Here is a 107446-nt window from a genome sequence, read left to right on the forward strand (position 1 = left end):
CACCCAGGAGTCCCCAAAACAGGGTTTTTTCCTAAAAAAATAAGGTTATTTACACCTATTGTTTAAAACAATTTTTTAATGTCTATTTTTGAGAGACAGAGAGAGAGAGAGTGCGTGCTCATAAGCAGGGGAGGGGCAGAGAGACAGGGGGAGACACAGAATCCAAAGCAGGCTCCAGTCTCTGAGCTGTCCGCACAGAGCCTGACGTGAGGCTCGAACCCACGAACCATAAAGTCATGACCTGAGCTGAAGTCGGACATTTAACTGACTGAACCACCCAGGCGTCCCTGGAACAAACAGTTCTAGTCAGGGGTTGTGACAGGCTGGGGGCACTTCAGACGGCTCTAGATACCTATGTATCTGTGTATTTATCTAGATAGTCCAGCCACTACCCAGATGGTTATATTCACCTTCGGATAGAGAGACATAGACCTAGTGTCTGTACAGCACATAGCATAGTATCCGTACAGCATCTGTATGTATGTACTTACGGTACCCATATGTGGAAGGATATATAGATGTTTATATGTGGACACATAGATGCGCAACTTCTATGAAAACTTCCGGTGTATGTATTTTTCTAGTGTATCTTTAAATGTCTATGTATTTAAATTTTCAGTACGTGTTTTTTTCAGGGTTTCACAAAGTGTGGTACATCTTAAATGCCTCCTTTTAACAAACTAGTTCTTATAAGACAGGGTAATCACTGATGCAGCATGACTGTGCTATTTAGAAGATAATTACAGGGTGTCTTCGTTCCCCGGGTGCCGTAAAAAATACTGCAAACTAGATGCCTTAAAATAACGGAAACTTTTTCCCACACTCTCCTGGAAGTCTGAAATCAAGGTGCTGGGAGGGCCATGCTCTCTCGGAAGGCTCCAGGGAGAGTCCGTCCCAGGCTTTTCTCTTAGCTTCTGATAGTGCCATCCCTGGCCATCCCTGGCTCATCGATGATACCCTGCCATCTCCTGGGTTATCTGGGAGCAGCCTTCCTGCCACGTCGTGTGGTCTTCCCTCTGTGTGTCTGTGTCCTAATGTCTTCTGATGTGGGCACCGGGTGTAAGATATCAGGGCCCACCCTAACGACCACACCTCTTAACTCGCTCACCCTATTTCCAAATGAGGTCACACACACAGGTTTGGGGGGCGGTTAGGACTTCAGCATATCTTTCTGGGGGACACAATTCAACCATAACACAGGGTTTATCAAAAGTTGTATAAAATCAGAGTGACCTTTGGCAGAACGGCTCAGAACCGGGGCACCAGCTTCGGGTGGTGTGATGAGTGTTTCCTTCCTTGGATCCTGACCGCGTGTCTCAGAACTGCCCGCATGGAACATCCGCTCGCCTGCCTGGAGGCTGGGGAACCGGCAGCGCTGTGTGTCGTTTGATGTTACCGTCTGACTTACGTGATAAGTCAGATGTTAATCAAGCTTTCCACCATCAACAGATATTGGGGTGTGTTTTAGCCTTTTTCCCAGTAAAACAATGCGCCAGTTAATGTCCTTAAACATACAGATGTGTAACCTGGGGCTTTTATAGCTACGACACTTTAGATTTCTCAACAGGAATTGGTAGGTCAAAGGGATGTGTGTCTCTATTTCTGTTTTTCCCTAGAAACTGGGAAAATAGTGCCACACTGTAGTTTTACTGTGTTGTTGCTTTTTAAGATTTTACTTGTAAGCGATCTCTACACCCCATGTGGGGCTCGAACTCACAACCCTGAGATCAAGAGTCGCACACTCCTCCAACCGAGCCCGCGTAGCCTCGTCCCTCTGCAGTTTTACTCAGCATTTCCTGATTATCGGGGATATGTGTATCTTTTCATCCCCTTGGGCTCCCACGTCAGCCCACAGGCCAGAGGGTGGCTCCTCGGGAATGATCGATCATAGCACTTCATGTATCTTTATTGGTCTCAAACAAAAGCCACGAGTCATGGTCTATGATGTTTTTAATCCTGTGTCCTTCCCGTTTACATCCAGGGATACGTAAGATAATTCTCTGAAAAATAAGCCACGCGTATGTATAGTGGGCAGAATGATGCCCTCCGGGGATGTCTGTGCTCCGGTCCCAGGAGCCCCTGACTGTGTAGCCTTCCCCAACAGGGACCATCATAAAGTTCTTTCCAGAGTAAATAAATATATTTACAGCCCCATCTTTAAAAAGGTAGTCTGTTCTAAGCTTAGCATTACGGTAAGTTAAACAAGGCAACTGCATTTCCAAATTCCTTGGAAAGCTTATCCTCATTCACATTTAGGATCAGGGCCCGGAGAATTCTTCCAGTTATGATCAGAACAAACACTACGGTCAACTGACAATCCTTCTTCAGGATTCTGACTTTGAATGGATTTTTTTTTTGTTTTTATTTATTATTGAGAGAGAGAGAGAGAGAGACAGAGCATGAGCAGGGGAGGGGCAGAGAGAGGCAGGAGACACAAAATCCGAAGCAGGCTCCAGGCCTGCCTCCAGTCACTCAACCAACCGAGCCACCCAGGCGCCCCTTGAATGGATTTTTAATGGGCGCCTGGGTGGCTCAGTTAGCTAAGCATCCAACTTTGGCTCAGGTCATGATCTTGCAGTTCACGGGTTCAAGCCCTGTGTCAGGCTCTGTGCTGACAGCTGAGCCTGGAGACTGCTTTGGATTCTGTGTCTTTCTCTCTCTCTGCCCCTCCCCCACTCACACTCTGTCTCTCTCTTTCCAAGAAATAAACATTAAAAAAGTAAAAAACAGGGGCGCCTGGGTGGCACAGTCGGTTAAGTGTCCAACTTCAGCCAGGTCACGATCTCACGGTCCGTGAGTTCAAGCCCCGCGTCGGGCTCTGGGCTGATGGCTCAGAGCCTGGAGCCTGTTTCCGATTCTGTGTCTCCCTCTCTCTCTGCCCCTTCCCCGTTCATGCTCTGTCTCTCTCTGTCCCAAAAATAAATAAACGTTGAAAAAAAAATTTAAAAAAGTAAAAAACAAAATAAAATTTCCCTTACTGTTTCTTTAAGTCCAATAAAAATAAGTTAATTTAGATTCACTGAATTTTAAAATAGGCAGGGACCTTGCCGGGTTCAAATCCAGACTCTGGCCCCAAGTTCAGTATCCTGTACCTTGCCGTAACTCGCCCACCACAGTAATGAAATCTACTTCGGAATGGGTACACGTACAAAAGCAAGTTTTATGGCATAACTTTTTCATTTACTTAACAAATATTTATTTAACACTTCATATGTGCTAGGCCCCCTTCTCAGTGTTGAGGATAATTAGGGAGTAGTGGACACAAATCCCTGCCTTCAATGGAGTGAGTATTCCAGAGGAAAAGGACAAATAATAAACAGCAAACAAAATACATGTGTAAATGATGTGAGTCATCAGAGGGCTGTAGGCACTATAAGGGGAAAAGGGCAGAATAAGGGGTTTGGAGTATGAAGGAGGGAGTGCAATTTTTTTTTTAAATTTTAAATATTTATTTATTTTTGAGAGAGAGAGAGAGAGAGAGAGAGAGAGAATCCGAAGCAGGCTCCAGACTCTGAGCCGTCAGCACAGATCCGGATGCGGGGCTTAAACCCATGAGGCATGAGATCTTGACCAGAGCCAAAGTCAGATGCCTAACCAATAAGCCACCCGGGTGTCCAGGGAGTGCAATTTTTAACAGGGTGGGGCAGGACAGGCCTCACAGAAAAGGCGTCATTGGATCAAAATCTTTTTATCTTGGGGCGCCTGGGTGGCACAGTCGGTTGAGCGTCCGACCTCAGCCAGGTCACGATCTCGCGGTCCGGGAGTTCGAGCCCCGCGTCGGGCTCTGGGCTGATGGCTCAGAGCCTGGAGCCTGTTTCTGATTCTGTGTCTCCCTCTCTCTCTGCCCCTCCCCCATTCACGCTCTGTCTCTCTCTGTCTCAAAAATAAATAAAAACATTAAAAAAATTTTTTTAATAAAAAATACAATAAGATAAAAAGATTAAAAAAATTTTTTTTTTTAACGTTTATTTATTTTTGAGACAGAGAGACACAGAGCATGAGCAGGGGAGGGGCAGAGAGAGAGGGAGACAGAATCCGAAGCAGGCTCCAGGCTCTGAGCTGTCAGCACAGACCCTGATGCGGGGCTCAAACCCACAAACCGTGAGATCATGACTTGAGCCGAAGTCGGACGCTCAACCGACTGAGCCACCCAGGTGCCCCTGGATCAAAATCCTGAGGGAAGTAAGAGACCAAGCTACCTAGTTGTCTGGGGATAGAGTGTTGAGACAGGCACAGCCAGTGCAAAGGCCCTGAGGTAGAATGAGGCTGGGAGTGACTGCAGGAAAGGGTCCTGGAAAATGAGACTCTGGAGGTAGGAGGAATGGTTAGCCGGTGCGGGACCTTCCACCAAGGCGGTGCAGGTGGTGCGGTTTCGGGAGAAAGCCTGTCCAAGGTGTCAGCACCTAAAGCTCCACCCAGTTCCTCTCTGCAGCCGGGCTGAACTACTCACCAAAATGTTCACGATTTTTAAAAATACATAAAAGGAGGAGCGCCTGGGTGGCTCAACTGGGCCTCCGACTTCGGCTCAGGTCATGATCTCAGGGTTCATGGGTTCGAGCCCCGCGTCGGGCTCTGTGCTGACGGCTCCGAGCCTGGAGCCCGCTTCGGATTCTGTGTGTCTCTCTTTCCGTCTCTGCCCCTCCCCCGCTGGAGCTCTGTCAGCCTCTCAAAAATAAAGATTAAAAAAAATTAAAAAAACATAAATGAGTATGAAAGCACAAAAGCAGAAAAACATTAGCAAGAAGGGACGAATGGCACATCTGCTTGAACAGGCAAGACGAAGCCAGGGCACAACTCGGCCAACCCCGACCCCTGGCCCCCCTCCACCCCAGATCCCTCGGCCTCCTCACTCAGGCCCCGCCCCCACCGTCCCTCCCCCACCCCTTCTAGGTCCCGCCCCACAGGCCCCGCCCCTCCACAGGGCCCTCCCCCTTCCCTTCCGGCTAGGTCTGTTCCCGCCCCACCAGGCCCCGCCCCCACAGGCCCCGCCCCCTCCCTCTTCCGGCGCGGTGTGTCCCCCGCCCCGCAGGCCCCGCCCTTCCCCCCAGGCCCCGCCTTCTCTCCGCCCGGCCTCCTCGGTTCCCCGCCCCACCAGGCCCCACCAGGCCCCGCCCGGCCCCGCCCGGCCCCGCCCCTCCCCTCCGACCGCTGCATTCCCGCAGGAAGGCTCCCGCAGGCTGCGTGGGCCCGGGCGCGGCGCGGCCGGGCATGCGCAGAGCGCACGGGCGCGGTTGCCGTGGCAGCGCCGGCCCGAGGGGAGGGCGGCGGGAGGGCGCGGTGCGGCGCCGGCGACCGGCAGGCTGAGGCGGCGGCGCGTCCACCGAGAGCCCGCGGCGGCCGGAGGCGGCGCCGGGCAGGCCTGAGCGGCGGGGCGCGGCGCCCGGGCCCGTGGGGATGCGGGACCGGCTGCCGGACCTGGCGGCGGTGAGCGGCGGGCGGGCGGCAGATAGCGGTTCGGGCTGGGCGCGGCGGGGCGGGGCGGGGCGGGGCGCGGGGGGCTCGGGGCGGCCGGAGGTGGGGGCGGAGGGGAGAGTAGCGGGCGGGGGGCGCCGGGGTGGGCAGGACTCGCGGGGAAGGATGGGGCTGTTCGGGATGGGCGGAGGTGAGGGGGAAGAGCAGGGCAGGGGGGCGCCCGGGGTCGCGGCGCTGGCCCACCCCGCCGCCGCCTCGTGGGTCGCTGTCTCCGCCGTGTCCACGACGCCCCCACGGCCGAGAGACAGGAACGCTTGTTGCCGTCGCTGACAGGCAGGGAAGCGGAGTTTTTGAGAGTACAGTTTGCCCGGGGGTGGGGTGGGGGGGGCACGGGGCAGTGGCCGGGCCTTGAACCCCCTTTTCTGAGCCCCTCTCTGCTGCTTCCCCGGGCTGAAGTCGCCCCGTCACATCGCCCTGTCTGATCCTGATCCTTTGCACAGCACTTAGGACAACCAGAAACTACTCGGCTCTGGTCGGTCCGGCCCTAGGGTGTGGATGTCAGCTCCCGGAGAGCAGGGGCCTGTCGCCTTGCCCGCTGTCCGATCGCTGGGGTCTTGCTCGGGACCCCGCACGTGGTGGGGGAGATGCACACGGTGCCCCCTGCCTGTGGGCGCCTCACAGCCCCGGGTGCTTGCGCTGAGCCGTGCCTGTGTTTGCCTTCCTTCCCACCCAGCACACCTGGCCGGTGGAGTGTGTGGTGCCCGGGGAGGAACCCAGCAAATGACCCTTCACTTGAGGGAGGGAGGGGCGTCCCCTTAGGCATGGGACGGATCTTTGATGCGCGGTGCCGAGTGCGGGAGAGGACAGCACCATGAATGACATGGCTGCGGTGACAGTCGAGTGGATGTTTATAGAATGGGGCGGAGTTGAGACATTTTAGGCCAACAGGTAATTACTACTTTTTTTTCCTTTAAAAACAGGACTGTTAATTAGTGCCGAGTGTTCATGTTTTGTTCTCCAGGACACAGATAAAGCCTCTGCCCTCTGCAGCCGGGCAGCCTCAGAACAAGGTGCTGGGTCCTCTGTCCTAGGGCCTTCATTGCATGTAGGGAATTAGCTTCTTTGCTCCTAGAATGCAGCTGGTTCTATGGCATGCTTAGGAAAATGGAAGGAATCGTCACGGAAATGGTTATCTGTGTTCCGTGGATCACATGGCGAAGCCGGGTTCAAAAAGGCAATGAATTACCCTCCCTTGGAACCATCACCTTATGTTTTACTCTCCTTGCAAGAATGGTTCTTCGTAGTGATTTTTTTCTTCTTAACGGTCAAATGTTTTGACCTCCGCAGTTTGCAGATGAACATCTGTTAAACGTAGCAAGTTCCCGCTCTCTCGCCCTGCAGAATGCCTTTCTGTGCCAGGAGGAGCTCACGTATTTGCAAAGAATTGTTGAGTGTATCTGAACAGGAGAACTGTAACTGTTGGCGGAAGGTCTCCAAGTGTATGTAATACTGGGGCGTAGCTAAGAAAGGTCTGTCCGTAGAATATATATGTAGCTTTTCTGGGCCTGATTAGCAAAAAATAAATCAGGCGGTTATTTACCACTCTAGCCTTATGTATCCTGCAGGGCCTCCTCCTGCAGCACGTGACCTGTTGGGATCTAGAATTTCAGAGCTAGAAGTGGCCTTCTCTAGTCCAACACCGTCCCGCTCTAGATAAAGACACTGAGCAATTGTAGAACACATTACTGGAAGTTTCTACTTCTGGAGTTGTCTGATCTTGGGCAAATTATTTTTGAAACTCTCAAAACCTCAATTTTCTCATTCTTAAGATGGGGATGATAATCTCTCTCTTGCTTACTCAGAGACATGGTTGTGAAACATAAAATTCTCTCCCGTGTGTGACCCTGGCAGAAGGTGGGACAACTGCCATGTCATTGTGAGTGCTGTTCATATTTATTAGGTTTTTTTTTAATGTTTTCAGATAGTTATAAAAAACAAACTACTATGTGGAGTAAAAAATATTAATTTGAAACTGAATTTGACACGCGTGTAACTTTTAATATTTAAAAAACTCCTCTGGAAATTGTCAGAAATAAAAGTTAAACTTTTTCTTTCCTTAAGGAAATGTATTCTTTCCAAGTGGTTCTTGGAGTAGTTGAATGTTCATAACCATGTTTCTAACCAGCTGGTGTTCTTTTCCTAGGTGAGCTTTAATTGGGTAGTTAAAATATCTCGTCAACAGTGTCCAACCTGGCAAAATAGTTGTTATACCTCCAAAAAGTTTCCCTTCTTAGCTGTTGGTGCTTCTTCCCAAGAAGAAGATTACCACTGATAACCATTTGGAAAAGACCTAAAAAGGAGTGTGTCCAGTACAATTTGCCAAATACAGATGTAGCTCCTTCTAACTAGTGATTCTCTTTTTGAGCAGCCAGTTCATTTGGGTGCAGGAAGTTTAAGTGACTTACCCAAGATCTCCTAGACTCTAAATCCGGAAAGAGTTGCTGATTTACCAAAAGCAGAACCACCAATCCAACAGACACGCCCCTGCGAGGTCCCGAGGAGGAGGTGTGCTAGATGCATCAGAGGCACAAAAATGACTTGGCTGTGTGGAGCAAATAGCCAGGGGGAGGGGAGGGGAGGGGAGGGGAGGGGAGGGGAGGGGAGGGGAGGGAGCAGGGTGAAACACATTTTAGGATGTAAGTAAATGAAAATGGAATTTCTGTTCTAGGGGACGGTAACTCCAAATGCGTTTTGATTGCCTTTTTAAAAAAAGTTTGTGTGTGGGGCGCCTGGGTGGCTCAGTCGGTTTGGCGTCCGACTTCAGCTCAGGTCACGATCTCGCGGTCTGTGAGTTCGAGCCCCGCGTCAGGCTCTGGGCTGATGGCTCAGAGCCTGGATCCTGCTTCAGATTCTGTGTCTCCCTCTCTCTCTGCCCCTCCCCCGTTCATGCTCTGTCTCTCTCTGTCTCAAAAATAAATAAATGTTAAAAAAAAATTAAATAAAAAAAAAGTTTGTGTGTATGCAAATGGGTGTATTATAGTTAAGAATAGAGAAACTACGATTTCAACTGTGGGCATTGTTTAAAGGAAAATAAACACATGGCAGTTGTGTGCATTCATTAGTAGACCTGAGAGATGAGAAAATTAGTATTTTTAATCCCTGGATTCAGAGAGATGAATTGCAGGTGCAATTTTTACTTTATTTTTACTTTGAGAGCAAGTACACATGTGAGTGGGAGAGGGGCAGAGAGAGAGAGAGAGAGAGAGGGTCTTAAGTAGGCTCCAGCGTGGAGCCCACTATGGGGCTTGATCCTGTGACCCTGGGATCATGACCTGAGCTGAGATCAGGAGTCAGGTGCCCAACCAACTGAGCCACCCAGGTGCTCCTTTCTTAAATTTTATTGAATTGTATTTTATTTTATTTTATTTTATTTTATTTTATTTTATTTTATTTTATTTTTTGGAGACAGAGGGAGAGAGGCAAATACAGGTTTTTAAAAGGCAGGAAAAACAACCTAGATATTTTAAAAGTCCTTTGTTTATTTATTTTTAATGTTTGTTTATTTTTGAGAGAGAGAGATTGACAAAGCATGAGCAGGAGAGGGCAGAGACAGGAGACACAGAATCCCAAGCAGGCCCCAGGCTCTGAGCTGTCAGCACGGAGCCCGACACGAGGCTCAAACTCACAAACTGCGAGATCATGACCTGAGCTGAAGTCAGATGCTCAACCGACGGAGCCCCCTGGGCGCCCCTAAAAGTTATTTTGTGACAGCTCAGACTGCACATGTCCAAAGCATTGTATAGTAAAGGTTCAAATTCCCATTTATAATATAAGGCATTTTTTTCCCTAAATACTTCACTTAAAATGGTAAGAATTTTATGGCATAATTTCCTAGATGCGTATGTTTATAGTTTAAACTTTTATGTTTTTTTCAGTCTTGCTGCCTTTTTTTCAAATGTTTATTTTGAGAGAGAGCAAGAGAGCACGCGTGAGAGTGGGGGAGGGACAGAGTGAGGGGGAGAGAGTTCCAAGCAGGCTCCATGCCACCGGCATAGGGTCCCACGGGGGCTCGATTTCACGGTTCACGAGATCGTGACTTGAGCCAAGATCAAGAGTTGGATGCTCAACCGAGCCACCCAGCGTTCCCAATCCTGTCAGTTTTTAAAAAAAAAAATGTTTATTTTTGAGAAAGAGAGAGGTCACGTGAACTGGGAGGGGCAGAGAGAGAGAGACAGAGAACCCCAAGCAGGCTCTGAGCTGTCAGCACAGAGCCTGACATGTGTTGGAACCCAGGAACCATGAGATCATGACCTGAGCCAAAGTTGAACACTTAACCCACTGAGCCACACAGGTGCCCCCCAGATTAATACTTCTTGTTTGTAACTTCCAGTCTGTTGTGAATTTAGGGAAGAGAAAACCTAAGAGAGCCAGTTCCTGAAAAACTAGTACATAAAAATGGGTTTCCTCTTCAGTGTGCACATCCCACAGGCCGCCTTAGTCCCGTCATCAGGGGCCGCCTGTGGTTCCCATGGTGGCCTTTGCACCTGCTGCCCGCCCGGATCCCCCTTCTTGGCCTGCCTCACACCTTCATTTGGTCTCAGTGCAGGCATCACCCCTGGGAAGTCTTCCTGTCCTCTCCCCTCTTGTGTCCCCAGAGGTGGCCGTCTTCCGTCTCTGAGCACCTGTGGGTCCTGTTTCCTCACAGGCGTCACCCTTTCCGGGGCAGGGCTTGTGCACTCTGGTGCCTCAGTAGTTCCCTCCGGGCACCTGCCGGGTGTTGGGAAGATCCCAGGGTGAGGAATATGTAGGTGACCGTGGAACCTGTGGTCCTGAGGCTCTTTCTGTTGCCGGGGACACAAATCCAGTAGCTGCAGCAGAGAAGAGAAGGACAGCTATCTATTTTTTTAAATGTTTATTTTGAGAGAGAGACTGAGTGAGCAGGGGAGGGGCAGAGAGAGAGGGAGACTCAGACTCTGAAGCAGGCTCCGGGCTCCGAGCTGTCAGCACAGAGCCCGACGCGGGGCTTGAACCCACGACCCGTGAGATCATGACCTGAGCCGAAGTCGGACACGTAACAGACTGAGCCACTCGGGCGCCTGGAGAGAGGGACGGTTATTATAAAGAAGGGCGGTGCCTCAGAACCAGAGGGCAGAATGTGCCTCGGGACCCCCTGAGGAGCGGAGCCAGGGATCGGCAGGCAGCTCACGCCTGAACCCGGGTCACGCCTGCTTTGTCATGTGCCCCTGTGCTTCTGGTGTCCTCTCTGTCCTTCCCGTGTGTGCTCCCTCCGCCCTCCCCCTCGGGCTCCTGCCCCTTCTCTTCAGTTGCTCAGCTGACCCCACTGTCACAGCCTGGCGTGTGAGCCCTGAGTGGACAGACAGTGTCCTCGTGCCCCGGAAACTCAGGTGGAGGGTGGACAGGGGTCAGCCGAGGACACCCCTGCTCTGAAGGAAATCAAGCAGGGTGAGAGGCCCGTGGGTGGGCTCCTGAGGATGGGCGACCAGGGGAGGGTGTGTGAGCTGAGACTGGAATGAGCCGGAGCCACCAGCAGGGTCGCACGGGTGGGCGACCTCCCGGGTGGGGAAGGGCTGGTGCGAAGGGCGGATGGGGGCTGGTTTGGTTGGCGGTGAGGCAGCGTCCCAGATAAGGGGAGACCCTTGAACATGGCACGCGAGGAAAAGGGTCAGATAGCAGAAGCATCTGCACGGTACAGTTCTGTCTATGTAAAGTCTAAGTACCTGTCAGAGGTATATGTATGATGTTAATAGTGGAGACAAGTATGTAGCAAAAAGGGAAAACCACGAAGCAATGTGATGTTCTACCACAGGGCATTGAAGTCTGACAGTATGAGTGTGAGAAAGGCCTGTTACGCTCAGCTCCAGAATTACAAACCAGCCAACAGACGGCTTTTACCCGTAATCACAGGTTCTTTTCTTTGACTCAAGGGATTTAAGTTTAGAAAGAAGTTAATGTATTCTAGCAGCCAAGGGACAAGTGCTGTAGATATTTCAAGGAAATGTAATTTGTCTGCCCTCACTTTCGATCTGTGTGTGTGTGGAGAAAGAAGCCAGCGTTTCATCAGAGTTTGGATTCTCCCGATTTGTGATAACCCAGCTTCCGTCGAAGTCTCAACAGTGAGCGTTCCCGTGACAAGTTATTCACGGCTGTTAAACGGTCCCCAGACGTGGAAGCTCCTTGCTCTCTGCTCCTGACGATAGTTGTCACAGAGGGAGAATTTTATTTTTAATGTAACCCTGCATTTAAGGAGACTTCTTTTGAAATGTAACAGGAACGGAAATGTTGGTATTTGAATGTTTGCCTTGCAATTTGACACTTTGGAAGTCGAGCCCGTCATATCGGAGAAGACTACTGCCTCCGGTAGAGGCTTTGCCACAAATTGTAGCGACCGTCACACGGCGGCTCGTACGCGGTCTGTTCACCGCCCAACTGGAGGGATGAACACGGGCGCGTGCAGACGGGGCCGTGATGCCGCTTAAATGAAACAGCAGTGTTTCGGTTGTCACTTTCTTTGTTCTTTTTTACGAATGGAAACGCTAAGACGGCATAAGGGGGCCTGTTTCCTCTTACCGCGCGTTTTGAGAACTCCAGTTAGAAGTTAGAAATAGAAGTAAAGGGTTAAAAACGAGGCTAAAGGAAGAGGACGGAGAACGCGTTCCTGGTCCTCTGGCTCCCTTGAGGGCTGCAGGTGGAGACAGGGGTCCCCCACCCGCAGGGGTGGCCAGGAATGAAGAGCACGCAGGTGCGCGGGGTGCCTCGCGGTGGCCCGCGCACTGCCGCGTGGGGTGTGCTCAGCGCTCAGCGTGGACAGGCGGCAGTGAGATGCGCGTTCCTCGGGCGTCAGGCTGGAAGCCTCTCCCTGAGCGCCGAGGTGCATAGCGGTGTCTCTCCCCCGTGGGAGGTGAAAGTTCCCTCGAGTTTTCTGCGGAATGGAACGCACGGCGGCATCTTCTGCGAGGGATTCTCCTGGGGATGACCAAGTACCTCGGGTGGGGAGGGGGGAGGCGCACAGGTGAAGCAAGACGGGCTGCGGGTGGATGGCCGCCGAACCGTGTGATGGGTACATCGAGGGCTCACGGTAGGTTTCCTTCTGCTTTTGTGTGTGTTTGCGGTTTTCCATAAGAAAAAGCAAAGCAGAATCCGGGCATCTGTGAGTCTAGAATTACTCTCAGAGCAGTGAGATGTGAGCGGCCCTGTGAGAGTGACGTGGGGGCAGGTAGAGGTGTTTCGCGTCCCCCTGTACTCAGCGCCACGGGTGGAACAGCCAGCTGCAACTCCTAAATCAAGTTCATGACGGTCCTCGCAGGCCAGCTACTTAGGTGATGCTCTTTCGCACTGATGTTCCTGGCCTCGAGCCGGACAAGACAGCCGGTCCCTTTTGAGACCCCACAGCTGAGAAGGCAAGACAATGAGACAAATAGTCACCAGGGAGTAGAGAGACACAGGGCCAAGTCCAGAGGAGTGGGGTATGGAATACATTTTCTCAAAGGCAAGTGGTGAGGCTGTCGCAGGGAGTCGGGAAGAGAGCCTGGTGGCCGGGCTTTGTCTGGCGTGGCGGCCGGGAGGGAAGCCCCCCTCCTCTGAGGGGTGGATGGTGAGATTTGTTTTTAACTTATTCATTTTCTTTAGAGAGCGGGGGAGGGGCAGAGGGAGAGAGAGAGAACCCCAAGCAGGCTCCACACTCAGTGCAGAGCCCGACATGGGCTGCATCCCACGAACCGTGAGATCGTGACCTGAGCTGAGACCCAGAGTCAGACACTGAACCGAACGAGCCCCCCAGGCCCCCTGGATGGTGAATTTTTAAGAGCAAGGGTGTCTGGAATCAAATCGACGGGGCAGTCCCTCTGCCCTCAGTGCCTTGACCCCTTCCTGGTGGGACGGGCCCGTTGCCCGGGTGCCGCAGCTGGAGGTAAAGGGTCAGCACGGTGGGATTGTCGGTGGCCAGCTCTGTGGAGCCAGACAGACCCAGATCCGCAGAGTGGCCCTGTGGCTTCTGAGGACTCGGGCCCGAGTCCCCGAGCCACGCGGTCTGTGCTCCGGTGTGTGACGTGACGTGCTGACGCGGGCCGTGGGTGCCTCCCGCAGCCCCCGGTGCACCTGCCCTCCATCCCACTGGCAGCCTGCCTCTTCCTCGGGAGGGGAGGGGTCCGCAGGAGTGAGAGCTGTCTGTGGCTCCCCGAATGTTCTTTCGGCGGCTTGCCGGCTGATGGCCGCTGGAAGTGCAGCTTTGCTCACAACCGAGACCGGCTGGGATTCTGAAGCCTTTGTGGGTTTACGCGCCCCTATGACACCGAGGCCCTCGGGTCACACGGGTCACAGGCTCAGGGCCTGCCGGTGAGCAGGCCGGAATAGTCCTGCTGACAGTAACGGGGAGTCGAGTTGCTCGCTGAGCGCGGTTGGTTAGAGCTGGCTGCTCCCAGCTCTGGGGGCCACAGGAGGTAGGTGGAGGCGTGGCGGCCGTGCTCCCTGGGCACCCGGGGGCTCCCCCTTGCCCTCGCAGCTGCTGGTGGGGCTGCTCGTCCTCGGGCACACCCTCGTCACACGGCCGTCTCCCCCGGGTGGCTGTCGTTTTTCCTCACACGGACACGAGTCACGTGGGGTGAAGGGCCCACCCTGTTGCAGCATGACCTCGTGGCAACCAATTACCCCACGCGGACCCCTGTTCCCAATATGGTTCACGTGCTGAGGCCCTGGGGCCGGGCCTTCAACGTCTGTGTTTCTGGGGACACAGTTCAGTCCGTAGTTCTTGTCCTGTTAACGCGGCACAAACACAACACTCTCAGCGCGGTCACCCCGGGCGTCTTTCTCAACAACTGGTGTCGTGTGAGAGCAGGGTGGTGGCTGTGTCCCACTCGGGACACGGCTGGGGGCCCCAGCTGGGAGTCAGGGTTGAGTGAGCCCACGCCTGTCTGCAGGGCGCCGCCTGCTGAGCGCCCTCCCCCCCCCCCGTGCTGCTTCCCACAGCCCTGCTGTGGCTCGGGCTCCCACTGGCACCACGAGTCTTGCCTCCCTCCCTGGAAAATGGTTCTTCACGCACTGGAGTGTGTCAGAATGTAACAGCGTTCAGCGTTCTGGAGTGTTCTAGCATGTTCTAGAATGCCCCACTCTGACCTGAGTCAGAGACCCAGGCTTCTGGAGATTCTGATGCAACTCAAGTTTGAGAAGTGCCCTGGAATGTTCTTTGATGGGATTTAAACGTCCAGAGTTGCTCAGAGGAACACGGGGGATGCCAGCTAAGATGAGTGCAAGGTGCTTGAAAGGTACGTGCTTTAGAAAAGTTAACCGGCAGTGTCCGTGTTCTTAATCTTCGTAGAAAATACGCAGTGTAAGGGCTTTGCTGCTCGGAGATAAAACTTGCTGTGTCATGTTGGCTTACGTGGGCCAACGAACGGGTCCGCGTTGCTGACTTCTGAGAAGTCCGGCCATTGTTTCCAGGAAGCAGCCACGCCACCTCCGGGGCCCCCGCCCCTCCCCCTGCCGTGGTCTCTTCCGTGGACAAGCGACGTCGTCGTGGACGGTTGTCGCGGACAGTGGCGGCCTGTTACGGTTCATGCTCCTCTCTCTCAGTTCACCGTTTGTGCCCACGTGGACGTTTCTGAAATCTGAATTCTCCTTTTTATATCTTCCGTTTTAGTGCAGAAAGAATGATGATGGGGACACAAGTGTTGTCGTTGAAAAGGACCATTTCATGGATGATTTCTTCCATCAGGTAAGAGCCACTGAAGGAAGCCCAGCCAGACTGTCTCCAAACACAGTTAACATACCCGAGTGTTTGTCTTATTTGAAATGATACTAAAAGTAATATAACGAAGAGTTGCCGTGTGAATTACATTCAAGTTCTCTAGAATTTTTGGTGCCCTTAAAATACTTGGTGGCGTGGAGCCATTGTTCCGGGAAGTGCACTTGGGGAGGGGACGGGGCAGTGCTGGTTTGACCCCGGTCCCCTCCCAGGAGGAGCTTGGCGTCCCAGGGCTGGGTGGCGCCTGGCCGGGGCTTCCTCTCCTGACGTGATGCTGATGTGATGGGTAGAGAGCGCCCCTCCCGGGACAGGCTCCTCCCAGACCCTGCCACCCTCAGGTTCTCACCCTGGGAGCAGTGGTCTCCAAGCGAAGGGCCACCCGATCCTTTCCAGAGGGAGTCGTGGTGGCGGTGGTGCCCTCTGCCGATGGCGCCGGGTCAGGAGTGCCCAGCACGCACGCGACGACACTCCTCGTCCTTGTCCTCCACAGGGTCCCCACACGGTGACCCCGGGCATCAAAGAGCTCATACTGTGTCTTTTCTAAAACCACCGAACGAATCTTAAATTCCTCTGCTGGAAAGTCTTAGACACAAGCAGGTATATCACTGTGGGAAAGCCACTCTGTCACCCATCAGCCTGGCGTTTCCCTGAGGTGCCCACCCTGGAGCCGTGTCCCTTGGATCTGACCTTGTACCGCGTCCCCTGTCCCGGGTGGCCGCAAGGCCTTCCCCCTCCCTCTTAGCACCCCAGGGCTGCTGTTGGGGTATCCCGTGCGTAAAGGCTTAAACCTAAGTGATAGTTGACCGAATTTTGCGTGAATTCAAATTTTTGAAACTGAGTCACAGAACAAATAATTTGACTTCGTTAAACATGAAGAAACGTGTGCGTTATCTTTTTTGAATGATGAAAACTTCATTTGCAGGGTTTATTTTGGTTACACTGAATCTAGTCTGATAGTTTCAGTGGACTCTTAAAATTGCTTATGTTTATTTTTGAGAGACAGAGACTGGGCGTGAGCAGGGGAGGGGCAGAGAGAGAGGGAGACACAGAATCCAAAGCAGGCTCCAGGCTCTGAGCTGTCAGTACAGAGCCCGACGCGGGGCTCGAACTCATGGACCGTGAGATCATGACCTGAGCCGAAGTCGGATGGTCAACCGACTGAGCCACCCGGGCGCCCCAAGTTTCGATGGACTCTTAAATCCAGGGACAGTCTAAACTGGCCTATCAGTGTGCAGATTTGAAAAAAAAGGAATATGTTAATAAAAACATATTAAAAGTTATCAGTTTTCAGAATTCACTGAATATCTAGTATAAGCCTAGTCACTGGGTTTACGTATTTATTATGTTAGTTCCTAATTTTATCTAGTGGAAAAACATGAAATTAAGTTATTTGATACAGGGACTTACTTTAAGGCCCAAAGAAGTTAAGATACTGAATTTCCTTGTTTCACTTTGGAAATGAGACTGTTTTTAATTGTCTGGAGCTTACCTACCCACTTTGGGAAATTATTTTTCTATTTTTACCCCCTTTATCTGGATGCTTAACTCTTCCAGAATTCCATTCTTTGTAAAAATGTATTTATTGTAAAGACCCACCTGGCATTAAATGATGTTGTCACCTCCGGTGGAAGAATTGTGTACAGCAGGTCATTGAATGCCACTCCCCATGTTTCTGGTCACCACACGGGTCCGTGTCGGCTGTAGGTGCCCCAGAGGCGTGGGAACGGGACTCCCGCTGGGAGGCTTGGCAGCATTGGGGTTCAACCGAAGTTCAAGTTGTCACTGGTTAGAGAGTCGTCGTATTTACAGTTAAGTCTCGTGGAAGGATTTCTTAGTTAGACAACAGGTGATGTTGTTAATACAAACTGGTTTTTTGAAAATGGCCTTTGTATCTTAAATATCACGTAGAATGCTGTAAAAGATAGACTTTTGCACGTGGCCAGTGTTTAGTAAAGGACTTTGGAGAGTGCTCTTCGGGTGGCCAGGAAAGGCCCTCCTGGCAAAGATGACTTGTAAGGGACAGAAAGAGACCCCGTGTGGTGTCAGTGGCAGCTGTCAGCACCACCCTGCCCGCCGGCACCTGCACCGTGTGGGAGTGACAGTCCCCGTCGTGTCGGGCCCGAGGCCACGCGGCACCAGGGGTGTGAACGCAGACTCCGCAGGTCTGCAGGCGGTGCCTTGGCCTTGGGTGACGGTTGTGCCCTGGTGCGTTGGCTTCGGCTGAGATGGAAGCCCGTGCACCGAGGCCAGAGTGTCCCTGCTGGTGTTGAAATAGCAAACGTGTAAAGGAATCGGTTTTTAGTTGGTGTGTCATTTTCACACGGTCAGTGAACTTAAGCTGTGAGCGTGAGAAGTATGCATGGTCCTACAGGACTTACGTCGGTGCAGGTGGCTCCCGGCCCGACGGAGTAGCACTTCGCCCTTCGGGGAAGGCGGGATTCTGTGTTCTACGCCCCTCCGGCACGTGCGTTTTCAAAGTGTGCTTCGGAGTTCGGACCGGGGTCCCGGGGGCCAAGACCCTTTCAAGGAGTCCAGGCGGTCAAGACCATGTTCATGGTGATCCTAAGATATTTGTCTTTTCCCCTCCTCCCCTCGCGAGTACGTGCGTGGAGTTAGTCTCCGACCACCGCTCTCACAAATCGCCACCGCCCCAGCGGCTTGACCGACACGCTTGCGCTCTCTCCCGGTCCAGACGTCAGGAGTCTGAAGTGAGTGTGCAGCGCTCACACCCGTTTGCCGGCACGGCTGGCTCCTTGTGGACGCGCCACGGAAGCAGCCATTCCCTGGCCTTTCCAGCGACTGGCGCTGAAGGCACGTGGCTCCGGCCTCCGCTTCTGTTTTCTCACCCCCGGCTTCTAAATCTAACCCTCTCGTCCCCTTTTTGTAAGGACACTTGTGATTACTTCAGAGCAACTCAGGTAACCAGGGTAGTTTTCCCGTGTCAGGACTCAGCCCCATCCGCGAAGTCCTCTTGCCCTATACGGGAGCACTCACTGGACTAGGATGTGGACATCTACCACGACGTGGAAGGATTTTGTAATGACTGTTTTAGGAAGGATCAATCAGCACTTAAGCTGTGTGCCCAGTCTGGTAATTCAGATACAGGGATCTGTTTGGATGAACCTTGCTGACGAGTACATTACGGTTTGAAACAAGTGTTCAATAGTGTAGATCATTGGGTAAAAACAATGACTATGAAGGCTTGGCCTCGTCTACAGTAAACACCTCCCCACGTGGGTATGACTGCTGGCATGCCCTTTTTTTTTTTTGAAGATTTTTAATGTTTATTTTTGAGAGAGAGAGCGTGAGCAGGGGAGGGGCAGAGACAGAGGGAGACACAGACTCCGAAGCAGGCTCCAGGCTCTGAGCCGTCAGCACAGAGCCCGATGCGGGGCTGAAACTCATGAACCGTGAGACCGTGACCTGAGCTGAAGTCGGTCTCTGAACCGCCTGAGCCCCCAGGCGCCCTGCCCTGTCCCCGGCTGACTGCACAGAGAGCTGCAGGCGGCCGCGTGCTTCCCGGTGACGTCATCTGCGGCAACACGTGGGTCTTGACGGTAAAGGTTTGTACAACCTGATGGGTTTTGTTACTGAGGGTTGATTGACACCGCCTTAGCCACGGCGGTATGGACCTTCACACGGTACGTGTTTCTTTGTCTTCAAAGTAAGTAATTCCCGGTGTGAGAATGGTAAAAGGCTGTTATTTCTTTATGTGGTGATTACTCATTCACTTCCCTCCTTTGTCCTTCCCTTTTCGGGAACGGCAGGTGGCAGCAGATTGGGATGTGCGCAATAATGATGACTTTCTGTCTGTTCTAGGTTGAGGAGATCAGGACCAGTATCGCTAAAATAGCTCAATATGTTGAAGAAGTAAAGAAAAACCACAGCATCATTCTTTCTGCACCAAACCCAGAAGGAAGTAAGTTGCTGGCTTTGAAAAGAAGTGCGTCTGTCTGTGTGTCTGTCTCTGTGCCTCTTTCTTGCTGCCTTCGAAACGGGCCTGGGCCCTGGCGGCACCTGCCGGAGGTCAGGCCGGGAGCTCGTAAACACCCTGGAACCGAGCAGGCCACACCCCGTCCTGAGGCAGTGGTGGCTTCGTACGACCACCGCCGTGTCCGTCCAGAAGAATACGCAGGAGGGGCTTTGCCGAGCTGCGGGGCCGTATCAGTGATGGGACCTCAGATGCGGACTTTCTGCATCCCTAGTTAAACAAGAGTGACGGGATTTTGTGTTGAGACGAAAGTTAACAAGAGATTGATTAGGGGGCTCCTGGGTGGCTCAGTAGGTTGAGCGTCCGACTTCGGCTCAGGTCATGATCTCACGGTTTGTGGGTTCAAGCTCCACGTCGGGCTCTGTGCTGACAGCTCGGAGCCTGGAGCCTGCTTCGGATTCTGTGTCTCCCTCTCTGTCTGCCCCTCCCCTGCTCATGCTCTGTCTCTCTCTGTCTCAAAACTAAGTAAAACATTAAAAAAAAAAAAAAGAGATTGATTAGGAAAACAGCATTTGTTAGGGCAGGTTTACAGGTGGCTTGAAGAGGAAAGGCTTTTGCACGCCATATGCTGTCCTGGGTGTCTGCTGAGGACAGCATGTGAGAAGCGGTTTTCGATTAGCCCAAAGTCGGGGCCTTGGTAGTCGTAAGGGAGTGTTGCCTCGACCTGGAGAGATGAGTTTTGGAAACTTCAGGGGTGAGATGGCTCTGGACAAGCCAGAGACTGCAGGTTGGAGTCCACCCGCCACGCAGGGATTTCAGAAATGGTGTCTTTACAGTAGGAACCCTTCAAGCCATGAAAACGGTCGGTCCCTCCACCATTTAGATCATCCTCAGTTTCTCTGGGTCGTGGTCTGCAGGGCTTGCTGCAGACGCCTCGCGCATCCTGAACTGTATTTATTACCAGGTGCTTTGGGTATCAGTGTTCACGTAAGCAGCGTCTGCTGCAAATTTTATTTTCTGTTCGTTTCCACGTGTTGACCTGGTACCCATTGTCCTGCCTGATTACTTACTAATGCTGTTAATTTCCGTGTAGATTGCGTTGGACTGTCTCCGCACCCAGTCGTGTCCTCTGTGAATAATGACATGTTTTCCCCCCCACCTTGTGCTTCCTATTGTTGACTTCTTTCAGTGACGTCCGGTGTGGGCTTGAGTGTAAGTGGCAAGGGGGCGCTCTTACTCTCAAGTAAAGAGGAGAGTTGAGAGCAACTTTTTGTTAGATTACTTGATGTAGCCTTACGTTGAAAAAATAAAAATCTTAAATTGAAAAAAAAAAAACCCACGTTTTTAATTTTAAGATTTTGCATGTCTTATAAAACGATGTTCTGACCCTCTGTAGATGCCTTATCTTACGATTTAGAAGAATGTTTCCCAAAGTGTGTTGTGGGGCACGAATCTCATCGGCTGGCCTATGTCACTAAGTGCTTTGGGAGCCTCATTGTGCCATAATCCCTCTAGAGAAGTTACAGTGTACTCCGAGCAATAAAGGCCCTGAGCAGTCCTGCAATAAGGAAACCTGTGTCAACTTTGCTTAGTCTGTTTGCCCACAGCAATTTTTTGTGTAATTACTGTATTTTATTCTTTTGTTGAATGAATATAATTTATTGTAAAATTGACTTACATACAACACCCAGTGCTCATCCCAACAGGTGCTCTCCTCAATGCCCATCACCCGCTTTCCCCTGTCCCCCATCCCCCCATCCACTCTCAGTTTGTTCTCAGCATCTAAGAGTCTCTTATGGTTTGCCTCCTTTCCTCTCTGTGTCTGTTTTTTTTCCCCTTCCCCTCCCCCATGGTCTTCTGTTCAGTTTCTCAAGATCCACATATGCGTGAAAACATATGGCATCTGTCTTTCTCTGGCTGACTTATTTCACTAAGCATAATACCCTCCAGTTCCATCCACGTCGCTACAAAAGGCCATATTTCATTCTTACTGCCGTGTAGTATTCTGTTGTGTATATAAACCACAACTTCTTTATCCATTCATTAGTTGATGGACATTTAGGCTCTTTCTATAGTTTGGCTATTGCTGAAAGTGCTGCTATAAACATTGGGGTACAAGTGCCCGTCTGCATCAGTACTCCCGTATCCCTTGGGTAAATTCCTAGCAGTGCTATCCTGGGTCATAGGGTAGGTCTATTTTTAATTCTTTGAGGAACCTCCACACTGCTTTCCAGAGCGGCTGCACCAGTTTGCATTCCCACCAGCAGTGCAAGAAGTTTCCCGTTTCTGCACATCCTCACCAGCATCCGTTGTTTCCTGAGTTGTTCGTTTTAGCCACTCTGACCGGCGTGAGGCCCACAGAAATTTTTATGTGACGCCTGTTAACCTCTTACTTAATTTTTGGGAGAACTGAATTTGGATAAATGTTCGCGTATTTTTTTCCTCTTGAGTGATTTACCTCTGAAAAACTTTTGCTGCCAAGAAGTAGCAGTTGAAGCTGCCGTTGCAGTAAACGCGGAACTCTCAGTGGTCCCAGTAGTCCCTTTTGGGCCCTAAGTAAAACGATTCCTTCTTTCTTTTGTACGTTTCGTGACAACGTGTGAACCGAGACGTGGGAAACCACGTGCAAGTGCTTTCGTGGTCGAACTTTGAACAGAGGAACGTAGTCAGCCTTCTCCTGCGCGACGGGGCCCTGCGGTGAGGAGCCCAGGGTGAGGCAGGTGGCAGGGGGCTGCCGGCCTCCCGGCCCTTTGTCCTGGGCGGGGTACCACGCCGTGGACGGGGGTGGGGGTCCCCGAGCCGCCGCGGCCCAGCCCCCCAGCCTCTGGGCCGAGCGGTGCCTGGGCACGGTGGCCACCAGGCGGCGCCAGACTGCAGACGGGCGCCCGGTTCCTGGGCCTGCAGCTGCTGGATGGAGGACGGGTGCCGTTCAACACGCTTTTCGGGTTTTTTAGCGAGAAAATCTTCAAGTCCGTGGGAAAGTTGCCAGGACAGTACAGAGAACACCCCCGATCCCTTCCCCTAGATTCTCCCGTCGTCCGCATCTCCGGGCGTGTGGCCGTGCGTGTGCTTTCCGTGCCTGGATGAGCACACGCGGTGTTTGCCGACACGTGTGACACGTGTGGTGTGTGTGTTGTCGTCAGTTCTGCCGACTCGTGTCAGAGCCGTGCTCCTGTGTGTGTCTCCGCGGGATATGCTCTGTGCGCCGACACCGTAACCATCTAAGGCAGAAAAGTCGACGTTGATAACCCACCGGGATCCGACGTGCAGTCCCTGCTTCCCATCTCAGGGACTGTCCGGGGACACCCTTTATAGCCCCCTGTCCCCTCCTTCCAGGGCCCAGTCCAGACTCACGCACGGAGGACACGGGCACGGATGCCGTCAGAACTGCGAAGCGTCGAGGCCCTCTGCGCTCCCATCCGCCCTGCCTGAGCTCACAGCCCCCCTCCCTGGTGTCCCTGATCGGTGTGCGTGGTGGACCTATCACACCGCTTTCCCGTCGGTCTCCTACGCCCTAGTAGCTGACAGCTCTCTCTGGGCTCTTATCCGTAAAATAAAACGTGGCTGGGCTTTGCCTTCTTTCCAGTTTGATCGCTTTTTGTCTCTAAGTGCTTTTAGTCTGTTTGCCAGAATTCCTGATGTGACATTGGGGCGGACGTTCTTGCTTCTTTGGTACCTTTTCTCTCTTTTCGTGCTTTCTCTTGAGTTGGTTTTTAAGAATTTTATCCCCTCCACCGTGAGCCTGTTTATATGAACTACGTCCTGTCGCTTTGTGGTCGTCCCCTAGATGACAGTGTGTATTCTTTTTTTTTTTTTTTTTTTTTTACCGTTTATTTATTTTGAGATTCAGAGAGCATGTCTGAGTGGGGTAGGGGCAGAGAGAGAGACAGAGAGAGTCAGAGAGTCCAATCAGGCTCCAAACTGTCAGCACAGAGCCCGATGCGGGGCTCAGTCTCAGGGACCCTGAGATCACGACCTGAGCCGAAATTAGGTCGGACGCTTAACCGACTGAGCCACCCGGGTGCCCCCATAGTGTATATTCTTGATTTAAGATCTAATGTAAATCTGTACTTTTGTTTCTTCCGGTAACACATGGGCCTTAGGAAACTTTAACCCCATCTTTCCTTAGATGCACATATTGATGTGTGTATATAATAGATACAAGCAATGTAACTGTTTGTATCTGACCTTGTTTTGTACAACTAACCTACGGTTTGGATCCAGCCACACCGCTGCTCCTTCTTTATCCCTGGGCCTCACACCTTCCATCTGACACTGTTTCTTTCTAACAAACACTGTTGGGGCGCCTGGGTGGCTCAGTGTGTTACGCGTCTGACTTTTGATTTTGGCTCAGGTCGTGATCCCAGGGTTTTGGGACCGAGTCCCGCTTCGGGCTCTGCACTGAGTGTGCAGCCTGCTTGAGATTCCCTGTCCCCTCTCCCCACTCCCACCCACCCCCGCTCCTCTTCCCTGCTTGTGCACTCCCTCTCTCCCTCTCTCCCTCTCTCCTCTCTCCTTCTCTCTCTCTCAAATTAAAAAAACAAAAATCAAATCACTATCCCTGCTTTTAGTCGGGAATATGCATTTGTCTGAAATTTTCCGTCTGTAATCTTGTTCTTGGAGGATGTTTTCACGAGTGTAGGAGTCTGTTGGGAAGTAATTTTCTTTGACCATCTTGAAGATCTTGAAGTTATCTTTGCAGTGCCTTTTTGTTTGTTTTTTGTTTTTGTGTTGTTTAAAGTCACCTGTCGACTTGTACCTTTTAAGATACTTGGGTTTCGGTCTTTGCTTTAGCAATTTTGTGCTGACGTTTCTGGATGTGGTTTCCTTTCTGTCTGCCTGCTTTCCCCAAGGCCTCTTGGATCTTTCAGCCCACGCCTCTGGCCACTTCAGCCACTTTCTCTCCGCGAACCGTCTCTGCCCGATTTGCTGTCCTCTCTCTTTGGGAGACTTGAAGTCTGTGTAGGTAAACCTTTGCACTGTACTCGCAGCGTCTCCTGCCCTCCGCGCTCTATTCCCCAGGGACACCGTCTCCGCCTTTTGCTTGGAAGTTGTGTTTCTGAGTCATCTGCGGACCTCTCTTCGCCCGTCGAGTTGTTTCTGGGTGACAGAAGTTTTGGTCCCGCAACGTCGCCTGCTTCCTTTGTGCGCCGTCCGGTTTTCTGACAAAGTTCTTTAATTTTTTTTTTTTTCAACGTTGATTTTATTTTTGGGACAGAGAGAGACAGAGCATGAACGGGGGAGGGGCAGAGAGAGAGGGAGACACAGAATCGGAAACAGGCTCCAGGCTCCGAGCCATCAGCCCAGAGCCTGACGCGGGGCTCGAACTCCCGGACCGCGAGATCGTGACCTGGCTGAAGTCGGACGCTTAACCGACTGCGCCACCCAGGCGCCCCAACAAAGTTCTTAATTTTGTGTTTTACCCCTTCGAGGATAATGATGTCAAAAGTCTGTGTCTGATGATCCACTAACAGGCGCCCTGTGGGTCTGTGCAGCTCGTCTGCTGTTCTTTGTTGGCCTGGTTATTTTTGGTGGAGTCCCGGGCTTTGTACGTAAAAGCTAGTAGCAGTAATTCCAATCCTAGGAGAGTATTTTCTTCTTATTTTTTAAAGTTCATTTAGTGGGGCACCTGGGTGGCTCAGTCAGTTAGATGTCTGACTTGGGCTTGGGTCATGATCTCGCGGTTCATCGGTTCGAGTCCCGTGTTGGGCTCTGTGCTGACAGCTCGGAGCCTGGAGATTGCTTTGGATTCTGTGTCTCCTCCTCTCTCTTCCCCTCCCCTGCTGGTGCTCTGTCTCTCTCTCTCTCTCTTTCAAAATTAAACATTAAAAAAATTACCACCCTTCATCTTTAAAGACAAAACAAAAACAAGTCTATTTACTTATTGCGAGAGAGACAGGGACAAAGCAAGTGGGGGAGGGGCAAAGAGAGAGGGAGAGACAGAATCCCAAGCAGGCTCCATGCTGTCAGCACAGAGCCCAAGGCGGGGCTCGAACCCACAAGGAAGCCGTGAGATCATGACCTGAGCTGAAACCAAGATCGGACACTCAACCGACTGAGCCACCCAGGCGCCTCAGTATTTTCTTTTTTAAAAGATGATTTGTAAACGTTGCTGACAGATGGCAGGGGTTGGGGGAGCAGCTGGCTCCCTCCCTGGGTGTCCTTCTCCTGGGTCTTCTTCCCTGCCCGTGTGTAGCTTTATGGTGTCTTTAAGCAGATTAAACGCACGTTTCGTCCAGCTTTCCGGACAGTTCCCAGCAGGAGTGTTGAGAGTACCACGTCATTTCTCAGTGGTTTGAAATGGCACCTTTGCCAAGGACAGCCTCGCGGCCCACTGGTGTGACTGGCAATGCCCCTTTCTCGTCTCTCACTTACGCCTGGGCCCCCGCCTGCCTGTGAGCAGAGAGCCCGGGGTCTCCCCCTCCTGGAACAGCCCAGGGGCTTTCTTATCCAGCGAGGGGAGTGCTCCTGGGGAGTGCCAGCAGGGCTCTGCCTGCACTGATCCACCGCAGCTCCGTCCTCCCCCCCCCCCCCCCAGCTCATAGCTGTGCCCCGTCCTCAGCGGGGCCACACCCCTGCATACATCCGGCCCGTGTGCGTTTGCCTGTAGACTTGGGCCCTCGCTCTGCCAGCCCGGACACAGTGTGGCCACCAGCACTCCCCTGAGGGGCTCGCCTTGCTTGGGTAGAGGAGAGCACAAGAGAAATCAGACGCACGGGAGAATTTTTTTTCCGGGATTTGGTTAATTTCTACTTTTCTTTCTTAGGTCTAGGTGTTAGTGACGGATCCAGTGACCTATTCCACCAAATTAATGGCTGCAAACCAGCCAAGTATAGGTGCACATCACAGTCACCTGGGGGCTTGTCAGGTCCCATTGCTGGTGGCAGAGTGGCACCCAGAGGTCTGGGGAGGGGCCCAGGAATGCTCATTTCTACCAAGCTCCCCCTGCCACTGAGGTCCCTTGGTCTTGGTGAACCACTGGCAAGATCGATACTTTTCCTTAAGAAATAAAAACACTTGAGTATTTGCCAAGGATGTTGTTCCATTTGTAAGTTTATTGGGCGTTATTGCTGTTGGATATTATAGCTCAGATACCTTTTTTTGTTTTTTTTTTTTTTTTTTTTTTTTAAGAAACAAAGGAAGACCTTGAGGATCTGAACAAAGAAATCAAGAAAACTGCCAGTAAAATCCGAGCCAAGTTGAAGTGTGAGTTTAAGGCTTTGGCTGCGTTTGATCCTTCATGGCAGCACGTGGCTCGTCTTTATTTCCTTTATCACTTTCTGTTCTTCCACATTTCTAAACGTCTACACGATGGGCACTTTAAATTATTTGTGTGTATTTGGAACAGCAAGTCTGTAAATTATTCATGAGTCGAGAATTCTTAAACTGCCGGCTGGGAGGACCGAGGACCAGGGGCTCAAGCTAATGGTTGTTAATTGGCATATTGGGGACAGAAGCAGGAATATTCAACAAGGTCAAGCACTTGCTGATAAAGGGTTGACCTCTTACAGAGGCGTGTCTGTAGGACGCTTGTGGCCAAATTGCAGACACGTGAGAAGGCGAACAGTCCTTCCCACGAATCACGGGTTCTTCTTCAATCCTTTACGTTTAGGTTCTGTTGAACGCTAAGTGCGCGGGGTTTAGCCTCTGTGGAGCTGGAGGTTCAGCTCTAACAGGTGGTTTTGGGAGGGGCCTGCTAGAAAGGCACATTGTATTTAATTGTTACAAAAGAGCGTTCACATCCAGGAAATCTCTGCAGATGGGAAAGAACTGTTTTGGGGACATTTCAGACAGGTGGGAGCCGGGGGGTGACCGCCAGCCGCCACCATTCACACCCTTCATCTGGGCGCCATGCAGGGGCTCAGGGGCTCCCACCTGCCAGGTGGCTCAAAGCCCGTCCAGACGGTGGTTTCATCAGTGTGGATTCCAGGGTACTCGAAAACAGAAGGATTTTGGCCCAAAAGTACAACCGCAGTGACGTGATTATATCTAGGTCAGATCATTGTGGTTATTGGTCACGAAATACCCCATGGGAATGCACGCGTCCCCAGTGATCTTTGAATTTCTTTTCACAGTGTGTTTGAATTGGGTTCCCAATAAGGACCCTACCCTGTGATTGGTGACGTGTCACTTCAAGTTTTTAAATTTTTTTTTTTTTACATTTATTCATTTTTGAGAGACAGAGAGAGAGACAGAGACAAGCAAGGGAGGGACAGAGAGAGAGGGAGACACAGAATCCGAAGCAGGCTCCAGGCTCTGAGCTGTCAGCACACAACCCGACACGGGACCCAAACCCACGAGCCACGAGATCATGACCTGAGCTGAAGTCGGACGCTCCACCGACTGAGCCACCCAGGCGCCCCAAGTTTTTAAAACTCAAATTCTCTTTGCATCTTCCCCTGGAAGTTTCCTTTTGGTTGGAGAAACCAGGGCTTTCGTGCATCAGAATTTGCTACGCTTCAGGGCTTTAAAGCCAATGTCACCCAGGTTCCTCTCTCTTTCCTGTCGGTTGATAGTTGACTTCTCCAAACCCAGTGAGAGTCGGGCGTTTTGTTTTGTCTTTTGTTTTTCTTTGAAATGTTAAGATATAACACCCGGTTTTGTTTTGTGAAATTATCAACAATGGATGATTGTTGCCAAGATGCATACATTTATGAGGAATTGAAAAGATAAGAAAGAAAAGTAGTTTGAGGTTTGGCTTGAGAAACATCCATTGTTTAGTTTAAAAGGTGACTCTTTTCCTGTTCATTCCCAGCTATCGAGCAGAGTTTTGATCAGGATGAGAGTGGGGACCGCACCTCAGTGGATCTCCGGATACGACGAACTCAGGTTTGGTCGTCGGCCTAGTGAGCACAGGCCTCTTGTCTCCCTTTCAGATTCAGAATAGTTTGTCTTTACGTCACATGAGTCCGTACAGCATCTCTGTGTAAAAGGTCGTGGTATCTTTGGGTGACCTCCTTATCATGAAGAAAAGATTCCACGCTGCGGGCCCGCGTTGTCCGAATTCCCCGAACCCTGCGGGCTTGGGGGTGAGGGGTCTGTGGTGCCCACACCGGGGTCCAGGCTGCTCGCTTCTGCCTGACTGTGTGGGTGCCAGGCCACGTCCGCTCAGCGGGAGGTGTCCCGTCTGTGAGCCGGGGGCTGTTGTGAGAGTCAAGCCGGGTGACGCGCGTGACGTCCCGGGATGGACTCCGTCTAGAGCTGGCTGCCACCCGTTCGGGTCCAGTTGAAGGACAGGTGTGACCGTTGTGGTTTCTGTGCCTCACTTGCTGCAGAAGAAGTGAACGTTGTGTGTTAATTTCGTGTTTCCGTGTTAATAGCATTCAGTACTGTCTCGGAAGTTTGTGGAGGTCATGACGGACTACAACGAGGCCCAGACTCTGTTTCGGGAGCGGAGCAAAGGACGCATACAGCGCCAGCTGGAGATCAGTGAGTGAACGAAAATGCTGTTTTGATACAAAAGGTCCTTTTCTTAAGGTCTGACGTGAAAGTTCTGTGGCTCCAAAACAGTAGTTCATCTCTGTCTTTGCCAATATTGCAAAGCCTAAAGCTTTTCCAGAGCTTCCTGTTCATTGAGTCACCGAAACGTTTTCTTTACGTCCCTCAGAAAATCCTTGGTGAGTGGACTTTAAATTACTTTCTGGTTTTAAAAATGTTTATTTATTTTATTTTTGAGAGAGAGCGTGCGTGCACATGCGAGCAAGGGAGAGGGAGGGGCCGGAGAGGGAGGGAGAGGATCCCAAGCAGACTCCGCGCTGTGAGCACAGAGCCCGACGCGGGGCTCGAACTCACGAACCGTGAGATCATGCATGACTTGAGCCGTAATCGAGAGTCGGACGCTTAAAAACGGAGCCCCCCGGGCGGCCTCGCACTGCGTTCTAACTGGCATTGCTCCTAGGGTATTAATCAGACTTGGGAAACGTCCAGCCATCAATTGCTCAGGTGTCTCTCCATTGCCCCCAGCCCCCCTGCCCCACCTTGGGAGACGATTCTCTGTGGGCCTCACACTGACTGCCCTTTGCTCCAGACGGTCTTTCAAGGACGTCTGTGCGGCCGTCCCCCTTGGACGATGGAGCTTGGCTGCCGCCGGGCAGAAGGCAGTTTGCTGACCGCAGGAAGGTCAGTCCGGTGTGCTCGCTGTCCGCTCCCTGTTGGAGAAGACCGGGGCTCCTCGGCCTCGACACGGCCTCACGACGGGTGCAGTGTCCCCCGGGGTCGGGGAGCCCAGAACAGCTGTGAACTTGAACCTCATTAAATGGCATCTCCACAGCCTTCTTGGGATCCAGTTAACGTGCCACACGAGCGATTTCCAGAGTGGGCAGGTCCGTGGTTGTCACGTCCACACAGTCCAGTTTGGAACATCTTCGTTCCCTGGAAGAAACTGCCCCTGTCATCAGTCCTCCCCGTGCCTCTTCCCCGGAGCCCTCGAGCGCCACCAGCCTCCACAGATCTGCCCATTCCGCACGCTTCGTGTAAACGGAACCATACAATATACGGGCTTTTGGGACTGGCCTCCCTCACCTAACGTAGATTTTTCAGGGCTCGGCCATACTGACGCGGCTGGCATGTCCCCTCTTTCCCGGATGACTTGTGTTGTGCTGTGTGCGTGGGCCCCGTGTGTCTGTGGCTCAGGCGGTGGCCGTGTGAATAATGCTGCCGTGAACGCTGTAATCATGACGTTTCCTCATTTAACTTTTTTTATGTGTGACACAAATTGTAAAACGTGACGATTGTCAACTGAGTTTTTCCAAAAACCTGTGACTGTATTTCATAGAGAATACGAATACGTTCAACTCAAGGAAACATACATAACAACCAAAACATAGCAAGTATTAAAGCGTCTGATTCTAATGTTCAGTCTTTATTTACGATCTTCTAATAAATGCTGATAACATACGTTGGTATTCTCTTTCCATGAGCCAGAATTAGACTTTTACGAAAGCCAGCGTGCCGAAAAATTACGTGTCAACGCCCTTTTTAGAGTTCTCATTCCTGCTAAAATTAGATTTTTGCATTCATTCCAATTATAAGGTTTTTTATGAGAGTTTTCCAGTTTTTCCTGCTTGTTAGTCTTATGTTAATTTCTCTCATCATTAACACTCACCCAAGAAAGCATATTTGAAAGGTTAGAACAATGTTGCTTGAAAATGTTAACTGGGGCACTTGGGTGGCTCAGTCGGTTAAGCGTCCCCACTCTTGATTTTGGCTCAGGTCATGATCTCACAGTTTGTGGGATCAAGCCCCGCGTCCAACTCTATGCTAGCAGCTTGGAGCCTGCTTGGGATTTTTTCTCTCTCTCTCTCTCTCTCTGCCCCTCCCCCCTCAAATAAATAAACTTAAAAAAAGGTTAACTCAGGTCTAGTTGCTAACTTCTGGTTGAAGAAGTCATTTTGAATTTTTTTTTAATGTTTATCTTTGAGAGAGAGAGACAGAGCATGAGCAGGGGAGGGGCAGAGAGAGAGGGAGACACAGAATCGGAAGCAGGCTCCAGGCTCCCAGCTGTCAGCACAGAGCCCGATGTGGGGCTCGAACTCACCAGCCGTGAGATCATGACCTGAGCCGAAGTCGAGTGCCTAACCGACTGAGCCACCCAGGCGCCCCCGAACGGTCACTGTAAGTGTCGGCTCGTTCTGAGTGGGGCCTGTGTTCATCTCACAGCTGGGAGAACCACGACCGACGAGGAGCTGGAAGAAATGCTGGAAAGCGGGAGCCCTTCGGTCTTCACCGCAGACGTGAGTGCCTGGGGGGCTGCGGCCGCATTCCCGTGCCTGTGCTTTCTCTCCCGAGTGCCCTGAGTTCATCGGTATTTCTCTCTTGCCTTTGTTTCCCCAAGATTATATCAGATTCACAGATCACTAGACAAGCTCTCAATGAAATTGAGTCTCGTCACAAGGACATCATGAAGCTGGAGACCAGCATCCGGGAGCTACACGAGATGTTCACGGACATGGCCATGTTCGTTGAGACCCAGGTAACGCACACGTTTTCCCTTGTCTGGGACGGACGCCTGGTGTTGGTGAAGTGTCGGGTGCAGGTACCCGAGAAAGCCATCGTTCCGGATCCGCTCTTCACATTTGGAAACTGAGTGCAGTATTCTCGTGAGACAGATGCTGGAAACATCTGTCTGAGGCCGTGGCTCACTCACTCGCATTATGTGTGTCCACACGACAGCCTACCTACCAGGTGGCCACGGGCGGCAGACTTCCGTCAGGGAGATTTTTAGTGAGATGTGCAGGTATCGTGCTGGAGTCTTGAGTGAAGAGGGAGCTATACAATCTTACGTGTGTTTATACACATCTGTATAGATACGGTCGTGTGTAACACACGCATGCATGTGTACGTGCATGAACTCGGCTCCATAGGACAGTGTGCACAGAAGGAAAGAAATGTACCAACTCGGACAATAACAGTGCACCTGTGGGGATTTTCGGTTTCTTCTCTAAAACACGTGTACTTTCACGTTTTTACAAGGAACGTGTATTAGAACAATAATTGGGAGAGAGGTTTTAGAAGCCTTTAGAGGAGTAGGCCCCGAGGGGCCTACTCCATGCCACAGAGCGCTCTCTGCGTGGTGTTCTTTGTCCCGTGCTCGGGCCGGGAGGGCGGGCCACCCCGGGGCTGTGAAGGTTCCCCCGCAAGACGATGGAAGCAGTGTAGGCAGTTCTTAAACCTGAAATCTGGTGTAAACCACGAGCCGACGTGTTCCCGTTAGGTGTGTGGATACGTTTGTTCTGGCTCCCGTGAGTCTCCGTCAGGCCTTCCGTGGCAGTCGCACTAGCGAGTGAGGCCTGCACGCGGCCGCTTGCGGATTCAGGGGTCAGGTTCAGCTGACGCCTGTGCCCTGGGAGCGTCCACGTCGGACCTCTCAGCTAGATCTGTCCTCACTCGCCGGCAGGCTGGTTTCGGGTGCACTCTGGCAGGAGCGGCCCGGGAGAAGCTTAAGCCCTGGCCGGCTTGTTTTCTGGGTCGTACGAGGACGAAAGGAAACCCATCCGCGTGCGGGACTCGCTCTCCACGTGGGTCACCGACCTCTCGAAGACCACTGTTTTGGAAGACGTTTATCATCAAGTACGTGAAAACCTCAGATACCGTGCGATTGCTGGGGGAAACGAGCAGCCACGGGCAGGCCCCCCCTCTCTGGTCGGGGTGGAGCCCTCGCCGAGGCCACACAAGCAGTGTGTCGTTTCTGCCAGCTGCTTCTCCGGAAGCGTTCCGAGGGGAGCGGCTAGGCCGTAAGGGCACCGCGTTGCTTTTGTAATCGTGGAAGATTTTAGCGTGCTGCAGGCGTTAATTATCATGGCTCCACGCCAAGTGTGTCGCGTGAAGCTCCAGTAGAAAAATGGCCATATTCTCAGCTCTGTTTCGTTGTTTGCTTTTAGAAGTCGGTTAGGGACGCGTTATATTGACTCGCCTAATTCAAACTCTGTGTAGTCAAAACGCTAGTAAGCTTGAGCTGGTGAGCACGTGACTTAATTATGCGTCGTTCTCCTGACGCTGCGCCGTCACTGCTGCAGATTGTGTCTGCTGTGGACAGAGAGCCAGGTACGGTCTCCCCTCCCCGCCACCTCCCTGCGCCCGCCTCGCGCCACGGTTCCCTTCACTTGGCGAACTTAGTGTCAACCAGACCGATGTTTTAAAGAAATCACCACAAGTTCCTATGCACTAGAAAGGACGTCATTGTCCCTTGTGTGTGTGTGGTGACAGTAAGAGATCGGTCTCGCCTCGAGTTAGCTGCCTCTCCTTGGCTGCGCCCGCCGTCACAAGGGGCGCACGTGGAAAAGCACGTCTCAGAATGTGCTCCGTTGTGGCCCGTCCCTCTCACCCCTGTTCACGCTTTTTAGAGCGTAAGTTACATTTTGATCATCACGTCGGCACATTTGTAATGTTCTCATGTTCTCGTAAACGTGAAAAACATTCGGTGTCCGTCATGTGCACGTTGCGTTCACGTGAAGATGTCGTTGGTGCTGTGGCGGCCTTGGGGGTACGCGCTCAAGTCGCGGGAGAATGTCCTCTAAGCTTGAAACTTTTTGTTCCTAGGGCGAAATGATCAACAACATAGAAAAAAACGTTATGAACGCCACAGACTATGTAGAACACGCTAAAGAAGAAACGAAAAAGGCGATTAAATATCACAGCAAAGCTAGAAGGGTGAGTTTGGTTTTTAAGACTTAAAGCGCATTTTTCTCTTCATTTCTCTTTATTGATGTAGCCCGACTTAATAGCTGTTCCAAGAAATAAATGCTTGCTTAAATTCTTTTTTCATTTTACAACCGAAGCGCTTCTTTTGCTAAGAGGTTTTAGAGTTTGTTTCGGTGAACGTGCCGTGACTGTGTTCCGAGCAACGAAACCCACAGCCTGGCCGCCTCCCATTCTCGAGTCCTCTGTGTCGTGGGCCATCAGCTGGCGGGTAACGCAGAGCTAACGGGACTGGAGGTTCTCAAAGCCGTCGGGTGCGCATTTTGTGCAGCGAACACTCGATTCTTTCCTTGGGTTGCTGGCTACGCGTCTGGTCCGGAGGCAGAGAGTTCCCGAGACCGGGCCTAAGGCACCTGTAGCGGCCCCGCTCGGCTCTGGGAGTCGGACTGTGTGAATCCTGAGTGTGCTGTGCGTGGGCAGAGCTCTTGTGAGGACACAACAGAGAGACGAAGTTAAGTCCTGACTCCAGGACAAGACAACTCTCCCCGCATTTCCTGGGTTTCCTCCACCCCCCACCCCCCCAAGTGCAGAAGGTGGACACAAAGCCCCCCGCCGTGCTGCCCCGTCCTGCGGGCCGGCCGTGCGGGCTCACCTGCCTTCCTGGGAGCCTGCTTGCCCGCTGCCCGTCGCCCACAAAGGCCCTACCAAGAGGCGGTTCCGGGGTGCCGGGGAGAGAGGAAGGGCGACAGTTTGTGCGAGGAGTCAGCGTGCGGGCTGAACGCGGACGCGGGACGGGAGGCACGCGTGGGCTCGGCTCAGCCGGCCAAGCCCGGGCCCTGCTTCTCCTGGGGTGCCTCTGCACGTGGTCATTCCCTCTGAGACGGGAGGCAGGGCCGCCGACGTCACCGTGTTCCCGCTTTTCCAAACGCTCCCAGAGGACGTGAGGTGATGAGGCGCACGTGGCAAGTTCTCAGCCTCCTTCCGGGCGCGGGGGACTCGGTGACAGAGTCGTTGGCAGAGGGCGGTTCTCTTCGCTTCTCCGTGACCCAGCCAGCGGGCCGGCCAGCGAGAACTTGAGTGAAGAGATGACCGCTGTGAACAGGCCGGTGCCGTGACCCGTCTCCACCCTGACTGCTGGCGAGGCCTCACCGTCCTTGGCGAGTGTCAGCCGCTCAGAAACGAACTTAACCCCTCTGTCCGTGAACACCTGACCTGTGAACCCACACTGCCTGTTTGAACTTGTCACCCTGCTCTCAGACGCCCCGCGGCCGCGGCCACTCACACGGTGACCGTCCCCTTCCCTGGGCGGGCGATCTATCTTCTGGGGCCTGGCGGGAGCCGTGGAGGAGTCCACCGCCACCTCGAGCAAACGGGACCAAGGAGGGCGGGGGCTGATCACATGGGCCGCTGCCTTCTTAGCTTCCTTCCTGAGCTGGGCCCGTGGCTGTGCGTGTGGGAGGTGAGAGAACAGCATGCGTGCGTCTCAGCCCCTCGGAACTTACCCGCACGCCATGACCCTGTGGCTCGCTCACTGCTGGTCCTAAGGCTTCTAGAACCGTCTCCAAACAGTCTGACCTTATTCAAGGAAAAACCACCCTTTTTAAGAACTAAAAGCTGCTAAATGATTAATTAGCTGTCCTGTAACTTGCATGTTAAGAGATTCCCGTGGATCGTTTTATTTTCACTGAATGAGGTCTTCTAATGTGGCGATATGAAATTACCACGATGTAATCAGCTTGCTTTTCTTTGACAGAAAAAGTGGATAATTGTGGCTGTGTCAGTGGCTGTGGTTGCCGTAATTGCTCTAATTATTGGCTTATCGGTTGGCAAATGATGGTGTGGACAACGTCAGTGTGCGTGCCCCCCTGCCAGCGAGGCAGTAAGTAACTAATCAACTAATGTACTTATTAACTTTGCCAATTAGCTAACAGTGATGCTTGCCCAGTCCTCATTGACCTAAAAGTAATACCAGCCGCCAGCGGAGCGGAGCCCGGTCCCGCCGCTGCACGCACGGAGGGTGAACGGGCGGGTGGGGGGCATCTTTATATGGGGCCTTCTCCTCCTGCGGCCCGATGCAGCTTCCGGGGCGCTCGCACCGCCTGGCGTGGCAGGCGCGCCCCCGGCCCGCTGGTCACCCTGCATGTAGCGGCCACAGTATGGTGGTGCCTTCTCCGTTGGCCGGCACTTCGCGGGTTAACGCACCTTTGACGTTTTCGCTTTTGCAACCGTTGCTTTGTGAGACCTCCCCACTTGTGGTGTGACTGGCTTGGAGGGAAGGGAACCGGAGTTTTCTGGAAAAGCCCGGGGGTGAAAATCCTCCCATCTCCCTGGGTTCCACGAGCCGGCGTCCCGTCCGTTTTCCGGTACCTCCTGACTGTCGTGCGAGCCTGTGCTGTCGGCCTGCCGGTCAGTTTACAACGTTCTGGGGAGAGAAGGTCTCCGTCGTTGACGAAAGCGACTTTATTTTGTTCACTGTGTGACTGTCCCCTTTCTCCAGACTCCGGTACATTTGTGTTTTCCTCTGGTTTTCTCCCCATGTGGGAGCGCCCTCCTCGCGTGACCGAGGAACGCTGTCCCACGCGTGTCCCTTGAGAAGGGTGTCTTGCCGTGGCCATTCGACTGTCGTTTTGCAGTGCCAGGTGCCAGGACGGTGACAGGCAGTCCTTGAGGAATTCCTCGTCTCCTGCCGAAAGCGACTGCGGCACCAGGCCGGCCCTTTATTTCTGCAAAGGGAGTTAGCACGGGAGACAGGGACCCCGCGTGCGGCCAGGTCCCGCCACTGCTTTTCGGCCTGGGATAGCCCGTTTGTGTGGCTTCCCTGGTGCTGGGAAAAATGATGTGTATGATTTTCTTTGTCAGGGTAATAGCACTTAAGAGCTATTTTTGTATAATTTTAAAAATACGTGGTTTCTTAATTTTTCCTAGTGGTCATAACATGTAGGTTACACTAAAGATTAAAATTCGTTCTTAGGTTGGACCCAGCGATGTTGTTAGGTAATGCCGTTAAATGAACACAGGTTTTAAAGTTTATTTATTTATCTCGAGAGAGATAGAGCGCGAGCCGGGGAGGTGCAGAGAGAGAGGCGGGGAGAGAGAGAATCTCAAGCAGACTTCATGCTGTCAGCACAGAGCCTGACGCAGGGCTTACGTCTGCGAAACTGTGGGATCATGACCTGAGCCGAAATCAAGAGTCAGTCGTTCAGCCGACTGAGCCTCCCCGGGCGCCCCTTTTCAGGGTGACCCCGCAGGGGGCGGTGGGCGTCTGGGCCGTGGGCCCGGATGGCTGGTTTTTACCCTAGTGTCTTTAAATACGAACGCAAAACGATCCTCGGTAAAACGTGCCAAAGCTTACACCAACAGTTATTTCTTTTATACATGAGTGGTTGCTGTCCGTGATTACACGTTAGAAAACGTAATTTATTCTTTCAGCAGGTGGTGCAGGGGGGCCTCCCGGTGGGCCAGGCCCTGCGCCGGAGGCACTTGGTGGGTAACCGAATGCCCACCGCCCGGCGGCGTGGGCAGGGCGCTCCGTTCCTGCCCGAGGAGGCAGGCAGAGCCCGCACCCTGCCGCGTTTGTGTCTACGAGGTGGAGGTGGTGGCGCTGCGACCTGCACTCGGACAAGACTGCGCCCCAGGACGCCCCGCCCGCCGAGGAGAGGGGCACGCGTGTGGGTGCAGCTGGCAGCAGGGCGCTGGACAGAATGGTTGTTAAAGCTGGACATCTGGGTGCAGGAGCTCGGCCGGTGTGGGCTTCAGGGGAGCGGCACCGGGGGCCAGCGGGGAGGACGTGCACCCGCGAGGGGGGCCCAGACGCCCTCAGGGCCAGCACCCCGGGCCCCGGAAGTCAGAGCTCGCGTCCAGGGTGGCACTTCCCCGGGGGACCCGGGTGCGGTGAGCAGGCTCCGGAGCTGAGGGGTGGCCGCTGCTGGGAAGCCCGAGGAAGAGGCCGTCTCAGATCAAGGTGCCGAGCGCGGTCCGTGGGAGCGCGTGGCGGGTGGCATGCGGCCGGGCCGCAGTCCTCACGCCGGGCGCGTGTGCGGGTCTGGGCACCCGGTGCTTTGCCTCTGGAACTTGGCTTCCCCGCCCCTCCCTGTCCTGTGACCTGGGGCCTGGGCATTTTAAACTCAAATTCCAGGAGAATTCTGTGAAGAAATGACATTAGCGATTTCTTTCCTTTGATACCTGGCAAATTATGCGAATTAATTAATGTTTTTCTCTTTATCTTGCAGAAAATGATGTGCATTATCATTTGTGTAATCGTTTTGCTTGTGATCCTTGGAATTGTCCTAGCAACAACCTTGTCGTAGCGACCGTATCCCGAGAGCCACCGTCCTTGGAGTCAGACCACAGGCGCAGCGAGCGGTGAGCCCGCGCCCTCCCGTCCCGTGACTGAGCCCCAGACACCGTGACGTGTGGTGCTGGGCGCCGGTCTCGTTGCTGAGGGCCAGGGGGAGGCGCCACAGGATGCCCCGTCTAGTGAAAGTCCGTGAGCGGGATGGGTGTGACGAGCTAACCCAGACGTCCTTGGACTCTGAAGAGCACATCACCGAAAACTAACAATGTGAAACTTGTTTCAGTGGCCTTAAAATAAGGAATGATTGAAAATTTCATTTTTTTTTTTTTTTGTATTTCAGTGTTAAAAGTACATGTGAAGTTTAATTAGGAATATTTTATGTCATGAAGCTATGAGATGTCAGGTCTGAGCCTTCCTCCCTCCCCGCCCCCCAGCTAACACGCGAACTAAGAGTCGTTTTTGCACTCCGTTTCATTCGTGTTTTGTTCGTAACAAAAATTTGTATCGGCACAGAACTGTTTTGTAAGATATCGATAATTTTAAATGTTTATAAATTGTTTAATATATTAACATCTTAATTTACTCCGTTTTTATATATCGAATATTGCCTTTTGAAGTAAATAGGAAGCGTCATGATATGACTAGAGCCTTCTTTGCACAGTTGTTTACCAAGTTTGCCGTTGGCATAGCACACATCGGCGGCAAAGCCCCCGAAAAGCCTTTCAAGTGCCTTCTGTTAATGCTGATTCACAAGGTTAAAAAATGCACCTGACGGCCTCCGGGAAAGTCTCCATTATTGCACTGGGCCCACTCCTACCTGTTCCGCTGCCCGAGATAATAAACTAGTTACTGCCCGTGAGAGACCACCGCCTCTTCTCTGTTCGTTAGAAATAAGGTTTGTGTGTCCCTGTCTACGTCAGTAAGGTCTGAACTTAAGACGGTGAGGAGACCGAGATTGAGTACTTTCTAAACTCAAGGAACTTACTCCCAGACATTAATTCCTCTAAATGTAAACTGCTGTACAGGTTACTTGTAAATGCTCCTGGTTAAGTGCTTACTGTTCTGCTGAGCTGCAAAAGTAGATTCCCAAAGTTCATAGGAATCCATGATAATTAAACATCTGTATCGCGCGGTGATGTTTCTTAGTGTAATACGGTTCATTTTTTTGACGTGTATCACGCGTGGGCTCTTACTAGGGAGCGGACCTCTGGGAGACGGCGGCTGGTCGGGACTGTGGGTGAACGTGTGAAGGATGTTCCAGATGTCGCCAAGCTCTCATTACTTGTGTATGCGATCGACCGTGTAAGCGCGTGCCTGCATCCTGACGTTGGCTTGAAAACTGACAGAGCCACGCTTGCTTCCACACAGCAGGCGTGAATGAGTCGAGCGGTCCGGAAACTGTGCTCTTTACGTAATACGATTATGACTTCCACTCGTTCCTGATTTATGCACGCAACGGCTTAGCTTAGACTCGGATCGGAATGGACGCACTTCATTTGCGTGCTGATCACCGCTGAGTGCTCAGAGTTAGGAGAGGAGCGCTCTGGCTGCAACGCGTGTTTTTAGAAAGTCTTTACATGGCCCGTCACCGGGGTCCGCTCGCTATGTGTGCACAAGTCGGAGACGCGCCTTGAAGGACATTTAAACATTTCGCGATCATGTGCCTGCATTAGCACAGCTTTTGTGCACTCGTTTGTGTCATCGCGTCCGCGTGCAGAGCAGCGCTCTCTGCTGGCGGCGGCCTGTGTGCGGCTGGGCGCGTTCTCCAGCTCTGGCTCGTTAGGCTCGCCTCCCGCAACGGTTCCGACTGTCCTTGTTCAGGTCATTCTTCCGAGATTTACCAGACTTGTGCTTCTGTAGTTGGAGTCCAGGAAAAGCCTTTTGATTTCTGTTTAGGAGAACATCGAAGTCAGTCATCGGGTAGCGCTGCTGTACGCATGGACCCCAAGCACCCGTTTGAGATCAGATTACAAAAGCTATACTTACGGGTTCCCTTGTTACTTTTATCATTCCTTCAAATATTTTATGTTTACATAAAGAAAAAACTGCCAGAGAACCAAAACCAAACTGACTTTCTGTCTCGTCATTTCTGGAAAGATTTTGGGGGGAGATATTTTATTGCATATCCATTAATAAATTGTTCTACTAAGAAAATCACTCTTCCCTGTGGCCGTTATCGTGTATAATAATGTGACTTAACGATGCTGGGCGTCTTCGTTGCGATGACAAGGCTCGGTGCCTGGTGTCTTATGCAGGAGCCCATCCGGGTCCTTGCTGTTGATGGCAAACGCTGATTCAGGGAACTTGGGTTACATTTCAGAGTCAGTGGCTTCGGTGGTTATGTCCAGCAGACAGAATTCTCCTTGAGTAACGGGGGAGGGGGGGGTCCTCCTGCCCCCGTGCTCTGAGCTGTTTATCCTTTGTATCTCTTCATCCCCTTTCAGAATTTTTCTTCAGTGGGATTTCCTTAATCCGTAACTCTTAAATTCTAACCATGTTGCAAAGTGATGTCAAAAACCACAGTTCCAAAAAGGGAAGAAAACTCAGTCCTGGAGAGAGAGCAGGTCACAGAACTAGGTTCCCCTACGTTACCTCCCTCTTCTGAGGCCCCTTCCACAGTGAGTGTCCTTCCAAACTGCAATCTCGATGTACACATTCAGTAACGTAGCCCCTTCGTTTATACTTTTTATATATAGTTTAGGTGACAAAGCAAAATGAATTGTGTTAGTTTGAGCCCTCGGGAGCTCCCCAGACAGGCAGGGGGAGCAGGGAGAGGCGGCGAAGCAGGCAGAGCGCCCCAGAGGTGCAGGTGGTAGGTTCGACACGCGGGGGCGCTCCTATCCAGGCTTGTCTTGGACAGACGGAGCAGATTTTGGCCGGCCGCCAGCATCCTGGGGTTCGCGGAGACGGAGACGCCTCAGCCCAGGGTGGGGGGTGGGGCACTGCAGTGTCCACACGGTCTCAGTGCCACATGCCCCTCTCAGGGCCTCGGCCTGGAAATGAGCTCCCACCAAGGGAACGGAGAGCAGAGGGGGCCTGAGGTCAGCTGGGGTCACGTCCTCTCCCCTGACCTCTCCCAACAGATTCTATTAACTCTGGCACATCTACAGTCACACCCTCTCACGACCTTAAAACAGGATACACCTGGGGTGCAATTCACACCAGCAGGGTGGCACAGCCGGTGATCGTGGCCGTCAGGTGCCAGCCATGCTGCAGGCTGGTGCATAGGGGACCGAAGGCCGGTGCAGGGGGGCCGGGGCGCCCCAGGCCGGTGCGGGGGGGGGGGGGGGGGGAGGGGGAGAAAGGGGCGCAGGCCGGTGCTGGTGTGGGGGAGGGGGGTGCCGCAGGCCGGTGCAAGGAGAGGCCCCAGCTGGTGCAGGGGGGCCCCCCCGCAGTCCTCTGATGCCTCCCGCAGCGGTTCGCAGGGCACGTGGAGCAGGTGAGTTGAGTGGAGGCACAGCGCCCGGCACCTGGCCAGCCCCGCTGCTCCCGTGTGTTCGCGCCGGCCGGTGGGCACGGGGCGGGGCGCGGAGGGCACGGCAGGCTCAGGCCTGGACTCCCCCACGGGGGAAGTTCCAGGAAAGGCCGCCTGGAGCGCTCTAGAGGCCTGACCCGGGCGTGACCTCGGTCCCGGGACACGGGAGGGGGCGGGGCGCCGGGAACCTCCCAGGCCGCCCACCGCGGGGCCGGCTCGGGCGGGGGCGGGGACGGAGCCGGCGGCCGGAGTCACAGACAAGCAGACACACGCGCGCCCGCAGGCCCGCCTCCGCCCGCCGCTCGCTCCCCGCTGGGCGCCTGGGGCTCCCGACCCCGGTGGCAGGAAGGTGGCCTCGGGGGCGGGGCTGGGGGCCGGACCCCGAGTTCGCGGTGCGGTTGGAGGGTGGCGGTCCGCGCCGCCCGCCATGCAGGCGCTGGGGGGGTTGCCGTCTCGGGGCTCGGAGCCCCCAGCAGGGTCTGCCCGCAGGCGTGGGGGTGGCTTTGGTGGGGCGGCGACCCAGCCGGCAGCTCCAGCCCGTGCCTGCACCCCAGTCCTGTGCCTGCGCGGGGCAGCTGGGGCCCAGACCCGGAGCCGACGCCCGCGGCTCGCCCGCAGGCCTGGGGCTCCGCGGGCTGCAGCCGGAGCGGACCGCCTGCCTCGGAGCTTTTACAGGTGTCCTTCCCCCCCCCCCCCCCCCCCCCGCCCCCCGCACCCCCGCGAGCTCCCGGGTTACAGCTGTGTAGCTGTGATTTGCAGTGAACCTGCAAGCTCGTGTAACCCCGCACCCTGCGGGGGCAGGGCGTTTCACACGCACGCGCCCTACGAAGCGTGCAGAAACGCTCTCCCTGTCTTTTCTGGACACTTCGTGCCCACGCGGTCAGTCCAGCCTCCCGCTGCCCAGGTGCCCCCATTCTGTACCATGAATCCCTGGTTTGTTCCTTTCTGTTGTTTTTTAGTGTCAACCAGGCTTCATTCATCCGCTGGCCCCTTCACGGACATTCGAGCGGACCCCAGGTCCAAGCCAAGATGGGCAGTGCGGCCACGGCGTCGCCCGGACACGACTGTGGACACTCGGCGTCATTCCTCTTGGGGACATGCCTGCGTCACACGTAAGTGTCCCTTTAAGAAACTGCGAAGCTGTTGTCCACCCGCGGTACTGTAGCAGGTTTCTGGAAGAGTCGCCACTGAGGCTTTTCTTTCCCGGAAGCGACTTTACTCCTGTCGGCACCGCCCAGTTGGGTTCGTACCCAAGGAACTGAGCCCCGATGCCACGCTGTGTAGCTTCTTATATATTGTGTATTTCTTTGCCTCCCGTATATGGTAACGCACCAACACGCAGTCTGATTAAGCGGTCTCATGTTTCAAGGTCGTGAAGGATGTTGTCACCTTTGTGCATAACCAGGTCGCCTTGAGGTTTCTTTTTTCCTTTCCTCAGGGAGGGGACCCTACCATATTCCCCCCTTTGATTCTCAGACCCCTCTATTTGGGCTCAAAGAGCATCGTCTTGGTTTAGAGGTTTATATAGGCCGTCCCCCCACATGCCTGGAGCCTGCCCTTTGACGGCTCCTGGAGCCTGCCCTTTGACGGCTGCACTGACACTGTCCCAGGCCTCTCGTAGATGAGAGAAGTTACGCAAAGGGTGGGGATCTGGCTCAAGGTGATCTGGGGTCCCCCACCAGTTGAGTTATAAAATCTTTGGCCTAGGCATGTTAAGTTTTTAACAGACGACGATGAACTTTTTCCCCATTAGGCAGGACGGTTTTTCGCAATACTTGAGCTTCTGAGAGGCCAAACTCCGGGTGTGGGACTGGGGTATTCTGTTTTACTATGAGGGTTGTGGGGATCAATGGCCGTCGTTTCCTCACGTTGGTACCCACGAAGTATCCTAGCTGAGTGCTAACGAAAACCTCCCCCTCCCCCATCTCTGGCCGGCCAGGGCAGCCGCGGCCAATCCTGTGGCAAAGAGTAGGGCAGCAATCGCAGTAATGCCGAGAAGGCGTGACCGCGCCTCACAGCAAGGAAACATGTAGAAGATGAGGACAGTCTTTTGTGTCATGGGACCGTGGGTTCCTCAAGCTTCTGCCGTGCGTAGACCAGTCCGCTTCCCAAGTGACTGGGGCAGGGCTGCGGTCTCCCAGAGCCTCTGGAGTGGCAGAACCTTCCGTGTGGTCGGCTTGCACGGCGTGGATGGATCCGGAAGGCACTCCCAGTTTCGAGAGGCCGGCTTCACTCTGCCGTAGCGAACCCAGGGACCCGCCTCGGCTACTTTCCTGCGTAGGGGTGGACAAAATGACAGTGAACGGGCCCCTCCGGAGGGGTTGGAGGGGTTGGACATTTTCCTCCTTCACCCACACGGCATCTCCTGGTTAAAGGGGTGAGCATCCGTGGTCAGACTCACAGGTAATCGCTCCCTGACCCGGTGGTGTAAGGTGGTTAGGGTAGAGGCAAGGGCCCGCATCTGTTGTCTTACGGTGAGATGGTCTGTCTCATTTAGAACCCGCCCCCATGCCCTTGATAATGGGGGGAGGGTGCCTAAAGGATTTCATAAGGGGAGAACCCCGCCTGCTCCCTCAGCCTCCCACCTGCGGCTGCAGTCTGCCTCCCTGAAGGCCCCTGATCTCTCCCTGCCTCATGTTCACCCTTTCCTTGTTTATTCCTCCCCTGGAGCAGGGCCTGTGTCTGCTGTCAGGGAACAGGAACGATGACCGCTCTGGCTTCTTCAAGCTGATAAGGGACAGTGTTGGGGGACAGCAGTTAGAGTCAACCCACGGGTCGGTCGAGTGACCCACAGCATGGTTCCACAGGAAGGCTGGCGGGCAGGAGGCGGCATAAACATCAGCAGACGCACACAGAAAAACACAAAGATTCTACTGAGCAACGACATGGCATCTTAAGATCATGTCTACAGTGTTCAAACCTGTCAGACAATCTAGGAGGGACCCTGACTTTGTCAACAACACATGTCGGGGGATCTCTCATAACCCACGTGACGGTGGCTCTGTTTCCAAGAGTTTGGCCCTAACGTAATTTAAAAACAAAAATTTTTTTGAAGCATTTAATGCTTGTGAGGTGTTATTTAGAGTTTTGCTGAGTGCAGGCAGACAGTCTGCTTCATTTTGAGGTGTGAAACTTTTCCAAGGGCCAGGGGCTCTACTGGAGAAAGAGTCAAAGTAGCCACGCGCCGTTATTAATCTGTAAATGTTTAGGTAAGCCGAGCCTGGGTATTATTCTAGACAGCAGAGCTTTTATTGCTTTTTGTGCCTTTTCTGTCTTGTAGAGGAAGTAAAAGAGTCCATACCAACTGGTGTTGGGATTCCTTTGACCTTGGCATATGAATGAAACCTAGTTGTTCGTTTTTCCTGGATAGCCTCCAGGTCCTTGATTGCCCGGGGGGAGCAAGTTTGTGGTTGGACGTTTCTAAGACCTACTTCACGGGCTGATACTTCTTGCACAACTGTCCCCCACGAATTTTTTTCCAGTAAACATCCTTTGGGCCATTTGCTAAGTTTTGTCCCCAAATGAAAGGCCTGAGGCTGCGTTTTCACCATCTTTTAGCTCTGTGAGCTTGGTGACAGCAGTTGCCCTGCTCTGTTTGTAACCATTCCAAGGGCTGGAGACCGTGTCTAGGAGCGAGGCCCCAGTTTATGTTTTGTGGGGCAGAGTAGGTGGGATTGAGTCTCCTTTAACGGTCGACATGGCCGCACACTGTTTTCCTGAACCCCGCTATCTACAGCCTACAGCATCTAGGAATTTCCAAAAACTCACATAATTGTGATTTAGCCCTGGATTTAGTCGCACCCTAGTCTCTAATCAAGTTATACTGTCCCTTTCTAGCAAGGGAGTAAGGTTCTCTGGCATCATCAGGAAAGAATGAGAAAAAAGGGTTCCCGTAGACATTCCAGGGGCTGAGAGAAAGCTTTAGTTACAGGTTTTCCGGAGACTGATCGTCATGCCACGTTCGGGTAGCGGCCCGGAGTGGAAAGGAGGACAGAAAAGGTGGCTCCGGTCTCAAGAAGGAAATCAACGAATTTTCCTTCTATATTTGAAGTTATCCGAGGCTCTGGGTTTCTGATGGACCGTTGGTTTAGGGGAGCCACCGTGAAAAGCCCCAGGCCTGGGTCAGTCCCTCCCAGGGACACGAGATAAGTTCTCTCACTTAGAGGTCCCCGAGGGCATTCGGGTCTCCAGTGATCGTCTCCATTTAAGGGGCACGGCTTGTGGGGTTCTCATTTCACTGCTCCGAACGCCACATAAATGGCACCTGGTGCCAGGACCTCGGGAAGTCCAGTCTGGCATAGTACGTAAGGTCACGACTAAGGCCTCAGTTTTTTTTAAGCCTCCTTTTTTTTTTTTTCTTTTCTTTTTAAAAAAATTCTTCTCTTGATTTGGTTGTAATACACCCAGCTGGCAGCTCACAAGAGCACCTCCAGGGACCCTTCAAGGCCAACAGCCAATTTTTGCATTTTCTTTGAATATCTAGGGCTGAGTGAATGACAGATTTGTCCTTTAAAATCGTCTCAGCCTCAGGGGTGTCAGGGGAGATAGCCGAATGTTTAGTGAGAGCCCCCCTCACCTCTCCAGGAAGGCAATCGGGCTCTCGTATTCTGTTTGTAAAATAGTGGCTAATTTAGCATAATTTGAGGGCTAAATCTTAGATTTCCTTAATTTTTTTTTTTTTCCCCAAAACATCTGTCTCATTGAGAGTCTGATTTAACAAAAGCATTATATCTTTCCAGGTCAGCTCAAAAACATATGTAATATTCATATACTTGTCTGTATATGAAGCCTTCATATACTTGTCTGATCAGAAAATTTACCTACATCTCCTTTTATCTGTACTAAACCCTGTAATGTCAAGGTTTTCCTTCTGGCCTTCTAGCTTCTTGTAAGGGAAACATGCCTGTTACGTTACGGGGAGGGCCTGGATAAGGTGGGTAGCAGGGAGCAGAATTGTATTTATATATATATATATATAGAGAGAGAGAGAGAGAGAGAGAGACAGAGAGAGAGATTGAGAGAGAGATTGAGGACCCGAGGAGGAGGTTGAGGTGGGAGGCTTCCCTCCCTCCTTCTCTAGGTCTGTTTTGGATACAGGTAAAGGGCCCTTAATTGCGTCCCCTCCAGATTGCCGGACTTCAGAAAGGGTCGCCATTAAATTAGGCTCCACCTCACATTGCTTACATATATCTCGATTTTTCCTCAAGGCCCCGAAACAATGAACAGAGGGGAATTCTCCCCATTTCCCTTCATGTTTGCAAAACCCGGTCCAGTTGTAGGATAGTATTGTCATTGATATTTCCCTCTGAAGGCCAAGTTCCCTCTTCCAGTTTGTATTGGGGCCAAGCCTTGGGGCAAAAGCAAATGAATCATAATGCATTCCGAAGGATCAGTGGCCTTGGTTGGACAATTACCCACCTATAGGAAAAAGGAAGAAAGTTGTCCCTTGTCTCCGTTTCCCATAGCCGGCCAGGAGAAACCTCATCTCCTGACCTGCGTTTGGGCCGGCTGAGGGACTGGCTCCCAGAGGCCCTGTCAGTCTCTCGAGGGGCTGGGAGTAGTCACTCTTACCCAGGCTTGACTCTACCTCCGAGAGCTGGCCCGGCCTTTCCTGGTTTTTCTTACCCCTCCGTTTCCCACCTGTAGCACCTTGGGGGTATGGGGCGTGACCAAGCAAGATTTTCCCGGTTGTCGTAGGAGGTACTGATTTGATTTGGGCCCAACGGTAACTTACATACTGCTCATTGGCCGTCGAGGGAGGGGGTTAAAGGGCCAGAGTCAAGGTCTATTTTCCTGCCTTTCTCAACAATGCCCACATAAATATGTGTCAGCCGTGTGGATATCCATTTTCGGCATGCAGTGGGCCAAGTTTAATAAAATGGCTCCCATGTATCTTAGTGAAAGCCCTTCATGTATCAGTCCCTCCCTCCTACGGCAGAGGCATCCAGTGCTCTGAGACTGCGCGGGAACAACACGAATGTGGAGGATTTGGAGGCCGGCACCGAGGGCACTGCCGCCATTTTCCCAGCCTTTGGATCAAAGGACGAGGAGTTGTCATCTTAACCCCGTGTACTTTTAATTTTTTTTTTTCAACGTTTATTTATTTTTGGGACAGAGAGAGACAGAGCATGAACGGGCGAGGGGCAGAGAGAGAGGGAGACACAGAATCGGAAGCAGGCTCCAGGCTCTGAGCCATCAGCCCAGAGCCCGACGCGGGGCTCGAACTCACCGACCGCGAGATCGTGACCTGGCTGAAGTCGGATGCTTAACCAACTGCGCCACCCAGGCGCCCCAACCCCGTGTACTTTTAAAATCCATTTATGTTAACCTTAGCCCGTCCTGACCACACATAAAATTTCTTTTTAAAGATTTTCCTTCACGAAACTTCCACACATTTTCCTTGCATTTAGATTTTGTCCCAAGCCATCTCTCTCCAAGTAACCAGTCTCATTTAGGACTAAATTACTTTTTTTTTACCTTTAACAAAAATGTATTTCCTTTTCTTGTATCTTTCTTTCCTATCTCCTACTTTCCTACACGCAGCGTTGCTTTACTTGTTTTTATCAGTTTTAACTACATTTAGCAGAATTTTAACTCTTCGAAACCTTAGTCTCCGGTGAAAACTAACTGGTAACCAGTTGTGAACTCTGTGTTACATCAGAATTTTTTTTTTTTTTAGACGGGAAACTTATGAATCCATTCAGCACAACGCACGTATTTCCAACAGATACAAAGATCCTTAGTTTTTTGCAACAAATCAGAAGCACAAACCTACATCTAGTAATTAGTACTTTAGCGTCTTCTCTCATTAGATATCCAGTGAATTCAATCTCACTTTATCATGCAAGCAAGACGTTTTAGGTTACCAAGGACTTTGAAAGCTATCTTAACAATTACCCATGAAAACTTTGAGGCAGACGAAATCAGCCATCACTTTAAGCCATCCTTTTGCTGACAAATTGGGGCGGAGATAACATGAGCTTATTTGACCCTCAGCAAATCTAGGTAGAATAAAAGTTTTTTTTTTTTGTTTTTTTGTTTTTGTTTTTTTTTTTTTTTAATATCGGTAAACTTTGCCTATCTCAAACCAACAAACTCAAGTTAGCTTAAACACTGAATACGTTTTACTTGGGTCCACTGAGACAATTTGTTCCCCGTTGTCTACTTTTCACCTGGGGCACCGGTGGGGAAATCTGAAGTGGGTGTGGTCTCACACGCGACCTCTGGGGGGAGGAGGGGCTGCCGGTGGCCTGGGCATCGAGGAACCAGTTCTGCAGGCCGCCCCCAAGTGGTGCAGAAACAGGAGGAAGGGAAGGAAAGGGAGAAGAGGGGAGGTGCCAGCAGAAGGCAGAGAAAGGTTCCCAGTGGACCTACTAGGACAACTCCGGGAGGTGATCAGGCTCCCCTTCTGCCTCTTGTGGGGCGGGTCTGCCCAAACGAACCCGGGTTCTTACCAGTCTTACGGGCAGTGCTCCCCGAGCTGGTTCCCGGGCCTCACAGGTTCTATTGGCGCACACAGGGTCCTCACCCCGGTGCCGGGAGGGCCAGTCTCCTGCGGATCAAGGGGTCCGCTGGCTCCAGGTGAGGCCACCTCTCCCGGCGCCTAGAGGTTCTCATCCTTGGCGGCGAAGGAGGTGGAAACGCACCGTCCCTGAATCCCGGACGCGGGCCCCTAAGTAATGTAGCAGGATTCTCGCACAGACAGTCGTGACACCCAGGCTTTTCTTTCAGGAAGGAACTTTATTCCAGTCGGCACCGCCCAGTTGGGTTCGTACCCAAAGAACTGAGCCCCGAACGCCACGTGGCGTAGTTTTTTACATATTTTCTACTTCTGTGTCTCCCGTATACGGTAACCCACAAACACGCAGTCCGATCAAGTGGTCTCGTGTTACAAGGTCGTGAGGGATGTTGTCACGTATGTGCATAACCGGATTGGCTGGAGGTTTTCTTTCTTTCCTTTGGGAGGAGACCCGACCGCTGTACCACTTCCCACTCCTGCACGCGTCCAGACTCCGCGTCCTCACCGCGCTGGGTCAGGTCTCTGGAGAGGGTGTGTGTGCTGCCTCAGTGTGGTTTTCGTTGGCATTTCCCCACTGTTTCTCGCAGCCAGGCACCTTTCCATGTGCTTATTAAGTCATTCCTAGGTCTGTTTGGGTGAAATACCCGTTCAAACCTCTTGCACGTTTTTAAAACTGGGCTGTCTCATTTTTGAATCGTGGGAGTTCTTTGTGTAATCTGGTGAAATTGTTTTTTTTTTTTTTTTTATACAACTTGTGTCTTTCAAGGGCATTAAGAGAAGAAAAGAGAAAAATGTGCTTAGAGCACCTTTGATATTAGCACTTGGATTTACCATTTCTGGTGCTCTGTATTTCTTCCTACAGATGATAATCACTCCAAAGTCACTCTCAGCTCAAAGGACTTCCTTTAGTATTTTTTTTTATGTTTTATTTATTTTTGAGAGAGAGAGAGACCGAGCATGAGCGGGGGAGGGATCCGAAGCAGGCTCTAGGCTTCGAGCCGTCAGCACAGAGCCCGACGCAGGGCTCGAACCCACAAACTGTGAGATCATGACCCGAGCTGAAGTCGGACGCTTAACCGACTGAGCCACCCAGGCGCTCCAGGACACAGAGTTTCTGTCCACTGTTTTGTTTTTTTTTTTGCCCCCTGAGCAAGGACCTATCAACGTGAAGGGAATAAACCTTTACAAAACATTTAAAGAAAAAGGAAGAGAGTTCTATTCAAGCCCCAGTTAGGACAGCTGTCCAGGATACACAATCTTCATGAAGAAGAATGTGCTCTGGGGAACATTTGGTGCCAGGTTATGTGTGTATATAGGACATAAGGTTACAAATCATCGTGATGAAAGGCATTCCAGAGAGTTGCAGACTATCTTATGTGTTTAGAATGTGCTAGGCTGCGTCTTATGGGAACTTACCGAGCTTTTGTCTTTATGCTTGAGCTTTTTTTTTTTTTTTTTTTTAAGGTTATTTGCTCATGAAGCAGATGTTCAATGTGTGCCTGGGGCAGAAACAGAGCCCCTGCTTTGAAGTTAATGAGTCCGTCTGACCTTGGTAGATGTTAAAGGATAGCTTCACTGGGAGCCCAGGGGCAGGGCCCATGAACACAAAGTTGAAAGTTTCCTTGAAAATTTCCTTTGGGTGGGAATGCAAATTGGTGCAGCCGCTCTGGAAAACAGTGTGGAGATTCCTCAAAAAATAGATGTACCCTACGACCCAGCAATAGCACTGCTAGGAATGTACCCAAGGGATACAGGAATGCTGATGCATGGGGGGCACTTGTACCCCAATGTTTATGACAGCACTTTCAACAGTAGCCAAATTCTGGAAAGAGCCTAAATGTCCATCAACTGATGAATGCATTAAAAAATTGTGGTTTATATACACAATGGAGTACTACGTGGCAATGAGAAAGAACGAAATATGGTCCTTTGTAGCAACGTGGATGGAACTGGAGAGTGTGATGCTAAGTGAAATAAGCCATACAGAGAAAGACAGATACCATATGTTTTCACTCTTATGTGGATCCTGAGAAACTTAACAGAAAGCCATGGGGGAGGGGAAGGAAAAAAAAAAAAAAAGAGGTTAGAGTAGGAGAGAGCCAAAGCATAAGAGACTTAAAAACTGAGAACAAACTGAGGGTTGATGGGGGGTGGGAGAGAGGGGAGGGTGGGTGATGGGCATTGAGGAGGGCACCTGTTGGGATGAGCACTGGGTGTTGTATGGAAACCAATTTGACAATAAATTTCATATTAAAAAAAAATTTCCGTTGGGGCCACCTGGCTGGCTCAGTCATTGGAGGTGCAAGTCTTGGTCTTGGGGTTGTGAGTTCCAGCCCCACGATGGGCATAGAGATTACTTAAACTCTCAGAAAAGAAAAGAAAAGAAAAGAGAAAAGAAAAGATCTTTATCAGCACCCACCTTAATGTTGCTTCACGCATCTTACAGTGTGTTGTTTAAAACCAGACCAGGCACCTGGGCGGCTCAGTCAATGAGGCGTCCTCCTCTGGATTTCAGCTCAGGTCATGATCTCATGGTTTTGTGGGATCGACCCTGTGTGGGCTCCACACTGGCAGCACAGAGCCTGCTTGGGACTCTCTCTCTCTCTCCCTCTCCCTCCCTCTCTCTCTCTCTCCCCCTCCTTCCCCTCCCTGGCTTGTGCTATCTCTCTTTCAAAATAAATAAGTAAACTTAAAAAAAAAAGCTCAGAGATTTTAGACACTGTGTTTGTTCTCTCTGCATTTTGTATCCCTTCCAGGGCATCTGGTAACTGCATTTTGACCCCACCCTGAGGTCCATGGGGGCTTGGCCTCTTTGCTGCTGACTTGTGTTGCTAAATCTGTGACATGTGCCCCCGGGGTGTGCCGCTGCTGATCCCCCCCCCCCCCCGCGGCAGTTCTGTTTCTTTACTTCTTGTTTTCATGTCAAGCCTGCCTTCCTAAGGGCTGTTCCTTTGTCCGAATGGGCTCCGGGTCAGCCAGTGATGGCACAGAGGTGGCTCAGCAGCCCGGAGCCAGGACCACCGTGGGCAGTGACTGCCAAGCTCAGGCTGTTCTCAGGTCGCCTCAGCCCTTCCTTTCTCCGCCCCGCCCACCCCCCAGGTAGTCCTGTGGCGGGCCAGGTGTACATGCCTGCAGGGCTCTGCCCACCCTCTCCTCTGCCCTCCTCTGGCCCCAGAGGTGACCCCCTCAGGCCACCTCACAGGGCCTCCCGCCCTGTGATTTCTGGCCTGGTTCGGCCACTGGGAAATGCAGGGAGGAGGAGACGGTGGGGTGTGGCTTCCCCGTCCCCACCTTTGTTCAGGACCCCGTCTCTGTTAGCAGCCAGTGCAGACGCACACAGTAGACGTTTACTGTTCCCTGCTCTGGAGGTCGGAGGTCGGGAACAGGGTGACAGCAGACAGGGAGGGCCCCCTCCTGGTGGCCCACTTGGTCCCGTGGCCTCACGTGGCATGGAGGCCCCACCCTCGGGATGTGGTCACCTCCCGAAGGCTCCCCTGTGAACACCTAGGCGCCCCTTGCCTTTCATCACACACTTACACACACACACTTACACACTCACACACACACTTACATGCTTACAGACACTTACATGAACACACACACACACGCACGAGCTTGTTGATACCCTGACACCTTGCACATCCCAAACTGTGATATCCAGGAGAAGGCCCCAGACCAGGCCTTTGCCACTCACTCACTGGGTGATTATGGGTGTGACCAAACCTCAGGGTCTGGTTTCCTTATCTGAAAATGTGGGGATTGGAAAGGTTGACATCCTACCCACCCCCCCCCCCCTCAGTTAGTTCCTGGGGTCTCCTGCATGTAATGCTCTGGAAGGGCCCTCGGGAGCCTCCTCGTGGAGGGGGTCTATCACTGACACAGCTAGAACTACTAAAAAACAGTTGAAATGACTTAAAGAAGGAAAGTTTAGGATTCCACAGAGTAAGAGATTTAGAGACAGGACAGTTCTGGATGGACTTAATTCCCTGAGTCTGTATCTCAGGCTGGCTCTCCTCATGGTCACAAGATGGCTGCTAGGGATCTAGGCACTGACTGATACGAAGTGTCCACAGGAACAGCCTTGCCCCGCAGACTTCCCCTAACGTCTCCGTGGCAGAATTCGACACATACCCACCAGCCACGTCGGTTAGCAGGGGAAATGGAGTGGCCGTGGTTGGCTTTGATCAAGCACGACGGAGCGGGGGCCACTGCCAGCCCCCGCACAAGGTCACGTTCTGAGGAGCGAGGCGGCTTCTGCGTTGGCGACCACACGCGTGCAGGGAATAGGCCCTCACCGTGTGGCTTCCTCGATGACTTTTCCTAGTTAAAATTTGATTTCTTTAATTTGTTGAGATATTCTTGGTGAGTTTGGTTTTGTCAGAGTCACTGTTTAGATTTCTTAAAAAGTTATCTCGAACATTTGCGAACTGGTCGGCTTTCACGTAGCCAGATTCCTGTTTCTGGCCATGTGGGGTCGGCCGCTGCAGCCGGGAAGTGTCTGCCCCCCGGACAAGGCTCGGGCCTTGTGGCTTGCTGCGGTCCCCCCACTCCGTGTCATCTGTCGCGGTGCCCGCCTCACCCGGGGGCGTGTCCTGCCTGGCCCCCGCAGGTGGTGCACTTTGCCGATGCTGGAACGGGCCGTGGTTTCGGGGGGCAGCGTGGTCAGTGGGCCGTGTGGCCACCACTCTTTGCTTCCCACTGTGCCGCCATGGGTAGGGGCTGCTTTACCAGTTCCCAGTGGAAGTACCCTTGACCGTGGCCTGGTAATCCAGGCCCCCAGTCCCGGGCCCGTGACGACCCCAGTGATGTCCCGCCTCCCACAGGAAAGAGCGTCTTTTTTACCCTCTTGAGCTGAAGGGTGATTCAGTGTCATCATCAGCATCTCAGACTTTAGAGCCAGGCTTTGTGGGTTTGAATCCAGACTCTGCCACTCACTTGCTGTGTGGTGTTGAGCAAGTTACCTAACTACTCTGTGCCTCAGCTTTCTTACCTCTTAAATGGCTTCGCTAGGAGGACGAAATGAGCCATAAGGGTGCCGTGCTTAGGTGTGTGCCCGACACGTAACGAGTGTGTGTGCTATTATTATGATGTGCCTTTACTCTGTTTTTTTCTTTTAACTTTCTCATCGGGGAACAGGAGTTTGGTTTTACCTTTGTATTTTTTTTTTTTTAACATTTATTTATTTTTGAGACAGAGAGAGACAGAGCATGAACGGGGGGAGGGCCAGAGAGAGAGGGAGACACAGAATCGGAAGCAGGCTCCAGGCTCTGAGCTGTCAGCACAGAGCCTGATGCGGGGCTCGAACTCACGGACCGCGAGATCGTGACCTGAGCGAAGTCGGACGCTCAACCGACTGAGCCACCCAGGCGCCCCTTACCTTTGTATTTCAACAAAAGGTCTATTAAAGTCATTTCCCCCAGACTGGGAAAAAGACATCCCTCCCGGGATGAATTCCTACAAGGATTTCTCCCAAACTAGAAAAGATCACCGAAGGTGTGAACAGAAGAGTTGATCCCTGGTTCTGGGGACCCTATGGCCAGGGGCGGGTGTCCTGTCACCACAGCAGCACTGGGACACGACCCGCCTGCAGTGGCAGGCTGGGGCTGCGGTAGGGGCAATGCCTTCCTGGGGCAGGGGGCCCCGCAGAGGGCAGGGGCAGCGGCCCTCCCTCCGTCTGCAGGGGACTGTCCAGGAGCCACACCCAGGACCTGGGAGATGAGTCCTGAAGGCAGAGGGGAGGTCCCAGGCATGAGCCTCTTCCCGGGCTCCTCCCGCAGCCTGTCCCAGTGGGTTGGTGGACGCTCCGTGGCCACTTCTGGTGGCGTCTCTGCTGGAGGAGGTTTTGGTGGTTTCCATCTGTAGGTGAGATCGAGGGCTTGGTCGCTTCCGTGGTCTGTGGCGGCCTGGCCGTTCAGTGGGAGGATACGGCCACGGGTCTTCCTGTGTCTCCACCAAGAGGAGTTGTCACGGCCCTGGACTGGGGCCTCCGGGAGCCTGCCATCTGATTGCCGCGATGTCCCGGGGTGGGGGGGCGTGGAACTGGGGGCTCAGGGTGGGCAGCAGGATCCAGACTCCACATGGACAGATTTGGGTGCCCTCCTTCCCCTGCCCTGGCTTCCGTGGATTCTTAGGAGCCGCTTTCCACAGAGAAAATTCTGGGACACCTGCGATTCTGAGCGGCTGCAGTGGGCATCCGAACCGTCATCTTTGGGAAGAAGGGAGGGTGGGCTGTGAGCAGGCTGCAGGGGGAGGGGTGGGCAGACAAGGGAGGTGGGAACCCCCCGCCCCCCAGCTCATGCCTGCTCCCTGTGCAGAGGGAGTTTTCTGACTTTCCGTCTGAGCGGGAACCACAGACTCAGATCCTTCATCCGAAAACTTTTGTGGTTTGTTTCACGTGCTTTTGAGCTTGTGGGCTTCTGACGTGGGAGACAGCCAGTGGTATTCTTCCCCCACAAAGAAACGGACATGCTCCCCACTCAAACATGAGGCTCTTTGGCCCAACAGGTGTGTGCAGGACGCCGGCCTGTCGGACGGTATGGCGTGTGTCCGGGTAAAGTCCCTGTGCTCACAGGGCCTGTCATCTAGCGGAGGCAGACGGACAATAACCAGTGATGAAGTAGAAAATGTAGCACGCTGGGTGTGGCGGAAGCCGCAGAAGGGGGTGAGGGGGGCTGGGTGGGGACACCGTGCATTTGAATGTAGGACATTCTGGAAGGTCAGACTGAAAGGTGATACCCCAGCGACGGCATGAAACAGGAGCATCTGATCTGTTTGGATTCTGTGGGCAGGGGTTCCAGGCTGAGCAAGCAGCATGTGCAAAGGCCCTGAGGCTGGTGGCTGTCTTTGGTGTTGCAGGCCTAGCAGGTGGTGGATCAGAGACAATAGTGTGTGTGCATGTTGGGGGCGAGTAGATGGGGAGCCTGTCACTCAGCGCCCCGCGGGCCTTCGCAGGAACCTTAGCTCTCTGACAAAAATGGGAGCCTTGACGGTCACGTGCAGATGGTTGGTCTGGCTTTCTGGTGCTGGAGGCATTGCCGGACTCTGGTGTTGAGACCTGTCTAAAGGGCCAGTCAGGAGGTGATGGCAGTGCCTTTTACAGACTTCAGCAGAAGGACTGCTAGATCCGTATGCCGTGTAAGGAGATCCTTGGACACGCAGACATGCTGGCCACGGGCCCGGGGGCGGCTCTGAGGGCTCTGGCTCAGGGCGCTTGCCGAGACCCTCCCTGCCGTGGGAGGCCGGTGCCCAGGCTGGGCGGCTTGCATGTAGGACACGCGTCTTTGCCCTCGCACCTGCCGTCTCCTGCTGGGGAAGGTGTCCTGCGGGAGCCCACTGTGCCGTGGACCTCTGCAGTCTGGCCCTGGGGAACATACGTGGCTGCATAGAATGGGACGGTCCCCGGTCCTGGGGTTAGCAGCTGGGCCGCTCCGTGAACAGGCCGACTCTCCCCACGTATAGGGGAGCGAGAGCCTGGTTCCCACCCTGCACCTGCAGGAAGGTCCGGGGAGAGGTGGACAGAAAGAAGGAAACGGAGGGAGGGGCCCGCCCACCGAGGAACTGAGGTAGATGAGGCACAGGGAAGGGACAGGAGGGGCGTTGTTGGGGCCATGGGCTGTGTGGGCCTTAGTGAGAGCAAGGTTTCCAGATGCTCAGGATCTGGGATGTTAGGAAGGACCATGAAGCAATCGCCACAACTTCTCTGTAAATCTGGTTGCTCCAAAATAAAAAGTCAACTAAAAGAGGGGCACCTGGGAGGCTCAGTCAGTTGAGCGTCCGACTTCGCTCAGGTCATGATGTTGCCATCTGTGAGTTCGAGGCCCATGTCGGGCTCTGTGCTGACAGCTCGGAGCCTGGAGCTGCTTCGGATTCTGTGTCTCCCTCTCTCTCTCCCCTTCTCTCTCTCTCTCTTTCTCAAAAATAAATAAACATTAAAAAAATTTTTTTAAAGTAGACTGAAAGCATTGCCACGGATTATGAGTCAGATACCCCGAAGGTGTTCTAAGAGGCCAACCTGGAGGTGGTGACAAAGCGTGTCCCCACGCGGCCAGCTCTGAGGGGCCGGTTAGTGGCGTTTCTTCCTTCTATGACTTCCCACATTCTACCCTGTGTTTGCCTTCAGAGGAAAGTTTGAGTGGCTCCTACCGAATTAGGACCAAACCACCGGTGACACAGCCAGGGTCACTGGCCTCGGTCACCTTTCTGGGGACATCTCTCCACCTCTTGTGATGCCTGGGAGGCCCCGAGAAGCGGTCTGAACCTCTCGGCAGTCACATAATTTTCCCATTGCCTGCAGGGTGGGCTCGCGGGTGGGTGGTGGCCGAGTCGGGGAGGGGAGGGGTGGGGGTCGGCGAGGGGCGGGCCAGATGTGCAGGTAGGGCCTGGTGAAGGGTATCGGGGGGACGTGCGGGGCCCTGGTTAGGTCTGGGGGAAGGCAGCCTAGACCAGGGAGGCAGGAAGGGCCGAGTAGGATCGACGCGTCGTCTGGCAATTCGGGAGTGGGGGGAGCAGCTTCGGTTGCGAGTCCACTTTTACCCCCAGAAAAGCAGAGAAAGGAGGGGCCTCATCTCCAGCGGGGAGAGGGTTTGGCAGCCAAACATGTTCTTAGCATTGTGGTAAAACACACGTGACGTAAAACTTCGCATTTTGGTTATTTCTCAGCGCACACTTCAGGGGCGTTAGGCGCTCATGTTGTTCTGTCGCTGTTCCCCAGCATCTCCAGGATGTCCCAGGCTCCCACGGGGACGCTCTGTCCCCCTGCATGTTAGCCTCAGACCCCCACCCGCTGCACCTGCACGGGGGCGGGGCACCTGGGACACGGGCCCCCACCCCCGCCCCTGCACAGTTGGGACACGCCCCCCTCCCCCCCACCCCCTGCACCTGCACGGGACACCCCCAGCATCGAGTGCAGTACCCGCCACGGGACCCGTTCAGGGCTGTGCTCGTGGACAGCTCGGATGGATGGACGCAGGGCAGATGGAAGGAAACACCGCTAAGCCTTCTCGCCAGTTTGTCTAGTTTTCGGCCCGTTTCCTCCCTCTGGGCCTCTGCCGGCTGGTGGGGAGGCCTCGAGGCAGAGCCCAGCGTTCCCTGGCCCGCGCAGGTGCCCGGGACCCCGGCGGCTGTGGCTGCGCATCGGATGCGGGACGCGTCCACCACCACGTGGGGGCCGCCGGCAGCGCGGGGACCCCCGGGAAAGGGCAGGCGCGGCCTCTGTTCACCTTTCTGTCCCGGGCCTCCCCCCGCCCCCACCCGGAGGGAGCAGGTTCTCGTGGGTGGCAGTGGCGGGACAGGGAGTGAAACCACCTGCCGGTCCCCCGCGCTCCTGGGGCACAGCGCCACCTGGCGGTCCCCGCTTGTGTCTGCAGTCGCTGGGACCGACTGTTCCTGGGGCAGCGCAGCAGGTGTGGGGGTTCAGCTGCCCCCTGGAGGCGCCCTGCCAGGCAGGAGGGCCCCCTGGACGGATGGGGCGGGACGCTGATGCCCACAGCCTGCGCGCTGGAGGTGCAGACGGACGTTGAGCCGTCACAAGCTGAGCGTCGTGCAGGATGCGGCCTCAGGATGCTTGTCCAGCGACGTCCCTGTTTTGCTGGGGGTGGGGGTGAGCAGGGAGGTGCGGGGACCTCTCAGAGCGGGACAGACCATCCGCCCACTCGTGATTCCCAGGGGTGAGGTTGGTATCAGCGCCACTGAGACCACGTGGATGAGAGGGGTTGGGGTGGCAGCAGGTGGAAAGTTTGGGGGCGAGTTCTAGAAGGGAGACTGTATCCTGAGTGGTCAGAAACAACACAGGGGAAGCATCGTACAGAAAGCAAACCGCTGCCCCACGTGGAGGTGCCCCCCTGACAGGCTGCTCTCTGCACAGACTGCAGGGGTCAGGGCCTGGGGGTTTCTGGGCAGGTGGGGGCGGGGGCGGGGGCGGAGCATGACAAGCAGGACCAGTCCCTGCCCACCCTCTGCCCAGTCCCTCTCCTCGGGTGGGACCAGCCGTTTACGTCACCGTGGTGCTCTGCGGGCGGCAGGACCAGGGAGGACAGTGAGCCCAGAGGAGCCCCTCATGCAGACGTCGCCTTCCCCACGTCCAGGCTTGTCTGGGATGGCTGGCGGGGTCAGGCAGGTGATGCACCCGGCCGGCGAGAGGCCCGCAGGAGGTCCCGCGTGGGCTCAGCTCCCGTGTCTGTCCTGCCAGAAGCAAGGCGGCCCTCCTGGAGCCCTGGAAACGGGGCCGCGTGCCGGGGATGGCGGGGCTCCGCGAGTCCCCACGCCCGGCGCCGAGCTCAGGCCCCATTTCATAAGGGAGAGGCTGCCGGTCCCAACTCCAGTCCACACGACCAGGCACGGTCCACACCCAGCCTTCCTCCCTGGGGCCCAGCTCTGTCGCAGGGTTCGGACGTCCGGCGCCCCCCCGGAGCCCCCCATGTTCTCCTCGGTCTCCTCTTAGCGTCCTCCCTGGGGCGCCCCCATCCGCACAGACACTCCGCAGAGAGCACTTCTTTCCTGACGGCACCAGCAAGTTCTGGGGTGACTCCCATCAGAAGACTTGGTGACGGGGAGGCGGGGCGGGCTTGGCCAGCCTGGGTCGTGTGCGCGGCCTGCAGCCGGGCAGTGGGGTCAGCACCCCCTGCGTTCACGGATGGAGCGCGGCCGAAGCTGGCTCTCAAAGGGAGGAGAAGGAGGTGGGTACTGGGTGCAAGTTTGTGCACCCCAAATTCGTGTGTTGAGACCCGGCCCCAAGTGTGATGGTCGTCAGGTGGGGCCTGGGGCAAGGGATGAGGTCGTGAGGGCGGGGCCTCCTGGCAGGGCTTAGTGCCCTTGTCAAAGAGACCCCAGAGAGCACAGGGAGCAGAGGGCCGCCCCTGAGTCAGGAGGGACCCACCTCTGGTCCTCGCAGCCTCCGGAGCCGTGAGAGGTCATTGTCTGCTGTCCACGAGCCGCACAGTCTGTGGGACGCGGTCCCAGCAGCCCGAGCGGATTAGGACGAGATACACACCCCGCATGTCCACTTTGCTATCTGTGGCGACCCCTCCCTCGAGGATTCGCTGCCATGTGACAAGTAACCCGTGATCCAGGGCTGACCGGTTCCCACCGCGCTCTCTCAGGAATGGCTGCAGTGGGGTCCGCGAGGAGGCCCCTTCCCTGCCGTCTGGCGGTTCCTGGTGGCCGTGGCTGGGACCCGGTCGGGACAGCTGCGCGTGGCCTTTCTGTGTGGCCTGGGCTTCTGTGCGGGTCCCAGAGTGAGCGTCCTGGGGGGGGGGGGGCAGGCAGCCGCTGCTTCCCCTCTGTGACCTAGGCTTGGAGGTCACACGGCGTCACTTCTGCGTGGTCGTCGGCCAGCCCGGGTTCGAGTGGCCAGAGCAGAGACCCCACCCCTGGATGGGAGCAGGGGCCACGTCCTTGTCAGGAGACCCTGTGGGGCAGGAGGGCAGGGCCGGGCTTCCCGGGAAACAAGATCTGCCTTGTGTGCTCTCTGGTGGCCTGGTGGCCGGGAGCCCCCACAGCAACCTGCTGCCCCCAACAGCGTCTTCGCGGCCCACGTTGGAGAACACTTGCTGGGGGGGGTAAGTGGTGCCCCCTACCCGTGGAAATATATGTCCACGTACTGAGCTGCGGGACCCGTGAGTGTGACCTTATTTGGGAATAGGGTCTTTGCACATGTGTTCATGTCACAGTGAGGTCCTGACCCAGGGGCTGGAGGCCTTCTAGGAAGAGGGGGTTTGCAGAGAAAGTCACAGGTGGAGAGGGGCCCTGCGAGGGCAGGGGCGGAGGGGACTCACCTCGAGCCAAGGAGCCCAGGGTCCCCCAGGGGCGGGGGGGGGCAGGGGAGGGTCCCCTACAGCCAGTGGGAGGTGCCTCCCACGTCCGGACTTTGCACTTTCAGCCTCCTGAACTATGGGAGACCATATCCTCCCTCCCCTCCTCCTTCCCTCTTCCTTTCCTCCCTTCCCTCCTGCCTCCTTCCCCTCCCCTCCCCTCCTCCCTCCCTCCCTTCCCTCCTCCTTCCCTCCCCCTCCCTCCCCTCCTCCCTCCCTCCCCTCCTCCCTCCCTCCTTTCCCTCCTCTCTCCCTCCCTTCCCTCCTCTCTCCCTCCCTTCCCTCCTCCCTCCCTCCCCTCCTCCCTCCCCTCCTCCCTCCCTCCCTTCCCTCCTTCCTTCCTCCCTTCCTCCCTTCCTCCCTTCCCTCCTCTTTCCCTCCTCCCTCCCTCCCCTCCCTCCTCCCCTCCCCTCCTCCCTCACCCCCTCCTCCCTCCCTCCCCTCCTCCCTCTCCCCTTCCTTCCTCCCTCCCCTCCTCCCTCCCTCCTCCCTCCCTCCCCTCCTCCCTCCCTCCCTTCCCTCCTCCTTCCCTCCTCCCTCCCTCCCCTCCCTCCTCCCCTCCCCTCCTCCCTCACCCCCTCCTCCCTCCCTCCCCTCCTCCCTCCCTCCCTTCCCTCCTCCTTCCCTCCTCCCTCCCTCCCCTCCTTCCTCCCTTCCCTCCTCCTTCCCTCTTCCTTTCCTCCCTTCCCTCCTGCCTCCTTCCCCTCCCCTCCCCTCCTCCCTCCCTCCCTTCCCTCCTCCTTCCCTCCCCCTCCCTCCCCTCCCTCCTCCCTCCCCTCCTCCCTCCCCTCCCCTCCTCCCTCACCCCCTCCTCCCTCCCTCCCCTCCTCCCTCTCCCCTTCCTTCCTCCCTTCCCTCCTCCCTCCCTCCCCTCCTCCCTCTCCCCTTCCTTCCTCCCTCCCCTCCTCCCTCCCTCCTTTCCCTCCTCTCTCCCTCCCTTCCCTCCTCCCTTCCTTCCTTCCTCCCTCCCCTCCTCCCTCCCTCTCTTCCCTCCTCCCTCCCTCCCTCCCTTCTCTCCTCCCTTCTCTCCTTTCCTTCCGTCCCTTCCTCTTTTCCCTCCTCTCTCCCCTCCCCTCCTCCCTCTCCCCTCCCCTCCTCCCTCCCCTCGTCCCTCCCTCCTTTCCTCCATTCCCTCCTCCCTCCCTTCCCTCCTCCCTTCCTTCCTCCTTTCCCTCCTCCCTCCCTCCCTTCCCTCCTCCCTTCCTCCCTTCCCTCCTCCCTCCCTCCCTTCCCTGCTCCCTTCCCCCCCCCCTCCCTCCCTCCCTTCCTATAAGCAGCTCTGCAAAATACATTTTCACACGTGTCTTTGTTTTTTTTCTCCTCTTTTCTTCGAGACCCGAGACCCGGTGAAGGTGTTTGACGTGCTGTGAAAATGCTGCCGAGAAAGTTGTAAACTCATGTATCGTCTCCTGAGCAGCTCTGGTCCCGTTGGTGCCTGTTTGTACTTGTGTCTTTCTTCTTCTTTCTTGCTTATTCGTGTCCTTTGCCTTTGTCTCGGGTAGTTTCGCTGTCGCTTTCTTCTCCTTGAACGCCAGGGATCGCTCGTCGGTGCCGCCATTTGGTGCTGTTGTCTTTGGCTCCCGGCACCAGAGATAACGGCCTGACGCAGCTCTCTGTGACTGCGCCGAGTGCCTTTCGAGTGGCTTCACTCCTGACGTCCGCGAGAGACACGTGCGTCGTCGTCCCCTGTGGTGCAGGCGGGCAGGCTTGGGGACGGCGGGCCCCGGCCCCTTGCCGTGTGCTCCTGGGTCTGGGGGTGGCCGAGCCGGGACCCCGGCCCCACGCCCTCGGCCTCCACACCTGCGTTCTCCACCACACACCCCTGCCCTGCCGAGCGGCTGCTCAGTCGCGTCCCCGTGCACGTACATGTGACGTGTGTGTGTTCACGTCCCACGGCCTGAAGCAGCCTCCCCGGGCGGCCGGGAAGCCGGACACCTTTGCCGGAGCGGGGAAAGCCGGGGCACGGTTTGCGGCCTGATCGGTGGTTCTGAGATCCCACTGGTTGATCTGTACTTTTAAGCACTCCGGGAATCGCACAGAGAGGGAAGGATGTTCCCGAGGAGGAGAACGTGGTGCCCGAGGGATGAGAAGTGAGCACGGACGAGCACCGTACCCGGGGCCACCCGACTGGACCTTCCGCGTTCTGCCCAGGACAGGGAACGAGTCAGGAAGAGCGGGACCAGCCTGTGCAGACTGTGGCCCGGGAATCTCTGACACCCACTCGGGGTGGGGGGTGGAGAGAAGGGAGGGATTTATCGCTCCGCGGTCCAGGCGGGGCGGTCTGTCCCACGTTCCTCTTGGCCCTGCTTTCCTTTATGTCGACGGTCCTCAGCGTGGGGTTCCTGGGACACGGCCTTAACTTCCACGTGGCGATTGTGTTTCCTCCCATTTTTGCTTCAAATACGTGGTCCTCTGGGGCTGTCTCGCCTCCCAATTTTGATAGATGTGAGTGTGGGAAACGTTTCATCTCATTCTGACCTGACGATGAGTAAAACCATCAGCTGGCAGATGGTCAGTGCCCAACCTCAGCGATGGGGAGGCAGCAGGGACTGGGGTGGGTTCCGGGGGGGGGGGATGGCAAACGCAAGCCCCCTCAGAAGCTCCAGCTCCCTCTGCCAGCCAGCAATGTGGGATCGGTCCCAGCACCTCCGAGTTTCCAGAAGCTGGGCATCGGGATCTTAATGTCAGCCCTCCTTGTGTGTAAACGTTGCAACTGTGTTAATTTTTTAAAGAAAAATTTAACTGTCTTATATGGATCAAATGTGGGGCAGACTAGGGTTAACCTCTTTAAAAAAATTTTTTTTAAATAACATTTAAAAAATGTTAAATTTTTTAACATTTAAAAACATTTAAAACATAAAAACATAAACAAAAACATAAAAAACATTTAAAAACATTAAATAACATTTTAAAAAAATGTTTATTTTTTAGAGAGAGAGACAGAGTGCGGAGGGGCAGAGAAAGAAGGAGACACAGGATCCGAAGCAGGCTCCAGGCTCCGAGCTGTCAGGACAGAGCCCGACACGGGGCTAGAACTCGTGAACCATGAGATCATGACCTGAGCCGAAGTCGGACGCTTAACTGACTGAGCCACTCAGGCGCCCCTACTAGGGGTAACCTCTCAGATAGTGCCCTTAGCCCCCGGGGTGGGGAGAGTCCAGCAAAGGGATGAGTCCGTGCTAGGCAGGAGCGCGGGCCGTGTTGGCGGGGACACTGGACGTGGGAACTTGAAATGGAGTGGCCACTTCGGAGTGCGCTTTAGCTGTTTATCTGACCCAGCATTTACTCCTAGATATTTACCCAACACAGACTTGTATACAAACCTTTGTAGTAGCATTCATAAGAGCCCCAGACTGGAAACAACCCAAATGTCCACGGACAGGGGGAGGCATACGAAGACGTGGCCCCTCCACACAATGAAACACTTCCAGCAGCGAGGGGAACGGAGCGCCGGGACCCCACCAGCACGGGAGCCTCGGAAGCTCAGCCCAGTGAAGGCAGCCGGGCACCAGAGGCCACTTGTCACAGATTTCCTGCACATGAGGTTTCTGGTTTCAGGTTCTCCATCTTTACTTATTTAATTTAAATTTTAGTTAATATACGCTGCAGCGTTGGCTTCCGGAGTAGAACTCAGCGATTCGTCACTTACACACGCCTCTTCGTCAGGGAAATACGAACCCAAACCCCGATGGGACACGACCTCGCACCTGTCAGAGGCCAACAGCAACAACACAGGAAACAGGTGCTGGCGAGGATGCGGAGAGAGGGGACCCTCGTGCACTGCCGGTGGGAATGCAAACTGGTGCAGCTGCTCTGGAGAACAGTGTGGAGGTTCCTCCAAAAGTTACAAATAGAACTACCCTACGACCCGGCAATCGCACCGGGAGGTGTTTATCCAAAGGATACAAAGCTGCTGATTCGAAGGGGCGCGTGCCCCACGTGTTTACAGCAGCACTATGGACAAGAGCCAAAGTCTGGAAAGAGCCCAAATGTCCTAAAACAGGCAAGGTGTTTGCCTGAGGCTGGGGGTGGGGACTGGCCGCAGGTGGGATGGGGCCTTACAGCGGGTGAATTGTACGGTGTGCACATTACACCTCGACAGAAGTGCAGTTCAAGAAGCCACGTCGCCCCCCCACGCAGGACCTGGGAGTATGCATCGTCCTGGGGACACCTTCCAGAGTGTTCCCGGAGTTTGCTCGCGGCCTGCAGAGCACCGGATGGGCAGCAGAGGGCGCCCCACCACAGCCCCTGGGTCCAGGCTTTCCACCCAGCTGTGAAATGTGGCTTCTTTTTGTCCTTGGCAACTGTTTTCTTAAAAACCTGGGGTTAATAGAATCTGTGTCAATCAAATCCCGTGTTCTCGCTGACCCGTGCGACCCTTTAAGAGCTGTTTATCACCGCTTCTGAAGGCGGCTGAGCCAGCAGTACATGAATAATTCGCAAACAATGGTTACCTGGAGGACGGCCCCTGCTGCCAACGCTTTTGTCGAACGAACGGAGGCCATTCAGGCCCCGCGAGGGTCCCCGGACAGCGGGGACTCTGGTCGATACGTGGAATGAAAGGCTGGGTCTGTGCAATGAAAGGCTGGGTCTGTGCTTCAATAAGCCGGGCCTCCTGAGAAGGTGGCTTCGGGGAGTTTCCCACAATGCTCGGTGGTGCCCAGTGATCCCGCTGGAGATGGGGAGAGCGGGGCAGGGCGGAAAGGAACGCACAGGTGGCCGTTGCGGGCACAGACGCGTCAGTGGTCGGCTTGTCCAGACCACTCCCTGTGGGAGCCTGAGCCACTCTAGAATTCCCAACGTTACAAATACAAAAACAAACCACCTGTGCCACGTCCATTTACTCAACGCCCCATAGCCGTCTTGTTAACGATCCTCCCTCCGTAAGCCCGGGGCCACCGGGTGGCAAAGATCGTGAGCTCCCTTCTTTGGTGGCGCCGGCGGGATGGGGCCGGGTGCCGGTGGTCATCTCCCCGTGGGGACCGAGGAGAAGCCGATCCAGGGCCGCTGCGGCATAGACGGCACGAGTTCCAAGCTGGCGGGAGAGGCCCAGGTGAGCCTGGACAGAGGGAGAACCAGGTTCTAGAAGACCACGTGATCCAGCTGCACTGAAGACGGTGGCTGGCGGTCAGATTCAAGGTGGCCTTGCCAAGGAGACAGAACGCGGTTGTGAGGGGAGCGGTGTGGCTGGAGCCCCCACCCCCTCCCTCGCCCCCAGGGTCGTCTTGCTGGAGGAAGCGGATTCATAAAGGGCAAGGCGGCCTGATGCCCGCGTTCAGAATCAGAGCAAAGAAATGAAACAGTGTAGCAAAGCGGCTCGGGTCTACCCTCTTCATGGCAACTTTCAAACATGTAAAACACGTGAAAGGATTGTACACGAACAGAGATGTGCCCGCCGTCCAGATTCTACACTGAGCACGTCGCTATGTTTGCTTTGGCATAATTTACCTACCTAGCCATCCCACCGTCCATCTGTGAATTCATCTTATTATTATTTAAAAAAAAGCTGGGGCGCCTGGTGGCTCAGTCGGTTAAGCGTCCGACTTCGGCTCAGGTCATGATCTCACAGTCCATGAGTTTGAGCCCCGCGTCGGGCTCGAGGCCTAGAGCCTGCCTCGGGTTCTGTGTCTCCCTCTCTCTGCCCCTCCCCTGCTCATGCTCTGTCTGTCTCTGTCTCAAAAATAAATAAAAACATTAAAAAGAATTAAAAAATAAGCTTTATTTATTTTGAGAGAGAGAGAGCAGGGGAGGGGCAAGGAGAGAGAGGGAGAGAGAATCCCAGGCAGGCTCCGTGCTATCAGCAAAGAGCCAGACATGGGGCTCGAACTCATGAACCATGAGATCAGGCCCTGAGCCAAAACCAAGAGTCAGACGCTTAACCGACCGAGTCACCCACGTGCCCCTATTATTATTTTTGATCAAAAACATCTTTTCGGATTCTAAAATGCCACACAATTGAAAGGTACTGGCTCGTGTCAGCATCCTAAAATCTTTTCCGGTCCACTGGGTCCAGTTTCGATCCAGTGTCCCTAACGGTAAATGTCCCGGGACCCAGTGTTGCTCGCAAGTACGTGACGCTGTTTCAGGATTGCTGCTGTGGGCCAGGGTAACGGAAGGAGCCCAGCTGAGCCGCGTGCTGAGAGCGCGCACGCCTCACTCCTGGCCGAGGGCCGCTGGGCAGGGCGGACATCCACCCGGTGCCACATACGCGGCCCTGCTCTCGGGCTTTCCGCGCACGGACCCGTCTCAGGCTCACACAAACCCGTGAGGCTGTCCTCCTGTTTTACAGATGAGGGGACTGAGGCACAGATCGTTTCGGCGGCTTGCCCAAGTCTGCACGCCTGCCCGTGGCTGGGGTGTACAAGGCCCCCAACAGATGAACGCAAAGCAGCACCGTTTCTGACCAGACTGGCTGCAGTTTTTGAAAAACGATGGTGCCAAACGTTGGCGAGGATGTTGGGGAAGAGGCGTCGCTCGTGGATGCAAACAGATGCGCCCTGCGAAGAGTTTGGCAAAGTAAGTCAAGAGCCGTAGAAACGCCCGTGTCAGTTGACCCAGGGGTTTGTTCCTAGGGACGCGTTGTGGTGAAATCAGGAAGGATATACAGCCGTGTTTACGTCCAGGAGTGTCCACCGCAGGCTCGGCGATGTTCCGGGATGGCTCTATGAGGACCGTGTTCAAACGCCAGGACTGGAAAGGGAAGCTTACGTAGCGAGTGAGTGTTAAGTAGGACAAACCTGGTTACAGAACAGAATCCAGGAGAAAGAAAGTAACAAGGATCTTCCTCTAATGTTACAGGTTGTAGAAAATAAGAGAATACATTTAAGAGAACACACGTAATAAAATAATAATACACGGGACACATTGGAACGGTAGGTGCCAAAACCAGGAACAGTAATTATTTCAAAATGGGGCTGTCTGGGGGCAGGAGGTCACAGTACCGTTTATCTTTGGGCTTGTTCGTGTTTTCTGCAGCAGGTGCACATTCACGCGCCACGTCAGGAATCGGATGCCGTCCCTCCCTCCCAGAATTGAGGTAAGAGAGAGGCAAGCAGCCCAGGCTTCGTTTGGTTTTTTTTCTCTCGAGTTAAGGAAGCTTCGGCAAGACGGGAGGGGAACCGGCAGGTGGCACCAGAGGGTTGTGAGGGTCTCCAGCTGTGACAGTGGCCGGTGGGATGGTGTGCGGAGCCCGGTGGTGAGGACCAGTCCCAGGTCCCGGTGATGCGGGCAGAGCCGGGGGTGGGGCCGACACGGGGAAATGCAGCTGGCAAGGGCCAACTCCTACCCTCACGCGCACCTGCGCATGCCTCAGGTTTTATAAACCCTCACCTTTAAAAATCAGACAATCTTGGGGCGCCGGGGGTGGGGGCTCAGTCAGTTAAGCGTCTGACTCTTGATTTCAGCTCAGGTCATGATCTCGAGGTTGGTGGGTTCGAGCCCCGTGTCGGGCTCTGTGCTGACCGCGGAGCCTGCTTGGGATTCTCTCTCTCTCTCCCTGTCTTGCTCTCTCTCTCTGCCTCCCTCCCCACCAAGTAAATAAATAAACCTAAAAAAATCAGATAATCTGAGGCAGGTGTGAAACAGCGGAAAAGGGAACTCATGGTGGGGCAGAGCAGTGGTTCGTGGACATAAACAGTGGTGAGTGTTGCTCACGATTTTTTATTTCCAAGGGGAAGGGAGACGGACCCGGGAGAACCACAAGCGGACCTTGTTGGTCTAAGCCTTCACCCGGAGAGGACACCCAAGGAGCGGTAATAGTAACAGTCATAGCGGTCGGCAGGTGCGGTCAGAGCTGGAAGCAGGACCCCGAGACCTATGGGTCCGGCCTCTGGGAAGAAATGGGACAGATTTCTTCTCCATTAATGAGCGTAGATACATCTGGTTCAGCTAGATTCTAGAAGCGTTCGCTGAATACCTTTGCAATGACGGCGATGATGCACCATCACTTGCGGAAGGCCGGCCGTGCCGTGAGCTTCCCACGCGAGTGCGTCCCGTTCCCGGCGGGCAGGCACGGTGTCGTCACCCCTGCACACAGACGAGGAACGGAATCCTGTCGAGGCGGAAGGGGGTTCCCCAAAGCTAGAATTTATTGCCCGTGGAATCAGTGAGGATAGGTCAGCTCTTGCCGCTGTAATAAGCACGTTGAAAACCTCGCCGGTTAACTCCGTGATTATTCCTCCCTCGTGCTGTGGGCCTGTCAGCCTGGAGGAGGGGCCCGGCTGGAGGAGCGCCAGCTCAGTCACGTGCCGTGGGAAACCACGTGTGGACCCGGAACCGACATGCACACACACACACACGGGACAGATCTGCACGGAGCGCTGGCCCGAGCACAGCACGTGTTCTGCCGAGTCATGGAGGGTGTTTAGCTGGTGCTTCTCCTCTTGTGAGAAAGGCAGGTGTATACTGTGCGGAGCTTGCACAACAGTGCTGTGTTAGGTCCTGTGAGTATTTCCGTTTTGTGCGAGAAGATGCCCCCCTTTTAAAACTATTTATGTATTTTGAGAGAGAGACAGAGTGCGAGCGGGGGAGGGGCAGAGACAGAGAGAGAGAGACACAGAATCCGAAGCAGGTTCCAGGCTCCGAGCTGTCAGCACAGAGCCCGACACGGGCTCGAACTCACGGACCGCGAGATCATCACCTGAGCCTAAGTCGGCTGCTTAACCGACTGAGCCACCCAGGCGTCCTGCCAAACTTTATTTTGTATCTAAGTATACGACATAAATATATCATTTCTTAGATATGTATTTAACAAGAAAATGTAAATTTTGGATCCCCCCCAAATTCAAGACAACATTTTGAGAAAAATAAGTGAACACAGTCTCAAATTGCACTGAGAGGTCAGTGGGCAGAACCTCGAAGTGGGTGTTTTGGAAAGGCTGCCCCGTGTCAGCGAAAGGGCCGAGCATCTCCGACATCCCAGAGGCACGTCCTTCAAAGCAGCCGTTACAAGAATTACACGACTTGTCCGACGGGAGTGATGTTTGATGAGGTTTTGCTAACGTGACAGCTTGGTACGTCCCGGCAGGATTTCTGTTGTTTCTGAGTGACGTGGTGGGAACCCAGTTGGGGCGTCCGGGTTGACGTGTAACCTGTAATACCTTTTCCCGTGAAAAATGATAGGAAATAGGTCTGGGGGGCACTTTGGCGCAGAGTTTCTGACTGTTCCGGGAAGGGATTGTTGAGACGGTGAGTAAACGGCATCTATGCGGTGGTGTGGGCATTTGATGGGGCTGAAAAACCCGACAATCTGAGAGTCCCTGACTCCAGATAAAGGAGCTGAGACCACGCGTCTGGATGTGCTCTGGAGGCGTCCGTCCCAGCTCAGGAAAGAGGACGACCCGACCACCTGGAGGCCGAGGTCCCCGGGGCCGCAGTGGGCGCCCCGTGTATGCGGCCGTCCGGGAAGCAGCTCGCTGCCGCGTCAGCTCCCATTGGGTGGCACGCGGGTGTTCAGTTTATGTAAGTGTGACAGCACGCCCTGGGAAGTCACCGTGCGAAGCGTGAAGTCCCCAGCGTCCCCACAGAGTGACTTTCTGCCGGTCCACAGGCACCGGGACTCAGAGGCACCGAGGAGGGCTGCTGTTCCCGAGGACAGAGCGTAGACGTCTTTGCCCCCCTGTACGGCGCGGGCGGTCCAGCTCAGGCGAGGGACAGCGGCCGGTCAGCGGCCGCCAATGGCGACTGTCACAGACCGGGGGCGGAGGGGGTTCCACGTCGACTCTCAGATGGGGGGGTGGGCGTGTGGAGGCCAAGTGCAGGTCAGCGGCGTGGCCTGGCCGCCCAGGGAGAGCTCTGCTGCACCCTCGGGGTCCAGGGAGGGTCTCTCCACCTGTGTCGCTCGGGGGCGTGGGCCGAAGGCAGAGCTGCTGTCAAGGGCATGATCCTCTTGTGACCGCACCGAGGATGCAAAGGACGGAGCTCAGGTGTGTGAACACCTTTCACGCATCTGACCCGGTCATACCCCTGATGCTGCAAAGGTCACTGTCAGGGAGGCCCCGCTCCCCTGGCGTCCCCCCGGCGTCCCCCTGGCGCCCCCCTGGCGCCCCCCTGGCGTCCCCCCTGGCGTCCCCCTGGCACCCCCTGGTGTCCCCCCTGGTGTCCCCCTGGTGTCCCCCCGGTGTCCCCCTGGCGCCCCCCTGGCATCCCCCCTGGCGTCCCCCTGGCACCCCCCTAGTGTCCCCCCTGGTGCCCCCCTGGTGTCCCCCCTGACGAAACCCTGGCACCCCCTGGTGTCCCCCCTGGTGTCCCCTTGGTGTCCCCCCGGCGTCCCCCTGGCGCCCCCCCTGGCATCCCCCCTGGCGTCCCCCTGGCACCCCCCTAGTGTCCCCCCTGGCGCCCCCCTGGTGTCCCCCCTGACGAAACCCTGGCACCCCCTGGTGTCCCCCCTGGCGTCCCCCCTGGCGTCCCCCCGGCATCCCCCCCTGGCGTCCCCCCTGGCGTCCCCCCGGCATCCCCCCCTGGCGCCCCCCAGGCTCTCTTAGGTGCGGGCTGTTCCCATAACCCCCACCCAGGCCCCAGACCTCTGCCAGTGACGCCTGTCCCGCTGACGCCACGGGAGTCTGTGCGATGAAACCTCCTCCACCTGGTACAGCAGTGTTTTCCCACTTTTACCGGAACGTACCATCCTGTGCCCCGTTCCTCCGTGGTCGGCTCTGTGCCTTCTGTGATGAGAGCACTGGCGAGTTCCTGAGATCCCTCTCCTGTAATCTGTCTAGACAAATTCCCAATGATTCGGGCTTTCGGGGGTCGTAAGGTCTTAACCCAGATGAACCCCCTCCGGGGCTAGAATTTTTGACCCACGAGAAACCAGCCGTTGCAGGAGACACATTTGCGCCGACGTTCCCTCGTGGGGCCCCCTCGGGCGTCCCCGCTGCCCTTCACGGTTTCTGCTCCCAGGAGTCCTCGGGCTCCGTCCCAGCCTCGTGTGTTTTGGTTACTCTTGTTCCTGGGTCACGCGGTATTGTCCGCGCCCCGTGGTGACTCAGGCCACGGAGAATCTGCTTCTGGAAACAGCAGTCTTCCTTCTTCGCGTCTGTGTTGACAGCCTCTCGGTTGACGTGAACTCTTGTTATCCCCCACAGAGCCTTGGGCTCCTAACTTTTCTGAGTGCGATCTTTCCTCCAGTCCTATCAGCCGGCTGGACAGACGGACCGGACGGGAGAGGTCTCTGCGTGTGCGAGAGCAGCTGGGCTGTCAGGGGAGACGGGCTCGAATAGCTCATTTTTTATTTATCAGTGTCATGGAAACCCTCGCTAGGGTTTTAAATATACTTTATGCCAGGGTCGCATCTTAATTATATCTGCAGCATATCAATAATTAAGCAGAAGTGGGAAATGTTCAGTTTGGGGAAGGAAAGTAGGAACGAAGACTTAAGAATTAGTCCACAGTTTAGCTGAAAGTTATCTTCTTGCGGCAGGGAGAGCAGGAAGGAGCCCTAGGAGAATATAATGCAGTGATTGCGATCACATAATAAAAAAGGAAAAAAAAATACTGTTATATGAATTCAAAATGGGTTTGACAAAAACAGTGCTCCGCTAACAGTCTCTTAAACAAATCAGGCTTTATTTTTCTCACGTGAGGAGACGTTTGAATGTAGCAGCTTCTGGCCATGATTTAATGGGTCAAGGATATCGGGGCTATCATCGTGGTTCTCTTGGCCTTTCTGTCATAATTGCAATATGGCTGCCACAGCTCCAGCCATTGCATCCGTATTGAGGACAGGAAATAGGAGAATGAGGGATAACACTGACTTCATCTGTCTCCCTTCGTCAGGAAAGCAAAGAACTTCCCAGAACGCCTCCTTCTTGACACCTGTCCGACTTGTGCTTACAGCTCATTGGCCAGAATCACATAACTCAGCCTCCTCTAGCTCCAACAGTCTGGGTATATCGCCACCCTAAATTAATCAATGTCCTACTTACACAGAGAAAAGGGTGAATGGATAGCAGAAAGGATTCGCGGTATGTGCCACACTAGCCGAACTTTGCACACCCCTGAGCGTCTCCCCTTGCTTGTTTTGGGAGCGCTACCTGGGGAAGAAGGCAGCTGCTCCAGGCGACTTCCCACCAGACCCGAGGTCCTGAGCTCCGCGGAGAAGCCCAGCCGTGTAGCGCAAGGATGCTGGGCCGGGGCACCCGGGAATCGGCGCTCGGCGTGGGGAACGAGAGCCTCCGGGCCGAGCCCCTTTGCGTGACTGGCCTGTCCTTAAACCCGACAGCTGGGGCCACCAGCAGTGATTCCAAGACAGGAGCTCTGTCCTCGCGGTGATGTCGGGATTTTTGTATTTTGTATTTTTGTGGGTTTTTTTTTTTTGTATTTTTTCTTCTATTTTAGCATTTAAAAACCTGTTATGGCGACATGATTTCACATGCACAGCAAGAACTTCTTTGTTTAATGGTCTTTACCCTGATTCATCAATTGTTTGTAATTTGCCCCAGTTTCCTTACCATTTAGCCTCCCTACCCGACTACTGTCTATCCACGCGTAGGGAGACGGGGGAGGGAGACATTTGCCCCCAGAACCATCTACTTGAACGTAGACTGCAGCTACTTCGACCCTTTATTCCTGAACATTTATTTTTCTGGGAACGAGGACGTTTTCTCACACAATCACAGTACAGTGATCGAAATCTGAAAATTTAACACGGGTGAAAAATGTTACCCGGTCTGCAGTCCGTGTTCTAATTTGATCGATTGCCCGAGAATGTCCTGCGATGCTACTGTGTTCCCGGTCCAGCCCCGACGTGGGACCCACGCTTCAGGCTCTCATGTGTCTCCTTCAATCCGGAACGGACCCCAGCCCCTCCTCGTCTCCTGTGACCTTGATGTTTGTGAGGAGTACGGCTCAGTCCTGTAGACCGTCCCTTGGTTGGGGTTTTGCCCGATGTCTCCTCAGCGCGGATTTGGTGATGCCTTTTTGGCGTGGCTCCTGCGGCAGTGATGCGAGCTCTTCGGAGGCCATCGTGCCAAGAGGCACGTGGTTTCGGTCTGTCCTGCTTCTGGGGATGTTACTTTGGCTGCCTGGTCAAGGTGGTTTCTGCCAGAGGCTCTCCACCCTTACTGTCCTACCCTTTGCAAGTAGGGAGTAATTTGTGTCTCACCCATACGTTAGGGTGATACTCACCCATAATTTCTTTTGTGGGGAGGGATATTCTATCAAAACATTTGGAAACCTTCGCCCAGGGAATAGCAAACTTTTTCTTCTTTCTTTTCTTTTCTTCTTTTAAGTAGCCTCTACGCCCCAGTGGGGCTTGACCTCACGACCCTGAGATTAACCTGGTGAGCCAACCAGCTGCCCCAGAACTTTTTCTGTCAAGGGTCAAACAGGAAACGTTTGAGGCTGTGTCGGCCACACAGTCTCTGTCACAAGTCTTCAGCCTTGCCATGACGGCGTGGAAGCCGCCGCGGACATATGTAAACAAATGGTTGTGGTAGCGTTCCAATAAAACTTTATTTACAAAAACAAGTGGTGGGCCAGATTTAGCCCGTGGGGCATGGTTGGTTGACCTGCACCTTATACCATCAACTGGTCCACCCCCGAAAGCCAGGAGTTTTCTCTTATGGGTGATTTTCCTACTCTTAGAGAGTCTGACCTAGAAACTTTAGGGTCCCAGTTCTCAGTGCGTAGATTTTTCAAAGGACTAGTTGGATGGTGCAGTAGGCCGGTATATAATTTCCAAGGTGTTGAGGTCACAACAGCCCAGTCCCCTCTGGCTCTGTGAAGAGGTTTTCTCCTCAAGACTGTCAAGAGGAAGGACCCCAACAAGAGATCAAACGTGGGCTTTATTTGCTTTGCACAGTTTGAAATTAATCTGGATTATTTTTGGTGGGGCTTGAACACTCCTTCCCACATCGATGGGTTCTGCTTGACCCTGAAAACGTATTTATTTCCCACCCTTCAGTGAAATCTTGACAGTTAGAGGACCCCTTTCTAGAATTCCTCCTATCTCTTAGGCCGAGAATGCTAAATCCCAGATGGAAAATTCACCAAACCAGGATGTTCATATTTGGTGCTCCAATTAGCCACGTTCCAGGAACGGAAGCTTTGTCACACTCTGGGGAGCCTGCTGGCCTCGGAAGGATGTAGTCGTGAACTTAATCTGTTTAGTGTTTGGTTCTGCAGCACAGGCCGGCTCTGGACCGCGGTGCTGTGCCGGCGGCCGCTTCTGGGTCGTTCCAGAGCCCAGGCTTCTAACTGCAAGCTGTTTGGGGACCGGCACCGGAAAGAAGGCAGCTGAGGGGAAGGCGTGTGAGCTGTGTCTTGGGAACAGGAGGCTTGAGTGCTGGCTGGGGACAGTCTGTTGGTTTATTTCGCAGGGAGGGAGGTTTGGGGAACATTTGCACCATGGGATTAGCGTGAGGTTATCATCCGTCAGGTACGTCCGCCATGCTCTGCTAAGAGCGGGGTTCTCCTCCTTTTTTTTAAAAAACTTAAATTCAAGTTAGTTAACATACAGTGTAGTCTTGGCTTCAGGAGCAGAGCCCAGTGATTCTCTTCTACAGCCAGTGCTCATCCCAACAGGTGCTCTCCTAATGCCCATCCCCCATCTAGCCCATTCCCCGCCCCCCCAGCAGCCCTCAGTTTGTTCTCTCTAAGAGTCTCTTAGGGTTTGCCTCCCGCTCTGTTTTTCTCTTATTTTTCCTTCCCTTCCCCTATGTTCATGCGTTGTGTTTCTTAAATTCCACATACCAGTGAAATCGTATGATATGTCTTTCTCTGCCTGACTAATTTCGCTTAGCGTAATACCCTCTAGTTTCATCCGTGTTGTTGCAAACGGCGAGGTTGCATTCTTTTTCATTGCCGAGTAATACTCTGTTGTATTTATAAACCACATCTTCCTTATCCATTCGTCAGCCGATGGACATTTGGGCTCTTTCCATACTTGGGCTGTTGTCGATAGCGCTGCTGAAAACGTTGGGGTGCGTGTGCCCCTTCGAACCAGCATTTCTGTATCCGTTGCATAAATGCCTAGTAGTGCCATTGCTGGGTCGCAGGGTAGTTCTGGTTTTGATTTTTTGAGGACCGTCCACACTGTTGTCCAGAGTGCCAAGTGGTGCAGCCTCTCGGAAGCTCATTTTTAAATGCTGCTTCGTTTTCACGTTCTGTGGCTTTGATTTTCGAGTTATTGGAATAATCCAGAAAAGGCTGAGTTGATTCCATTAAAAAGCCAACCACAGGCTCTTCTCGCAAGGAAACGTGCTTTCTCAGGAGAGCCGGGGGCGTCCAGAAGGGAAGACTCCTCTCCACCAGAACTCGGGGAGCAGCCGTGTCCTCGCCGGGGGGCCCTGTCCACCTGCTCCCCACATCTGGGGTGTGGCTGATGCCCCTCCCCACTCCGGCCAACTGCCGGTGCCCCACCGTGGTGGGCTTCTAGAATTGTGTCCCCCCCACATTCACATGTCGACGTCCTAACCCTCAGTCCCTCAGAACCCTGATCCAGGGTGACAAGTGTGCTGCTCAGATCTGACAGACACACGGGGAGGCGGGGGAAGACCACCAAGTGAGGATGTGGGGAGGGGGCCTCAGGACCTCAGGACCGCAGCCCTGCTGAGACCCTGCTCTCCACCTGCCTCCAGAACCGAGAGCAGAGCTCTGTTGTCCAAGCCCTCAGCCCGGGGTACTTAGTCCTGGCGGCCCCCGCACACCCATACCCTCGGCACCCCCTGCACACACCCCTGGTGTCCTCCCACCATTTTTGTCACGGCAGAATTACGTGGCAAGTGACGTGGCCTTAAAAGTCATAAGGGAAGAGCCCCCTGGAGGGACCTAGGTTCTCACCCTCAGGCTGTTGCCCTCATTCGTTCCCTTGGTCGGTCCCCGGGGGCATCTGACTGGCAAACCCTGATTTAAGTCTTACGCTGTTCTCCGAAGCCGCGTCTAGGAACAGTTAGCCCGTTTGATGTTAGCTTGCTGGGTTTCCCGGTTTGCTGGGCGAGCTGATGTTGCTTTCACGTCCGGGACCGTCTCTGCACTTGGCAAGACGCATGCGGACTTGAAATTCCTGGTGGAAGTTTCCCAACCAGCTAAAAACACCTGTCACGAAGTCTCTCCTCCAGCCCGTGGGCTGTTGGGTGAAATAGTCTCAACGCTTGTTTGTTTGTTTTTGCTTTTTGGTTTTTGTTTTCACGTGAGCAGACAAGGCGGAGCTGAAATGATTCGGTGCTGCCCAAGACGGCCTGAAATGTCCCCGGTCCGTCCCCTGGAGGGCTCGCCAGTGCTGTGCTTGGTGGGCTTCAAGTCGCTCTTTCTATAAACTTTTGGAGATGATCCAGATGCCGTCAACGACTCTCAGCGGCTGTGGACCGGGCGCTGCTCCTGTTGACGCGCCAGGCGGCTGGGCTCCGGCAGGTTGGACCAGATGCTGGAACTGGCCCGTTTGCCACCACGGCCAGGGCAGCGAGCACCGGAAAAGGCCTCCTGACTGTGTAATACCTGCGGTGAACACACTGAGGTGGTGAGACCAGCATGGTCCTCACTCAGGTGGACGCCGAGGGTGCGGAGATACTATCCTCTCTGGCTGCCTGTTCAGTCCGTGGCTCGGAGCAGGTGCTGGGACCAGGGCCCAGGACAGAGTTTCAGGCCCTGGGGTCCGCCCCGCAGCCAGGGTGGCTCTCCCGGCCCTGAGTTGCTGACCTGCCACCACGCCCTGGGGGACCGTGCCTTCCCTAACGCAGGAGGGGCCGCTGGGCCAGAGGCCTGCCCCCAAGAGCGGCTGGTGAGGTGGGCCCAGGGCTGTGGTTGCAGGGACCACGGGCCTCCCACCTGCCACGCTGGTGCCCACCTTCCCGACGCTGGCTGCAGGGGGAGAGGGGCCGTCTGAGGTTCCAGACCCCCAGGGCCGGTTTCAACTCAAACCTAGGTACCAACCTAGTGTGAAAAATTCACACTGTGCCAAAGGAAATGGGATCTCGAACACTCAAGCTCTTAGGTCCTTTGCCCCTCTCTCAAGAGGCCACCACTGTTACCATTGTGCGTGAACTTCCTGAAACATGAAGCATTCCTGTTTTATATGCAAACAAGGGAACACATACACACAGTCTTTTTTTAAAAAATTTTTTAATGTTTATTTTTTTTAAAGAAAGACAGAGCCTGAGTGGGGCAGGGGCAGAGAAAGAGGGAGACACAGAATCCGAAGCAGGCTCCAGGCTCCGAACTGTCAGCACAGAGCCCGACGCGGAGCTCGAACTCACGAACTGTGAGATCATGACCTGAGCTGAAGTCGGATGCTTAACCGACTGAGCCACCCAGGTGCCCCTGACAGTATTTGGGGTGGGTTTTTTTTTCTTCTTTGTTTCACTTAATATGTATTGGACATTGTGTTGTAACAGCACCTCATTTTTTTATTGGGGTTGCTGTGCATTGATGTCCTTTTCCAATCTTTGTGTTGGATTGTTGGTCTCATTGATTTGTAAGAGCTCTTTATATATTAAGCAGTTTAGTCTTTAGTTTGTCAAGAGGCAGATTTATCATGAAACCGATGAAGTTTTCAGAGACTCTCACTTGTATAAACCCTCACAGGACCCCGGAAAGGATTCACCCCAGTAAGTTATTGTCACTGCACTCTTCCAAGAGGATTGTACCTTGCTCCTGTTCTGGCGGGCGGTGGGCAGTCTTGAGATCCGGCCAAGAGGCGGTTCCGCTCGGGTTACGTTGAACTTGGATGACGCGGGATGTGTTTAGGGGGCTTTCTGTCACTTGTGGGTACAAAGATCACCGCTAGCCATTTTGAAAAGGGATGGCTTCCTGTAAGACTTCACTCTTTTCTGTGCTGAATTCCCCTTCTCGGTCCTGCATGGCCAAAGGCCGTACCACGATCTGGACACATATCCACGCATCTCGTGGAATTTGGCACTAGGATCACGTGCTAGTGGGTGAGGAGAGAGGTCTGAAGTGGGTGGAGGCAGAAGCCGGTCCGTGGAAAAACCCCGGCAGCCCTCCAAAGTAAAACTTTTCCACGATGCCGTTCTAATCCACGTGTGGCCGACCGGGAATTCCTTCTGCAGGAACATTATCCCTGATAATCTAGCAAACACAGACATGATCCATCAGAAACCTAATTGACTTTTTTGCTGGTAATCAAATCAAATAGAATCTCTCAGAATTCTAGTACCTGGAACTTGTGTTCACACACCCAAGTATGTTTATTGTAATTTTATGTGAAAGAAATTTGTTAAAGAAAACTACCAATATTTAAAAGAACAAAATTTTATCGATTATTCTAAAATTTTTTTTAATGTTGGGACACCTGGGTGGCTCAGTCGGTTAAGCATCCGACTTCGGCTCAGGTCACGATCTCACAGTTCATGAGTTTGAGCCCCGCGTTGGGCTCTGTGCTGACAGCTCAGAACCTGGAGCCTGCTTTGGATTCTGTGTCTCTCTCTCTCTGACCCTCCCCCTTTCATGCCCTGTCTCTCTCTGTCTCAAAAATAAATAAACATTAAAAAAAAATTAAAAAAAAATAAAATAAAAAATTTTTAATGTTTATTTAGTTTTGAGAGAGACAGAGACAGAATGCAAGTGGGTCAGGGGCAGAGAGAGATGGGGACACAGAGTCTGAAGCAGGCTCCAGGCTGCGAGCTGTCAGCACAGAGCCCAACGTGGGGCTCGAACCCACGAACTGTGAGATCACGACCTGAACCAAGATCAAGAGTTGGATGTTTAACCAACTGTGCCATCCAGGTGCCCTGCAGCTAAAATAAAAAATACATATATGTTACGGAAGTGTGTCAGTTAGTTAAAAAAACACAATGCCAGGAGCGCATGTGTGGCTCAGTTAAGCATCCGACTTCGACTTGGGTCATGATCGGGAGTTCGAGCCCCGCGTTGGGCTCTGTGCTGACAGCTTGGAGCCTGGAACCCGCTTCGGATTCTGTGTGTCCCTCTCTCTCTGCCCCTCCCCTGCTCACGCTCTGTCTCTCTGTCTCTCAAAAAATGAATAAAGGTTGGGGCACCTGGGTGGCTCAGTCGGTTGAGCATCTGACTTCGGCTCAGGTCGTGATCTCAGGGTTTGTGAGTTCGAGCCCCGCGTCGGGCTTTGTGCTGACAGCTCGGAGCCTGGAGCCTCCTTCGGATTCTGTGTCTCTGTCTCTCTCTGCCCCTCCCCCACTGGTGCTCTGTCTCTCTATCAAAAATAAATAAAATGTAAAAAAAAATGAGTAAAGGTTAAAAAAAGTTAAAAAAAACCCACAATGCCTTTTTTGTGGATCTTGTGATGTTTGCAGGATCTGTTAGCTTTTTAAAGTGTAGAATTTGTTGCAGTTCATTTTCTCATTCTTTGTAAGTAATCGTGTTTGTGCCGTTTTGCGTCGGATTTTTTCTTTTTCTTTTTTTTTTTTTTTTAAATTTTTTTTAACGTTTATTTATTTTTGGGACAGAGACAGAGCATGAACGGGGGAGGGTCAGAGAGAGAGGGAGACACAGAATCGGAAGCAGGCTCCAGGCTCTGAGCTGTCAGCCCAGAGCCCGACGCGGGGCTCGAACTCGCAGACCGCGAGATCGTGACCTGAGCTGAAGTCGTACGCTTAACCGACTGAGCCACCCAGGTGCCCCTAAACACTTTTTTTTTTAACGTTTATTTATTTTTGAGACAGAGAGAGAGCATGAACGGGGGAGGGGCAGAGACAGAGGGGGAGACAGAATCTGAAGCAGGCTCCAGGCTCTGAACTGTCAGCACAGAGCCCGACGCGGGGCTCGAACTCACGGACCGTGAGATCGTGACCTGAGCCAAAGTCGGACGCTTAACCGGCTGAGCCACCCAGGCGCCCCCGGATTTTTTCTTTTTCATTTTGTTTTTGTTTTTCTTAGACAGGGCTCCCCACGTGGAGTGAACTGCAGGCCCCACAAAACCCGGACCCACACCCGAGTCTGCAACTTGTGTCGCAAGTATTTCATCCCACTGTGTAAGTTACCTTTTGATTCTGTTCGTGGCCTTTTCTTTACTGTGCAGAAGTTTTGAATTTCCACGTATCAGACGTAAAGGGGCTTCCCTTCCTTTATCTCTGGTGTGTCTGCTTTGCTTAAAATTCCCTTTTGGTGATTTCTCCTGGAGGTCTCATTTTTCCCCCTTTTTATGTTTCAATACTTGATTCAGCTGAAATTGACTTTGAAATTGCATAAGAATATTTTCAAAAATTATCCAGGTTTATGAATATCATTTATTGAAGGACCAGTCTTTTCTTACTGACTACAAGTGCCACGCAGCACCCGGGAGGCTCAGGCAGCTGGGTGTTCGATTCCTGATTTCAGTTCAGGTCACGATCTCAAGGTTTGTGGAATTCCTGCTTGGGATTCTCTCTCTCCCTCTCTCTACCCCTCCCCTGCTTGCAAGTGTGCACGCTCTCTCTTTCTCTCTCAAAAATAAATAAACTCAAAAAAAAAAAAAGAAGTGCCACTTTATCGTACGTTAAATTCTCATCGGTAATTGGATCCACGTATCCAAGCCTGTCCTGTTGATTGATCTGTTCATGCAGCAGGACCAAGGACATTATTTATATACTGATAATATATGTTAATGTCTGGTAAGGCTAGCGCTCCTTCGTTGCTCTTTTTTTTAAATGTTTGTTTATTTCCAAGAGAGACACAGAGTGTGAATGGGGGAGGAGCAGAGAGAGAGGGAGACACAGAATCCGAAGCAGGCTCCAGGCTCCAAACTGTCAGCACAGAGCCTGATGCGGGGCTCAAACTCACAAACCGTGAGATCATGACCTGAGCTGAAGTTGTGTGCTCAACTGACTGAGCCACCTGGGAGCCCCTTTGTTTGCCATTTTAAAAGGGATTTTTTTCTTTCTTCGTCTTTTGTTTTTTAAATTTTTAATATTTATTTATTATTGAGAGACAGAGCATGAGCATGGGAGGGGCAGAGAGAGAGAGGGAGACACAGAATCCGAAGCAGGCTCCAGGCTCTGAGCTGTCAGCACAGAGCCCGACGCGGGGCTCGAACCCACAGACTGAGATCGCGACCTGAGCCGAAGTTGGACGCTCAACCGACTGAGCCCCCCGGGCGCCCCGATTTCTTTCCTGACTGGATGTTCTTCTGTAAGAAAGCTATTGATTTTTACATGTTAATATATATAATAATACATAAATCATTTTTGCTGGTAAGGAAAATAACGTACGATTTGATTATAGAACATACACAGAGTTCTGTTCTAGTCTGTTCCATCCTCTGCTGTGCTGTTCATTTGCAACCGGTTCCTGGGGTGCCTGGGTGTCCCCCCTGGATCATCACACTGTCTCCAAGTCCCGCCTGCCTCCTGCCGTTCTGACTTCCCTGCACGCGGACAGGGTGCCGTGGGGTCTGTCCCAGACAGGGTCTGTCCCCGCCCAGTGCTGAGGTCCTGGTGACCACCAGCCCTCCAGAGGCTGCTTGAAGCGGACGCACATGCTGGTGGCCTTGGCATTGGCCTCAGAAAACTCGCTGTGCTTGGTGGAGGTTCAGGGCCCTGAGGCGCCACGGTGCTGGTGGTCGTGGTGGGTGCGTACCTGCTATTAGCGGTGGCCGGTTCTTCTGCTTTGACCCGGAGCCCTCAGAACCGCGCAGCAGGCAAACGGCTGACATTTGCTCAGACGGCCGTCCCAAGTGGAAACTGCCCGGTTGTGCTTTCTCCGTGGGCACAACCGGAAAGCCCTCTGTGGCTGCTGTGGCTCCACACCTGGTGCGTCTCTGACATCTGGCAACATTGGTTGCATTCGTGGTTGGATAACCGCACAGCACATTATTTATGGCAGCCTCAAGTAGCCGAGGAGGCCCGATTAACAGCCACGGCTTTGTGCGGTCTGTCTTCTGGTCAAGGGCTGGCGGGTGGCCCGTGACGGTCACAGAAAGGATGAGCTTCTCTGATTTCGTCAAGGAAGCTGGTCTCAGAGCCAGGGGCCCATTTCTCAGAACTGGGTAGCTCCTTGTCGCTGCATTGGACACGTCCTTGTCCTTTACAGAGTGGGGACGGCTTCTTTCTCATTGTTAGTAACCCAAGAGCATCCCGGTGGAACCCCCTGGTCTGTTACATTTCCCAGCCTCTTATGCGCAACGTCTGCCTGATATTCATCAAACTAGAACATGACGTCCAGAGGTGGAATCCCTGCCTTCCCTTTCTGATTTGACACCGTGACTCCCGGCAGACATGGTTTCCTTTCCTGGTCTCAGCTTGCCCAGCCTGTGAAATGGGCTCACACAGAGACCCTTGCATGAGCAGAACCCACGAGCGTGAAATCCTATGGGAACGATTCTGTAGTCTTTTTTTTTTAAATCTTTATTTATTATTGAGAGAAAGAGAGAGACACAGAGCATGAGTAGGGGAGGGTCAGAGAGAGAGGGAGACACAGAATCCGAAGCGGGCTCCAGGCTCCGAGCTGTCAGCACAGAGCCCGACGCGGGGCTCGAACCCACGGACCGTGAGATCATGACCTGAGCCGAAGTTGGACGCTCAACCGACTGAACCACCCAGGTGCCCCTATTATTATTATATATATATATAATATATATATATATTATATATATATTTAAAAATTTTTAAATGTTTTATTTATTTTTGAGACAGAGAGTGAACAGGGGAGGGGCAGAGAGAGAGGGAGACACAGAATCCGAAGCAGGCTCCGGGCTCTGAGATGTCAGCACAGAGCCTGACGCGGGGCTCGGACTCACGGACCGTGAGATCATGAGCTGAGCCGAAGTCGGACGCTCAACCGACGGAGCCAGCCAGGCGCCCCAGATTAACTGTTTCGAAGTCAACAATTCCGTGGCGTTTGGTATGTGTGTGTGAACACTGCCTCTGTGTGGCTCCTGCCCAATGTCGTCCCCAAGAAACCCTGTCGCCCTCCCTCCTGCCTCCTCCCAGCCCCTGGCAACCACACCACCCGTCTGCTTTCTGTCGCTGCAGGTCTGCTGTTCAGGACGTCTGCTTGGAGAACCACATGTGCCACGTTTACAAGACCCATCCATGTGGTAGCAGGTGTCAGGCTTCGTTCCTTTCGATGGCGGAAGGGTATTGCCCTGCACGGACCACGTTTTGTGGATCCATCTGGCCATCAGCGGCCATCGGGCTGTGTCCACTTTCCAGTCGTCGTGACTAGCACTGTGGACATAGGTGCCGGTCCCCCTCCGCGCCACCATTACGGGTGACAGCTTGCCCGCGGGAGGGAGACAGAAGTGCTGGGTGGTCCAGTACCTACTCCTTGCTCAGCGGAGATGGGCTGGGGTTCCAGAACGCGGTTCTGAGAGGAGCCTCCACCTCGCAGGCAAATCCAGACGCTCTCCGTATTCGGGAAGCAGAGGTGAGTCCCGCCGAGGGAAGCTTCTGGTAAGCCTGTGGACTGTCGTGCCGGGGAAGTCGTCTGGGAAGGAGTCTCCCCGTGGCCATTTAGTTTTGGAGCATCGTGGCTCATTTGGAGCCCATGGGGACGAGCCTGTTTTGTGAAAGCTGTAACGTGAGTGTGTTAATCGGGGAAGCAACAGGGAGGTCCTCTGGGGAAGTCTCTGTGCGCAGTGGGCGTGCTGTCGCCCTCCTGGTGCCCGGACACGCAGGGACCAGGGCACGTGGGGCCCGACGCCAGGGCTCTCCTGTTGCTGGGATAAATTCCTCAGCGCCTCTAAATAACACATGGTGGACTTTCTATCCTGGGAAGGGAGTGTGTGTGTGTGTGCGTGTGTGCACACGCGTGTGAAGTCCAGCACGTTCCTCGCCTTTTACTCTCTTGCACGCCCGTGTTGCTAGGGAGCTGGTACATCCATGCAGCAGCTCCAAGTTCTGGGAGGAGGAAGGGACACAGCATTTTATTCTCTTTTTATCCTGGAGGCTCAGGGGCGGGGAGCTGGACCAGAGGGTAAACACCCAGCAGCTTGGGTGGTTCCACATAATCGCTTAATTCCCGGCCGCATTTGGGTCTCAGCCTCACGGGGGCGAACAGAGCGCGGCTGGCCAGCCCTGGGCCCTTGCACAGGGGCCCCCGGGGCGCCCGCAGGGGAGACGCGCTGTGGCTCCCATCCAGGGAACACCACCGGCCCCCAGCCCTGCCCAGCTCTCCCGTCCCAGCTTTTGACCGCAGCAGCTCCGTGAAAAGGAAACTGACAACTGACTGACGGGGAGGGAGAGCCATCTTGGGGGTGTGCGTGCGCGTGTGCATGCGTGTGTGCGCGTGAGTGCGCGCCGAAACACGGACATTTCGTAGGCTCTGGGCATATATGCTTCATGGCGGCCGATCTCGGCTTCCTCCCGACCTGCCTGCCTGCGGAAAACTCATGAATCATTTCTGGCCGGATCCAAGCGGCACTGAGACACCGGTGCCCTCTCCGTCCCTCCCTCCCTCCCTCCGTCCCTCCCTCCCCCTCGCCTCCCCCCTCCGCTCCTCCCTCCCTCTGGCCCCCTGTTTGTAATCTGATACAGTAGACTGCAGTTGTCTGAGCCTGAACCTCCCTAGTCTTGGCACAGCTCGCTTCTAAGGTAGGCTGAGATTTATTTTTTTCTCCTAAAAATAGCTTCCCGCACCCGAGCCGCAGCGCGGTGATGGCAGGGTGGTAGCCGGAAACTCTCCGCCCTGACAAAGTTTATTTTCCAGCGGTTAGAGGATGCCCTTCAGCGTGGGGTCCAGGTAGCTGGGCTCCCGGCACCGGGGAGCTGCGGGGAAAGGAGAGATGTTTCCAGACCATTCCGCCTGCCCATGGTGGATGTCGCTGCTTGGTCTCCGAAGGGCAAGACAGCCTGCTTTCTCGCTCAGTGTGCGGTCGCCTCACCCTTCCCACCCCCCCCAGCGTCTTCGACAAGCCCCTCTGGGCCAAGGTTGACATCACACCGGGCAGTGCCTTTCCAGCCCAGGTGGAGGGGTGTGATGTGGCTCAGACCTAAGCCTCTGGGGCTTTGGAAGGGGTCTTGGCGGGGGCTGGGGCCGTTGGAGGGGAAGGGGGTGTGGGCCCAGAAAAGGAGAGTTGCTTGTATCATTCACAGCTGGGCTCCGATTCGAGATGCTTTGAGCGAGGAGCCTCCATGTGGAGGGTTTGTCAATCCACGTCCCGTAGACCGACTTGAATAATTTGTTTGTCAAAACAGATGTTCCCGGCGGAATGTGCATGTGCGTGTGTGTGTGTGCCCGTGTGCGTGAGCGTGTGCCCGTGTGCACGCAGCGGGCTGTTGGCTGGGGCGGGCACGCTCCCCACTGGAAATGCAGTGTTTACGAGGCAGGAAGTGCTGCCAGCAGGGAAGTTGGGTCTGGGAGAGCCGGGGCTGGGGGCAGGGGTGAGGCTTGCTCTCCCCGCAGCCCGGGCCTCTGTAGAAGCAGGTCTGCTCCTGTCCCCAGGGGGCCGTGCCGACCGTCCCCACCGTGTGGGGCCCAGGGCTGGGTTCACAGGGCTCGCCACCACTTATGGGCCCCGGGGGAGGCGGGCCGCTGGGGGGTCCGGTAGGGATGGGGGGTGGGGGCTCCGCACCTCTTGCGCTGGGTCTTATCCATGCGGGTGCTTAGGGGTGAGTGAGGAGGGAGGCTCTTGGGGAGCGGGGCACGCAGGCTGGGACCTCCCTTCTTCCAGCATCTGCCCCTTCGCTGGAGAGACCCCGCCTCACGGATGGACTGATGGGAGGTGCGGGTGGGAGGGGCCAAGCGCCGGGGGGTGGGGGGGGGGCTGGGAGGCTGGGAGACCAGGTGGCCTGTGTCCGAGGGGCACGGGGCACTCTCCTACATCCAGGTCCTGACCCGGAGTGGACGAGGCGCCCAGGGGAGGGACGCACGTCAAACCCACCACGCAGGCAAGTGAGCAGTGTGGGGGTCCTCGCAAAATAGCCAGCCCCCCGCCCCCAGACACCTGGCCCCTCTGCTTTCTCCCGGCCCTGCTGGACTCGCCGGGACCTGGCTTGTGTCCGGCCGGGGTGCCGGTCCCTGGCGTTTGGGGTTTGTGTCTCAGAGTGTTGTGTGGGCAGCTGCGAGTTCAGGGCCTCCAGGCCGGATGGTTGTGCGGGGCCCAGCGCGGGCTGTGGTGTGGGGGGCGGGCCGGCAGCCGGCCCCACTTGCGGGGGGAGGTGACGGGGCTGTGCCCCACAGTCTGGGTCCCCCGGCAATTTGAGGTGACTCCAGGGGAGTGGCCGTCAGCTACTGTTTACCACCCTGCCTTCTGAGAAGGTGACAGACCGGGTCGGGGAAGGGTCGGGCGTGCGGACCCCAGGGGCCCCTGCCCCCCACGCCCGTGTCTGCTTCCCCCTGGAGCGCGTCTGCAGGGACCAGGAGCCAGCCACATCTGAATGATGCATGTGCGCTGGATGGTTTGCAAAGCCTCCCTGGTGAGGCCAAGCGCAGGCCGGGCTGTGAGGTCCTCGCAGTGGGGGAAAAGGGCAGGGAGCCACGGTGCCTTCCAGGTCCCTTCACTTTGCTCCCAGCGTGGCTGGCATGTGGGAGAGGACAGCGTGCGGTCAAAGGGGAGGGACGCGCGGGGCGGGGGAGGGGCGAGCAGGGGGCTCTTCCCAGGCTCCGGAGCCCCCCTCCTTCGGGATTTTGGAATGAAGGCTGAGATTTAACGAGAGCCGTGGTTCTCAGACGCTGTGAGCATCAGGGTCCCCGGTGACAACAGAGGCTCTTGCTGAGCAGGCCTGGGCAGGGCCCGTGGTGCATTTCTTGCCTGCCCGGGGGCCAGGACGGTGGTCCAGGGACCTGCTTTGAGAACCAGGGGGCTCGAGTGTGGCCACAGGGGCCTTACCTGTTCCGGGAGGCGTCCTCTGTTCTCTGGGGCTTGGGTTGAGGGTTAGGAGTGAGGCGTGACCCTCACAGAGCACCTGCCTCCCACGTGGGTCCAGACGCATCAGTGGTCAGACTTCCGTGGGCCACGGAGGCTTTTACTGCCGAGTTGCCTTGGCCTTTCCCACATCTGTCTGCCGGAAGGCAGAAACCGTGTGGCTCTGGGAGCCCCGTGAAGGACCGGCCGCGCTGGCTGTACTGGTTGGTCTGTCTTGGCTGAGGCCGGTGGCTCACACCAGTTTCTAGAAAATTCTGTTCCTCATTTCTCTGCTTTCTTGTGAGTTAGATGGTCCTGGCCCACGACCTGTGTTTCCCTGTCCCCCCTCTGTGCTCCCACCTGTTTGGGAAGCTGTCTGGTCCTGTTCTGGCACCTGCCCCAGAACTCACCGGGGCTGCGTGCTGGGGAGCACGGATCTCGTTGGTGTCGCTGCTGCCTGGGGTGCAGAGGCCGCTCCTCGGTCCCCAGCATGCTGTCACCGCTGGCTCCTTACCCTTCCCTCCCTTGGTCCTTCTGTCCCTCCCTGCCGACCGCCCACCCGCCCTCCCCTCTCTCCCCCCACTTGGCTCTTTCTTTCTCTCTCCTCCCGTTTACCACCCCCGCCCCATCCTGTCCCTTTCCTTGTCTGTCACAGACCTTTCATACTTCACACAGACCGTGGGTTTGCATTCAGTGGACCACTCAACGCTGTTGTACTTGGGGGTGTTCTGAGGCTCACAAATCCAAGTGCCCTAGACCTTGATCTGAGTCCCGTGTTTCTCCATCCGCGCCACGGCATTCCCGGTGGGTGACGTCCAGGTGCCCCACGAGTCCCATGGTGCTCACGGCCCCGGTTTGCCCGCCGAGCCCCATTGAGGGCACCCACGGTGGCCACAGAGCCGTGCTCCACGACCGAGGCTGCGGCCGAGCCCGGGTGCGTGTGGCCCCTGTGGTCCCGTGTGGGATTCGTCCCCGATGCGTCTCAGAAGCGGACGGCAGGGCGAGGGGACGTGTCTGCTCCGTTTGGGCACGTTCCTCCCGTCGTGCCAGACTCTCTCCCCACGTTCTCGCCAACGCTCGGCATCGTCCAGCGCTCTGCCGTCACCGGCAATGTTCTCCAGCCCCCGGAGACCCACCCTCCTCCTCCGCTGTCCCCTCCAGTGTCCCCAGGGTTTAGGAGACGTGGCAATTCCAAGTGCCCGGCTGTGTGGGAGGCAGCATGGGGATGGGGGAGCCTCCAGGTGAAGGGCAGGCAACTCTTTAGACATACTTGTCAGGTGTTGTGGGGTCCCCCTCATGGTCTGGGGGCCCCCTTCATGGCCTGGGGGCCTCCCCGATGGTCTGGGCACCCCCCTCATGGTCTGGGGGCCCTCCTCACAGTCTGGGGGCCCCCCTCACGGACAGGGGGCCCCCCTCATAGTCTGGGCACCTCCCCTATCATGGTCTGGGGCCCCATCACGGTCTGGGGTCCGTCTGGCCATCCTCACAGTGACAAACGCTCACACTAACCCTCACCTGTGGAACCTACGTTTTCATTCACCAAGAACGTCCGAGAATCTCGTGCGACTTTACGCTTGGGCCCCCTGCCTGCGTGGGGCCTTCTCTCCTTTAAAACAGTCCGTGTTTGTCTTTGAACAGACCAGTGGCCTTGTAGGAGGGTTTGCTGGGTTACGAGTAATAACCCGTGACCTGGATGCCTGAAAAGGAGCATGTCATTCCAACACTGCATTTCAACGTTTCTTAAGTTTCCACTGGACCAGGAACCTCGTAAAATGGAAGAAGCCGGGGCTCCCCCGGACTTCTGAGGGCCCAGGTCCTCTCTTCATCTTGCTCACCCGCACCGGCCAGGGGTGTGTCGTGACCCCCAGGGTCTATGCGGGGTCTGGGCCGTTGGGGATGATGTGGCCTGCGGAGAAGTGGGAGATCAGGGAGGTGCAGACTTTGATCTGAAATTTTGTTTGCTGACCCTGTTGTTGTCTGTCTTTCCACACAGACACATTGCACATAGTAGGTGGTCAGTAGAGATTTTTTCCGAAGGAACAAACCCAGGAAATGCGATGGTTTGCACAGTGTCTAGGCCGGGGTGGGTTCCCCGCCCATGAGTCCTGGCTACTAGCCTGCACCTTGTCTCCTCGTCCCCTTCAGGAAGCAGACGTGCACTTATCTGTTCCTGTGACAGCCCTTCCAGTAGAATTAAGCTTCCGGAAGGCAGTCTCTATCTCTGTGTGCCCAGTGACTAAGGCAGTGTATTTGTTTATTCATTCAACAAACATTTGAGTAACTATTAAATACTAAGTAGCCTTTTAGGTGCTAAGCATAGAGCAGGGAACAAGGTGCATGAGGTCCTTGCTGTCATGGAGATGACTGTGTGTGTGTGTGTGTGTGTGTGTGGCCACAAGCAGGTGAATAAATAACGCGATGAAGAGATGGCCACACTGAAGTAGAGGCAGAGGATTACAACAGCCTGATGAGAGCTTGGGACTGGGTGATCCTGGAAGGCCTCATGGAGGAGGTGATGTTTAGGCTGAGCCACGAATGGTGAGCTTCCAGCTGTGCGGACACCAGGGCAAAAGTCCTGAATATCCGAAGGCAGGAGGTTGCCCCCGAGGCTTCGGTTCCCGTAGAATGTGGTTCTGGAGGTGTTCGCGGGATGCTACGGGGACAGGCGGGTCGGCCGAGACCCGTGGACCCTCAGCGTCAGCGTCTGCAAACCAGCCAGCGGTGCCCTGTGTCAACTCTGTCTACGGGGAGCCGGCCGTGGGGGTCCCTTCGTGGAGGGGCCAAGGTTCCCTCCCGCCACCCCCCCGCGACCCACCCCTGCCCCGCGCCACCCCGCACCCAGCCCAACGCCTGTTGCCGCCGCTGCTCTGGGAACAGAGGCCTTCCGCGCGGATCTTGGAGATGTTGGCTAACCTAGCAGATCTGGCGGTGGGACTTCGGTGAGATTCCCTCCGATTAGCCGCTCCTGTTGCCAAAACCCAGCATGTACTCTGTGATGACAATATTTAGAATTGGCGGCTGCAGTTGGTTCAACAGAGCGGGTGTGCACGGCGCTGTTATTCATGGTTCCTACTGACTTCCCGCCTCGGAGCGGGAGAAACACCCCTGCACGCCTGCATTGTTTGCCTCTGGAGAGCTGCAGAGAGCAAGCTCGGCAACAGGTTTGCTTCCTGGTTTCTGACACCTCCCTCCAAGAAGGGCCCCCCCCCCCCCCCGCCACCGCCCCGGGCACCAGGAAGCCATGTTTGGGCTGCTTTCTGGGGTCCAGGGTCTGCTCCGGATGCCTGCCTTGGTGAGGCCGCCCGCTCCCGTGAGAAGCAAGCATCCAGGCCCCCCCACCCCACCCCCGCTCACAGCCCGGGCCCCCGCGTCTCCAGCCTTTCTGTGCTCTGATCCTGAATCATCAGCCTTGCCGCTTTGCTGTGAGCGGGCCAGGAGGTGCGAGAAAAGCACGAATAACAAAACAATGTGCTCATAAGCTTGTCACCCGGAGACCCCATTGTTGATGCTGGTATTTTATTCCAGATTCTTCTCCGTGAGGATCTGAGTGGTGTTAAAATTTCTCCTTGTGAAACTGCAGACACGCACTTTGTGGGGGCAAAACACCCTGACCGAGGCCATCCCGCCCCCGTGACCCTTCTCGTTGTTCCCCATGGTTACAAACAACGTCTGGCCGCCATACCAGTCTGCCGTTTTCCTGCCTGAAACACGGGCGAGACGCTGGGCAGGGGCTCGGGCTGCATTTCACAGCAGGGTCCCCTGGGCGCAGAGCGGCCGCAGGGGAGAGGCTGGAGCTGGCCGCAGGCGGAAATTATGACGCAGCGACAGCCGGCCTTGTCTCCCCTCCGACCTCGCCCCTTCCTCCTGAATTCTCTGGGCATTGATTGCCTAGTCCCACCCCCCACCCCACACATCCCAGCTTGAGAACTGGGGGTCACTCTGGATTTCTCCTTGCCCACCCCCATCCAGATGAACTGTTGGAACCTGCGTGGATTTGTTCAGTGGCTGGCAAGTGGCTGGCACGTAGTAGGTGTTGAACAACGATGAGTGAAGTGGGCAGGCATAGCCAGCTCGGTCCAGCAATGGCTGAGTGCACTGGTCACCTCGGGACAGTCCCCAAGCCCCCCCTGGCCCTGCGTATGGTCCCTCTTCCCTTTCTGGGCCACTTCTCAGGCAAGAAATAAACAAGAGAATTTTGTAAACGGATCTTCAAGCCACGGATGTAGCAATACCGTCTGCCGTTGGCTCGGCATCACGGAGGGCCCTCTTTACGTGCACGACACGGAGGCTTTGGGACGCGGGCATTGTCGCTAGTTCAGACCCATTTTTCAGATGAGACAATCGTGTAAGAGATGAAGGGGCTCGTCCCAGGTCATGCAGCTGGGGTGAGATGGGCCAGGTTTCCAACCACATACACCCCCCGGGAAGAAGGGCCAGTAGGCCCCCGTGTGCAGAGGCTGGTGAGGGGACGGGGTAGCAGTGAAGTGGGGGGGGGGGCAGGACCAGGTCTCAGTAAGAACGAGCGCAATCAGGAGGCTCCCGGGGGAGCGGCATGGCCTGTCTGGGTTCAGCAGGGTCCCTCTGGCTGCTGGGTGGGGGCTGGGCTGTAGAGTGGGGGGACCCCGGGGGCTGGGGGGGCTGGGACAGCGGGGTCTCAGCCCAGACCGAGGGGGCGGCAGTGGCCATCGTGAGGAGAGGTCAGATTCGGGACGTGGCGGGAAGGGGGGGGCACACTGGTGGACACGAGTCTGGGGTGCAGCCGGGAAGGGGCGCTCAGTGGGGGGGAGGGGAGGCAAGGCGTGTGCACTTAACGCACGTCTCTGTCTGCAGCAGTGTTTCTCGGGGCTTTTGCACACCACTGATGCCTGCAGGTGGACAAGCCGTGGTCCGTCCACGCGTGGGAAGGAGGAAGCGCTGTCACGGCTGCCATGTGTTGAGCACGGCGCTTGGTGGAAGGAACCCGACACGAGAGGCTGCATACTGTGTGATTCCGTTCATGTGAAATGTCCAGGGGCAGAAAGTGGATTCGCGGCCGTCCAGGGCTGGGGGGGGGGGCTGGGGGGACGCAGGCACGTAGCGAAAGGTGCAGATTTCTCTCCAAGGCGGTGAAAATGTTCTGACCTTGGCTGTGGTGGTGTGTACCTGGGAATATGCTCAAAACCATTGCATTGTAGACTTCACTTTGTGCTTTTTAAGTTCGCTTATTAATTTATTTGGAGAGAGAGGCGGGGAGGGGCAGAGAAAGGGAGAGAGAGAGAGAATCCCAAGCAGGCTGTGCACTGTCAGCACAGAGCCCGACTTGGGGCTTGAACTCACGAACCGGGAGATCATGACCTGAGCTGAAATCAAGAGTCAGACGCTAAACCGACCGAGCCTGATGTGTGAATTCTATCTCAATAAGTTCATTTAAGGCGTGTGGATACCCACACGCCATCCCAGGGCACCTCCTCCAAGAGGCTTGAGTGAGCCCTGAGCTCAGGGAGTTTTCGAAAGCCCCCAGGGCCCGCCTCATGCTATCTGCACCTGCAGGGCAGGGGTGGGCCCCCCATGTGCTCTGTGGCTTCCTCAAGGGGGCCCCTGGTGGGGGTGCAGGAACCCCCAGGCAGACGCAGCTCCTGCCCAGGCTGGCGTCCCCCGGAGGGCGAGGCCCTGACGGGTGTGCGGACGGCGGGTGCAGGGTCTGGGAAGCCAGCAAGGTCAGCGCACTGACGTGGGCGGTGCGTGATCCCTGCCGTGTCTACACCACCCGTGGCTGCCTTACCGTCTGCAGCTCAGCGGTTCCCGCTCTCTGCCTTTTCTCAAGAGCAGAAAAGTCAATCTTGTCACTTGAGGACAAATTCAGTTACTTGGTGTTTCCCTGGTCATTTCGGGATTTCGCACCGTTAATTTCTGTTCCCAGGCGCGGGCGGGGGGCAGAGGGTGGGGTGTGCGGCGGGCACAGGTGGCTGGGGTCGGCTTTGCCGGCAGAGGTGAGGTTGGGCATGTATGAGCTGATCCTGTACATTCTGTCCGCCTCCCCGGGACCCCGGGGGTGCGGGGAGGAGGCCTCGTTAACATCTCAGAATGCCACACTGGGGACCAGTGGTGTTTTCTGAGTAATGGCGTTGTGGATCAGTAATAATTCACTATTGATTAATAATTCCACTAATGGTCAGTCTGCTTGGAGTCCAGTAAGAGTGGCCGCAAGTCAGCCCCTGTTCTAAATGCGTCACGGCGGTCCCCTCATTTAGTCGCCACAACGCCCCTACAAGGCAGGCGCTGTCCTCGTCTTGCAGATGGCGGACTGAGGCCCGGGGGGCGGAGGCTGGGGCCCTAATCACACAGCCGGTGAGCGTCATAGCCAGGATTCGCCATGGAGCTTTGGGCAGAACCCACGCCAGCGCCACGGGGCCGCCCGCCAGTGAGGAGGTGCGTGTACCCACTTCTCTCCCCGCAGCATCTGCAGGAGGGACCAGATCCAGGAGCGGGCCTCTCTAAACGGCCTTCAGTGGGCGGCCTTTGGCCAGGTCGGAGGGCAGAGTCGAGAGCCACACTGGCTATTCTGATCTCGGCTTGGCGATTTCTGTCTGTGTGACCACGGATGTGTTTCTTAACCTCTCTGTGCCTCCATATGGTTATCTATAAAATGGGAAAACAGGGGCACCTGGGTGGCGCAGTCAGTTGGGCGTCTAGCTTCGTCTCAGGTCACCATCTCACGGTTCATGAGTTCGAGCCCCGTGTCAGGCTCTGTGCTGACAGCTCAGGGCCTGGAGCCTGCTTCGGATTCTGTGTCTCCCTCTCTCTCTCTCTCTGCCCCTTCCCTGCTCACGCTCTGTCTCTCTCTCAAAAAAACCCCAAAAAACAAACAAACAAAACCCAACAGTGGTATGTTGTTTCCTCCTCAAGGGGCCGCTGTTTTCACCAACCCGGTACTTAGCGGCTCTGACGCTGTTCTCCGTCAGACGCAGAGGCCGCGGATGGGCGTTTCGATGGTTAAAGGAATTAAATGATATGAACCATTTAGAACAGGGCCTGGCATATAGTGAGTGTTCAATACATGTGAGCTGTTATTACCGCCATTATTATTGGACTGCACGCGGACTAGCCATTGAGATGATGACGGAGTTCGGGCGGTGATAGCAATAGTCCCAAATGTGACGGGATCCCATTCCCTTGGGAACTTTCTCTGTTCGCCCGGAGCCCAGAGGGGGTATTTTCCGTATCCTCCGCGTCTGCGCTTTCAGCCGGCCCCGCGGTGCGCTCCCCACCCCGTCACCAGGGCCCTCATCTAGACCACATTAGAATGTCTCACTGCCCCCTGATGTGCATGGCGTGACCTGTGTGTCCAAGCCCCCACGCTGTGTCCTTGTGACCGGCAGCCTGGGGGAGGAGCCTGGGGGCGCTGTGGTTGGCTCCCGCGTGGCTTCTTTATGAAATGCCAGCCGTTGCCTTAACCTGAGCGGCGGCTCCTTTAAAGGCCGGGACTCCGCGAGGCTCGGCTCGGGTCAGAATCAGGCTTTGTATTCTGGACTCACCAATTCCCGTGGGTCTCAATGGCCCGGAGCACGGCCCTTTGAAGCTGGTTTTCCCTTCGTCTCCTGGGCCGGGCAGCCCAGATTTTTTGTAGAAGCTTCTGCAATTTATTTGTTTTTCCTTTCTTAGCACAGGACTGCCTAAAACGTGCAGGGGGAGAGCGGCTGTGGTGGGAGGAGACCTCAGCGGGGAATGAGCTGGTGCTGGATGAGAGGCCCGGGCAGCCGGGCTCAGGCCTCCCTTTGTGTCGGCCTCGAGCCACGGGGAAGACAGGACGTTTCTGCAGGCTGGGCGAGCCCCAGGCTCCGCAGCCCTCTCTGCCCAGCCGGCTGGAAGCTTGTGGCATTCCAGAAGGACAGGGCGGGGACAGGCAGGCAGCAGGCAGGCATGGAGGCCACCAGCCCCGTGGAGCGTGCAGAAAATGCCTGCGTTGATTTTCATCAGCGAGGAGCAGTCAGAACGGTGATTAACAGGGGCGCCGACTGCTTCGCGGGTGGGCCTGGCCCATGGGGCGGCTGCTCTCGGCCAGCAGTGTCCCTGCCCGGCCGCCCCTCCCCCAAGGATGGCTCTGTGGCTCCCGATCTTGGACACCCCAGTAGGAGACTGTGACCGCTTCCTCCCCAGGAGTACCGGCGCCCTGGGAAGTGCTGTTCAGCTGCCCCAGACTCCCAGGTTCTCTTCTTCATTTGAAATTAACAGTGTGGGGCTCTGGCAGGTCACTTCCTGTCACATCGGCGCTTCCGGACTCCGTGCAGGCAGCCCCCCCCACCTTGTGTGCTGAGCGGACGGGCCCTGGTGGTTTGTGGGGCCGGCTGGACCCACACTCCCCCTTTTCCCCGGTAACCTTCAGGGGGCCTTTCTGCCCCCGTTGTCGGGCCGAGAGGATTGCTGACTTAATATCTTTCCTCAATGGGCTCATTTTTCTTTCAAAAGACATTTAGACAAATGTCTGAAAAGAAAATAAAAGTTTAAAAGCTAAAAATAAAAGCTTATGAGATGACCGTAAGCGGACCCCTTTATCATCTTAGGTGACGTCAGCCTGAAAAGGGATACGGTGGATCTAACCATCTCTAGCCTCCCTCCTGCTCGCACCTGCCGGTGTGTCCTGGGGCCCGGCCTCTTCTCACAACCGGGGGGGAGGGTGGTGAGCGAGCACCCGGGAGGTGTGGGGACACCCTGGCACCTGCCTGAGCTTCCTCCCGGAGGAGCTCTTGGAAGAGAATGGAAATGACAGTCGTTTCTCACTGTCTGAGTTAATGCTCTTTAATTCGCCCTGAATATTAATAACAGACGACGATCACAGCGACGGTAACAGCCCACGCTTTGCCGGAGGACAGGGGCCTGCAGCTCTCACCGAGCGCCGAGGGCGTTGTGCCGGCTTCTGGCTCCTGGATGCATCTCCCCCGTTAAAGCGGCCGGAAGCGGCTGGATGAGGCCCCCAAGGTCCCAATCCCTGGCTCAGGGGCTGTTACCTTCTGCGAGAAAAGAGCGGTATCGCCTGTGCAGCGGTGGATGTGGTTAAGTCAAATATCTTTGAGAAAGAGAGGTTGTTATCCTGGATCGTCTCGGGGCGGGCGGCCCTGGCTGCTGCCACACGTTTATAGGAGAGGGCAGACGGAACTTTGAGATACACAGCCGCCCAGGGGAGGAGACCACATGACCTTGAGGACAGGTGCAGTGATGTGGCCACAAGCCAAGGAGTGCCTGGAGGGCCAGAACGTGCAAGAAACAGGAAGGATCCTCCCATAAGCCCCCAAGACCTTGATTTCAGACTTCTGGCCTCCAGATCAATGAGAGAATGAATTTCTGTGGTTTTAAGCCACTGAGTCTGCTATAGTCCGTGGCCGCAGCCCCAGGAACTCACACAGGAGGCTTTTCTGTTATCTCTACTGTGTAGACGAAGGGCTGGGACACAGAGTGGCCAAGTAACTATCCTGGAGTCACGCAGCCAGACGGTGGCCAAGCTGGGATTTGAACCAGGTGGTTGAACCCCCACTTTGGGAATCCTAGCCCCCCCCCCCCCCGCCCCGGGCTGCACCCCCAGGCCTGTCGGGAGCTGAGGGCGGAGGCAGGTGGGTGGATTCCTCAGACTTAACCCAGGGAATTCTTCCAGGAAGCACTTCAGAAAATGGAAAGCACCACATGGCAGGTTTCTTCTGGGTTTAAAAACTGCTATTTGCGGGTACCTTTGTTTGTATTTTCAAGCAGGAGGCTGGGGCTCAGCCTTTCTGAAAGCCTGGGGGGAAGGGGGGCCGGCCTGATCAGGAGCCTGCAGGGGCCCTTCCACCCCACCTCCGCCTCCCGGCCCCTCTGGTCCCCTCCTGTGGTCCCACTGCAGGAAGCATCCGTGTGGCCGTGTGGCCGTGAGCTGTGTCCCCCTCCCCCGCTTGAAGCCAGGGCACAGAGCAGGAGCACTTTGGGCATAGAGGGGAGATGTTGCGGGGGGCTGGGAGCTGGGGACCTGCCCAGTGTGTAGCAGAGGGTCCCCGTCCTCCTCCTCCCGAGGGTGGGAGGTCGAGAGGGGCCCAGGCCTCTGCACCACGTGAGGAGTCACCGTGGGATTTGCGTCGCTTCCCCTCCTGCATCCGGACCTCTTTCCCTGCCGCCCACTCTGCAGTCCTAGGCTGCCAGTCGTGGGTGCCGTTTTCTTTCCTTCTCCCCCCACCCCAGGAAGCCGCTTAAAAGCACCCATTGAACGGCCGAGCCTTATCAGGATGCAGGCAAACACTGAGCCCCGAGCAGGCAGCAGGCAGCAGCTTGTGTGTGGGCACCGGGCGGGAGGGGAGCAGGTCACGTGGGGGCTAATGCTCCTCAGATCCCGATTACACGGGGATCTGACTCAGCCCTGCTCGGAGCCCGGCTGCAGACCCCAGGCCGGCTCAGCGGGCGGGGGTCCGCCCTCCCCAGACCACAGGGACCGAGGGGGGGCCGGCTGGAGGAGAGCGTGCCACACGGCAAAGGGAATGTCCGCTCCGTGTATAAAGCCACGATCACTTAGAAAGACCTTTCCTGCCTCAATCCTCAGGGCACTTTTCAAGCCCCAGTGTTAAGCGTGATTTTCTCATTAGTGACTTAAGGATTCCCGAGCGGCCTGTGTTATAAGTGGAGGGTGACCCGAACACGTACGGGGCAGCGAGGGGCGCCCGCGGGTGATAATGGCCGTTGCAGAAGGCAGACGAAGGGGGGTGAGCGCTGTGTTCCCGGTGGGTGGCACCGAGTTGGACGCCTTGGTACCCGTAACAGTGATTTCAGGCTTCTGGGCAGACGGTGCAGCCGGGACCCACCGTGGTGACCCAGTGACCCGCAAGCATTACGGAAGATCCTATTAGAGTGGATTCCAGAAGCACAGCAGCGTTTTACTGCGGGAAACCCGATGCCAGCCTCCTGGCCCCGGGGAAGAGGGGAAGCATGTGGTCACGATGCTCTCGACCCGGAAGGAGCCTGGTCCTTCCTAAGCTCTTTGAGTTCTTGATTTTACTGAAGTCCCACAAAGTCCCGTTATTAATTCTGACGGTGTGGATGGAGCGGACGGAGGAAGCCGAGGTGCCGAGAATTTATGTAACTGGCCCACAGTCGCACGGTGTGTAACCGGGGGTCCGAGCTCGAGTCTAGGCCATCCGGTTGCACAGTCTTCCCCGTTGACCGACACGCGGTGCTTCTTCCTGGAGGAGACGAACAGTCGAAGATGGGTTCCGTGGAAGGAAGGGGGTCCTCGCGCTCTGTGTCTGTCTCTCTCTCTCTCTCTCACGCCCCATTCCTACCGTTTCCTGCTCCCGCTCCTGCACCCTGTGCGTGCTTATTTCGTTGTCGGTTGTGCTCGTGGAGGCTTTGGATTTTACCCCGAAGCACACTGCGGAGAGCTCTCTGTAGGTCGGGTCCTGCCGGCGCCTTCCTCTCTTGGGAAGAGTCGTTCTGGGCACTGGGATCATAGACCTTCCTTGCACCAGCTTATCGGCTGCAGCCCCAGCAGAGCAGCGTCGTCTCCAGACCTCTCGAAGCCCGTGTGGCGTTTTGGGGGGGCCCTTTGTCTGCGATGCTGTATCCTAGAGCCTCCGACCCCCTTCAAGGACACGGGTGAGGGTCAAATGTGCATCTCACGGGGCCAGGGATGTGCACGGCACGTCTCCTTTCCGTGGCTGGGAAAGGAGAGCTGACAGGACAGGGCACATGTGGGGACAGCTCTGTCTCCCTTCTATTTTAAGGTCACGCCGTTGGCTGTAGCCTGTCTTGCCCACTGGGCTCGAGGATCCGTTGTTGAAAGATGTGCTGTTATTTGGCCCAAGGACCTTGAAAAAACAAATGAGTTACTGATTTGGATCCTGCTGCTTTAAGGGGCTGGACTTGGCCGCCAAATGCTGTAACCAGAGCCTCAGACCAGTCCTCCTCTTGCCTTTTATGGCACCAAGGTGGAGAGGGTCCCCGTGTGTCTAAAGGGAGCCACCTGTGATAAGTAGGTTTTCTGGTTGACTCTCCCTGTCACAGCTTGTCATTCTCCCAGAATTAGTGTGTGTATGTGCACATGTGCAAGTGTGTCCACGCACATATATGCACACACGTGCACGCACACACACGTGCAAAGCGCATCTGCATTATGTATGTGTGTGTCCACGTGCACATGGTTATGTACGTACACACGTGTGCACGCTCAGACTTTTCCCAATTGTCTACCTTTAAATTTTTGTAAATGTTTTATTTTATTTTTGAGAGAGAGACAGAGCGCAAGCAGGGGAGGGGCAGAGAGAGAGGGAGGCACGGAATCGGAAGCAGGCTCCAGGCTCCGAGCTGTCAGCACAGAGCCCGACGTGGGGCTCAAACTCATGAACTGTAAGATCGTGCCCTGAGCCGAAGTCAGACGCTTAACCGACTGAATCACCCAGGTGCCCCCAAATTATTTATCTTTACAAAGAAAGTTCCAGGATCTGCATTTAAAAAAAACTGTGATTCAGGGGCACTTGGGTGGCTCAGTCGGTTGAGCGTCCGACTTCGGCTCAGGTCATGATCTCCCGTTTCGTGGGTTCGAGCCCTGTGTCGGGCTCTCTGCTGACAGCTCAGAGCCTGGAGCCTGCTTCACATTCTGTGTCTCCCTCTCTCTCTCTCTCTGCCCCTCCCCTGCTTGCACTCTCTCCGTGGCAAAAATAAATAAACATTAAAGTAAATAAACTGATCTCACGTGACTTCATCTGCAAACTGCTGCCTTGGGCGGGGATGTAAAGGCATCATTATGTGCGTCCCCTCAGGACCCGAGCTCTGTGATTGCTCGCTGTTTCAGGATTGAAGCTGCCAGAGAAAAGCAGAGATTGAACTGAGATCGCTTTGCAGTTTTCTTCACATTTTTTCATTCATTTAGACCAGTCCTTTAATCACATCGTGGTGTGACTGCTGCCCGCCAGAGTGCGCGTCCTGTCGCTCGGAGCTGACGGGCAGGAGGGGCAGGCAGGGCGCGGGTTCTGAGAAGCGCTGTGGTGTACGTGTGGCGGTGAGCCTGGGGGCCCCGGGACACGGTTCCGGGTTCAAATCAGGTCTTAGGTGCCTGCCCACGGAGTGACCTTCACTCTCAGGGACCCTGCGTGTGAAGCGGAGGATAGTTCCTCGCTTACTGTAAGTGTGTGGTCTTTGTCATTCTAGGACTCCATTCCCTTCCATTCCCTTCCATTGCCTTCCATTCCGTTCCATTTGGTTCTGTTTTATTTACAAACGGGTGTGGAGCCCTGAACTAATCCCACGCACTGGGCTTTGAAGTTCGGTCGACTCTTTTCCGGAATCCCACGCGTAGCAGTGCTGGGGCGACGTGGACGGTGGCCGGGTCGGGCGTCGGGCACCTCCCTCACCCCGAGGGAGACTGCCAGGGTCTTGGTGTGGCAGGGCAGGTGCCTTTAAAGCAGTTTTTTTTTGTCACAATTTCACACATAAAAGGAGAACAAAGGACTCATCAAATCCTTCTTCCTGTTTGGCTGCAGCTGAGAGGTCCTGGTTACAGACAGGCGGCCGGAGGAGAGGGAGGCAGGCAGGAGGGGCTCAGAGACGGGGCGCGTGAGGAGGGGGCTAGGCGGCAGGTGCGAGCCGGGCCTGGGGGACCCCCGGGGGCCCGACCGACCCGGCCAGACTGTACACCTTCCCACCCGCCCCTCGAGGCCATCCATCTAGTGTTGGTCTCCTCTACCCGCGCCCACAGGGCGTCACTCCAGGGGCAGGAGGGAGCCCGGGGCCGCAGCCTCCCAGTCTGCCTGCTCACGGGTGGGCGTGTGGGGGGAGGCGTGGCGGCCTCTGTCCGTTCTGACCACTGCCGACAGGACGCTCCCCGTTTCGTGCCCGGAGCCCTCCGGGCCCCCACTGACCGCATCTCCCAGGTAGCTGCGAACCTCCACGTCTGTCTGCAGGAAAGCTTTCCGCGCTCCCTGCGACGTTCCGGATGCAGCGAGGGGGCGGGGGGCACGGAGAAGGAGCCACCCTTCAGTTTCCAGCCGGTGTTTACCAAAGAGTGATTCTCTACCACATCCGAGCTGGGTGTGCGGGCTCTCCACGTGCTTGCCAAGCTGCTTTTGTCCCTCGAGGGCTGCGTGGGCCTGAACGAGGACCAGCTTCTCAGGCTAACCAGGCCTGCTGGCAAGTCCCCTCCCCCGGCCTCTTAGGAAGGGTGGGAGGGGGGACAGACGGAAGGGTGCTGACGCCCCACTTGTCCGCACGTGGTCTGTGCCACAAGGGAGACCTGCCCACGGCCGCTTGCACGGCTTCATGCACCGTTGATGGCTCTGGGAGTCCCCGCTGGGGTGTCCAGCCTCTGCCCCCGATGTGTGAGCCGCATCCTGGCCAAAGGAACACTCAGCCCTCGAGGCTTCTGGATGGCGGAGCCCCCGGCGCCAGCCTGGAACGCGGTACCGGTCCAGTCATCTCGCTCAGGGTGGGTGACCGCAAGGGGACGGAGAGCCCTTCCTTGCCAGACCAGAGTGAGCGGAAAGGGGAGGGGTGGGCTGGAGCCATGGAGAAATCTGGGAGGGGAGGGTGTCCAGCACCCCCAGGGGCACCAGAAGGAAGAGTCTCCTTCCCGCCCCTGGTGGCAGAACGGCCACCAGCCCCGGAGCCCCGGTCTGTCAGGCTTCCAGTCGGCAGGGTTCCAAACGTGCCCCAGTGAGACCCCACGTCTGCTCCCCGGAACCCGGGCGTTGATGGCAATGAGGCACTGACGGGAGGCGTCGCGCACCTGCACCGAGGACTTGGGGCCGGGAACCCGGTGAGCCGCCCGGACTGGACGTCTGGCCTCCAGGACTGCTCACTGGCTGTGGTGCGTCCACGGCCCTTCGTTACGAGGCATGGGAAGCTTACGCGGCCTCTCTGCTGAGCCCCCCTGGGGCACAGAGACGGGCTGATTGATGGGCTCTGTTGGGGCCTGTGGTCCCTGAATCCGTCAGCACCTGGGTTTCAACCTCGAATTGCTGGACGGTGGACCCCACCCCCCGCCCTGAGCCAGCCTCGGTGGTACCACACGTCCACCTGCTTTGCTCACGCCCCTGTGGGCCCCTCTGGGTCCTGCTGCTTCCTCTTCTCCCGCGGCCCCTGCTTCTTCTGCGTTGGGTGCCGTGAGAGGTCGGGGTGACTTTGTTACACCCCCTACACGCCCCACACTGCTCTGGCCCCGGTGTGTCTGTCGCCTCGTGTGCGCCTCTCGGAAGCCCCTGGGTCTGCTGGGGCCGTGTCAGGTGGCAGGGACGTGGCTGGAGATATTTGGTTCCCGAGTGAGGAGCAGGGGCCCCAGGGCTTTTCGAACTAGGTCACAGCCCATCACCGAGTCGGGAACCAGCACGCTTCCAAACGTGGGAGAGCCGGGAAAATGGCCACGTGCCCTGCACACGCTCTGGCTCACGGAACCCTTGTCTGTCTGGATCTCACGGGCCTGCGTACTGCGTGTGTTGACGTTTTGAGTCGACTCAAGACGCTGAGACTGACCAAGGAAGCAGCTGGAATCGGGGTTTGGGGAAAGGCTGGTGTCTGTGGGCAGCAGGTGGTTCTATGCTTGTCTGAGTCCTGTTTTGGGGTCTTTCTCTAGAATGTGGGGTGCTCTTTGCCCCTGCCTTTGTGGGCCACCTGCCTCCGGTCACGTTTCCTGGGTGACCGGAAAGGCCTCAGCTTCCTTTACAGCCTCTCCAAGTCAGGGACCCCGAGGGGTGGTCGCTCAGGAGGCGAGCCTGAGTCCCATTTGGAAGCGAGTTCCCCGAGTCATGTGGACACTGTCGGGGAAGCGTGCATTTGTGCATTCACTGGGTCTGTCCTGAGCACCTGCCACTAGGCCCTGTGCGAGGAGGCCACTGTGAGCATGGGGATGTGTGGGGGTGACTCCAGGGGCTTGGCGGGGTCCCTTAGGTCTGGGGAACAGCGTTTGGACAGAGAGTGGGGCAGTGGGAGGGAGTGCTGTGAGGGCTCCCGAGTGCTCTAGAATGTTCCGTCTGCCCCCTGGTATCTGGAGCAAGCAGTGTGTTGGAAGGGAAGCTGGAAAGTGTGGTGGAGAGAGGTGGGGGGAGGGAGGGGAGGCCGTGGGTGGAAGGCCGCTGTGAGATCTGGAGGGACCGTGAGCCTGCTGTCAGGAGGACCCGCCAAGTCTGGGGGGAGGAGGAGGCGGAGGGGTCTGCCGTAGGAGACCTGGTGGGAGTCATGTCGTGGTCCAAGTTGGGAGCTGGGAACAGTGTCTGGAACAGCAGCAAAGCCTGATGGAGGTGGGCCTGGTTTCTTCCGATGCCTGACTCCACAGGGCGTCCCTCCTCCCCTCAGCGTGGGTCACGTCAGGCAGCTGACCTGACCCGTCGGCTGGGGTCATCTGGGTCCTTGGGCTCTTCTCACTGGGTCTCACGGCGATGATTTTCCAGCATCGCATTTTACTTTGAGGGCTGTTTTCATTCACTGCTGGATTCGCATTCGGGGCCTCATTGCTGGACTCCTCAACCCCTGAGCTCCCCAGGCCTGATGCTTAACTGGAGGTTCGAGGAAGGCTTGTATCAGTGAATCAAAGCAGGCCGTTTGCACACCCTGTTGGCGAAGGCCCGCACGGTGTCCACCAGCGAATGTGGGTGCAGGGCGTCTGGACACCTGACCCGTTTGCCCAGGTCACCCGGGAGCTTCCGAGAAAGAAATAAACGAGTCAAACGAACACCATGGAGCCACGTGGAACTCTGTCCCCTTAACGTTCCTCTAGTTTGTGAAAAAACCACGGCAGACTGAACCGTGCGGAGACAACGCAGGTGTTATTCAATAACCTGAAAGAGACTGCAACAATGTGTTCGCTTTCAGAAGGTTAGAAGATTCACCGCGAAGGAAGAAAGTGTGTCCTCTCTGCATGAGATTTCGTCTGGAAACTGGTCTCCAGTCGGGACAACGTCCAGGCTGCAGACGCTTTGGAGCGGGCGTGCGCGTGTTCTGTGCCGCAGGGGGGCTGGCGCCGGCCCCCGGCGCCCCTCTGCCTGTCAGGGTCCCTCTGGGTGCCCCCGTCCTCTCCCGTTTCTGCTCCCAGAGCTCGTGCAGCCATCTGGTCCCCGGCCCCTCACGTGGCGTCCAGCCAGCTGGCAGGTGCACTCGGGCCGCGGGTGGTTCTGGAAGTGGCGGCCGGGCCCCGACAGCGCCTCTCCGCCCCCCGCTGCCGTGCAAGCCGGCCCGCTAAACGCCTGGCCGCGGGCGCCCGTGGGCCCCGGGCCCAGCGCGGCTGCACCAGTGATTTGCTCCATCATCAAATCCTCGTCTTGGCAGATGGAGCCCCTCTCTTGGCATAGCCGTCTCATTTAACCTCGGCAGTGATTTAAATGTGTGACCGTCGGCGGCCCCGACTGCCACCCGTCAGGTCCGGCAGAGCCGCGTGGCTCCGACGTCCCCCTTCCTCGTTTGCGTTTCCTTCTCGTGTGGCCCGGAGGTGTGGTGGCCTCTCGGGTTCTGTGGGCAGGGTGTTTGCGGGGTTCTGGGCTCCGCGTAGCGGTGGGAGAGGGGTGGGGCGTGTGCCGTCCCCTCAGCAAAGGACAGAGGGAGGCCGAGACGCTTGCTAACACCCTGATCCCCGGTCGCACGAGTTTGCAACGCGTGTCAAGTGGGAAACAAGTCTGGGCCTTGAAGGAGGGTCTTTGCTGGACAGGACTCCTGCCGGGGGGCCAGCGGGGGGGCGCTGGGTCGAGGTGCAGGTGTCCCGGAGGAGGGCAGAGCGGTGTTTGCTTTCCAGGGAGGGGTACACGAGGCTGGGAGGATGTGGCATGGGGCCGTGGGCTGGAAGGCCGGATAGCACACCGGACAGGGTTTTCTCCGGAGGCCGGCCTGTTCCCGGGGGAGGGGGGGCGGTCTGCAGGCCCAGCGGGAGGGTCGGGGGGGGGGAGGGGGCAGGCCCGCCGGGCGGCCGAGCAGCAGTTTGCTCCCCCAGATCAGCGGGTCTGGTGGCTCTTCTCGCCTCTCTGAGGCCCGGTTGTCTGTGCCGTGCGGCCAAACAGACACAGGTCTCCGGGGGGGCCTTCGGGAGCGTCCGATGGAGGCGTCCAGGGCTCAGGGCGGGGGGAGGAGCAGGGACCCCAGGGCTGTCACTGCAGAGGGCACACCCAGAGAGCACGGGGTCGTCCCGGTCAGGGCCGTGGCGGGTGGCGTGGCACGGGGGGCAGGGAGCCTCTGACACGGTCAGGGCTGGTGGCAGGCGAGTGGGGAGTCCAGAGCAGCCCGGCCTTTCTGTCCCGAGGCCCGGCTGACCGAGGTTGTGGCAGCGGAACGGGCGCCTCAGAGCTGAGAATGGGGCGGGGCCCGCTGTCTCTTTTCGATGGCTGTTTGGGGGCTGACCGGGTAGGGTTTCAGGGACGCCTGGGCTCCGCCCTGTGTGGTCGGTCTTCAGACCGCCGTTCTGGTCCCTCGGAACTTTGCTCTGTGTCTGCGGCATCTATGAAATGCGCGTAACAGGGTCGAGCCACGGAGGGGACCAGACGGGACGTGAGCGCAAAGCCCACCAGGTGCCCGTCCGTGCCCAACCGAGGGCACGAAGCGTGTTCCTTCCTGCAGTGTGGACCGTGCTCAGCCACAAAGAGCAACAAAGCTCTGCCCCCACGCGGGTGAGCCTCGAAAATGCGCTCAGTGAGAGACGCCAGACGCCAAAGGCCTCGTGGTGGGTGAAGAGCCCAGGGGGGCGAGTCCTTAGAGGCAGGAAGCAGATTGGTGATTGTGGGGGCTGAGCAGGGGGAGGGGTCTGTCGGGCCGGTGCCCGCGGGACTGGACAGCGGTGATGCCCGCCAAGCAGCGTGAGCCCGTGACACGCACTGAAATGGTTCAGGTGGTCGCTTCCACGTCGTGTGTGTTTTGCCCTAATTAAAAAAAGACCCTTGGAGTAATGACACCAAATACACGTGGGGGGCGGGTCTGGTGGCTCGGGGAGACACCACCCCCATTCTAACCCAGCCTTGCGGCTTAGAGCGGGGTGCCCCGGCCTGCAGGGGTGTTGCCCTGCCCTCCCCGCCCCCATGTGGCCCCCACGCTTTGCCCCTGCAGGTCCGAGGGCAGGTGAACCGCCCGGGAATGTAGCGCAGCGAGAGTGGTGGCTCGCGTCCTCGCTTTGCTTGGCGTTGGGTTTTGGGGTGCCGATCGCATGTTGAGGGCTCCCCCGAGTGGGCTTCTGGGCTGTTGGTGCCTAAGACAGAAGGAGGGGCGCCTGCTCTAGGTCGAGGGGGGTGGCACCTTCTGCAGAACTGGCCGGCCAGCCCCGGACACAGGACCGGGGAGGCGGGTGGCACCCAGATGGCCTGCCAGGCTGGTACCCAGCCCCTCCGCCGAGAACAGTCCCTGCATTTGCTGGGAACCCGCACAGGGAGTTGTTCTATGGATGTGCTAGCCATTTGGCCCAAACCGTGTCCCCCTGTGAAGATCAGAACAGGCACTGGTTCTCAGATTCCCAAGTGGGAGCCGTGCCTCTCGGGAATCTCGTGTTCCTTTTCTAATACAGGCTGTCCTTTCCTTGGGGGACTTCCTTGTTTTCCTGAGGCCGGAACACATCCCTAGGTGAGAAGCAGACAGTCCCTCGAAGACGCTCTTGAGGAATGTAGGAGTGCAGGGAGAAACAGGGTGAAGGTCACAACGTGTTGGTCTAAACGCCCTGATAAGGTCTGCAGACATGTTGTGTTTTCGGTTTTGAGTTCGTCACCAGCGTTTAAAAGCAAAAGTGCACAAATTTCCCATAATATTCCAGCTTTCTGGCAGTCTTCTTGAAAGAAATCAGAGGTTCTCGCACCACCGTCTCTGCTTCTGTGTGGTCATAGTCACCCTGCACTGACGGCCGGCTATTCTCTCTTCGGTTCTCCACAGCCTCCCCTTCCTGCTTTGTTCATCTTCGCTCCTGGCCTGCCATGCTGGCCTCTATGTTTTTGACCCGGCATAGGATTTGCCGTTAAACTCTCACGTTTTTGTTAAATCCCTCATTTGGTGACTTAGCCGAGCTGTGGAAGCCCCCTTGGCTTCCCTTCCCGGCCTGGAAAAGGAGACATGGCGAGACCGTGAGGGGATGTGTGGCGTGCTGGACAGACCTGAGGGCGCTGGCAGAAGTGAGAGATGCTTTAGTCCGCCCAAACCGTGTGACCATGAACTCAGCTCACCCGCCGGTTCGGAGACGGTGTTTAGCTGATAGGACATGATTTCCTATTTCCATAAATAATCCTGCCAGGCAAGTGATGTAATTGGTTTAATGAGTCGTGCTGCGGGAGTTGGGTCTGGCTGAGGGTGCGTGTTTATTTCCGTCTCCCTCGGTGGAAATTTCCTGGGGACCGGAGCGTCGTGGCCTTAGTGCGGGATCTGGGGCTTTGACTGAAGTTGTCTCAGCACCCTCGGAGCGTGGACGGAGAGGTGGAGACCGGTTCTGAGCAAGCAGCTGTGGGAATCCCATTGGACGTGCAGGATCTGAAAACGTGACCCTCTTCCAGCCTGAGGCC

The 107446-nt window shown here is 55.3% G+C and overlaps 2 protein-coding genes across 7 annotated transcripts; both read left to right on the top strand.

Annotated features, from left to right (window-relative positions):
* The first annotated feature begins 5281 nt into the window (after window positions 1-5281).
* On the top strand, window positions 5282-39687 carry STX2 (syntaxin 2). Of its 6 annotated transcripts, XR_007145713.1 has the most exons (12): window positions 5282-5424; window positions 15065-15139; window positions 18989-19088; window positions 26232-26306; window positions 27856-27929; window positions 28421-28529; window positions 30759-30832; window positions 30934-31071; window positions 33138-33248; window positions 34990-35115; window positions 37466-38425; window positions 38727-39687. XR_007145713.1 is itself a non-coding variant. In XM_047827145.1 (11 exons), the coding sequence occupies exons 1-10, from the start codon at window positions 5395-5397 to the stop codon at window positions 35068-35070; spliced, it is 867 nt and encodes a 288-aa protein (XP_047683101.1). In that variant the 5' UTR covers window positions 5282-5394; the 3' UTR covers window positions 35071-35115; window positions 37466-39687. The 6 variants fall into 6 exon arrangements, 5 of the variants coding, with proteins under 5 accessions (XP_047683101.1, XP_047683102.1, XP_047683103.1 ...); XM_047827145.1 differs by having other exon boundaries at window positions 37466-39687; XM_047827149.1 differs by lacking the exon at window positions 5282-5424 and adding an exon at window positions 5812-6360 and having other exon boundaries at window positions 37466-39687.
* A 1578-nt stretch (window positions 39688-41265) lies between these two features.
* On the top strand, window positions 41266-83447 carry LOC125149319 (uncharacterized). Its single transcript, XM_047828194.1, has 4 exons — window positions 41266-41680; window positions 41965-42117; window positions 80135-80229; window positions 83206-83447. Exons 1-4 carry the CDS (start codon window positions 41433-41435, stop codon window positions 83445-83447), a joined length of 738 nt encoding a protein of 245 aa, XP_047684150.1. The 5' UTR covers window positions 41266-41432.
* The last annotated feature ends 23999 nt before the right edge of the window (window positions 83448-107446 follow it).

This window comes from Prionailurus viverrinus, chromosome D3 (assembly GCF_022837055.1).
Source record: "Prionailurus viverrinus isolate Anna chromosome D3, UM_Priviv_1.0, whole genome shotgun sequence".
Lineage (NCBI taxonomy): Eukaryota > Metazoa > Chordata > Mammalia > Carnivora > Felidae > Prionailurus > Prionailurus viverrinus.

Excerpts from the sequence above, each read along its gene's own strand:
- STX2 (XM_047827145.1), top strand. The coding sequence starts at position 5,395 with ATGCGGGACCGGCTGCCGGACCTGGCGGCG. Across the intron at positions 28,530-30,758 it reads ACAGCGCCAGCTGGAGATCA|CTGGGAGAACCACGACCGAC; the intron begins GTGAGTGAACGA and ends TTCATCTCACAG. Across the intron at positions 31,072-33,137 it reads CCATGTTCGTTGAGACCCAG|GGCGAAATGATCAACAACAT; the intron begins GTAACGCACACG and ends TTTTGTTCCTAG.
- LOC125149319 (XM_047828194.1), top strand. The coding sequence starts at position 41,433 with ATGCAGGCGCTGGGGGGGTTGCCGTCTCGGGGCTCGGAGCCCCCAGCA. Across the intron at positions 41,681-41,964 it reads CTGCCTCGGAGCTTTTACAG|TGTCAACCAGGCTTCATTCA; the intron begins GTGTCCTTCCCC and ends GTTGTTTTTTAG. Across the intron at positions 42,118-80,134 it reads GGGACATGCCTGCGTCACAC|ACAGGGCTCCCCACGTGGAG; the intron begins GTAAGTGTCCCT and ends TGTTTTTCTTAG.